Below are 144,179 nucleotides of genomic sequence, written 5' to 3' on the forward strand. Positions count from 1 at the left end.
AACACCAGAGACCTTCAACATGAGAGACCTTCAACATGAGAGACCTTAAACCCCAGAGACCTTCAACACCAGAGACCTTCAACATGAGAGACCTTCAACATGAGAGACCTTCAACATGAGAGACCTTCAACCCCAGAGTCCTTCAACCCCAGAGTCCTTCAACCCCAGAGTCCTTCAACATGAGAGACCTTCAACATGAGAGACCTTCAACACCAGAGACCTTCAACACCAAAGACTTTCAACATGAGAGACCTTCAAAACCATAGACCTTCAACGCCAGAGACTTTCAACACCAGAGACCTTCAACATGATAGACCTTCAACATGAGAGACCTTCACCATGACAGACCTTCAACACCAGAGACCTTCAACACCAGAGACCTTCAACACCAGAGACCTTCAACATGAGAGACCTTCAACATGAGAGACCTTCAACACCAGAGACCTTCAACACCAGAGACCTTCAACACCAGAGACCTTCAACATGAGAGACCTTCAACACCAGAGACCTTCAACATGAGAGACCTTCAACATGAGAGACCTTCAACATGAGAGACCTTCAACACCAGAGACCTTCAACATGAGAGACCTTCAACACCAGAGACCTTCAACACCAGAGACCTTCAACATGAGAGACCTTCAACATGAGAGACCTTCAACATGAGAGACCTTCAACATGAGAGACCTTCAACACCAGAGACCTTCAACATGAGAGACCTTCAACACCAGAGACCTTCAACATGAGAGACCTTCAACACCAGAGACCTTCAACATGAGAGACCTTCAACATGAGAGACCTTCAACACCAGAGACCTTCAACATGAGAGACCTTAAACATGAGAGACCTTCAACATGAGAGACCTTCAACACCAGAGACCTTCAACATGAGAGACCTTCAACATGAGAAACCTTCAACACCAGAGACCTTCAACATGAGAGACCTTCAACATGAGAGACCTTCAACACCAGAGACCTTCAACATGAGAGACCTTCAACATGAGAGACCTTCAACATGAGAGACCTTCAACACCAGAGACCTTCAACACCAGAGACCTTCAACACCAGAGACCTTCAACATGAGAGACCTTCAACATGAGAGACCTTCAACACCAGAGACCTTCAACATGAGAGACCTTCAACATTAGAGACCTTCAACATGAGAGACCTTCAACATGAGAGACCTTCAACACCAGAGACCTTCAACATGAGAGATCTTCAACCCCAGAGTCCTTCAACACCAGAGACCTTCAACATGAGAGACCTTCAACATGAGAGACCTTCAACATGAGAGACCTTCAACCCCAGAGTCCTTCAACCCCAGAGTCCTTCAACATGAGAGACCTTCAACACCAGAGACCTTCAACATGAGAGTCCTTCAACACCAGAGACCTTCAACATGAGAGACCTTCAACATGAGAGACCTTCAACACCAGAGACCTTCAACATGAGAGACCTTCAACACCAGAGACTTTCAACATGAGAGACCTTCAACACCAGAGACCTTCAACACCAGAGACCTTCAACATGAGAGACCTTCAACACCAGAGACCTTCAACACCAGAGACCTTCAACACCAGAGACCTTCAACATGAGAGACCTTCAACATGAGAGACCTTCAACATGAGAGACCTTCAACACCAGAGACCTTCAACATGAGAGACCTTCAACATGAGAGACCTTCAACCCCAGAGTCCTTCAACCCCAGAGTCCTTCAACATGAGAGACCTTCAACACCAGAGACCTTCAACATGAGAGTCCTTCAACACCAGAGTCCTTCAACATGAGAGACCTTCAACATGAGAGACCTTCAACACCAGAGACCTTCAACATGAGAGACCTTCGACATGAGAGACCTTCAACACCAGAGACCTTCAACATGAGAGACCTTCAACACCAGAGACTTTCAACATGAGAGACCTTCAACACCAGAGACCTTCAACACCAGAGTCCGTCAACATGAGAGACCTTCAACATGAGAGACCTTCAACATGAGAGACCTTCAACACCAGAGTCCTTCAACACCAGAGACCTTCAACATGAGAGACCTTCAACACCAGAGACCTTCAACATGAGAGACCTTCAACACCAGAGACCTTCAACATGAGAGACCTTCAACATGAGAGACCTTCAACACCAGAGACCTTCAACATGAGAGACCTTAAACATGAGAGACCTTCAACATGAGAGACCTTCAACACCAGAGACCTTCAACATGAGAGACCTTCAACATGAGAAACCTTCAACACCAGAGACCTTCAACATGAGAGACCTTCAACATGAGAGACCTTCAACACCAGAGACCTTCAACATGAGAGACCTTCAACACTAGAGACCTTCAACATGAGAGACCTTCAACACCAGAGACCTTCAACACCAGAGACCTTCAACACCAGAGACCTTCAACATGAGAGACCTTCAACATGAGAGACCTTCAACACCAGGGACCTTCAACATGAGAGACCTTCAACATTAGAGACCTTCAACATGAGAGACCTTCAACATGAGAGACCTTCAACACCAGAGACCTTCAACATGAGAGACCTTCAACATGAGAGACCTTCAACATGAGAGACCTTCAACCCCAGAGTCCTTCAACACCAGAGACCTTCAACATGAGAGACCTTCAACATGAGAGACCTTCAACATGAGAGACCTTCAACCGCAGAGTCCTTCAACCCCAGAGTCCTTCAACATGAGAGACCTTCAACACCAGAGACCTTCAACATGAGAGTCGTTCAACACCAGAGACCTTCAACATGAGAGACCTTCAACATGAGAGACCTTCAACATGAGAGACCTTCAACATGAGAGACCTTCAACACCAGAGACTTTCAACATGAGAGACCTTCAACACCAGAGACCTTCAACACCAGAGACCTTCAACATGAGAGACCTTCAACACCAGAGACCTTCAACACCAGAGACCTTCAACATGAGAGACCTTCAACATGAGAGACCTTCAACATGAGAGACCTTCAACACCAGAGACCTTCAACATGAGAGACCTTCAACATGAGAGACCTTCAACCCCAGAGTCCTTCAACCCCAGAGTCCTTCAACATGAGAGACCTTCAACACCAGAGACCTTCAACATGAGAGTCCTTCAACACCAGAGTCCTTCAACATGAGAGACCTTCAACATGAGAGACCTTCAACATCAGAGACCTTCGACATGAGAGACCTTCAACACCAGAGACCTTCAACATGAGAGACCTTCAACACCAGAGACTTTCAACATGAGAGACCTTCAACACCAGAGACCTTCAACACCAGAGTCCTTCAACATGAGAGACCTTCAACATGAGAGACCTTCAACATGAGAGACCTTCAACACCAGAGTCCTTCAACACCAGAGACCTTCAACATGAGAGACCTTCAACACTAGAGACCTTCAACACCAGAGACCTTCAACATGAGAGACCTTCAACACCAGAGACCTTCAACATGAGAGACCTTCAACATGAGAGACCTTCAACCCCAGAGTCCTTCAACACCAGAGACTTTCAACACCAGAGACCTTCAACATGAGAGACCTTCAACATGAGAGACCTTCAACATGAGAGACCTTCAACATGAGAGACCTTCAACCCCAGAGTCCTTCAACACCAGAGACCTTCAACACCAGAGACCTTCAACATGAGAGACCTTCAACATGAGAGACCTTCAACACCAGAGACCTTCAACACGAGAGACCGTCAACATGAGAGACCTTCAACATGAGAGACCTTCAACATGAGAGACCTTCAACACCAGAGACCTTCAACATGAGAGACCTTCAACATGAGAGACCTTCAACCCCAGAGACCTTCAACATCAGAGACCTTCAACATAAGAGACCTTCAACATGAGAGACCTTCAACATGAGAGACCTTCAACCCCAGAGTCCTTCAACCCCAGAGTCCTTCAACATGAGAGACCTTCAACATGAGAGACCTTCAACACCAGAGACCTTCAACATGAGAGACCTTCAACATGAGAGACCTTCAACACCAGAGACCTTCAACATGAGAGACCTTCAACACCAGAGACTTTCAACATGAGAGACCTTCAACACCAGAGACTTTCAACACCAGAGACCTTCAACATGAGAGACCTTCAACACCAGAGACTTTCAACATGAGAGACCTTCAACACCAGAGACCTTCAACACCAGAGACCTTCAACATGAGAGACCTTCAACACCAGAAACCTTCAACACCAGAGACCTTCAACATGAGAGACCTTCATTATGAGAGACCTTCAACATGAGAGACCTTCAACATGAGAGACCTTCAACCCCAGAGTCCTTCAACACCAGAGACCTTCAACATGAGAGACCTTCAACACCAGAAACCTTCAACACCAGAGACCTTCAACATGAGAGACCTTCAACATGAGAGACCTTCAACATGAGAGACCTTCAACACCAGAGACCCTCAACATGAGAGACCTTCAACATGAGAGACCTTCAACACCAGAGACCTTCAACATGAGAGACCTTCAACATGAGAGACCTTCAACATGAGAGACCTTCAACATGAGAGACCTTCAACACACGAGATCTGCACCAACAAAGTCCTAATCCTTAAAGCGTTTTTTAATGACTTAAATCAACTTAAATCAAATATAAAACCTATAAAAACTCCTCAAGATCATGTTTAAACCCGGGATAAAGCGCAACATTAGAACGAAACAGTTTTTTCCAGTTAATGTTTATTAAAAGTGTCAAAAATACAGTGTTTTCTTTATGAATCAAAATTCCAAAAATATCAGGGTAAATAAATATACAATAATTCTGAAACAATTGTGCGACAGTCGTGATATTTACAAAAGTGTTTTAATATAAAACAAGTGCAGGGCATAAACACAAAGAGTTTGACGGTTGCTATGGAAACGATTAAAGTTCTTATAACAGGTTTTTACGATTGTCTAATTCTGACTTTATTCTGCGTATTTATACTTGATGTATATATAAATAATAGTTTTACACCAATCGAGCAGGTATTTGTGGAGAAAACATTGACAGGAAGTGACATCACACCAGGGACACTCATACAGGAAATGACAATGTTTTTCGACTCTAAACATTAATTCAACAAAATAAAGTCACTCTTTGCGCTTTAAGTCCGACCTGCAGGAGGCGCTTTAAGTCCGACCTGCAGGAGGCGCTTTAAGTGCGACCTGCAGGAGGCGCTTTAAGTCCGACCTGCAGGAGGCGCTTTAAGTGCGACCTGCAGGAGGCGCTTTAAGTCCGACCTGCAGGAGGCGCTTTAAGTCCGACCTGCAGGAGGCGCTTTAAGTGCGACCTGCAGGAGGCGCTTTAAGTCCGACCTGCAGGAGGCGCTTTAAGTCCGACCTGCAGGAAGCGCTTTAAGTCCGACCTGCAGGAGGCGCTTTAAGTCCGACCTGCAGGAGGCGCTTTAAGTGCGACCTGCAGGAGGCGCTTTAAGTCCGACCTGCAGGAGGCGCTTTAAGTGCGACCTGCAGGAGGCGCTTTAAGTCCGACCTGCAGGAGGCGCTTTAAGTGCGACCTGCAGGAGGCGCTTTAAGTGCGACCTGCAGGAGGCGCTTTAAGTGCGACCTGCAGGAGGCGCTTTAAGTGCGACCTGCAGGAGGCGCTTTAAGTGCGACCTGCAGGAGGCGCTTTAAGTGCGACCTGCAGGAGGCGCTTTAAGTCTGACCTGCAGGAGGCGCTTTAAGTCCGACCTGCAGGAGGCGCTTTAAGTGCGACCTGCAGGAGGCGCTTTAAGTGCGACCTGCAGGAGGCGCTTTAAGTCCGACCTGCAGGAGGCGCTTTAAGTCCGACCTGCAGGAGGCGCTTTAAGTGCGACCTGCAGGAGGCGCTTTAAGTCCGACCTGCAGGAGGCGCTTTAAGTCCGACCTGCAGGAGGCGCTTTAAGTGCGACCTGCAGGAGGCGCTTTAAGTGCGACCTGCAGGAGGCGCTTTAAGTCCGACCTGCAGGAGGCGCTTTAAGTGCGACCTGCAGGAGGCGCTTTAAGTGCGACCTGCAGGAGGCGCTTTAAGTCCGACCTTCAGGAGGCGCTTTAAGTGCGACCTGCAGGAGGCGCTTTAAGTGCGACCTGCAGGAGGCGCTTTAAGTGCGACCTGCAGGAGGCGCTTTAAGTGCGACCTGCAGGAGGCGCTTTAAGTGCGACCTGCAGGAGGCGCTTTAAGTCCGACCTTCAGGAGGCGCTTTAAGTGCGACCTGCAGGAGGCGCTTTAAGTCCGACCTGCAGGAGGCGCTTTAAGTGCGACCTGCAGGAGGCGCTTTAAGTCCGACCTGCAGGAGGCGCTTTAAGTCCGACCTGCAGGAGGCGCTTTAAGTCCGACCTGCAGGAGGCGCTTTAAGTGCGACCTGCAGGAGGCGCTTTAAGTGCGACCTTCAGGAGGCGCTTTAAGTGCGACCTGCAGGAGGCGCTTTAAGTCCGACCTGCAGGAGGCGCTTTAAGTGCGACCTGCAGGAGGCGCTTTAAGTGCGACCTGCAGGAGGCGCTTTAAGTGCGACCTGCAGGAGGCGCTTTAAGTGCGACCTGCAATTTAGTAAATGTTCTTTGGCGTGTTTTTTGCTGAAAGTGTGCGTGATGATGATGTCACAGGTTATGCAGAAAAAGACATTAACACAGACTAATTAACATAAGTATTTACAAGTATGCAAATTAGCAGCTAAAGATGCTAAAAGGTGAACTCTAAACAAAACGTTACCACAAGTATTATAGTCGTCTGAGTCCGAAGCGGCTAATCCGTCTGTCGCGTTAAACCCCGGCAGAAACGTCCAAAATCCCTCCGCTCTTGTGCAACTGACGCGTTAAGCCCGCGAATCGCCCGTCGTAATCCGTTAACTCCTCCCGAGCGCCGCGATGACAGACGAGGGGCGGGAACAATGGCTTCGCGCCGAATTCCCGTCGGTTTTGGTCTAGACGTCGGTGTCCAACGGTGGCGGGAAGTCGAGGCCGGGCGGCAAGTCGAGGCCGGGCGGGAAGTCGAGGCCGGGCGGGAAGTCGAGGCCGGGCGGCAAGTCGAGGCCGGGCGAGAGCGAGTCCTGGCTGTGCGTCGAGCTGATCCCGGTGTCTGAGTCCGTGTCGGTCAGTTCAGGCGGGTGCGAGGCGTCTTTGAGCTTGACGCCGCAGGATTGACGCGTTTCCGCCGCCGAGTCCGCGATCTGCAGCGAGTTGAGCTGCGCAGCGAGCTGCCAACGCTCCTCGTATTTCGCCGCGAGCGCCGCGTCGAAGCGCTCCAGCTGCAGGTCCATTTTGCTCGCTTGGCTTTGCAGGGAAACGCCGGCGAAAAGCGCGCGCTCGATTTCGGCCCGGAGCGGCGCCAGTTCGTCGGCGTGCGATCCCTCGTCCGCCCGCGAGTCGTTAGCTTCTCTCTGCTCGGACGCGCCGTCTCTTCGTATTTCCTCCTCGATCTCGTGGGACAGTCGGAGGATGAGCTCGCGGTGCTTTTGGACTTGCGTTTCCAGTCGCTCGACGGCGTCGCTCGCGCACAAAAGGCGGTCCAGCTGCTCGTCCGCGTCCAAACCCCGCCCGCCGCACACTTGTCCTTCCGAATCGTGGAAATCCACCTCGATTCTGTCGATTTCCGAGTCGAGATCTCGCATCCGTTCGATCTGCTCTCGAATCACGTGATCTTGGTGTAGAATCAGCTGCACCATTTTGTCCACTTCCTCCGAGCCGGGAGAACCTTTATTCTCCTTGTGCAACTTTTCCAACTTCCTAAACGCTTTTCTGACGACGCGTTTTTGCTTCTCCGCCGGCATCAGCTGCGGCGCGCGGTTCTGTTCGTATCTCTTTGGCCGCGCCCCTTTCGATTTCGCCGATCTCTTCGCCGGCTGCGCCACAAACTCGGAGGTTTTGAGCAGGACGAACTGCACGGAGGGCCGCTGGTCGCCCCACGCGTGCCACAGGCGCAGGATCCGGGTGAGCGGCGGGATGGCGCGCTCGAAACCCTTCCAGCGCTCGACCACGCAGAAGTCTTTGGGGTAGCCGTGGAGTCGCCGCTGGCTCTCGGGGACGGTCAGGTGGTCGTCCAGAAGCGCCTGGACCATGTCGAGGCACGTGGTGTGTTTGGTGACGCCGCACACGACCTTCTCCTCGCCGCACACGCTCACCTGGATTTCCTTCCCCTGCGTCGGCTCCGCCTCTTTAGACCTGTTCACGAGAAAAAGAGACGTTTTAGTGGAAGTGGAAGATACGGACCAGAAAGAAGTAGTTTTAATGCCTTTTATTGTCATTTTAGGTCATTTTTTTCTCTATTTTTGACAGTTTTGGTCATTTTTTCTCTGTTTTTGTCCTTTTTTTCTCTGTTTTTGTCAGTTTTGGTCCGTTTTGGTCATTTTTTGTCTGATTAGGTACGTTTTGGTCAGTTTTCTTTTCTTCAGTTTTTGTAAAATCTTTTATCTGTTTTGGTCTTTTTTTGGTCATTTTTTTGTCAGATTTTGCCAGTTTCTGACACTTTTTGTTGGATTTTGTCTGTTTTGGTCAATTTTGGTCATTTTTGTCTGTTTTGGTTAGTTTTTGTTGTTTTTTGTCAGTTTTAAGTCAGGTTTTTCACAGGTTCTTGACCATTTATATCTGTTTTTTGTCAGTTTTGGTCAGTTTTGGTAATTTTTTCTCAGTTTTTCACTTGTTATTTGACAGTTTTCTGTCATTTTTTTTGGTCAAATTTGTCAGTTTTTGTCTCTTTTTTTGGTAAATTTTCTGTCTGTTTTTCACATGTTATTTGTCAGTTTTGGTCTGATTTGGTCTGTTTTGGTCAGTTTTCTGTCTGTTTTCACAGGTTTTGGTCAGTTTTGGTCCCTTTTTGCTGCCGTGTCATATCTGACCTCGTGACCTCTGGCGTCTCATTACTCCGCCCTGGTTCGTGCCTCGTATTAAGCTAATGTCTTCCTGCTGACGTTTCTCCGCTGAGCACCATTAAAGCTGCTCCGCCTGAAGTCTGTGAAGCTAACGTCGCTAACGCTAATCACCCCAGAGTCGTTAAACGCAGACGGCTGATTGGATCAGGGCATCGCTGACATTTTACTTTAATACAATTGGAAAGAGTCGGTGCATCAGGCCTGTTTATGGAGAAAGGCTAAAGTGCACGTTACGACCGTGATATTTGAGTTTACGAGTCACGAGTCACAAAGACAAATGAAATACGACGTTTAGAGTCATTTAAGAGCTTTGGTATTTACACCGAAAGAGTTCTTATAACCAAGAAATAAAAGAAAGTAATGATCAAGGTGTTTAAATGAGAACGTTTTGGTTATTTTAGTCAGTTTTGGTAATTTGCTCTGTTTTTGTTGGTTTTGGTTAGTTTTATGTCATGTTTTCACAAGTTCTTAACCGTTTGTGTCTGTTTTTTTTCTTTTTTTTCTTTTTTTTTTATCATTTTTTGTCATTTTTGGTCTGTTTAAGTTCGTTTTGGTTGTTTTTTATTATTACAGTGCATTGCTAATCTGGACAAATACTCGAGAGAATATAATAAAGACCAACGCTCTTGTCTTGACAGATGCATTGTGGGAGGAACAGCGCCACCTGGAGGCAGAGTCACGTGTTCTGGGACCGTCCTGACATGTCCATGTCTCTGAACTTTAGAGCGTGTACTTGGGCCTCTCGCTCTGGTTTGACCTCTGACCTTTCCTAATATTATTACTACTTAAATCATATTATTACTACTTAAATCACCTAATATTATTACTACTTAAATCACAACTGTCAATCATGACGTACAGGAAGCAGCACAAACACAACGTTTTCAACCTTTTTCTCCAATGTTTTCCGTGACTGGAGAAAAAACTCATTATTCTCCAGGTTTTCTACATAAAATAAGTACTTTCATTGAACTGCAGTATTTCATTATTGAAGTATAATAAAGTGAGATTTTGCGGCTCGTTCCTGTGGCTCTGGTGTTTTCTGAAGCGGCTCCAGTTTCGAGCGGCTTTAGAAAACGAGCCGGGCCGAGTTACACGAGGATTAAGTGACGTCGCTCCTGTGTTTTCAAAGCCACGGCAACATGTTCCAGAGCGGCTTCAGAGCGGCTTCAGAGCAGCTTCAGAACGCCTTCAGAGCGGCTTCAGAACGCCTTCAGAGCGGCTTCAGATCGGCTTCTTCAGAACGCCTTCAGAGCAGCTTCAGATCGGCTTCTTCAGAGCGGCTTCAGAGTGGCTTCAGAGCAGCTTCACATCGGCTTCTTCAGAGCGGCTTCAGAGTGGCTTCAGAGCAGCTTCACATCGGCTTCTTCAGAACGACTTCAGAGCGCCTTCAGAGCGGCTTCAGAGCGGCTTCAGAACGCCTTCAGAGCGCCTTCAGAGCGGCTTCAGAACAACTTTAGAACGGCTTCAGAACGCCTTCAGAGCGGCTTCAGAGCGGCTTCAGAACGACTTCAGAGCCGCTTCAGAGCCGCTTCAGAGCCGCTTCAGAGCGGCTTCTTCAGAGCGGTTTCAGAGCGGCTTCTTCAGAGCGCCTTCAGAGCGGCTTCAGAACGACTTCAGAGCGGCTTCAGAGCGGCTTCTTCAGAGCGGTTTCAGAGCGGCATCATCGCGGCTTCAGAGCGGCTTCAGCGCGGCTTCAGAACAGAACCAGAGTAATAACCAGTAATAGCCAGAGTTAGTATTAGCATTTTTGTGCTAATTGTGCTGCTAACGTGTCCGCGGAGTAACATAAGTAAAGGAAGTAAAGGATGAATACTCATAAGTAAAGGACAAATACTCATAAGGAAAGGAGGAATACTCATAAGTAAAGGAGGAATACTCATAAGTAAAAGACAAATACTCATAAGTAAAAGACAAATACTCATAAGTAAAAGACAAATACTCATAAGTAAAAGACAAATACTCATAAGTAAAGGACAAATACTCATAAGTAAAAGACAAATACTCATAAGTAAAAGACAAATACTCATAAGTAAAGGACAAATACTCATAAGTAAAAGACAAATACTCATAAGTAAAGGACAAATACTCATAAGTAAAAGACAAATACTCATAAGTAAAGGAGGAATACTCATAAGTAAAAGACAAATACTCATAAGTAAAAGACAAATACTCATAAGTAAAGGACAAATACTCATAAGTAAAAGACAAATACTCATAAGTAAAGGACAAATACTCATAAGTAAAAGACAAATACTCATAAGTAAAGGAGGAATACTCATAAGTAAAAGACAAATACTCATAAGTAAAAGACAAATACTCATAAGTAAAGGACAAATACTCATAAGTAAAAGACAAATACTCATAAGTAAAAGACAAATACTCATAAGTAAAGGACAAATACTCATAAGTAAAAGACAAATACTCATAAGTAAAAGACAAATACTCATAAGTAAAGGACAAATACTCATAAGTAAAGGACAAATACTCATAAGTAAAGGACGAATACTCATAAGTAAAAGACAAATACTCATAAGTAAAGGACGAATACTCATAAGTAAAAGACAAATACTCATAAGTAAAGGACAAATACTCATAAGTAAAGGATGAATACTCATAAGTAAAAGACAAATACTCATAAGTAAAGGACAAATACTCATAAGTAAAGGACGAATACTCATAAGTAAAAGACAAATACTCATAAGTAAAGGATAAATACTCATAAGTAAGGGATAAATACTCATAAGTAAAGGACAAATACTCATAAGTAAAGGATGAATACTCATAAGTAAAGGATAAATACTCATAAGTAAAGGACAAATACTCATAAGTAAAGGACAAATACTCATAAGTAAAAGACAAATACTCATAAGTAAAGGACGAATACTCATAAGTAAAAGACAAATACTCATAAGTAAAGGACAAATACTCATAAGTAAAGGATGAATACTCATAAGTAAAAGACAAATACTCATAAGTAAAGGACAAATACTCATAAGTAAAGGACGAATACTCATAAGTAAAAGACAAATACTCATAAGTAAAGGATAAATACTCATAAGTAAGGGATAAATACTCATAAGTAAAGGACAAATACTCATAAGTAAAGGATGAATACTCATAAGTAAAGGACAAATACTCATAAGTAAGGGAAAAATACTCATAAGTAAAGGACGAATACTCATAAGTAAAGGATGAATACTCATAAGTAAAGGACAAATACTCATAAGTAAAAGACAAATACTCATAAGTAAAGGACAAATACTCATAAGTAAAGGATGAATACTCATAAGTAAAGGACAAATACTCATAAGTAAAGGATGAATACTCATAAGTAAAGGACGAATACTCATAAGTAAAGGACAAATACTCATAAGTAAAGGATGAATACTCATAAGTAAAGGACGAATACTCATAAGTAAAGGATAAATACTCATAAGTAAAGGACAAATACTCATAAGTAAAAGACAAATACTCATAAGTAAAGGATAAATACTCATAAGTAAGGGATAAATACTCATAAGTAAAGGATAAATACTCATAAGTAAAGGACAAATACTCATAAGTAAGGGATAAATACTCATAAGTAAAGGATGAATACTCATAAGTAAAGGATGAATACTCATAAGTAAAGGATGAATACTCATAAGTAAAGGATGAATACTCATAAGTAAAGAACAAATACTCATAAGTAAAGGACAAATACTCATGAGTAAAAGACAAATACTCATAAGTAAGGGATAAATACTCATAAGTAAGGGATAAATACTCATAAGTAAAGGATAAATACTCATAAGTAAGGGATAAATACTCATAAGTAAAGGATGAATACTCATAAGTAAAGGATGAATACTCATAAGTAAAGGATGAATACTCATAAGTAAGGGATGAATACTCATAAGTAAAGGATGAATACTCATAAGTAAAGGATGAATACTCGAATACTCATAAGTAAAGTAAAATACTCATATTAGACGATCATATAAAACTGTCAGACCCACTTCAAACTTTCTCCCGTCGTTTGAACTTTAATTAAACGATCGTTTGCTCCTGAAAATCGGTGATAAAGTTCCAGGCGAAAAGGCCTCAAACCTCCGAGCGACCGCGCCAAGAAAAACAAGAGCCAAACGTTGGCTTCAGGTGTGGGAACGAGACAAGCTCCAACACGAGACGTGTCCCGCCGCCACACGGGACGAGACGTGTCCCGCAGCCGCCACACGGGACGAGACGTGTCCCGCAGCCGCCACACGGGACGAGACGTGTCCCGCAGCCGCCACACGGGACGAGACGTGTCCCGCAGCCGCCACACGGGACGAGACGTCTCCCGCAGCCGCCACACGGGACGAGACAAGCACGCTAACGAACACGGGCTGTTAAACGCTCAGGTCGGACGGGCAGGAGAAGGTCACGCTCAGGTCGGACAGGCAGATGAAGGTCACGCTCAGGTCGGACGGGCAGACGAAGGCCACGCTCAGGTCAGACGGGCAGGAGAAGGTCACGCTCAGGTCGGACGGGCAGATGAAGGTCACGCTCAGGTCGGACGGGCAGATGAAGGTCACGCTCAGGTCGGACGGGCAGATGAAGGTCACGCTCAGGTCGGACGGGCAGGAGAAGGCCACGCTCAGGTCGGACGGGCAGATGAAGGTCACGCTCAGGTCGGACGGGCAGATGAAGGTCACGCTCAGGTCGGACGGGCAGGAGAAGGTCACGCTCAGGTCGGACGGGCAGGAGAAGGTCACGCTCAGGTCGGACGGGCAGATGAAGGTCACGCTCAGGTCGGACGGGCAGATGAAGGTCACGCTCAGGTCGGACGGGCAGATGAAGGTCACGCTCAGGTCGGACGGGCAGACGAAGGCCACGCTCAGGTCAGACGGGCAGGAGAAGGTCACGCTCAGGTCGGACGGGCAGATGAAGGTCACGCTCAGGTCGGACGGGCAGATGAAGGTCACGCTCAGGTCGGACGGGCAGGAGAAGGTCACGCTCAGGTCGGACGGGCAGGAGAAGGTCACGCTCAGGTCGGACGGGCAGGAGAAGGCCACGCTCAGGTCGGACGGGCAGATGAAGGTCACGCTCAGGTCGGACGGGCGGGAGAAGGTCAAGCTCAGGTCGGACGGGCAGGAGAAGGCCACGCTCAGGTCGGACAGGCAGATGAAGGTCACGCTCAGGTCGGACGGGCAGATGAAGGTCACGCTCAGGTCGGACGGGCAGGAGAAGGCCACGCTCAGGTCGAACGGGCAGGAGAAGGCCAAGCTCAGGTCGGACGGGCAGGAGAAGGTCACGCTCAGGTCGGACGGGCAGATGAAGGTCACGCTCAGGTCGGACGGGCAGATGAAGGTTACGCTCAGGTCGGACGGGCAGATGAAGGTCACGCTCAGGTCGGACGGGCAGATGAAGGCCACTCTCAGGTCGGACGGGCAGGAGAAGGCCACGCTCAGGTCGGACGGGCAGGAGAAGGCCACGCTCAGGTCAGACGGGCTGGAGAAGGCCACGCTCAGGTCGGATGGGCGGGAGAAGGCCACGCTCAGGTCGGACGGGCAGGAGAAGGTTACGCTCAGGTCGGACGGGCAGATGAAGGTCACGCTCAGGTCGGACGGGCAGATGAAGGCCACGCTCAGGTCGGACGGGTGGGAGAAGGCCACGCTCAGGTCGGACGGGCAGGAGAAGGCCACGCTCAGGTCAGACGGGCGGGAGAAGGCCACGCTCAGGTCAGACAGGCTGGATAAGGCCACGCTCAGGTCGGACGGGCAGATGAAGGTCACGCTCAGGACGGACGGGCAGATGAAGGCCACGCTCAGGTCGGACGGGCGGGAGAAGGCCACGCTCAGGTCGGACGGGCGGGAGAAGACCACGCTCAGGTCGGACGGGCAGGAGAAGGCCACGCTCAGGTCGGACGGGCAGGAGAAGGCCACGCTCAGGTCGGACGGGCAGGAGAAGGTCACGCTCAGGTCGGACGGGCAGGAGAAGGTCACGCTCAGGTCGGACGGGCAGATGAAGGCCACGCTCAGGTCAGACGGGCAGGAGAAGGCCACGCTCAGGTCGGACGGGCAGGAGAAGGCCACGCTCAGGTCGGACGGGCAGGAGAAGGCCACGCTCAGGTCGGACGGGCAGGAGAAGGCACACAGTCGACACAAGCGCCTCGAGTCATCTTCAGGTGATCGTCGTCGCGCTTTAAGAACCCGATTCAGCTCAAAACTCCACGTGGTTTGTATTTTCTACCTCTGGTTGTGTTTGTGTCATTTACGAAGGTTCGATCGGTTCAATTCCCGCCTTTTCTCATGTTCAAACTTGGCTCTTGTTTCGTCTCGACGCAGCAGAAGTCAGATTATGTCAGATGAACCTGAACCGTTCCAGGCTCCAGCTCACATTTGGGCGCTAACATCTGACCGTAGCCGCGGCGACGGACACTTCGCTCATGAAAACGCCTCGGAAAGAGCGAGCGTCATGACCTGAAGGTTGAAAAAGTAGAAAGAACAACGGCGAGCGAAGTGCAAGTGGCAGCAGTAGTCGTAGTACAGGTAGTAACTGAAGTAAAGTCACTACTGCTATCGTAAGTATGATTGTACTCGTGCGACCGTTAGCGGTAGCTACACGCGCGGACGACAACAAACCGCAGCAAAGTCACGTTTAATCACGTCGTCTTTGGCGCGTTTCCATGTCTGACCTCCAGAGGAATCCCAAACAAACACACGGAATCCCGTCGGAGTTTATCGCACGCGTTTTAGTCTGAAAACACCTCGCTTCCTGCCAAACGTTTTGCTTCCTGTCCGCGCCTCCGAAGCAGGAAGTCAGCCCAGATTCAGAGGCAGGTGTTTCCGCCTGATCCGCGTCGCTTCCTGTTCGTCTCGGCTCCTGGTTCAGTCCAAAATAAGGCTTTGTGTTTCTGCACCTGCTATATACTTATACTTATATACTTGTACTTATATACTTATACTTATATACTTATATACTTATACTTATATACTTATACTTACATACTTATACTTATATACTTATACTTATATACTTATATACTTATACTTATATACTTATACTTACATACTTATACTTATATACTTATACTTATATACTTATACTTATACTTATATATTTATATACTTATACTAATATATTTATACTTATATACTTATACTTATTTATTTATATACTTATACTTATACTTATATACTTATACTTATATACTTATATCTATATACTTATACTTATATACTTATATAATTATACTTATATACTTATATTTATAAACTTATATACTTATACTTATATACTTATATATTTATACTTATGTACCTATATACTTATACCTATAAACTTATACTTATACTTATATACTTATACTTATATACTTATACTCATATACTTATACTTATATACTTACACTTATATACTTATACTTATATATTTATACTTATATACCTATATAATTATACCTATAAACTTATACTTATATACTTATACTTCACACTGTCCAAGGCGACGCCCCTGACTCACACTGTCCATTATGTTTGACCTTTGACCTTTGACCTGTGCTAATCACCAGGCAAATCATTGACTCGCATTTTGTACAAAACTCGCTGCAGCGAAGTCGTGATTTCTGCTCCGCGTAAATAAACCAGAGCTCGGCGCGTTTCGTGTTCAGTCCAAGTTTCCCAGAAAAACGTTTGAAACTCGAGTCGCTTCTTGGATTTGATACATTATACTTTATACTTTGTACTTTGTACATTATACTTTATACTTCTGCGATTCTGAGGTTTCAACTTGACGTACTTTCTTCATGATCCTGCATTTATCTGATGATGTCACTTTCAGGAAACGGGCGATTATTAAAACAATGGGAAAAATGGGACAGAAATAGAGAACTACGGCTCGTCTGCGACTCTGGGGCCGCGGGCGACAAAGAGGATCTCGCGGGCGACAAAGAGGATCTCGCGGGCGACAAAGAGGATCTCGCGGGCGACAAAGACGATCTCGAGGGCGACAAAGACGATCTCGAGGGCGACACAAAGACGATCTCGAGGGCGACACAAAGACGATCTCTCGAGGGCGACACAAAGACGATCTCGAGGGCGACACAAAGACGATCTCGAGGGCGACACAAATACGATCTCGAGGGCGACACAAAGACGATCTCGAGGGCGACACAAAGACGATCTCGAGGGCGACAAAGACGATCTCGCGGGCGACAAAGACGATCTCGCGGGCGACAAAGACGATCTCGCGGGCGACAAAGACGATCTCGCGGGCGACACAAAGACGATCTCGCGGGCGACAAAGACGATCTCGAGGGCGACACAAAGAGGATCTCGAGGGCGACACAAAGACGATCTCGAGGGCGACAAAGACGATCTCGCGGGCGACAAAGACGATCTCGCGGGCGACAAAGACGATCTCGCGGGCGACAAAGATGATTTCGCGGGCGACAAAGACGATCTCGAGGGCGATCCAAAGACAATCTCGAGGGCGACACAAAGACGATCTCGCGAGCGACACAAAGACGATCTCGCGGGCAACAAAGACGATCTCGCGGGCGACACAAAGACGATCTCGCGGGCGACAAAGACGATCTTGCGGGCGACAAAGACCATCTCGTGGGCGACACAAAGACGATCTCGAGGACAACACGAAGACGATCTCGGGGGCGACACAAAGACGATCTCGGGGGCGACACAAAGACAATCTCGCGAGCGTCAAAAAGACGATCTCGCCGGCGACAAAGACAATCTCGCGGGCGACAAAGACGATCTCGAGGGCGACAAAGACGATCTCGAGGGCGACAAAGACGATCTCGCGAGCGACACAAAGACGATCTCGAGGGCGACAAAGACGATCTCGCGGGCGACAAAGACGATCTCGCGGGCGACAAAGACGATCTCGCGGGCGACACGAAGACAATCCCGAGGGCGACACAAAGACGATCTCGCGGGCGACAAAGAGCATCTCGCGGGCGACACAAAGACGATCTCAAGGACAACACAAAGACGATCTCGGGGTCGACAGAAAGACAATCTCGCGAGCAACACAAAGACAATCTCGCGGCCGACAAAGATGATCTCGAGGGCGACAAAGACGATTTCGCGAGCGACACAAAGACGATCTCGAAGGTGACACAAAGACCATCTCGAGGGTGACACAAAAACCATCTCGCGGGCGACAAAGACGATCTCGAGGGCGATCCATTAATGATCTCGAGGGCGACACAAAGACGATCTCGAGGGCGACACAAAGACGATCTCGCGAGTGACACAAAGACGATCTCGCGGGCGACAAAGACGATCTCGCGGGCGACAAAGACGATCTCGCGGGCGACAAAGACGATCTCGAGGGTGACAAAGACAATCTCGCGAGCGACACAAAGACGATCTCGCGGCCGACAAACATGATCTCGAGGGCGACAAAGACGATTTCGCGAGCGACACAAAGACGATCTCGAAGGTGACACAAAGACCATCTCGAGGGTGACACAAAAACCATCTCGCGGGCGACAAAGACGATCTCGAGGGCGATCCATAGATGATCTCGAGGGCGACACAAAGACGATCTCGAGGGCGACACAAAGACGATCTCGCGAGCGACACAAAGACGATCTCGCGGGCAACAAAGACGATCTCGCGGGCGACAAAGACGATCTCGAAGGTGACACAAAGACCATCTCGAGGGTGACACAAAAACCATCTTGCGGGCGACACAAAGACGATCTCGCGGGCGACAAAGACGATCTCGAGGGCGATCCAAAGACGATCTTGCGGGCGACAAAGACCATCTCGTGGGCGACACAAAGACGATCTCGAGGACAACACGAAGACGATCTCGGGGGCGACACAAAGACGATCTCGGGGGCGACACAAAGACAATCTCGCGAGCGTCAAAAAGACGATCTCGCCGGCGACAAAGACAATCTCGCGGGCGACAAAGACGATCTCGAGGGCGACAAAGACGATCTCGAGGGCGACAAAGACGATCTCGCGAGCGACACAAAGACGATCTCGAGGGCGACAAAGACGATCTCGCGGGCGACAAAGACGATCTCGCGGGCGACAAAGACGATCTCGCGGGCGACACGAAGACAATCCCGAGGGCGACACAAAGACGATCTCGCGGGCGACAAAGAGCATCTCGCGGGCGACACAAAGACGATCTCAAGGACAACACAAAGACGATCTCGGGGTCGACACAAAGACAATCTCGCGAGCAACACAAAGACAATCTCGCGGCCGACAAAGATGATCTCGAGGGCGACAAAGACGATTTCGCGAGCGACACAAAGACGATCTCGAAGGTGACACAAAGACCATCTCGAGGGTGACACAAAAACCATCTCGCGGGCGACAAAGACGATCTCGAGGGCGATCCATTAATGATCTCGAGGGCGACACAAAGACGATCTCGAGGGCGACACAAAGACGATCTCGCGAGTGACACAAAGACGATCTCGCGGGCGACAAAGACGATCTCGCGGGCGACAAAGACGATCTCGCGGGCGACAAAGACGATCTCGAGGGTGACAAAGACAATCTCGCGAGCGACACAAAGACGATCTCGCGGCCGACAAACATGATCTCGAGGGCGACAAAGACGATTTCGCGAGCGACACAAAGACGATCTCGAAGGTGACACAAAGACCATCTCGAGGGTGACACAAAAACCATCTCGCGGGCGACAAAGACGATCTCGAGGGCGATCCATAGATGATCTCGAGGGCGACACAAAGACGATCTCGAGGGCGACACAAAGACGATCTCGCGAGCGACACAAAGACGATCTCGCGGGCAACAAAGACGATCTCGCGGGCGACAAAGACGATCTCGAAGGTGACACAAAGACCATCTCGAGGGTGACACAAAAACCATCTTGCGGGCGACACAAAGACGATCTCGCGGGCGACAAAGACGATCTCGAGGGCGATCCAAAGACGATCTCGAGGGCGACAAAGACGATCTCGAGGGCGACACAAAGACGATCTTGAGCGCGACAAAGACGATCTCGCGGGCGACAAAGACGATCTCGAGGGCGACACAAAGACAATCTTGCGGTGATGTCCTCCAGTACAGGCTGGCGTTAGTCCAGATGCCCTTACGAGCTCCGGTCTGAGGTCTGGAGACTGTTGGACACTGTTCCGCAGTGTTGCATTAAAGCTCTTTCTCTTAGTCATTTCAGTGTCTCGCTCACAAAAACAAACAACTCTGTGAAACTAAAGACATTTCTGAAGCAGAAAAGTTCCATCGTGCACTTTAACGACTAGAGCCATAACTAACGATGAGCTCAGTATTCGACAGTCAAACGATCATTTCTATTGGACAAACGTTTAAATACATTTTAGCTTGATTTGTGTTTAAAGTCTGGCTCCTCCCCTCTGATCCCGATTCGTATTTTAAGTCTGGCTCCTCCCCTCTGAGCCCCTTCATCTGTGTTGTGTCATGTAATGATGGGCGTGGTCACAGTCATTACTGCCTGATCCTCCTGATGAAACACCACCGAATGTTCTGATTCTGATCGACAATAACGAGGCTTCATAGATGATTATAACTGTGTCACATGACTCATGTCTCATGTAAATGTAACTGTCCAATACAAACATTTGAATGAGACAGAATTATTAATGTAAGAACTCAATCACTTTAGTGAGTAATAACTTATTACATTATTGATCAGATTGTGTCAGATCACGAAGACATGGAACAGTCTAGAGGACGTTTTGTCGACTGATCGATCATCACGGCACGTTTTAGTCGCTCGAGAACGTCTTTAGTCGCTCTAGAATGTCTTCAGTCGCTCTAGAACGTCTTCAGTTGCTCGAGAACGTCTTTAGTCGCTCTAGAATGTCTTCAGTCGCTCTAGAACGTCTTCAGTTGCACGAGAACGTCTTTAGTCGCTCTAGAATGTCTTCAGTCGTTCAAGAACGTCTTCAGTCGCTCTAGAACTAAACCAGAGATAAACATGGACTAAACCAGAGATAAACATGGACTAAACTAGAGATAAACATGGACTAAACCAGAGATAAACATGGACTAAACCAGAGATAAACATGGACTAAACCAGAGATAAACATGGACTAAACCAGAGATAAACATGAACTAAATCAGAGATAAACATGGACTAAACCAGAGATAAACATGGACTAAACCAGAGATAAACATGGACTAAACCAAAGATAAACATGGACTAAACCAGAGATAAACATGAACTAAATCAAGACTAAACTAGCAGTGATTCATGAAATGACTAAACTCGGGACTAAACTTAAACTAGGACTAAACCAGAACTGATCCAAGACTCATCCAGCCCTAAAGCAGATCTAAACCAGAACCAAATCCGGACTAAGTTAAACCCAGCAGAAAGAAACGACGGGCAATTTCCTTTTCCAAGATGAATCAGTACAACTCAGTAATTACAGTAACACAACTCAGTAATTACAGTATTTTAACAAACAGAACCCGGGACTAGACCAGGACTAAACCAGGTCTAAACCAGGACTAAACCAGGACTAAACCAGGACTAAACCAGGACTAAACCAGGACTAAACCAGGTCCAAACCAGGACTAAACCAGGTCTAAACCAGGACTAAACCAGGTCTAAACCAGGACTAAACCAGGACTAAACCAGGACTAAACCAGGACTAAACCAGGTCCAAACCAGACAAAAGACAAAGACGATCTCAAGGACAACACAAAGACGATCTCGGGGTCGACACAAAGACAATCTCGCGAGCGACACAAAGACGATCTCGCGGCCGACAAAGATGATCTCGAGGGCGACAAAGACGATCTCGCGAGCGACACAAAGACGATCTCGAGGGCGACAAAGACGATCTCGCGGGCGACACAAAGACGATCTCAAGGACAACACAAAGACGATCTCGGGGTCGACACAAAGACAATCTCGCGAGCGACACAAAGACGATCTCGCGGCCGACAAAGATGATCTCGAGGGCGACAAAGACGATTTCGCGAGCGACACAAAGACGATCTCGAAGGTGACACAAAGACCATCTCGAGGGTGACACAAAAACCATCTCGCGGGCGACAAAGACGATCTCGAGGGCGATCCATAGATGATCTCGAGGGCGACACAAAGACGATCTCGAGGGCGACACAAAGACGATCTCGCGAGTGACACAAAGACGATCTCGCGGGCGACAAAGACGATCTCGCGGGCGACAAAGACGATCTCGAGGGTGACAAAGACAATCTCGCGAGCGACACAAAGACGATCTCGCGGCCGACAAAGATGATCTCGAGGGCGACAAAGACGATTTCGTGAGCGACACAAAGACGATCTCGAGGTGACACAAAGACCATCTCGAGGGTGACACAAAAACCATCTCGCGGGCGACAAAGACGATCTCGAGGGCGATCCATAGATGATCTCGAGGGCGACACAAAGACGATCTCGAGGGCGACACAAAGACAATCTCGCGGGCGACAAAGACGATCCCGCGGGCGACAAAGACGATCTCGCGGGCGACAAAGACGATCTCGAGGGTGACAAAGACAATCTCGCGAGCGACACAAAGACGATCTCGCGGGCGACAAAGACGATCTCGAGGGCGATCCAAAGACGATCTCGAGGGCGACAAAGACGATCTCGAGGGCGACACAAAGACGATCTCGAACGTGACAAAGACGATCTCGCGGGCGACAAAGACGATCTCGAGGGGGACACAAAGACAATCTTGCGGTGATGTCCTCCAGTACAGGCTGGCGTTAGTCCAGATGCCCTTACGAGCTCCGGTCTGAGGTCTGGAGACTGTTGGACACTGTTCCGCAGTGTTGCATTAAAGCTCTTTCTCTTAGTCATTTCAGTGTCTCGCTCACAAAAACAAACAACTCTGTGAAACTAAAGACATTTCTGAAGCAGAAAAGTTCCATCGTGCACTTTAACGACTAGAGCCATAACTAACGATGAGCTCAGTATTCGACAGTCAAACGATCATTTCTATTGGACAAACGTTTAAATACATTTTAGCTTGATTTGTGTTTAAAGTCTGGCTCCTCCCCTCTGATCCTGATTCGTATTTTAAGTCTGGCTCCTCCCCTCTGAGCCCCTTCATCTGTGTTGTGTCATGTAATGATGGGCGTGGTCACAGTCATTACTGCCTGATCCTCCTGATGAAACACCACCGAATGTTCTGATTCTGATCGACAATAACGAGGCTTCATAGATGATTATAACTGTGTCACATGACTCATGTCTCATGTAAATGTAACTGTCCAATACAAACATTTGAATGAGACAGAATTATTAATGTAAGAACTCAATCACTTTAGTGAGTAATAACTTATTACATTATTGATCAGATTGTGTCAGATCACGAAGACATGGAACAGTCTAGAGGACGTTTTGTCGACTGATCGATCATCACGGCACGTTTTAGTCGCTCGAGAACGTCTTTAGTCGCTCTAGAATGTCTTCAGTCGCTCTAGAACGTCTTCAGTTGCTCGAGAACGTCTTTAGTCGCTCTGGAACGTCTTTAGTCACTCTAGAACGTCTTTAGTTACTCTAGAACGTCTTCAGTCCCTCTAGAACGTCTTCAGTCGCTCTGGAACGTCTTTAGTCATTCTAGAACGTCTTTAGTCACTCTAGAACGTCTTTAGACACTCTGAAACTTCTTTAGTCACTCTAGAATGTCTTCAGTCTCTCTAGAACGTCTTCAGTCGCTCAAGAACGTCTTGAGTCGCTCTGGAACGTCTTTAGTCACTCTGGAACGACTTTGGTCACTCTAGAAGGTCTTAAGTCACTCTAGAACGTCTTTAGTCACTCGAGAACGTCATTAGTCGATCGAGAACGTCTTCAGTCACTCTAGAATGTTGTCAGTCCCTCTAAAACGTCTTCAGTCGCTCAAGAATGTCTTCAGTCGCTCTGGAACGTCTTTAGTCACTCGAGAACGTCATTAGTCGATAGAGAACGTCTTCAGTCGCTCTAGAATGTCGTCAGTCCCTCTAAAACGTCTTCAGTCGCTCAAGAATGTCTTCAGTCGCTCTGGAACGTCTTTAGTCACTCTAGAACGTCTTCAGTCACTCTAGAACATCTTCAGTTGCTCTGGAACGTCTTTAGTCACTCTAGAACGTCTTTAGTCACTCTAGAACGTCTTCAGTCCCTCTAGAACGTCTTCAGTCGCTCTGGGACGTCTTTAGTCACTCTAGAACGTCTTCAGTCCCTCTAGAACGTCTTCAGTCGCTCTGAAACGTCTTTAGTCACTCTAGAACGTCTTTAGTCACTTTAGAACGTCTTTAGACACTCTGAAACGTCTTTAGTCTCTCTAGAATGTCTTCAGTCCCTCTAGAACGTCTTCAGTCGCTCAAGAACGTCTTGAGTCGCTCTGGAACGTCTTTAGTCACTCTAGAAGGTCTTAAGTCACTCTAGAACGTCTTTAGTCACTTGAGAACGTCATTAGTCGATCGAGAACGTCTTCAGTCGCTCTAGAATTTCTTCAGTCCCTCTAGAACGTCTTCAGTCGCTCAAGAACGTCTTCAGTCGCTCTGGAACGTCTTTAGTCACTCTAGAACGTCTTCAGTCACTCTAGAACGTCTTCAGTTGCTCTGGAACGTCTTTAGTCACTCTAGAACGTCTTTAGTTACTCTAGAAGGTCTTTAGTCACTCTAGAACGTCTTCAGTCACTCTGGAACGTCTTTAGTCACTCAAGAACGTCTTCAGTCGCTCTGGAACGTCTTTAGTCACTCTAGAACGTCTTTAGTCACTCTAGAATGTCTTCAGTCACTCTAGAACGTCTTCAGTCACTCTAGAATGTCTTCGGTCCCTGTAGAACGTCTTCAGTCGCTCTGGAACGTCTTCAGTCCCTCTAGAACGTCTTCAGTCGCTCAAGAACGTCTTGAGTCGCTCTGGAACGTCTTTAGTCACTCTAGAAGGTCTTAAGTCACTCTAGAACGTCTTTAGTCACTTGAGAACGTCATTAGTCGATCGAGAACGTCTTCAGTCGCTCTAGAATGTCTTCAGTCCCTCTAGAACGTCTTCAGTCGCTCAAGAACGTCTTCAGTCGCTCTGGAACGTCTTTAGTCACTCTAGAACGTCTTCAGTCACTCTAGAACGTCTTCAGTTGCTCTGGAACGTCTTTAGTCACTCTAGAACGTCTTTAGTCACTCTAGAAGGTCTTTAGTCACTCTAGAACGTCTTCAGTCACTCTGGAACGTCTTTAGTCACACAAGAACGTCTTCAGTCGCTCTGGAAGGTCTTTAGTCACTCTAGAACGTCTTTAGTCACTCTAGAATGTCTTCAGTCACTCTAGAACGTCCTCAGTCCCTCTAGAACGTCTTCAGTCGCTCTGGAACGTCTTCAGTCCCTCTAGAACGTCTTCAGTCGCTCAAGAACGTCTTCAGTCGCTCTAGAACTAAACCAGAGATAAACATGGACTAAACCAGAGATAAACATGGACTAAACTAGAGATAAACATGGACTAAACCAGAGATAAACATGGACTAAACCAGAGATAAACATGGACTAAACCAGAGATAAACATGGACTAAACCAAAGATAAACATGAACTAAATCAGAGATAAACATGGACTAAACCAGAGATAAACATGGACTAAACCAGAGATAAACATGAACTAAATCAGAGATAAACATGGACTAAACCAGAGATAAACATGAACTAAATCAGAGATAAACATGGACTAAACCAGAGATAAACATGAACTAAATCAGAGATAAACATGGACTAATCCAGAGATAAACATGGACTAAACCAGAGATAAACATGAACTAAATCAGAGATAAACATGGACTAAACCAGAGATAAACATGAACTAAATCAGAGATAAACATGGACTAAACCAGAGATAAACATGGACTAAACCAGAGATAAACATGGACTAAACCAGAGATAAACATGGACTAAATCAAGACTAAACTAGCAGTGATTCATGAAATGACTAAACTCGGGACTAAACTTAAACTAGGACTAAACCAGAACTGATCCAAGACTCATCCAGCCCTAAAGCATATCTAAACCAGAACCAAATCCGGACTAAGTTAAACCCAGCAGAAAGAAACGACGGGCAATTTCCTTTTCCAAGATGAATCAGTACAACTCAGTAATTACAGTAACACAACTCAGTAATTACAGTATTTTAACAAACAGAACCCGGGACTAGACCAGGTCTAAACCACGTCTAAACCAGGACTAAATCAGGTCTAAACCATGACTAAACCATGACTAAACCAGGTCTAAACCAGGACAAAACCAGGTCCAAACCAGGTCTAAACCAGGTCTAAACCAGGACTAGACCAGGTCTAAACCAGGACTAAACCAGGACTAAACCAGGACTAGACCAGGTCTAAACCAGGACTAAACCAGGACTAAACCAGGACTAAACCAGGTCAAAACCAGGTCCAAACCAGGTCTAAACCAGGACAAAACCAGGTCCAAACCAGGTCTAAACCAGGTCTAAACCAGGACTAAACCAGGACTAAACCAGGTCCAAACCAGGTCTAAACCAGGACTAAACCAGGACTAAACCAGGACTAAACCAATGCCAAACAAACCTTGCCGTAACAATTCCTCTTCAGTTTGACGCTAAAAGTAACAAGTGCAATTTTCAATATATTTTTGATTATTGAGTGAACTTCACAATTAAGGGTTAAGTGAAAATTAAATTGTTGCTTTGCTTTTTGGAATAAAAATATATAAATAAGATTGTGCAGTTTGTGTCCAGTTCTGATCTTTGTCTCAGAAAATGCATTTGGACAAAACCATGTCCCAGAGAACTCTAAAGACGGACATGAATATGAATATGAATGAATACATAAAAACAACATTACAGGCCCCACGGCAGGAAGTGTGAAGAGAGAGAACAACACAACAAATACTGACTTTAGCCCGTACTTTTCAAAACGTGAAGTGAAACCTGTTGCAACGCGATCTCCTTCAACAAAGCGACAGAAACCCCGAAGATACGGCTCTAGTCCCGGTCCCGGTCTGGTCCCGGTCTAGTCCCGGTTTAGTCCCGGTCTGGTCCCGGTCTGGTCCCGGTCTGTGTCCCGGTCTAGTCCCGGTCTAGTCCCGGTTTAGTCCCGGTCTGGTCCCGGTCTAGTCCCGGTCTAGTCCCGGTTTAGTCCCGGTCTGGTCCCGGTCTGTGTCCCGGTCTAGTCCCGGTTTAGTCCCGGTCTGGTCCCGGTCTGTGTCCCGGTCTAGTCCCGGTCTAGTCCCGGTCTGGTCCCGGTCCGAGCCCACGTCACGTACCTGCTTTTGAGCCGCGCTTTGAATAAACTTTTCCCAAACGGAGCCATAGCGAGAGGAGCGCATGCAGGAGCCGCAGGAGCCGCAGGAGCCGCAAGAGCCGCAGGAGCCGCAGGAGCCGCAGGAGCCGCAGGAGCCGGCAGAAGGCGTCACAGTCCCGGCATGGCACAGCGCGGAGCCTCGGTCACACTTCCAGAGAGACGCGGGACACGGTGTGAGGGCGAGTGTCCCGTGGAGAGAGGGCTGTCCCGGCTCAGAGTTCAGACCTGCCCCTGTCCCGGCCCCTGTCCCGTCCCAGACCTGCCCCCGAGACCTGCCCTCGTCCCGTCCCAGACCTGCCCCCGTCCCGTCCCAGACCTGCCCCCGAGACCTGCCCCTGTCCCGGCCCCTGTCCCGTCCCAGACCTGCCCCCGAGACCTGCCCTCGTCCCGTCCCAGACCTGCCCCCGTCCCGTCCCAGACCTGCCCCCGAGACCTGCCCCAGTCCCGTCCCAGACCTGCCCCAGTCCCGTCCCAGACCTGCCCCCGTCCCGTCTCAGACCTGCCCCCGTCCCGTCTCAGACCTGCCCCCGTCCCATCTCAGACCTGCCCCCGGCCCGTGGAGACAGGGTCGTTAGTGGGGGAAGTGTGCCCTCTTCCACCGGCGCGAGCTCAACACAACTCTCTCTCTAGAGTCTGTAAGTTTTTTCATTTCCATTTGGAGAATATTATAAGACTTGGACTAAAGTTTGTGGAGATTTCAAGGCAGAACAATGAGGTGTAAATGACTCTAGAGCCCTCTTCAAATTGTGTATTTTAAAATTAATAAAAAACAATGTATTCGTAGACAACGTGTGCTGTTCTGACATGAATGTAGTTTAGTACAACATGATGAGCTCTAGAGCGCCCCCTGCAGCTCTGGAAAACATGATCCAAATGGATTTGACGTAGACTAATAACATTTGGCACATTAAAGGAATAACATTCTTCTCAACAAAAAGAAAAAGCTAAAGATGGCAAACCTCGATCTGGAAGCCGGTTACCGTGGCAACCTGACTGCGTTCTGCTTTACAAGCGTTTTTAAATGGGATGAAAGAACGGACTTTGACGACTGCTTGAACAGCAACAATAAGTTGAATTTTGAAAGATTGACTAAAGATCATAGACATAAAGATTTAGGACTTTTTAATTAAAAATACAAAATAAGGTAAAGTTTGTGCCGAGGACCAAACATCACGTGACATTTATGTGACGCTCCGGTGACGTTCCTGTGACGTTCCGGTGACGTTCCGGTGACGTTCCGGTGACGTTCCGGTGACGTTCCTGTGACGCCCCTGTAACGCCCCTGTAACGCGCCTGTGATGTTTATGTGACGCTCCGGTAACGTTCCTGTGACGTTCCTGTGGCGCTCCGGTAACGTTCCGGTGACGCATCCGTGACGCTCTGGTGACGTTTATGTGACACTCCGGTGACGTTCCTGTGACGTTGCTGTGACGTTCCTGTGACGCGCCCGTGATGTTTATGTGACGCTCCGGTAACGTTCCGGTGACGTTCTGGTGACGTTCCGGTGACGCTCCGGTGACATTCAGGTCACGTTCCTGTGACGTTCCTTTGACGCTCCTGTGACGCGCCCGTGATGTTTATGTGACGCTCCGGTAACGTTCCGGTGACGTTCTGGTGACGTTCCGGTGACGCTCCGGTGATGTTCCGGTGACGTTCCTGTGACGTTCCTGTGACGCTCCTGTGATGTTTATGTGACGTTCCGGTGACGTTCCTGTGACGTTCCTGTGACGCTCCTGTGATGTTTATGTGACGCTCCGGTGACGTTCCGGTGACGTTCCTGTGACGTTCCTGTGACGCTCCTGTGACGCTCCTGTGACGCTCCTGTGACGCGCCCGTGATGTTTATGTTACGTTCCGGTGACGTTCCTGTGACGCCCCTGTAACGCGCCCGTGATGTTTATGTGACGCTCCGGTGACGTTCCGGTGACGTTCCTGTGACGTTCCTGTGACGCTCCTGTGACGCGCCCGTGATGTTTATGTGACGCTCCGGTAACGTTCCTGTGACGTTCCTGTGACGCTCCGGTAACGTTCCGGTGACGCATCCGTGACGCTCTGGTGACGTTTATGTGACACTCCGGTGACGTTCCTGTGACTTTGCTGTGACGTTCCTGTGACGCGCCCGTGATGTTTATGTGACGCTCCGGTAACGTTCCGGTGACATTCTGGTGACGTTCCGGTGACGCTCCGGTGACATTCAGGTCACGTTCCTGTGACGTTCCTTTGACGCTCCTGTGACGCGCCCGTGATGTTTATGTGACGCTCCGGTAACGTTCCGGTGACGTTCTGGTGACGTTCTGGTGACGCTCCGGTGACGTTCCGGTGACGTTCCTGTGACGTTCCTGTGACGCTCCTGTGATGTTTATGTGACGTTCCGGTGACGTTCCTGTGACGTTCCTGTGACGCTCCTGTGATGTTTATGTGACGCTCCAGTGACGTTCCGGTGACGTTCCTGTGACGTTCCTGTGACGCTCCTGTGACGCGCCCGTGATGTTTATGTTACGTTCCGGTGACGTTCCTGTGACGCCCCTGTAACGCGCCCGTGATGTTTATGTGACGCTCCGGTGACGTTCCGGTGACGTTCCTGTGACGTTCCTGTGACGCTCCTGTGACGCGCCCGTGATGTTTATGTGACGCTCCGGTAACGTTCCTGTGACGTTCCTGTGGCGCTCTGGTAACGTTCCGGTGACGCATCCGTGACGCTCTGGTGACGTTTATGTGACACTCCGGTGACGTTCCTGTGACGTTGCTGTGACGTTCCTGTGACGCGCCCGTGATGTTTATGTGACGCTCCGGTAACGTTCCGGTGACGTTCTGGTGACGTTCCGGTGACGCTCCGGTGACATTCAGGTCACGTTCCTGTGACGTTCCTTTGACGCTCCTGTGACGCGCCCGTGATGTTTATGTGACGCTCCGGTAACGTTCCGGTGACGTTCTGGTGACGTTCCGGTGACGCTCCGGTGACGTTCCTGTGACGTTCCTGTGACGCTCCTGTGATGTTTATGTGACGTTCCGGTGACGTTCCTGTGACGTTCCTGTGACGCTCCTGTGACGTTCCTGTGACGTTCCTGTGACGCTCCTGTGACGCGCCCGTGATGTTTATGTTACGTTCCGGTGACGTTCCTGTGACGTTCCTGTGACGTTCCTGTGACGTTCCGGTGACGTTCCGGTGACGTTCCGGTGACGTTCCTGTGACGCCCCTGTAACGCCCCTGTAACGCGCCCGTGATGTTTATGTGACGCTCCGGTAACGTTCCTGTGACGTTCCTGTGACGCTCCGGTAACGTTCCGGTGACGCATCCGTGACGCTCTGGTGACGTTTATGTGACACTCCGGTGACGTTCCTGTGACGTTGCTGTGACGTTCCTGTGACGCGCCCGTGATGTTTATGTGACGCTCCGGTAACGTTCCGGTGACGTTCTGGTGACGTTCCGGTGACGCTCCGGTGACATTCAGGTCACGTTCCTGTGACGTTCCTTTGACGCTCCTGTGACGCGCCCGTGATGTTTATGTGACGCTCCGGTAACGTTCCGGTGACGTTCTGGTGACGTTCCGGTGACGCTCCGGTGACGTTCCGGTGACGTTCCTGTGACGTTCCTGTGACGCTCCTGTGATGTTTATGTGACGTTCCGGTGACGTTCCTGTGACGCTCCTGTGATGTTTATGTGACGCTCCGGTGACGTTCCGGTGACGTTCCTGTGACGTTCCTGTGACGCTCCTGTGACGCGCCCGTGATGTTTATGTTACGTTCCGGTGACGTTCCTGTGACGCCCCTGTAACGCGCCCGTGATGTTTATGTGACGCTCCGGTGACGTTCCGGTGACGTTCCTGTGACGTTCCTGTGACGCTCCTGTGACGCGCCCGTGATGTTTATGTGACGCTCCGGTAACGTTCCTGTGACGTTCCTGTGGCGCTCTGGTAACGTTCCGGTGACGCATCCGTGACGCTCTGGTGACGTTTATGTGACACTCCGGTGACGTTCCTGTGACGTTGCTGTGACGTTCCTGTGACGCGCCCGTGATGTTTATGTGACGCTCCGGTAACGTTCCGGTGACGTTCTGGTGACGTTCCGGTGACGCTCCGGTGACATTCAGGTCACGTTCCTGTGACGTTCCTTTGACGCTCCTGTGACGCGCCCGTGATGTTTATGTGACGCTCCGGTAACGTTCCGGTGACGTTCTGGTGACGTTCCGGTGACGCTCCGGTGACGTTCCTGTGACGTTCCTGTGACGCTCCTGTGATGTTTATGTGACGTTCCGGTGACGTTCCTGTGACGTTCCTGTGACGCTCCTGTGACGTTCCTGTGACGTTCCTGTGACGCTCCTGTGACGCGCCCGTGATGTTTATGTTACGTTCCGGTGACGTTCCTGTGACGTTCCTGTGACGTTCCTGTGACGTTCCGGTGACGTTCCGGTGACGTTCCGGTGACGTTCCTGTGACGCCCCTGTAACGCCCCTGTAACGCGCCCGTGATGTTTATGTGACGCTCCGGTAACGTTCCTGTGACGTTCCTGTGACGCTCCGGTAACGTTCCGGTGACGCATCCGTGACGCTCTGGTGACGTTTATGTGACACTCCGGTGACGTTCCTGTGACGTTGCTGTGACGTTCCTGTGACGCGCCCGTGATGTTTATGTGACGCTCCGGTAACGTTCCGGTGACGTTCTGGTGACGTTCCGGTGACGCTCCGGTGACATTCAGGTCACGTTCCTGTGACGTTCCTTTGACGCTCCTGTGACGCGCCCGTGATGTTTATGTGACGCTCCGGTAACGTTCCGGTGACGTTCTGGTGACGTTCCGGTGACGCTCCGGTGACGTTCCGGTGACGTTCCTGTGACGTTCCTGTGACGCTCCTGTGATGTTTATGTGACGTTCCGGTGACGTTCCTGTGACGCTCCTGTGATGTTTATGTGACGCTCCGGTGACGTTCCGGTGACGTTCCTGTGACGTTCCTGTGACGCTCCTGTGACGCGCCTGTGATGTTTATGTTACGTTCCGGTGACGTTCCTGTGACGCCCCTGTAACGCGCCCGTGATGTTTATGTGACGCTCCGGTGACGTTCCGGTGACGTTCCTGTGACGTTCCTGTGACGCTCCTGTGACGCGCCCGTGATGTTTATGTGACGCTCCGGTAACGTTCCTGTGACGTTCCTGTGACGCTCCGGTAACGTTCCGGTGACGCATCCGTGACGCTCTGGTGACGTTTATGTGACACTCCGGTGACGTTCCTGTGACGTTGCTGTGACGTTCCTGTGACGCGCCCGTGATGTTTATGTGACGCTCCGGTAACGTTCCGGTGACGTTCTGGTGACGTTCCGGTGACGCTCCGGTGACATTCAGGTCACGTTCCTGTGACGTTCCTTTGACGCTCCTGTGACGCGCCCGTGATGTTTATGTGACGCTCCGGTAACGTTCCGGTGACGTTCTGGTGACGTTCCGGTGACGCTCCGGTGATGTTCCGGTGACGTTCCTGTGACGTTCCTGTGACGCTCCTGTGATGTTTATGTGACGTTCCGGTGACGTTCCTGTGACGTTCCTGTGACGCTCCTGTGATGTTTATGTGACGCTCCGGTGACGTTCCGGTGACGTTCCTGTGACGTTCCTGTGACGCTCCTGTGACGCGCCCGTGATGTTTATGTGACGCTCCGGTGACGTTCCGGTGACGTTCCTGTGACGTTCCTGTGACGCTCCTGTGACGCGCCCGTGATGTTTATGTGACGCTCCGGTAAAGTTCCTGTGACGTTCCTGTGACGCTCCGGTAACGTTCCGGTGACGCATCCGTGACGCTCTGGTGACGTTTATGTGACACTCCTGTGACGTTCCTGTGACGCTCCTGTGATGTTTATGTGACGTTCCGGTGACGTTCCTGTGACGTTCCTGTGACGCTCCTGTGATGTTTATGTGACGTTCCGGTGACGTTCCTGTGACGTTCCTGTGACGCTCCTGTGACGCGCCCGTGATGTTTATGTTACGTTCCGGTGACGTTCCTGTGACGCCCCTGTAACGCGCCCGTGATGTTTATGTGACGCTCCGGTAACGTTCCGGTGATATTCCAGTGACGTTCCGGTGACGTTCCGGTGACGCTCCAGATGCTCCTTTGACGTTTATGTGACGCTCCGGTGACGTTCCAGTGACGTTCCTGTGACGCTTCCGTGATGCTCCTGTGACGTTTATGTGACGCTCCGGTAACGTTCCGGTGACGTTCCAGTGACATTCTGGTGACGTTCCGGTGACGTTCCGGTGATGTTCCAGTCACGTTCCGGTGACGTTCCGGTGACGTTCCTGTGACGTTCCTGTGACACTCCTGTGACGCGCCCGTGATGTTTATGTGATGTTCCGGTAACGTTCCGGTAACGTTCCGGTGACGTTCCAGTGACGTTCCGGTGACGTTCCGGTGTCGTTCCTGTGACGTTCCTGTGACGCTCCTGTGACACGCCCGTGATGTTTATTTGATGTTCCGGTGACGTTCCAGTGACGTTCCAGTGACATTCCCGTGATGATTATGTGACGCTCTGGTGACGTTCCGGTGACGTTCCAGTGATGTTCCGGTGACGCTACTGTGACGTTTTCGTGACGCTCCCGTGATGTTTATGTGACGCTCCCGTGATGCTCCCGTGACGTTTATGTTACACTCCTGTCATGTTTATGTGACGCTCCGGTGACGTTCCAGTGACGTTCCAGTGACGTTCCAGTGACATTTATGTGACGCTCCTGTGACGTTTATATGACGCTCCCGTGACACTCCTGTGATGTTTATGTGAAGCTCTGGTGACGTTCCAGTGACGTTCCAGTGATGTTCCAGTGACGTACTGGTGACGTTTATGTGACGCTCCAGTGACGTTCCTGTGACGCTCCGGTGACGTGCCCGTGATGTTTATATGACGCTCCGGTGATGTTCCAGTGACGTTCTGGTGACATTCCCGTGATGATTATGTGACGCTCCGGTGACGTTCCGGTGACATTCTCGTGATGATTATGTGACGCTCCGGTGACGCTTCGGTAACGTTCCGGTGATGTTCCGGTGACGTTCCGGTGATGTTCCGGTGATGCTCCCGTGATGTTTATGTGACGCACTCGTGACTCTCCGGTGACGTTCCGGTGGCGCTCCCGTGATGTTTAAGTGGCGCTCCGGTGACGTTCTGGTGACGCACTGCTGACGTTCCCGTCACGTTCTCATGACGCCACTTTGAGTCTTGGAGGTGTGTGGTGGGCGGAGCCGTGTGGTGGGCGGAGCCGTGTGGTGGGCGGAGCCGTGGCGTTTAAAGGGCCGTGCGCTCCTCGCTCCGCACAGACGCAGCAGACGCTCCTGGGACTAAACACACTGCAGCCTCGGGGAGCGCTCCATTCGTTTCTGAGATCTTCTGGTTTGTGCAGCAGGAGCGATGCAGGTGCCGCTGGTGTGTGTTCTGCTGCTCAGCTTCACGTGTGCAGCGCTCTGCTCAGGTGAGACGCACTTTCACAAAGAATGGAATATTAACAGAAAAATGTTGTAAATGTCATAAACGTGCTTCATTTCACTGTTAAATAAAATACTAAAAATGTGGCAAAATATTGACTTAAAAATCAGCTTTTTATCGACGGTTTGTTTGAACTTCTGTCGTTTCATGGTTTGACTGTGATCAACTTTCATAAATGTGTCATAAATGTGCAGGATTCTGTTCCGTCTAATTCTGACTAATGAGTTTCAGCTGAATTTAATTCACTTTTTCAATCAGAAAAATGTGTGAAATCACAAGAGAATGAAAAATGAGAAAAATGTGAAAATGTGAAAAGTAAATGGTGATTAATGGAACAGAATGGTACGATCTTCCAAACAGCTGTTAAAAGATGATATTTTGTTTTTTGTGGGAAAATGATCAAACACATTTATAATCGGAGCGTGTCGTTTATAATAATTACAATCATTCTGGTGTGATTATTCTAAACATGATTTTTCATGGTTTTAACTCACACTTTGTGCAACATTTGAACCTTAAAGACGTTTACGACACGTTTGAGTCATAAACACGACACAAATATTCATCATATTTCATATTTTAAACATTATTGACACAAGTGAATGTGACGCTTTATTCACTGCAGCTCCTGCTGTTTATGTGACTGATGATCTGAGCAGACTTTCATCGCACCGTTTATATTTCATTGCACATTTTGGCTGTATTTCATTGCATATTTTTAGTATTTCATTGAACATTTTGTTTGTGTTTTATTGCCTTTTTTGGCTGTATTTCATTGCACATTTTGTATTCCATTGCACATCTTGGATTTTGTTGCACATTTTGGATTTCTTGCACATTTTGTCTGTATTTCATTGCACACTTTGTATTCCATTGCATACTTTTAGTATTTCATTGCACATTTTGTTTTAATTTCATAGCACATTTTAGCTGTATTTCATTGCACATTTGGGCTGTATTTCATTGCACATTTGGGCTGTAGTTCATTGCACATTTTAGTTGTATTTCATTGCACATTTTGGTTGTTTTTTATTGCATATTTGAGCTGTATTTCATTGCAAATTTTACTAGAGTTCATTGCACATTTTAGCTGTATTTCATTGCACATTTTGGTTGTAGTTCATTGCACATTTTGGCTGTAGTTCATTGCACATTTTAGCTGTATTTCATTGCACATTTTAGTTGTATTTCATTGCACATTTTGGTTGTAGTTCATTGCACATTTGGGCTGTATTTCATTGCACATTTGGGCTGTAGTTCATTGCACATTTTAGCTGTATTTCATTGCACATTTTGGCTGTAGTTCATTGCACATTTGGGCTGTATTTCATTGCACATTTTGACTGCAGTTCATTGCACATTTGGGCTGTAGTTCATTGCACATTTTGGCTGCAGTTCATTCCACATTTTGGCTGTAGTTCATTGCACATTTTTGGCTGTATTTGTGCAGTAGAAATATCACTTTATCTTTGTTTGGAAAGTGAATCTGATACAGTTTTAAACCAGGTCTAAATCTGGACTAAATTATCTCTAAACAGACTAAATTTGACTTGATTATTGGACCAGGTGGAAAACATCTAGAACCTTAAAGACAAACGAGGGAACATTTCAACATTTCATAAAGAGCGCAAAGTCCATCAGAGGTGTTTCTAGAGCTCAGTAACATCCTGGAGGAGGCACTGAGCGCTTTAATGTTCCTCAGTGCACTTTAACCAGACTTCACTCAGTGATGTCATCACTGATGTCATCACTGATGTCATCACTGATGTCATCACTTTTGTAACTGCAGTTTTGGGCGTGTTTAATCGGCCTTTCCAATCTGAAGCTGCTGCTCACCTGTTCTTGTCCATTCAGTCTTCTTCTCCGCTCACATGTTCCTCTCTGGTCAGTGTGGTTGCTGACCTCTGTGGTCACCGGTGTTTGGTGGTCTTGTGTTTGGCGGTCTTGTGTTTGGCGGTCTTGTGTTTGGCGGTCTTGTGTTTGGCGGTCTTGTGTTTGGCGGTCGCCGGTGGCGTTGTGTGTTGGATTGATCTGTTGTTGTGTTTTCAGAGCTGGACTCGGGCCAGAGAGCTCTGACTCAGGAGATCCTCAGCAGCCTCATCTCAACCAAGGTAAAAGTCCCTCTTCACTCGCCGCCGCTCACCATCGCTTAGCTCCGCCCCCACAGAGCGTCTTTGAGAGATGTTTGTGCATCATCGTTTCTGCGTCTTGTCTTTTGTTTCTTTTCTGTTTTTCTTTTATTTACATCTTTCAAGAAAGGAGAGAAAAAAACGGCCCAAACACCAGAGGCCCAAACACCAGAGGCCCAAACACCAGAGGCCCAAACACCAGAGGCCCAAACACCAGAGGCCCAAACACCAGAGGCTCAAACACATGAGGCCCAAACACATGAGGCCCAAACACATGAGGCCCAAACACCAGAGGCCCAAACACCAGAGGCTCAAACACATGAGGCCCAAACACCAGAGGCCCAAACACCAGAGGCCCAAACACCAGAGGCCCAAACACCAGAGGCTCAAACACATGAGGCCCAAACACATGAGGCCCAAACACATGAGGCCCAAACACCAGAGGCCCAAACACCAGAGGCCCAAACACATGAGGCCCAAACACCAGAGGCCCAAACACATGAGGCCCAAACACATGAGGCCCAAACACCAGAGGCCCAAACACATGAGGCCCAAACACCAGAGGCCCAAACACATGAGGCCCAAACACCAGAGGCCCAAACACATGAGGCCCAAACACATGAGGCCCAAACATCAGTCCAGCCTCAGGTCGAGTCCACGCGAGCCCTTCATCCTCTGCACAGTCGCCATGACGACGGTCCAGTCCTTGGCCCCTGTCTCAGCCGCAAGAAGCTCGTCCCCAATGGCATCGTCCACGGCAGAGGCCCCCGCCCCGCCCCACCACGCCCCGCCACGCCTTCTCTCATGTAAACACTGAGCATGAGCTTTGGCTTTCATCTAAGATTTACAGGTTCATGTTTGTTTCCAAACCAGGTCAAAACCAGGTCTAAACCAGGACTAAACCAGGTCTAAACCAGATCTAAACCAGGTCTAAACCAGGACTAAACCAGGTCTAAACCAGGTCTAAACCAGGTCTAAACCAGGACTAAACCAGGTCTAAACCAGGACTAAACCAGGACTAAACCAGGTCTAAACCAGGACTAAACCAGGTCTAAACCAGGTCTAAACCAGGTCTAAACCAGGACTAAACCAGGTCTAAACCAGGACTAAACCAGGACTAAACCAGGTCTAAACCAGGTCTAAACCAGGACTAAACCAGGTCTAAACCAGGACTAAACCAGGTCTAAACCAGGATTAAACCAGGTCTAAACCAGGACTAAACCAGGTCCAAACCAGGTCTAAACCAGGACTAAACCAGGACTAAACCAGGTCCAAACCAGGTCTAAACCAGGACTAAACCAGGACTAAACCAGGTCCAAACCAGGTCTAAACCAGGACTAAACCAGGACTAAACCAGGTCCAAACCAGGTCTAAACCAGGACTAAACCAGGTCTAAACCAGGACTAAACCAGGTCCAAACCAGGTCTAAACCAGGTCTGGAGAGGGCCAAAGGTGATGATAATAACTGGATCACTCAGAACACACTTCAGGCTCTTCTGCTGTAAAAACGTTTCGCCCTGTAACGTTAGTGATGTTGAAACGTCTGAAATCACAAAGTGAAGAGCTGAACACGACGAGGACGAGGAATAATGATGACGGTCATGATGTCATGTGACCATCAGATTTACAACAGAAGACATAAGAACAGCTTCATTTAGGATTCAAATAGTTTCGTCATCATTTTTGTCATTGTCATCATTTTTGCTGAATAATACTAAAAGTTATCGATATTTCTGTTGACTAAATGTGATAAATAATAAAAACTAAACATCAGATAATAAAAAGAAGATCCAAGACGAGATCGAAGCTCCACTTTTATTTTTCCCCGTCAGCAAATACTTTAATTGTAAACACAAGTCCGAATCTTCGTCAAATTTCTTTTTTTCTTCTTCTTTTTACAGTTTTTGAATAATAAAAACGAAACAGAAAAACCCAGAACACGACACAGAGAGATCGAAATATGATGCACAAAAATCTTCCTCATTTGTGTCTCTGTCTGCTCTTCCTCGTCCACAAGCCCCTCGTGTGGACAAACGGGGTCTTTGGGGACGTTTCAGAAGAAGAAACCTTCGTGTCGAGACTTTTTGTTGCCACAGCCTAGAGTGAGCGTGCGGCTTGTGTCCTCCAGGTGGCAGTAGAGAGTCACGTCCCTTCAATCGCTCACTCTTCAAACACACAAACGTCTGGCTCCTTTTGACCTTTGTTGGACCATTGTGTTTGTGTCGGACCGGTCTGTTGTCTTCTCTTAAGCTGCTCCCACAGCTTGGAACTCTCTCCTTGAGTTTGCTGGAGCTGGTCTCACTCAGAGGTTTCAGTAAATTAAACAACAAAAAAGATTCTGTTTTGATCTTTCTGACGTGTCTCTTGTAATTGTCTAAATGTTTGTATTATTTGTGTTGTTGTTGTGTTGTTGTTGTTGTTGTTGTGTTGTATTTTCACTTCGCCCCATGTCATGCTTGAAAAAGAGGTTTCGATCTCAGTGTTTTTTTACCTGGTAAACTTCTCCTTCCTCTGGAAGACAAACTGCTCTAAAACTTCCTGTGTCCAAACTTTTTCCACTGAAGCCAAAAAGAACCCGACAGTGACCGAAGCCTCCAGCTTCAATAAGACCTGGAACATGAACATTATGTTAACATCAACATTATCAAAATACTAGAATTTTTACAATTTTACAGTAAAAAGTAAAACTTTTTGTTGTTTGGACCAACAAAAAATTGGTCTGTGGGCCGCATTTGACCCTTGGGCCATAGTTTGGACTCGAGGACGATGTTCTTTTTATTGATTTTTAGCTGATTGTATATTTTATTTCCGTTTGTGAAGCTTTTTGTGACGAATAAACTTAAAAACAAAAACAGAAAGAGTTGATTATTTATGATGTTTTTGCTTAAATACGACAAAACATGTTCTTAAAGACAAGAGTGACTGGTCACGATTGTTCGGATCAACGTTCTTCTGCCGCGAGGCGCTTTTCTCTTGTGTGGCGCTTTTGTCCCGTGTGGCGCTTTTCTCACGTGTGGCAGTGGCGCTTTTCTCACGTGTGGCAGTGACAAGAGGAACATCACGTGTACTCGAGTACCTCGCTGCGCCTCGTGATCCGATCAGGCCATTATCAGGGCGTAACCGCCTCACGCCCAAAACACCAATCACATTTACGGACATCTGCTGCGGAAAAGCGTCCACGTGGCGCTTTATTCAATCAACAAGCGACCGAGCCTGGGACAAAAGAAACAAGCGATCGAGCCTTGGACAAAAGAAACAAGCGACCGAGCCTCGGACAAAAGAAACAAGCGACCGAGCCTCGGACAAAAGAAACAAGCGATCGAGCCTCGGACAAAAGAAACAAGCGACCGAGCCTCGGACAAAAGAAACAAGCGACCGAGCCTCGGACAAAAGAAACAAGCGATCGAGCCTCGGACAAAAGAAACAAGCGATCGAGCCTCGGACAAAAGAAACAAGCGATCGAGCCTGGGACAAAAGAAACAAGCGATCGAGCCTGGGACAAAAGAAACAAGCGATCGAGCCTGGGACAAAAGAAACAAGCGCCCGAGCCTCGGACAAAAGAAACCAGCGATCGAGCCTCGGACAAAAGAAACAAGCGATCGAGCCTCGGACAAAAGAAACCAGCGATCGAGCCTCGGACAAAAGAAACAAGCGCCCGAGCCTCGGACAAAAGAAACAAGCGATCGAGCCTGGGACAAAAGAAACAAGCGATCGAGCCTCGGACAAAAGAAACAAGCGATCGAGCCTCGGACAAAAGAAACAAGCGATCGAGCCTGGGACAAAAGAAACAAGCGCCCGAGCCTCGGACAAAAAAAACAAGCGACCGAGCCTCGGACAAAAGAAACAAGCGACCGAGCCTTGGACAAAAGAAACAAGCGACCGAGCCTCGGACAAAAGAAACAAGCGATCGAGCCTCGGACAAAAGAAACAAGCGATCGAGCCTGGGACAAAAGAAACAAACGACCGAGCCTCGGACAAAAGAAACAAGCGATCGAGCCTCGGACAAAAGAAACAAACGACCGAGCCTCGGACAAAAGAAACAAGCGATCGAGCCTCGGACAAAAGAAACAAGCGATCGAGCCTGGGACAAAAGAAACAAACGACCGAGCCTCGGACAAAAGAAACCAGCGATCGAGCCTGGGACAAAAGAAACAAGCGATCGAGCCTGGGACAAAAGAAACAAGCGATCGAGCCTCGGACAAAAGAAACCAGCGATCGAGCCTCGGACAAAAGAAACAAACGACCGAGCCTCGGACAAAAGAAACCAGCGATCGAGCCTGGGACAAAAGAAACAAGCGATCGAGCCTGGGACAAAAGAAACAAGCGATCGAGCCTGGGACAAAAGAAACAAGCGATCGAGCCTCGGACAAAAGAAACCAGCGATCGAGCCTCGGACAAAAGAAACAAGCAACCGAGCCTCGGACAAAAGAAACAAGCGATCGAGCCTCGGACAAAAGAAACAAGCGACCGAGCCTCGGACAAAAGAAACAAGCGATCGAGCCTCGGACAAAAGAAACAAGCGATCGAGCCTCGGACAAAAGAAACAAGCGATCGAGCCTGGGACAAAAGAAACAAGCGATCGAGCCTCGGACAAAAGAAACCAGCGATCGAGCCTCGGACAAAAGAAACAAGCGACCGAGCCTCGGACAAAAGAAACAAGCGCCCGAGCCTCGGACAAAAGAAACAAGCGCCCGAGCCTGGGACAAAAGAAACAAGCGCCCGAGCCTCGGACAAAAGAAACAAGCGATCGAGCCTCGGACAAAAGAAACAAGCGATCGAGCCTCGGACAAAAGAAACAAGCGATCGAGCCTGGGACAAAAGAAACAAGCGATCGAGCCTCGGACAAAAGAAACAAGCGATCGAGCCTCGGACAAAAGAAACAAGCGATCGAGCCTCGGACAAAAGAAACAAGCGATCGAGCCTCGGACAAAAGAAACAAGCGATCGAGCCTGGGACAAAAGAAACAAGCGATCGAGCCTCGGACAAAAGAAACAAGCGATCGAGCCTCGGACAAAAGAAACAAGCGCCCTGAGACCCACAACATCAGACCATCAAAGGCCGTGTGTCGCCGCAGATCGAGCGTTTAACTCCAATAATAACTTGAGTTCACTTCTTCTTTTTAAAATGTCCTGGAGAGAATTAAAATACAAAAGTGACGTTGTTTTTCTGCTGCTGCTGCAACAAAACACTGCATTTAGGTTTGGTCCTGGTTTAGACCTGGTTTGGACCTGGTTTGGACCTGGTTTGGTCCTGGTTTGGACCTGGTTTGGACCTGGTTTGGACCTGGTTTGGACCTGGTTTGGTCCTGGTTTGGACCTGGTTTGGACCTGGTTTGGACCTGGTTTGGTCCTGGTTTGGTCCTGATTTGGACCTGGTTTGGTCCTGGTTTGGACCTGGTTTGGACCTGGTTTGGACCTGGTTTGGACCTGGTTTGGTCCTGGTTTGGACCTGGTTTGGACCTGGTTTGGACCTGGTTTGGACTTGTAGTAAAAGTCTCTTCTCAGGATGATGTGGGACAACATAATGAGTCTGAGGGCCACATCTGGCCCCTGTGCCACACTTTGAACCTGAAAAGTGTTTTTCAGAAACTGAACGAGTCGTTTCATTTTCATTTTTCACATTTGGCCTAAAAAACAAACACTGAAGTTGATCCACGACAAACATCGATATGAGCGGAATGTCAACAATCAAACCAGAGCAAAAGTTCAGCAGCTTCAACACTTCAAGGATTAAATATAGTTACTTATAGTTACGTATAGTTATGTATAGTTACATATGTCACGTATAGTTACGTATAGTTACGTATGTTACGTATGTTACGTATGTTACGTATGTTACGTATGTTACATATAGTTACGTATAGTTACGTATGTAACGTATGTTACGTATAGTTACGTATAGTTACACATGTTACACATGTTACATATGTTACATATAGTTACACATAGTTACGTATGTAACGTATGTTACGTATAGTTACGTATAGTTACACATGTTACACATAGTTACATATGTTACATATGTTACATATGGTTACGCATAGTTACATATAGTTACGTATAGTTACCTATAGTTACATATAGTTACGTATGTTACATATGTTACATATAGTTACGTATAGTTACGTATAGTTACGTATGTTACATATAGTTACGTATGTTACGTGTAGTTACACATGGTTACAAAAGGTTACATAATGTTACATAATGTTACATATAGTTACGTATAGTTACGTATGTTACGTGCAGTTACATATAGTTACAAAAGGTTACATAATGTTACATATAGTTACATATGTTACATATAGTTACATATAGTTACATATAGTTATGTATGTTACGTGTAGTTACATATAGTTACAAAAGGTTACATATGTTACATATAGTTACATATAGTTACATACAGTTACATATGTTACATATAGTTACATATAGTTACATATAGTTATGTATGTTACGTGTAGTTACATATAGTTACAAAAGGTTACATATGTTACATATAGTTACATATAGTTACATATAGTTACATAATGTTACATATAGTTACATATGTTGCATATAGTTACATATAGTTACATATAGTTACATAATGTTACATATAGTTACATATGTTGCATATAGTTACATATGTTACGTACAGTTACGTATGTTACGTATAGTTACATATAGTTACATATGGTTACATATAGTTACGTATGTTACGTGTAGTTACATATAGTTACAAAAGGTTACATATGTTACATATTGTTACATATAGTTACATAATGTTACATATAGTTACATATGTTACGTACAGTTACATATAGTTACAAAAGGGTACATATTGTTACATATAGTTACATAATGTTACATATAGTTACATATGTTACGTACAGTTACATATAGTTACAAAAGGGTACATATAGTTACATATAGTAACATATAATTACATATGTTACGTATAGTTACATATGTTACATATAGTTACATATAGTTACATATGTTACATATAGTTACATATAGTTACATATAGACCATGATCCTTTGCTCCAGTGCAACATGAAGAAACGATTTCACCAAAGTCAAGGAAACATCTATGTCATGTGATCAGTCCTGATCGACGAGCAAACGGTCAAAAACACGCCGTTTATGGGTCGAATCGATACCAAGGAGCGAACAGCGATACTCGATGCCACTTTCGATACCACAATGATGCTATTTTTGGCATTTTCTACACAAAACACTCAAGATCGTTCCAAAACTGTTTGATCGATCGAGAAATGTCCAGTTTTAGTATCGATTACATCCGATTTCGACACTTTTGTACAACCCCAATGACTCGATGACTCATTCCATAATCATGAATATTCAGGTCACAATAAGGACCTAAAACATAACAATCGTGATCATTTTAGAAGCAAAATCAAGTGTTTTTAATTCGATCTAAAGTCCAAAAGTGACTCTAAATGTGAAGTGCTTTTTTGGTCTCAGTAGCCGTGAAATAATCGTTAAATTGTGTTGTTTTCTCTCACAGTCGCCCCACAGAGGGGCCCTGCAGACCCGAGGGGCCCGCAGACCTGAGGGGCCCCGTCCTCACCTCGGCTGTTGTGTGTTTGCAGATGAGGCCGAGCAAGCAGAGCGCCCCCTCCTGGAGAGTGTCCGTGTCCACGCTGTGCCGCTTGGTGACCAGCGGGGGCGACGAGGGGTGGAGCCAGGAGCGGGCCGACCAGGATGTGGACCAGGAGGAGGCGGAGCTGAGCGACCAAGGCCCCGCCCCCTCGAGGGAGGAGCTGTACGGCCTGAGACTCTTGTGCCGGATGCTGCAGAGCCAAGCGCAACGGGTGAGACATGCAACACATTTATTTAAATTTCTCTAACATAAAGACGGATGTTAAAGGACACATACCGTATTTTACAGACTATAAGTCGCACTGGAGTATAAGTCTCACTGGAGTATAAGTCTCACTGGAGTATAAGTGGCACAGGAGTATAAGTGGCACAGGAGTATAAGTGGCACAGGAGTATAAGTCTCACTGGAGTATAAGTCTCACTGGAGTATAAGTCTCACTGGAGTATAAGTGGCACAGGAGTATAAGTCTCACTGGAGTATAAGTGGCACTGGAGTATAAGTCTCACTGGAGTATAAGTCTCACTGGAGTATAAGTCTCACTGGAGTATAAGTCTCACTGGAGTATAAGTCTCACTGGAGTATAAGTGGCACTGGAATATAAGTCTCACTGGAGTATAAGTGGCACAGGAGTATAAGTCTCACTGGAGTATAAGTGGCACTGGAGTATAAGTCTCACTGAAGTATAAGTCTCACTGGAGTATAAGTGGCACAGGAGTATAAGTCTCACTGGAGTATAAGTCTCACTGGAGTATAAGTCTCACTGGAGTATAAGTCTCACTGGAGCATAAGTCTCACTGGAGCATAAGTCTCACTGGAGTATAAGTCTCACTGGAGTATAAGTCTCACTGGAGTATAAGTGGCACAGGAGTATAAGTCTCACTGGAGTATAAGTGGCACTGGAGTATAAGTCTCACTGGAGTATAAGTCTCACTGGAGTATAAGTCTCACTGGAGTATAAGTCTCACTGGAGTATAAGTCTCACTGGAGTATAAGTCTCACTGGAGTATAAGTGGCACTGGAATATAAGTCTCACTGGAGTATAAGTGGCACAGGAGTATAAGTCTCACTGGAGTATAAGTGGCACTGGAGTATAAGTCTCACTGGAGTATAAGTCTCACTGGAGTATAAGTGGCACAGGAGTATAAGTCTCACTGGAGTATAAGTCTCACTGGAGTATAAGTCTCACTGGAGTATAAGTCTCACTGGAGCATAAGTCTCACTGGTAGCATAAGTCTCACTGGAGTATAAGTCTCACTGGAGTATAAGTCTCACTTGAGTATAAGTCTCACTGGAGTATAAGTGGCACTGGAATATAAGTCTCACTGGAGTATAAGTGGCACAGGAGTATAAGTCTCACTGGAGTATAAGTGGCACTGGAGTATAAGTCTCACTGGAGTATAAGTCTCACTGGAGTATAAGTGGCACAGGAGTATAAGTCTCACTGGAGTATAAGTCTCACTGGAGTATAAGTCTCACTGGAGTATAAGTCTCACTGGAGTATAAGTCTCACTGGAGCATAAGTCTCACTGGAGTATAAGTAGCACAGGAGTATAAGTCTCACTGGAGTATAAGTCTCACTGGAGTATAAGTCTCACTGGAGTATAAGACTCACTGGAGTATAAGTGGCACAGGAGTATAAGTCTCACTGGAGTATAAGTCTCACTGGAGTATAAGTCTCACTGGAGTATAAGACTCACTGGAGTATAAGTCTCACTGGAGTATAAGTGGCATCACTAAATCCATTGAATTCTTCTTCCTCTGTGTCACTTTTAAACAACTCCACAAACTCCAGAGGAAGAGGAAGTGCAGACTCTTCTTCTGCGTCGCTTAGAGCCTAGAGCGCCCTCTTGTGGTGGTCAGTGTGAAAATAACGAATAATATCACATATAAGTCGCTCTGGAGTATAAGTCGCACCCCGGACAAAACTATGAAAAACAGGTGCAACTTATAGTCTGGAGAATATGGTATTTCTCCCTGTTCCTCATTAAAAACACGTCTGAGTCGTGTTTGAACATAAATCATCTCAGACTCGTTCGGAGCGTCGAGCACGTTGTGTCGTTCTAAAATCAGTGTTTATCCGACATGAACATTAAATGGTCGGTAATAATCGTGAGGCCTTTTCTCCATTCAAAACATGTGATATTTAGTGCTAAACTGTGGTGTGTCGTCATGGAAACCCTCTCCTAAAGCTCTCTCTGTCTCACAGCTGGAGTCTCTGGAGCTCCTGGAGGAGAACGCTCAGGTTCCTCTCAAGAGAACTTCCCCATACATCTTAAAGAGACAGACGCCACGCAACTCCAAGTCCAGGCGGCCGTACATCCTCAAGCGCAGTTCTGTTTACTGACGCTCCTGAATGCTCCCGAATGATCCTGAACGCTCCTGAAAGCTCCTGAACGCTCCTGAACGCTCCCGAACGCTCCCGAACGCTCCTTAATGCTCAACAACGCTTCTGAACACTCCTGAACGCTCCATGACTCTGCTGAACACTCACGACGCTGCTGAATGCTCCATGACGCTCCTGAACGCTCCATGACTCTCCTGAACACTCACGGCGCTGCTGAACGCTCAATGACGCTCCTGAACACTCACGACGCTGCTGAACGCTCCATGACGCTCCTGAACGCTCACGACGCTGCTGAACACTCCATGGCGCTCCTGAACGCTCCATGACGCTCCTGAACACTCACAACGCTGCTGAACGCTCAATGACACTCCTGAACGCTCCATGGCGCTCCTGAACACTCCATGACTCTCCCGAACACTCACGGCGCTGCTGAACGCTCCATGGCGCTCTTGAACGCTCCATGACGCTCCTGAACACTCAAGACGCTGCTGAACGCTCCATGGCGCTCCTGAACGCTCCATGACTCTCCTGAACACTCACGGCGCTTCTGAACGCTACATGACGCTCCTGAACGCTCCATGACTCTCCTGAACACTCACGACGCTGCTGAACGCTCCATGACGCTCCTGAACGCTCCTGAACGCTCCTGAACACTCACGATGTTGCTGAACGCTCCATGACTCTCCTGAACACTCACAACGCTGCTGAACGCTCCATGACGCTCCTGAACGCTCCTGAACACTCACGACGCTGCTGAACGCTCCATGGCGCTCCTGAACGCTCCTGAACGCTCCTGAACACTCACGATGTTGCTGAACGCTCCATGACGCTCCTGAACACTCACGACGCTGCTGAACGCTCCATGACTCTCCTGAACACTCACAACTCTCCTGAACGCTCCATGACTCTCCTTTACACTCACAACGCTCCTGAACGCTCCATGACTCTCCTGAACACTCACAACTCTCCTGAACGCTCCATGACTCTCCTGAACACTCACAACGCTCCTGAACGCTCCTGAACGCTCATGAAGTTGCTGAACGCTCCATGACTCTCCTGAACACTCACAACGCTGCTGAACGCTCCTGAACGCTCCTGAACGCTCCTGAACGCTCCTGAACGCTCCACTGTCTGTCTGTGCGACTTGCGTCTGCCAAAACGCTGCAGAAAAGAAGGTCTCGACAGTCACATTGACGTTAAGTTTCAGATTTGACTTGATTCTCACGCTCACTGCAGTGAGTCCTGACCTTTGTCTCTCACTCGGGCAAATACATGAGTTTATTACTGGTATTTTGTCATTTATTACTTACTATTCTCTCTTTTTCCCTTAAAAAAGTTATAAAAATACATTTTTATGGTTTAAACTGTTCCAGAGTGAAGTGTCGTGCTCAAGAACACACCAGCAACATTAAAGGTGCTTCTTTTTCTTTGAAAGCTGTGTCCAGGCCCCTCCCCTTTATGATACGCGGGATCCACCCATACCTGTGGCGCTTCTGAAGCCACGCCTCCTCCTGTGAGCTGTTTATTTATTGGACGGTGCATATTATTGAACACAATCGCATGTAGATGTGCCGGACTCAAAGCCTCACTGCCACGAAGCCCTTTTCCCCGACGTCCTCCGACTGCAGCTGATGTCAAAGTCGTGACAGAAGAAGCGACAAAACTGCAAACGTTTCATAAAAAGACGATAGCGACGCTTTAGGAAGCAAAAAACTAATGTAAAATGTTGTTCCGATAATCAGACTTTCCTCCAGTTTCCAGACGGTTCTAGAACTCAGCGTCTGAGGGTGGAACCGGCGACCCACTGGTCCGGGGGCAGACTCCCTCCCACAGACCAGGCAGTACAGGAGGTATGGGTGGATCCGTCATTATCATGCCGGGGGAGGGGCCTGGACCACAGAGGACACGCCCACTCACCGGAGCTCACACTTCCTGGTTTGGAGCGATCGGCTGAGGGCATGAGTCACATGACATGGCTGAGGGGATGAGTCACATGACCTGGCTGAGGGGAGGAGTCACATGACCTGGCTGAGGGGAGGAGTCACATGACCTGGCCGAGGGGAGGAGTCACATGACCTGGCTGAGGCAAGGAGTCACCTGACCTGGCTGAGGGAAGGAGTCACCTGACCACCTGACCTGGCTGAGGGGAGGAGTCACATGACCTGGCTGAGAGGAGGAGTCACATGACCTGGCTGAGGGGAGGAGTCACCTGACCTGGCTGAGGGGAGGAGTCACCTGACCTGGCTGAGGGGAGGAGTCACATGACCTGGCTGAGGGGAGGAGTCACATGACCTGGCTGAGGGGAGGAGTCACATGACCTGGTTGAGGGGAGGAGTCACATGACCTGGTTGAGGGGAGGAGTCACCTGACCTGGCTGAGGGGAGGAGTCACCTGACCTGGCTGAGGGGAGGAGTCACATGACCTGGCTGAGGGGAGGAGTCACCTGACCTGGCTGAGGGGAGGAGTCACATGACCTGGCTGAGGGGAGGAGTCACCTGACCTGGCTGAGGGGAGGAGTCACATGACCTGGCTGAGGGGAGGAGTCACCTGACCTGGCTGAGGGGAGGAGTCACCTGACCTGGCTGAGGGGAGGAGTCACCTGACCTGGCTGAGGGGAGGAGTCACATGACCTGGCTGAGGGGAGGAGTCACATGACCTGGCTGAGGGGAGGAGTCACATGACCTGGCTGAGGGGAGGAGTCACCTGACCTGGCTGAGGGGAGGAGTCACATGACCTGGCTGAGGGGAGGAGTCACCTGACCTGGCTGAGGGGAGGAGTCACCTGACCTGGCTGAGGGGAGGAGTCACATGACCTGGTGGTTTAGTGTGACGTCTAGAGCCAAAATACTGTTTAGAACAAAAGAAACTAAAATAATGTAAAAACAATTATTATGAGGTTTAAGTTACGTTACATAGAACCTCTTTAATGGACTGGGCTGGACTGGACCCTCTGCTGTAGTAGTTGAGGTCATTGTCTGGTCAGTAGTTGAGGTCATTGTCTGGTCAGTAGTTGGGGTCATTGTCTGGTCATTTTTGAGGTCATTGTCTGGTCAGTAGTTGAGGTCATTGTCTGGTCAGTAGTTGGGGTCATTGTCTGGTCAGTAGTTGAGGTCATTGTCTGGTCAGTAGTTGAGGTCATTGTCTGGTCAGTAGTTGGGGTCATTGTCTGGTCATTTTTGAGGTCATTGTCTGGTCATTTTTGAGGTCATTGTCTGGTCAGTAGTTGAGGTCATTGTCTGGTCAGTAGTTGAGGTCATTGTCTGGTCAGTAGTTGGGGTCATTGTCTGGTCAGTAGTTGAGGTCATTGTCTGGTCAGTAGTTGGGGTCATTGTCTGGTCATTTTTGAGGTCATTGTCTGGTCAGTAGTTGAGGTCATTGTCTGGTCAGTAGTTGAGGTCATTGTCTGGTCAGTAGTTGAGGTCATTGTCTGGTCAGTAGTTGGGGTCATTGTCTGGTCAGTAGTTGAGGTCATTGTCTGGTCAGTAGTTGATGTCATTGTCTGGTCAGTAGTTGGGGTCATTGTCTGGTCAGTAGTTGAGGTCATTGTCTGGTCAGTAGTTGAGGTCATTGTCTGGTCAGTAGTTGGGGTCATTGTCTGGTCAGTAGTTGAGGTCATTGTCTGGTCAGTAGTTGAGGTCATTGTCTGGTCATTAGTTGGGGTCATTGTCTGGTCAGTAGTTGGGGTCATTGTCTGGTCATTTTTGAGGTCATTGTCTGGTCAGTAGTTGAGGTCATTGTCTGGTCAGTAGTTGAGGTCATTGTCTGGTCAGTAGTTGAGGTCATTGTCTGGTCAGTAGTTGGGGTCATTGTCTGGTCAGTAGTTGAGGTCATTTGCTGGTCAGTAGTTGGGGTAATTTGCTGGTCAGTAGTTGGGGTCATTGTCTGGTCATTTTTGAGGTCATTGTCTGGTCAGTAGTTGAGGTCATTGTCTGGTCAGTAGTTGGGGTCATTGTCTGGTCAGTAGTTGAGGTCATTGTCTGGTCAGTAGTTGATGTCATTGTCTGGTCAGTAGTTGGGGTCATTGTCTGGTCAGTAGTTGGGGTCATTGTCTGGTCATTTTTGAGGTCATTGTCTGGTCAGTAGTTGGGGTCATTGCCTGGTCAGTAGTTGAGGTCATTGTCTGGTCAGTAGTTGAGGTCATTGTCTGGTCAGTAGTTGGGGTCATTGTCTGGTCAGTAGTTGGGGTCATTGTCTGGTCAGTAGTTGAGGTCATTTGCTGGTCAGTAGTTGGGGTAATTTGCTGGTCAGTAGTTGAGGTCATTGTCTGGTCAGTAGTTGGGGTCATTGTCTGGTCAGTAGTTGGGGTCATTGTCTGGTCAGTAGTTGAGGTCATTGTCTGGTCAGTAGTTGGGGTCATTGTCTGGTCAGTAGTTGGGGTCATTTGCTGGTCAGTAGTTGAGGTCATTGTCTGGTCAGTAGTTGAGGTCATTGTCTGGTCAGTAGTTGGGGTGATTTGCTGGTCAGTAGTTGAGGTCATTGTCTGGTCAGTAGTTGAGGTCATTGTCTGGTCAGTAGTTGAGGTCATTGTCCGGTCAGTAGTTGGGGTCATTGTCTGGTCAGTAGTTGGGGTCATTTGCTGGTCAGTAGTTGGGGTCATTGTCTGGTCAGTAGTTGGGGTCATTTGCTGGTCAGTAGTTGAGGTCATTGTCTGGTCAGTAGTTGGGGTCATTGTCTGGTCAGTTGTTGAGGTCATTGTCCGGTGGAGTCGCTCCTTCTGCAGCGTCAGAGCGTTTCCTTTGGTCAGATGTTTGGACTCGTCTTTGATGTGAAATGAGTCGTTTCAGTCGTTTGTTTAAACGTCTTTTCACTGCTGCCATTTGTTTTGAGGAAAAAGATTAAAATATTCATGATTAAAATCTGTGCAATGTGTTTTTTTCACTTCAATAATGAGTTTTGTCTCACAAATGCATCAAGAGGAAATGACTTTTAACAAACAGTTTGAGAAAAGCCATTGTTTTCATCGTGTCATGTTTTCATACAGTGAATATCGGGCAATTTATGTGTAAAAATGGCAAATGTCACATATTTGCCATGAGATTCATTCATTGATTTGTTGTATTAGAATAAACTAGAAGAGAAACGTTGTTAAAATTCAAAATTTGCCTTTTTTTTGGGAGTTTAAATTGGAATAAATCCAGCTTAGATTCTGATCCTTCTGTTCCTGACGAGTCTAGACTTAAGACATAATAAAGTGCAGAAAGTATGAAAACTGTGCATGTGATGTAAATGAAGATAAACACATTATAATAAATATAAATGATAACAAAAAGCTTAATAAAAGCTCTCACTCATGTATGTTTGAGTGACTGCAGTTACAGCGTCCTGCCACAGGGTGTCACTGCTGCTCAGTGTCACACCACAACCTCCTGAATATGAGACAATGTTATTTTCACACATTTAATAAAACAATGCTTTTTACACAAATGTGTGTGACACAGTCACGTGACTGTGGCGAGGTCAGTCTGCCCCAGGGCAGCTTTGGCTCCAGAAGTGAAGGCCACGCTGCTGTAAAGGTTATAAACAGCAGGTGGCAGTGTAACTCCATCAACTGAAGAAGAACAAACCAAAACAACAGAAAAAACCTTCAGATTGTTTCTTCAGAAAAACAATCAGTTTAAATTCAGGAAAAATCAGCCAAACGAATGTTTTATTTAAATAAAAGAGTCAAAAAGCCAAACAACATAAACTCACTTTTATCTTGAAGTGACATTTTCCCTCCTGGACTTGGAGAGCGCCCCCGTCTGGTGGTTCTCCGCTCTGAAGGTGTTTGAGCTCCAGGCGTTTCATTCTGAGTCTGTTTATGGCCATGAAATGAATATTAAAGTCATATTTATCTGTTTATTTATTTAACCCCTGAAAGTTTGAGAATAAAAACATTCTGATCTGATGTTCATCTTAAAGCTGGTTTCTCACTCGCTGTGGTTTACCAGAGGAGAGACCTGAGCGCTGTGGTTTACCTGAGGAGAGACCTGAGCGCTGTGGTTTACCTGAGGAGAGACCTGAGCGCTGTGGTTTACCTGAGGAGAGACCTGAGCGCTGTGGTTTACCTGAGGAGAGACCCCGAGCGCTGTGGTTTACCTGAGGAGAGACCTGAGGCTGTGGTTTACCTGAGGAGAGACCCCGAGCGCTGTGGTTTACCTGAGGAGAGACCCCGAGCGCTGTGGTTTACCTGAGGAGAGACCCCGAGCGCTGTGGTTTACCTGAGGAGAGACCTGAGCGCTGTGGTTTACCTGAGGAGAGACCTGAGCGCTGTGGTTTACCTGAGGAGAGACCTGAGGCTGTGGTTTACCTGAGGAGAGACCCCGAGCGCTGTGGTTTACCTGAGGAGAGACCTGAGGCTGTGGTTTACCTGAGGAGAGACCCCGAGCGCTGTGGTTTACCTGAGGAGAGACCGGAGGCTGTGGTTTACCTGAGGAGAGACCTGAGGCTGTGGTTTACCTGAGGAGAGACCTGAGCGCTGTGGTTTACCTGAGGAGAGACCTGAGGCTGTGGTTTACCTGAGGAGAGACCTGAGGCTGTGGTTTACCTGAGGAGAGACCTGAGCGCTGTGGTTTACCTGAGGAGAGACCTGAGGCTGTGGTTTACCTGAGGAGAGACCCCGAGCGCTGTGGTTTACCTGAGGAGAGACCTGAGCACTGTGGTTTACCTGAGGAGAGACCTGAGCGCTGTGGTTTACCTGAGGAGAGACCTGAGGCTGTGGTTTACCTGAGGAGAGACCTGAGGCTGTGGTTTACCTGAGGAGAGACCTGAGGCTGTGGTTTACCTGAGGAGAGACCTGAGGCTGTGGTTTACCTGAGGAGAGACCCCGAGCGCTGTGGTTTACCTGAGGAGAGACCGGAGGCTGTGGTTTACCTGAGGAGAGACCTGAGGCTGTGGTTTACCTGAGGAGAGACCTGAGCGCTGTGGTTTACCTGAGGAGAGACCTGAGGCTGTGGTTTACCTGAGGAGAGACCTGAGGCTGTGGTTTACCTGAGGAGAGACCTGAGCGCTGTGGTTTACCTGAGGAGAGACCTGAGGCTGTGGTTTACCTGAGGAGAGACCCCGAGCGCTGTGGTTTACCTGAGGAGAGACCTGAGCACTGTGGTTTACCTGAGGAGAGACCTGAGCGCTGTGGTTTACCTGAGGAGAGACCTGAGGCTGTGGTTTACCTGAGGAGAGACCTGAGGCTGTGGTTTACCTGAGGAGAGACCTGAGGCTGTGGTTTACCTGAGGAGAGACCTGAGGCTGTGGTTTACCTGAGGAGAGACCTGAGGCTGTGGTTTACCTGAGGAGAGACCTGAGGCTGTGGTTTACCTGAGGAGAGACCTGAGGCTGTGGTTTACCTGAGGAGAGACCTGAGGCTGTGGTTTACCTGAGGAGAGACCTGAGGCTGTGGTTTACCTGAGGAGAGACCTGAGGCTGTGGTTTACCTGAGGAGAGACCTGAGACAGAAAGTGCAGTGACATTGAGAGCACCTCGTTAATATTCACATTGTGGCCGAGGACTTAACGAGCGCCGTGATCCTGAGGCCGAGTCGTTAGCGTTTGAAAAGTTTCCGCGGTTTCAGAGTTTGTGGAGAAGGTCAGTAGATTGTAGATGACACACGTTTAGCACGACGAGCCCCGAGCGCGGCTAACGAGAGGGAAACGCTGAGCGAGACGTTTCAGCCAATGTCACAGGTTTAAAGGGCAGAACGTGACTTCACTGAGTCGGACGCTTTAAAAACACAAAGGAGCTGAACATGTTCCAAAGTCAAATGTGTTTTATCTGTGTTTTTTTGTGATCTGAACCCAACAAACACAAATATATGTGAAGTATTCAAAATAATATGACTCAAGTAGAAGTACGAGGAGCAGTTGTGCAGTAACGCTGCCGGAGGAGACAGTGTGCTCCTCTGTTCTCCTCTGTTCTCCTCTGTGCTCCTCTGTTCTCCTCTGTGCTCCTCTGTTCTCCTCTGTGCTCCTCTGTGCTCCTCTGTTCTCCTCTGTGCTCCTCTGCGCTCCTCTGTTCTCCTCTGTGCTCCTCTGTGCTCCTCTGTTCTCCTCTGTTCTCCTCTGTGCTCCTCTGTTCTCCTCTGTTCTCCTCTGTGCTCCTCTGTGCTCCTCTGTTCTCCTCTGTTCTCCTCTGTGCTCCTCTGTTCTCCTCTGTTCTCCTCTGCGCTCCTCTGTGCTCCTCTGTTCTCCTCTGTTCTCCTCTCTGCTCCTCTGTGCTCCTCTGCGCTACTCTGTGCTCCTCTGTCCTCCTCTGTGCTCCTCTGTGCTCCTCTGTTCTCCTCTGTGCTCCTCTGTTCTCCTCTGTGCTACTCTGTGCTCTTCTGCGCTCCTCTGCTCTCCTCTGCGCTCCTCTGCTCTCCTCTGTTCTCCTCTGTTCTCCTCTGTTCTCCTCTGTGCTCCTCTGTTCTCCTCTGTGCTCCTCTGTTCTCCTCTGCGCTCCTCTGTGCTCCTCTGTTCTCCTCTGTGCTCCTCTGTGCTCCTCTGTTTGTTCTCCTCTGTTCTCCTCTGTGCTCCTCTGCGCTCCTCTGTGCTCCTCTGTTCTCCTCTGTGCTCCTCTGTGCTCCTCTGTTTGTTCTCCTCTGTTCTCCTCTGTTCTCCTCTGTAATCCTCTGTGCTCCTCTGTGCTCCTCTGTTCTCCTCTATGCTCCTCTGTTCTCCTCTGTTTGTTCTCCTCTGTTCTCCTCTGTTCTCCTCTGTGCTCCTCTGTGCTCCTCTGTGCTCCTCTGTTCTCCTCTGTGCCCCTCTGTTCTCCTCTGCGCTCCTCTGTGCTCCTCTGTTCTCCTCTGTGCTCCTCTGTGCTCCTCTGTTCTCCTCTGTTCTCCTCTGTGCTCCTCTGTTCTCCTCTGTGCTCCTCTGTGCTCCTCTGTTCTCCTCTGCTCTCCTCTGTGCTCCTCTGTTCTCCTCTGTGCTCCTCTGTGCTCCTCTGTTCTCCTCTGTGCTCCTCTGTTCTCCTCTGTTCTCCTCTGTGCTCCTCTGTTCTCCTCTGCGCTCCTCTGTGCTCCTCTGTTCTCCTCTGTTCTCCTCTGTGCTCCTCTGTGCTACTCTGTGCTCCTCTGTCCTCCTCATTGCTCCTCTGTGCTCCTCTGTTCTCCTCTGTGCTCCTCTGTTCTCCTCTGCTCTCCTCTGCGCTCCTCTGCTCTCCTCTGTTCTCCTCTGTGCTCCTCTGATCTCCTCTGTTCTCCTCTGTTCTCCTCTGTGCTCCTCTGTTCTCCTCTGTTCTCCTCTGTTCTCCTCTGTGCTCCTCTGTTCTCCTCTGTGCTCCTCTGTTCTCGTCTGTTCTCCTCTGTTTGTTCTCCTCTGTTCTCCTCTGTGCTCCTCTGTGCTCCTCTGTTCTCCTCTGATCTCCTCTGTTATCCTCTGTGCTCCTCTGTGCTCCTCTGTTCCCCTCTGTGCTCCTCTGTGCTCCTCTGTGCTCCTCTGTTCTCCTCTGTGCTCCTCTGTTCTCCTCTGTTCTCCTCTGTGCTCCTCTGTGCTCCTCTGTTCTCCTCTGTCCTCCTCTGCTCTCCTCTATGCTCCTCTGTGCTCCTCTGTTCTCCTCTGTTCTCCTCTGTTCTCCTCTGTTCTCCTCTGTGCTCCTCTGTGCTCATCTGTTCTCCTCTGTCCTCCTCTGCTCTCCTCTGCGCTCCTCTGTTCTCCTCTGTGCTCCTCTGTGCTCCTCTGTTCTCCTCTGTGCTCCTCTGTGCTCCTCTGTTCTCCTCTGTCCTCCTCTGCTCTCCTCTGTTCTCCTCTGTTCTCCTCTGTGCTCCTCTGTGCTCCTCTGTGCTCCTCTGTTCTCCTCTGTTCTCCTCTGTGCTCCTCTGGGCTCCTCGGTTCTCCTCTGTGCTCCTCTGTGCTCCTCTGTGCTCCTCTGTTCTCCTCTGTTCTCCTCTCTGCTCCTCTGTGCTCCTCTGTGCTCCTCTGTTCTCCTCTGTGCTCCTCTGCACTCCTCTGTTCTCCTCTGTGCTCCTCTGTTCTCCTCTGTTCTCCTCTGTCCTCCTCTGTGCTCCTCTGTGCTCCTCTGTTCTCTTCTGTGCTCCTCTGTTCTCCTCTGTTTGTTCTCCTCTGTTCTCCTCTGTGCTCCTCTGTTCTCCTCTGTTCTCCTCTGTGCTCCTCTGTGCTCCTCTGTTCTCCTCTGTTCTCCTCTGTCCTCCTCTGTGCTCCTCTGTTCTCCTCTGTGCTCCTCTGTTCTCCTCTGTTCTCCTCTGTTCTCCTCTGTCCTCTGTGCTCCTCTGTTCTCCTCTGTTCTCCTCTGTGCTCCTCTTTCCTCCTCTGTGCTCCTCTGTGCTCCTCTGTTCTCCTGTTCTCCTCTGTTCTCCTCTGTGCTCTTCTGCTCTCCTTTGTGCTCCTCTGTTCTCCTCTGTTCTCCTCTGTTCTCCTCTGTTCTCCACTGTGCTCCTCTGTGCTCCTCTGTTCTCCTCTGTGCTCCTCTGTTCTCCTCTGTGCTCCTCTGTTCTCCTCTGTGCTCCTCTGTGCTCCTCTGTTCTCCTCTGTGCTCCTCTGCGCTCCTCTGTTCTCCTCTGTGCTCCTCTGTGCTCCTCTGTTCTCCTCTGTTCTCCTCTGTGCTCCTCTGTTCTCCTCTGTTCTCCTCTGCGCTCCTCTGTGCTCCTCTGTTCTCCTCTGTTCTCCTCTCTGCTCCTCTGTGCTCCTCTGCGCTACTCTGTGCTCCTCTGTCCTCCTCTGTGCTCCTCTGTGCTCCTCTGTTCTCCTCTGTGCTCCTCTGTTCTCCTCTGTGCTACTCTGTGCTCTTCTGCGCTCCTCTGCTCTCCTCTGCGCTCCTCTGCTCTCCTCTGTTCTCCTCTGTGCTCCTCTGTTCTCCTCTGTGCTCCTCTGTGCTCCTCTGTTCTCCTCTGTTCTCCTCTGTGCTCCTCTGTTCTCCTCTGTGCTCCTCTGTTCTCCTCTGCGCTCCTCTGTGCTCCTCTGTTCTCCTCTATGCTCCTCTGTTCTCATCTGTTTGTTCTCTCTGTTCTCCTCTGTTCTCCTCTGTGCTCCTCTGTGCTCCTCTGTGCTCCTCTTTTCTCCTCTGTGCCCCTCTGTTCTCCTCTGCGCTCCTCTGTGCTCCTCTGTTCTCCTCTGTGCTCCTCTGTGCTCCTCTGTTCTCCTCTGTTCTCCTCTGTGCTCCTCTGTTCTCCTCTGTGCTCCTCTGTGCTCCTCTGTTTTTTTCTGCTCTCCTCTGTGCTCCTCTGTTCTCCTCTGTGCTCCTCTGTTCTCCTCTGTGCTCCTCTGTGCTCCTCTGTTCTCCTCTGTTCTCCTCTGTGCTCCTCTGTTCTCCTCTGCGCTCCTCTGTGCTCCTCTGTTCTCCTCTGTTCTCCTCTGTGCTCCTCTGTGCTACTCTGTTCTCCTCTGTCCTCCTCATTGCTCCTCTGTGCTCCTCTGTTCTCCTCTGTGCTCCTCTGTTCTCCTCTGCTCTCCTCTGCGCTCCTCTGCTCTCCTCTGTTCTCCTCTGTGCTCCTCTGATCTCCTCTGTTCTCCTCTGTGCTCCTCTGTGCTCCTCTGTTCTCCTCTGTTCTCCTCTGTTCTCCTCTGTGCTCCTCTGTTCTCCTCTGTCCTCTTCTGTGCTCCTCTTTGCTCCTCTGTTCTCTTCTGTGCTCCTCTGTTCTCCTCTGTTTGTACTCCTCTGTTCTCCTCTGTGCTCCTCTGTTCTCCTCTGTTCTCCTCTGTGCTCCTCTGTTCTCCTCTGTCCTCCTTTGTTCTCCTCTGTTCTCCTCTGTCCTCCTCTGGGCTCCTCTGTTCTCCTCTGTGCTCCTCTGTTCTCCTGTTCTCCTCTGTCCTCCTCTGTGCTCCTCTGTTCTCCTCTGTTTTCCTCTGTGCTGCTCTGTTCTCCTCTGTTCTCCTCTGTCCTCCTCTGTGCTCCTCTGCTCTCCTCTGCTCTCCTCTGTTCTCCTCTGTGCTCCTCTGTTCTCCTCTGTGCTCCTCTGTTCTCCTCTGTGCTCCTCTGTGCTCCTCTGTTCTCCTCTGTGCTCCTCTGTTCTCCTCTGTGCTCCTCTGTGCTCCTCTGTTCTCCTCTGTTCTCCTCTGTCCTCCTCTGTGCTCCTCTGTTCTCCTCTGTTCTCCTCTCTGCTCCTCTGTGCTCCTCTGTTCTCCTCTGTGCTCCTCTGCACTCCTCTGTTCTCCTCTGTGCTCCTCTGTTCTCCTCTGTTCTCCTCTGTTCTCCTCTGTCCTCCTCTGTGCTCCTCTGTGCTCCTCTGTTCTCTTCTGTGCTCCTCTGTTCTCCTCTGTTTGTCCTCCTCTGTGCTCCTCTGTGCTCCTCTGTGCTCCTCTGTTCTCTTCTGTGCTCCTCTGTTTGTTCTCCTCTGTTCTCCTCTGTTCTCCTCTGTGCTCCTCTGTTCTCCTCTGTGCTCCTCTGTGCTCCTCTGTTCTCCTCTGTCCTCCTCTGTGCTCCTCTGTGCTCCTCTGTTCTCCTCTGTTCTCCTCTGTGCTCCTCTTTCCTCCTCTGTGCTCCTCTGTGCTCCTCTGTTCTCCTGTTCTCCTCTGTTCTCCTCTGTGCTCCTCTGCTCTCCTCTGTGCTCCTATGTTCTCCTCTGTGCTCCTCTGTGCTCCTCTGTTCTCCTCTGTTCTCTGTCCTCCTCTGTGCTCCTCTGTTCTCCTCTGTGCTCCTCTGTTCCCCTCTGTTCTCCTCTGTGCTCCTCTGTTCTCCTCTGTTCTCCTCTGTGCTCCTCTGTGCTCCTCTGTTCTCCTCTGTGCTCCTCTGTTCTCTTCTGTTCTCCTCTGTGCTCCTCTGTGCTCCTCTGTTCTCCTCTGTTCTCCTCTGTGCTCCTCTGTTCCCCTCTGTTCTCCTCTGTGCTCCTCTGTTCTCCTCTGTTCTCCTCTGTGCTCCTCTGTTCTCCTCTGTGCTCTTCTGTTCTCCTCTGTGCTCCTCTGTGCTCCTCTGTGCTCCTCTGTTCTCCTCTGTCCTCCTCTGCTCTCCTCTGTTGTCCTCTGTGCTCCTCTGTTCTCCTCTGTTCTCCTCTGTCCTCTTCTGTGCTCCTCTTTGCTCCTCTGTTCTCTTCTGTGCTCCTCTGTTCTCCTCTGTTTGTACTCCTCTTTTCTCCTCTGTGCTCCTCTGTTCTCCTCTGTTCTCCTCTGTGCTCCTCTGTTCTCCTCTGTCCTCCTTTGTTCTCCTCTGTTCTCCTCTGTCCTCCTCTGGGCTCCTCTGTTCTCCTCTGTGCTCCTCTGTTCTCCTGTTCTCCTCTTTCATCCTCTGTGCTCCTCTGTTCTCCTCTGTTTTCCTCTGTGCTGCTCTGTTCTCCTCTGTTCTCCTCTGTCCTCCTCTGTGCTCCTCTGCTCTCCTCTGCTCTCCTCTGTTCTCCTCTGTGCTCCTCTGTTCTCCTCTGTGCTCCTCTGTTCTCCTCTTTGCTCCTCTGTGCTCCTCTGTTCTCCTCTGTGCTCCTCTGTGCTCCTCTGTTCTCCTCTGTGCTCCTCTGTTCTCCTCTGTTCTCCTCTGTGCTCCTCTGTGCTCCTCTGTTCTCCTCTGTTCTCCTCTGTGCTCCTCTGTGCTCCTCTGTTCTCCTCTGTGCTCCTCTGTTCTCCTCTGTTCTCCTCTGTGCTCCTCTGTGCTCCTCTGTTCTCCTCTGTGCTCCTCTGTTCTCCTCTGTGCTCCTCTGTGCTCCTCTGTTCTCCTCTGTTCTCCTCTGTCCTCCTCTGTGCTCCTCTGTTCTCCTCTGTTCTCCTCTCTGCTCCTCTGTGCTCCTCTGTTCTCCTCTGTGCTCCTCTGCACTCCTCTGTTCTCCTCTGTGCTCCTCTGTTCTCCTCTGTTCTCCTCTGTTCTCCTCTGTCCTCCTCTGTGCTCCTCTGTGCTCCTCTGTTCTCTTCTGTGCTCCTCTGTTCTCCTCTGTTTGTTCTCCTCTGTTCTCCTCTGTGCTCCTCTGTTCTCCTCTGTTCTCCTCTGTGCTCCTCTGTGCTCCTCTGTTCTCCTCTGTTCTCCTCTGTCCTCCTCTGTGCTCCTCTGTTCTCCTCTGTGCTCCTCTGCACTCCTCTGTGCTCCTCTGTTCTCCTCTGTTCTCCTCTGTTCTCCTCTGTCCTCCTCTGTGCTCCTCTGTGCTCCTCTGTTCTCTTCTGTGCTCCTCTGTTCTCCTCTGTTTGTTCTCCTCTGTTCTCCTCTGTGCTCCTCTGTTCTCCTCTGTTCTCCTCTGTGCTCCTCTGTTCTCCTCTGTCCTCCTCTGTGCTCCTCTGTGCTCCTCTGTTCTCTTCTGTGCTCCTCTGTTCTCCTCTGTTTGTTCTCCTCTGTTCTCCTCTGTGCTCCTCTGTTCTCCTCTGTTCTCCTCTGTGCTCCTCTGTGCTCCTCTGTTCTCCTCTGTTCTCCTCTGTGCTCCTCTGTGCTCCTCTGTTCTCCTCTGTTCTCCTCTGTCCTCCTCTGTGCTCCTCTGTTCTCCTCTGTGCTCCTCTGTTCTCCTCTGTTCTCCTCTGTTCTCCTCTGTCCTCCTCTGTGCTCCTCTGTTCTCCTCTGTTCTCCTCTGTGCTCCTCTTTCCTCCTCTGTGCTCCTCTGTGCTCCTCTGTTCTCCTCTGTGCTCCTCTGCACTCCTCTGTGCTCCTCTGTTCTCCTCTGTTCTCCTCTGTTCTCCTCTGTCCTCCTCTGTGCTCCTCTGTGCTCCTCTGTTCTCCTCTGTTCTCCTCTGTGCTCCTCTGTGCTCCTCTGTTCTCTTCTGTGCTCCTCTGTTCTCCTCTGTTTGTTCTCCTCTGTTCTCCTCTGTGCTCCTCTGTTCTCCTCTGTTCTCCTCTGTGCTCCTCTGTGCTCCTCTGTTCTCCTCTGTTCTCCTCTGTGCTCCTCTGTGCTCCTCTGTTCTCCTCTGTTCTCCTCTGTCCTCCTCTGTGCTCCTCTGTTCTCCTCTGTGCTCCTCTGTTCTCCTCTGTTCTCCTCTGTTCTCCTCTGTCCTCCTCTGTGCTCCTCTGTTCTCCTCTGTTCTCCTCTGTGCTCCTCTTTCCTCCTCTGTGCTCCTCTGTGCTCCTCTGTTCTCCTCTGTGCTCCTCTGCACTCCTCTGTGCTCCTCTGTTCTCCTCTGTTCTCCTCTGTTCTCCTCTGTCCTCCTCTGTGCTCCTCTGTGCTCCTCTGTTCTCCTCTGTTCTCCTCTGTCCTCCTCTGTGCTCCTCTGTTCTCCTCTGTGCTCCTCTGTTCTCCTCTGTTCTCCTCTGTTCTCCTCTGTCCTCCTCTGTGCTCCTCTGTTCTCCTCTGTTCTCCTGTGTGCTCCTCTGTTCTCCTCTGTTCTCCTCTGTTCTCCTCTGTGCTCCTCTGTGCTCCTCTGTCCTCCTCTGTGCTCCTCTGTTCTCCTCTGTGCTCCTCTGTGCTCCTCTGTTCGCCTCTGTGCTCCTCTGTGCTCTTCTGTTCTCCTCTGTGCTCCTCTGTGCTCCTCTGTTCTCCTCTGTGCTCCTCTGTTCTCCTCTGTCCTCCTCTGTCCTCTTCTGTGCTCCTCTGTTCTCCTCTGTTCTCCTCTGTGCTCCTATGTTCTCCTCTGTTCTCCTCTGTCCTCTTCTGTGCTCCTCTGTGCTCCTCGGTTCTCCTCTGTGCTCCTCTGTGCTCCTCTGTTCTGTTCTGTGCTCCTCTGTTCTCTTCTGTTTGTACTCCTCTGTTCTCCTCTGTGCTCCTCTGTTCTCCTCTGTGCTCCTCTGTTCTCCTCTGTTCTCCTCTGTTCTCCTCTGTGCTCCTCTGTTCTCCTCTGTCCTCCTCTGTTCTCCTCTGTTCTCCTCTGTCCTCCTCTGTGCTCCTCTGTTCTCCTCTGTTCTCCTCTGTTCTCTTCTGTGCTCCTCTGTTCTCCTCTGTTTGTTCTCCTCTGTTCTCCTCTGTGCTCCTCTGTTCTCTGTTCTCCTCTGTGCTCCTCTGTGCTCCTCTGTTCTCCTCTGTTCTCCTCTGTCCTCCTCTGTGCTCCTCTGTTCTCCTCTGTGCTCCTCTGTTCTCCTCTGTTCTCGTCTGTTCTCCTCTGTCCTCCTCTGTGCTCCTCTGTTCTCCTCTATTCTCCTCTGTGCTCCTCTTTCCTCCTCTGTGCTCCTTTGTGCTCCTCTGTTCTCCTGTTCTCCTCTGTTCTCCTCTGTGCTCCTCTGCTCTCCTCTGTGCTCCTCTGTTCTCCTCTGTTCTCCTCTGTGCTCCTCTGTTCTCCTCTGTTCTCCTCTGTTCTCCTCTGTGCTCCTCTGTGCTCCTCTGTCCTCCTCTGTGCTCCTCTGTTCTCCTCTGTTCTCCTCTGTGCTCCTCTGTTCTCCTCTGTTCTCCTCTGTGCTCCTCTGTTCTCCTCTGTTCTCCTCTGTGCTCCTCTGTGCTCCTCTGTTCTCCTCTGTGCTCCTCTGTGCTCTTCTGTTCTCCTCTGTGCTCCTCTGTGCTCCTCTGTTCTCCTCTGTGCTCCTCTGTGCTCCTCTGTTCTCCTCTGTCCTCCTCTGCTCTCCTCTGAGCTCCTCTGTTCTCCTCTGTGCTCCTCTGTTCTCCTCTGTTCTCCTCTGTCCTCTTCTGTGCTCCTCTGTGCTCCTCGGTTCTCCTCTGTGCTCCTCTGTGCTCCTCTGTTCTCTTCTGTGCTCCTCTGTTCTCCTCTGTGCTCCTCTGTTCTCCTCTGTGCTCCTCTGTTCTCCTCTGTCCTCCTCTGTGCTCCTCTGTTCTCCTCTGTGCTCCTCTGTTCTCCTCTGTTCTCGTCTGTTCTCCTCTGTCCTCCTCTGTGCTCCTCTGTTCTCCTCTATTCTCCTCTGTGCTCCTCTTTCCTCCTCTGTGCTCCTCTGTGCTCCTCTGTTCTCCTGTTCTCCTCTGTTCTCCTCTGTGCTCCTCTGCTCTCCTCTGTGCTCCTCTTTTCTCCTCTGTTCTCCTCTGTGCTCCTCTGTTCTCCTCTGTTCTCCTCTGTTCTCCTCTGTGCTCCTCTGTGCTCCTCTGTCCTCCTCTGTGCTCCTCTGTTCTCCTCTGTTCTCCTCTGTGCTCCTCTGTTCTCCTCTGTGCTCCTCTGTTCTCCTCTGTGCTCCTCTGTGCTCTTCTGTTCTCCTCTGTGCTCCTCTGTGCTCCTCTGTTCTCCTCTGTGCTCCTCTGTGCTCCTCTGTTCTCCTCTGTCCTCCTCTGCTCTCCTCTCTGCTCCTCTGTTCTCCTCTGTTCTCCTCTGTGCTCCTCTGTTCTCCTCTGTTCTCCTCTGTCCTCTTCTGTGCTCCTCTGTGCTCTTCGGTTCTCCTCTGTGCTCCTCTGTTCTCTTCTGTTCTCCTCTGTTCTCCTCTGTTTGTACTCCTCTGTTCTCCTCTGTGCTCCTCTGTTCTCCTCTGTGCTCCTCTGTTCTCCTCTGTTCTCCTCTGTGCTCCTCTGTTCTCCTCTGTCCTCCTCTGTTCTCCTCTGTTCTCCTCTGTCCTCCTCTGTGCTCCTCTGTTCTCCTCTGTGCTCCTCTGTTCTCCTGTTCTCCTCTGTCCTCCTCTGTGCTCCTCTGTTCTCCTCTGTGCTCCTCTGCTCTCCTCTGCTCTCCTCTGTTCTCCTCTGTGCTCCTCTGTTCTCCTCTGTCCTCCTCTGTGCTCCTCTGTTCTCCTCTGTGCTCCTCTGTGCTCCTCTGTTCTCCTCTGTTCTCCTCTGTTCTCCTCTGTGCTCCTCTGTGCTCCTCTGTTCTCCTCTGTCCTCCTCTGCTCTCCTCTGCGCTCCTCTGTTCTCCTCTGTGCTCCTCTGTGCTCCTCTGTTCTCCTCTGTGCTCCTCTGTGCTCCTCTGTTCTCCTCTGTTCTCCTTTGTCCTCCTCTGTGCTCCTCTGGGCTCCTCGGTTCTCCTCTGTGCTCCTCTGTGCTCCTCTGTTCTCTTCTGTGCTCCTCTGTTCTCCTCTGTTTGTTCTCCTCTGTTCTCCTCTGTTCTCCTCTGTGCTCCTCTGTTCTCCTCTGTTCTCCTCTCTGCTCCTCTGTGCTCCTCTGTGCTCCTCTGTTCTCCTCTGTTCTCCTCTGTGCTCCTCTGCGCTCCTCTGTTCTCCTCTGTGCTCCTCTGTTCTCCTCTGTTCTCCTCTGTTCTCCTCTGTCCTCCTCTGTGCTCCTCTGTTCTCTTGTGTGCTCCTCTGTCCTCCTTTGTTCTCCTCTGTTCTCCTCTGTCCTCCTCTGGGCTCCTCTGTTCTCCTCTGTTTTCCTCTGTGCTGCTCTGTTCTCCTCTGTTCTCCTCTGTCCTCCTCTGTGCTCCTCTGCTCTCCTCTGCTCTCCTCTGTGCTCCTCTGTGCTCCTCTGTGCTCCTCTGTTCTCCTCTGTGCTCCTCTGTTCTCCTCTGTTCTCCTCTGTTCTCCTCTGTGCTCCTCTGTTCTCCTCTGTTCTCCTCTGTGCTCCTCTGTTCTCCTCTGTTCTCCTCTGTTCTCCTCTGTGCTCCTCTGTTCTCCTCTGTTCTCCTCTGTGCTCCTCTGTTCTCCTCTGTGCTCCTCTGTTCTCCTCTGTCCTCCTCTGTTCTCCTCTGTGCTCCTCTGTCATTCTCTGTGCTCCTCTGTCCTCCTCTGTTCTCCTCTGTTCTCCTCTGTTCTCCTCTGTCCTCCTCTGTCCTCCTCTGTTCTCCTCTGTGCTCCTCTGTTCTCCTCTGTTCTCCTCTGTTCTCCTCTGTCCTCCTCTGTTCTCCTCTGTGCTCCTCTGTCATTCTCTGTGCTCCTCTGTCCTCCTCTGTTCTCCTCTGTTCTCCTCTGTTCTCCTCTGTCCTCCTCTGTTCTCCTCTGTGCTCCTCTGTGCTCCTCTGTCCTCCTCTGTCCTCCTCTGTTCTCCTCTGTTCTCCTCTGTCCTCCTCTGTTCTCCTCTGTTCTCCTCTGTCCTCCTCTGTTCTCCTCTGTCCTCCTCTGTGCTCCTCTGTCCTCCTCTGTCCTCCTCTGTTCTCCTCTGTCCTCCTCTGTTCTCCTCTGTTCTCCTCTGTCCTCCTCTGTTCTCCTCTGTGCTCCTCTGTTCTCCTCTGTTCTCCTCTGTTCTCCTCTGTTCTCCTCTGTGCTCCTCTGTCCTCCTCTGTTCTCCTCTGTTCTCCTCTGTCCTCCTCTGTTCTCCTCTGTGCTCCTCTGTCCTCCTCTGTTCTCCTCTGTTCTCCTCTGTTCTCTTCTGTGCTTCAGATGTTACGACTGAAGCTTTTTCTACAAAAACATAAAATCACATTAAACACGACCAAAGTTTGGGGCAATCAAAGTTTTTATTTTCCTTTTTTTTCTATTAAATACTTTTCACGTTCTTACAACACAGATTTGAGACATTTGAGACGGGAATATGTCCTTTTGAGTTTCCTCTGTTCACTCTCTGAGCACAGTAAACGTGTGGCAACGTCACAGAACAAACTCTCAGAACATTTGGGTCATTTCAGGGTTAGAACTTGTGGAGATTCTATTTAGGATCTGGTTTAGGCCCCGGGGCCCGTTTCAGAACTGGACTCACGGCTGCGACTGTTATTTTGCAGAGTAGTAGTTGTGGGAGCCAAGTTTAGTTATATATTTATGTTAATTTGGAAAACTTGATATTTTGTTATAGATGTGTAAATTTATGTTTTACTAATGAATATTTTGGTTGTTTGGAAAGGCTAGATTATTCGATTACATTTGTTATATTTGTAACATTTATTATTGGTTATTATTCTGCCCTGGTGTGGTTGGGTTCCCGTCGCTTTAAGAGGGACAGCGCTCAGGGGGCGTGGCCAGGTACACACGCAAACTAAGGACACAGAGACGGAGGAGACATATGGTTTTCTTAACGTAGCGTTTTGTTTTTGAGAATAGCCAGCTTTGGATTTCTCCTGTAATTTGTTGTTCTCATTGTGGAATAAATGCTCAGAACGATTTTTACATCGGAGTACGTGGGGTTATTGCTCATCTACAAGTGCACGAGTAACACCATTGGCAATCAGGACTTCAGCACCCACAGTAGTTTAGAGCGTGACATAATTGATTATGAGCGAGCTGAAGGTGGCGCTGGAGGACGAGAACCTCCTGGTGGAGTAAACGCAGACATTGTTTGTGTTCTCTGTGTTTTTCTGAGTCAGTTCAATAATAGTAATAACTAATAAATAATGCTATTACTGTGTTATTACCACACTATTACTGTGCTATTACCACACTATTACTGTGCTATTACCACACTATTACTATGCTATTACCACACTATTACTGTGCTATTACCACACTATTACTGTGTTATTACCACACTATTACTGTGCTATTACCACACTATTACTGTGTTATTACCACACTATTACTGTGCTAATACCACACTATTACTGTGCTATTACCACCAGAACACATACTCGTACATAAACTTCGTGAACACATGTAATCCGTAGTATTAAAGGAGGATTTCTGACTAAGTATTTCCAGTTTTGATTGATTTCGTCACAAACTCAGAGGGGTCAGAGTTCATTTGAGCTGTTTCCTGTTTCAAATGGGGAAAGATTAAACGACTTAAATCAACTCTTTCTCGATATTATTTTCCAATTTGAAATGTCTCCAACTGAAAACATGACTTTGACATTTTTCTTCCGAAAACCCCAAACATTTAGAAAAACATGCCCGTACACGACAGAACACACAGGTATAAAACTACAGCTCCATTTGGCAAAAACAGGATCAATAAATACATATCAAATCAATAAATAGTAAATGATAACAACTTATTATTATCACTAAAGCTGCACTGCGGAACATTTCAGGAGGAGAATCTGCCAGCGCCGCATGATGTAATAATCATCGGAACTGTAACACAAATGCCCCGAACCCAACCCGGCCCCGACCCGGCCCAACCCCGGCCCAACCCCGACCCGGCCCCCGATTCAACCCCGACCCGGCCCCGACCCGATCCGGCCCCCGACCCAACCCCGACCCGGCCCCGACCCGGCTCCGAGCCATCCCTGACCCCGACCCGACCCTGACCGAGCCCTGACCCGGCCTTAACCCAGCCCGACCCAACCCCGACCCTATGCTTTTATGTTTTTATACTATTACTACAGACAGTAGTGAAGTACAAGACAGTTTCTCTATTACACGTTACTACATTCTCAGTGGGATTCTGTAATAATGTAATAACTGGATTATTACACGATGCAGCCGCTTATTACAACATATTGGAGTGTTATTACACACAGCGTATGTTCCGCAGTCGGGCATTTAACGTGTCTCTAGCATTTGTTTCATCACCGGTGTTTTTATTGCTCAAAAATATTGTGAAAAATACTGTGCGTGCCCGCCGTTCCACAGATCTGATCCGTCACGGAGACGCTCGATGCCGCATCATGCCGCGGGGACGAGAAGGCGTCGTGCCTTTCACCGGGAAAGTGACGCAGTGCAGCTTTAAAGGAAACAAAGAGGTTCAAACAGAAGGGGGCAGCAGTCATTGGCTCGGAGGCTGTGTCGTCCATATACTTATACTTCGAATTATAATCCATTCTTTTTGATTCGCCGTGACAACAATCCTCACACATTCAATGTCGAAGGCGATTTTACGGTCCACGTCCTGCACCTCCACCTTCCCGTTCTTAAACTCCCCGATCGTGATGAAACTCGAGCACTGTTTCCCTTTCTTAGTCCCGACCAGCTTCTCGCCGACCTCCAGCGCCCCGTGATGCAGCTTGTCGCTCTGCCGGTCGTCCGAGCCCGTGGCCACCTTGATCTTGCTGATCTTGGTCGACCTGTTGAACACGATCATGAAGAAGTCGCCGGTGGCCGGAGGCTTGCCCCAGAAGTACTCGTCCACGGTGCTGTACGCCTTCGCCGCGTCGTAGTTCTCGAAGACGTTGATGTTGGTGTGCAACTGGGCCGGCGGGTTGTCGGGGATGTCCAGCGAGTCCTCCTCGAAGTCGTCGTCTTTGAGCTTGTTCTCCGCGCCTTTGTAGGACGAGTAGTATCCCATGTGCTGGAACAACGACGGCTTGAACCTGATGACGTCCTTCTGCGCCAGCAAACCGCGGAAGTGTATGAGCAGCCAGTCGCACGGCATCTCCTGGTAGAACATGAGCAGGAAGTTGGCCAGCCTCGGCAGGTCCCGCGAGTGGTACAGCTTGCCGATGTACCCGAGCTTGGAGAACTCAAGCGTGACCCAGTACGACCCCTCTCGGGACGTGATGACCTTTTTGAGCGCGGTCAGGAAGTTCCGCGAGCAGCGCACGTCGTCCTCCAGCATCATGTAGAAGTCGGACAGGTTGGTGCAGAAGTTGAGGAGGAAGGCGTAGTCCACGTTCTGCTTGGAGCGGAAGCGCACGCGGTCCTCGGGGTCGTTGTAGTTGCGCTTGAGTCCGTCCAGCGAAGGGTAGAACTCCTCGGGCGCTTGGATGACCAGGAGGCGCCCGGCGATGATGTGGTGGGCGAACTTGCGGGTGATCTCCTGCACCAGGTACTCGCACCAGACCAGGTCGAAGTCGGCCAGATGCACCACGACCGCGATCTCCTTCAGCTCCTCGTAGCTCGACTGGTCGAAGATGGACTTGATGGTCTCCAGAAGGTAGTTCCCTCGTTTCCGTTTGACAGACGAGAGGCCAATCGTGAGGTATTCTGGGAAACACGCCAAAGAAAAGACACGTTAGGACCAAAAGAGGATTTACATGGTTTCTGTTTAATGAGAAACAATTACTCACCAAACTACTACTACTACAGCTACTACTACTACTACATCATCTACTACTACTACTACAGCTACTACTACTACTACATCATCTACTACTACTACTACAGCTACTACTACATCATCTACTACTACTACTACATCATCTACTACTACTACCACAGCTACTACTACTACTACTACATCTACTACTACTACTACATCATCTACTACTACTACTACAGCTACTACTACTACTACTACATCATCTACTACTACTACTACAGCTACTACTACTACTACATCATCTACTACTACTGGTACATCATCTACTACTACTACTACAGCTACTACTACTACTACATCATCTACTACTACTACTACAGCTACTACTACTACTACATCATCTACTACTACATCTACAACAACTACATCTACAACAACAACTACTACTACTACTACTACTACTACTACTACTACTACTACTACTACTACTACTACTACTACTACTACTACTTCTACTCTATTTTAGTCCCAGTCCTGCAGTAAACGTGACAAAGGGAATGAAAAAGAACAGTATTACTGGATCTATTGTATACTATGGCAGACTTAAATCAGATATATATACATATATATATATATATATATATATGTATATATATATATATATATATATATATATATATATATATATACACACGTATATATATATATATATACGTATATATATATATATATATATATATATATATATATATATACGTATATATATATATATATATATGTATATATATATATATATATATATATATATATATATATATATATATATATATATAATATACACACGTATATATATATATATATATACGTATATATATATATATATATATATATACGTATATATATATATATATATATATACGTATATATATATATATATATATATATATATATATATATATATATACGTATATATATATATACGTGTGTATATATATATATATATATATGTATATATATATATATATGTATATATATATATACGTATATATATATATATATATATATATATACACACGTATATATATATATATATATATATATATATATATATATATATATATATATATATATATACACGTATATAAGGCAAGGCAAGTTTATTTGTAGAGCACATTTCATACACAAGGCAATTCAAAGTGCTTCACAGCAGGAAAAATGCATTCAAATCACAAAGAAATTACAGAAACAGAAATACAATAAAATTAACTAAATTAAAAATTATCAATCCAACTGATTGTCTAAACTAATAAAATCACAAACAAAAGAGAAGAGTGCAAAGAAAAAATCCTTTCAGTCATATGCGCAGCTAAACAAAACTGTTTTTAGCTTAGATTTGAACATTGTCAGAGTAGAACCTGTCTCACATCTTCAGGAAGACTGTTCCAGATTTTAGCTGCATAAAACTGAAACGCAGATTCCCCATGTTTTGTCCTGACTCTGGGCACCAGCAGGAGGCCGGTCCCTGAGGTCCTCAGAGTCCGAGATGGTTCATATGGCACTAACACATCCAAGATGTACTTTGGTGCTAGGCCATGGAGAGACTTGTACACAAGCAGAGCTGCTTTAAAGTCTATTCTCTGAGCCACAGGGAGCCAGTGCAGAGACCTGAGAACAGGACTAATGTGATCGTACTTCCTGGTTCTAGTCAGGACCCGAGCAGCAGCGTTCTGGATGTACTGCAGCTGTTTTACAACTCGTTTGGAGAGACCAGTGAGCAGGCCGTTACAGTAGTCTAATCTACTGGAGACAAACGCATGGATAAGTCTCTCTAAATCTGGTTTTGACACTATATATATATATATATATATATATATGTTGTGTACATTGCTGCTGATGGACGTCTGCGTTTACCGTAATGTTTGTCATAAAGGGGCACCAAGGAGCCCTGAACATCTGCACTGCACACTAATGAACCAGCAGGGATCAACTTCCATAAACCATACTCATATTAAACTGGGATTAAACCAGGACTAAACCAGGTCCAAATCATGTCTAATCCAGGACTAAACCAGGTCTAAACCAGGTCTAAACCAGGTCTAAACCAGGTCTAAACCAGGGCTAAACCAGGTCTAAACCAGGTCTAAACCAGGTCTAAACCAGGACTAAACCAGGTGTAAACCAGGACCAATCCAGGACATAGCCTGTGCTCCAGGACATAGCCTGCGCTCCAGGACATAGCCTGCGCTCCAGGACATAGCCTGCGCTCCAGGACATAGCCTGCACTCCAGGACATAGCCTGCGCTCCAGGACATAGCCTGCGCTCCAGGACATAGTCTTCTCTCCAGGACATAGCCTGCGCTCCAGGACATAGCCTGCGCTCCAGGACATACCCTGCGCTCCAGGACGTAGCCTGCGCTCCAGGACGTAGTCTGCTCTCCAGGACATAGTCTGCTCTCCAGGACATAGCCTGCGCTCCAGGACATAGCCTGCGCTCCAGGACATACCCTGCGCTCCAGGACATAGCCTGCGCTCCAGGACATAGTCTGTAGTCCTGGACATAGCCTGCGCTCCAGGACATAGTCTGTAGTCCAGGACGTAGCCTGCGCTCCTGGACATAGCCTGCGCTCCAGGACATAGTCTGTAGTCCAGGACGTAGCCTGCGCTCCAGGACATAGCCTGCGCTCCAGGACATAGTCTGTAGTCCAGGACGTAGCCTGCGCTCCTGGACATAGCCTGCGCTCCAGGACATAGTCTGTAGTCCAGGACGTAGCCTGCGCTCCAGGACATAGCCTGCGCTCCAGGACATAGTCTGTAGTCCAGGACGTAGCCTGCGCTCCAGGACATAGTTTGTACTCACTCTTCCTGGTGAGTGGCGTGCCTGCTAAGTATCTGTAGGTGACGTTGATGGAGCCGGAGAAGTTGCTGAGGTCCCTGAAGCTGTGGATGTAGCGCTCGGAGCTCGGCGAATGAGCCGTCGTCTCACGCAACTGACGCTTGTCCTCCTCCTGAAAAACAACAACACCGTCATTTTCCCGTCACAATTTAGTGTGAAGTTTGTCATTTTACTTCCTGGTTGGACATGTCACATGGGTTTGTCACAGCAACACATTTTGAAGCACGATAATCTTAAAACTGCCACAGACACATTGAGCTTGAAGCAGGAAAATACACTTTTCAGGCGTTCCCTTATCAGGATTTGTGTTAGTGCTCCATCTACTGGCAGCAGAGGGAATTACTGTGGGAGGGTAATAAACAAAAGCTAGCTTGCCCTGACATGCTGATGTAAACACGCAGATGAAATGAATGTTATTTGAGTCAGAATGAGTCTGCGATGATTTATGGAGTTAAAACTACTTCTACTACTACTACTACTACTACTACTGCTGCTACTATTGCTACTACTACTACTACTACTACTACTACTACTACTACTACTACTACTGCTGCTGCTGCTGCTGCTGCTGCTGCTGCTGCTGCTGCTGCTGCTGCTGCTGCTGCTGCTGCTGCTGCTGCTGCTGCTGCTACTACTACTACTACTACTACTACTACTACTACTACTACTACTACTACTGTTGCTACTATTGCTACTACTATTGCTACTACTACTACTACTACTACTACTACTACTACTACTACTACTACTACTACTACTACTACTGTTGCTACTATTGCTACTACTACTACTGTTGCTACTATTGCTACTACTACTACTACTACTACTGCTGCTGCTGCTGCTGCTGCTGCACTGGAGGAGGAGGAGACTGGGGTCGGGTTGGCAGAGGTGGCCACAGTGGGGGCCACAGTGGGGGAGGTGGCCACAGTGGAGAAGGTGGCCACAGTGGGGGAGGGACTGTCAAATCTACAGTAGAAGGAATTGAGTCGCTGGACCGGTTTTCTGTCGTCTGCTGAAGGGGGGGTTCTGGGCTTGTAATTGGTGAGAAGCCGGAGCCCACTCCACACAGAGGCGGGGCCACAGAGGCGGGGCCACTCCACACAGAGGCGGGGCCACTCCACACAGAGGCGGGGCCACTCCACACAGAGGCGGGGCCACTCCACACAGCGGCGGGGCCACTCCACACAGAGGCGGGGCCACAGAGGCGGGGCCACTCCACACAGAGGCGGGGCCACAGAGGCGGGGCCACTCCACACAGAGGCGGGGCCACTCCACACAGAGGCGGGGCCACTCCACACAGAGGCGGGGCCACTCCACACAGCGGCGGGGCCACTCCACACAGAGGCGGGGCCACAGAGGCGGGGCCACTCCACACAGAGGCGGGGCCACAGAGGCGGGGCCACTCCACACAGAGGCGGGGCCACAGAGGCGGGGCCACTCCACACAGAGGCGGGGCCACAGAGGCGGGGCCACTCCACACAGAGGCGGGGCCACAGAGGCGGGGCCACTCCACACAGAGGCGGGGCCACAGAGGCGGGGCCACTCCACACAGAGGCGGGGTCCACTCCTTTTAATATTTTCCTTGTTAAAAAACGGAGAAAAGAATATGAAATAATGAAAATCTGACCTGACATTGTGGACCCTGTGAGAGACGGTAGTGGTAGTAGTGGTAGTAGTAGTAGTAGTAGTAGTAGTAGTAGTAGTATTGGTATCATGACTGACCAGCACGTATCCGTCCTCCATGTACAGGTTGAGGAACAGCAGCATGGTGAGCAGAAGGCCCAGCAGGGGGAGCGTGGAGCGCTTCCTCAAACAGCGCATCTTATCCAGAGACTTCCACAGCCAACGCATGACGGGCCCCGGACAGAGCTCTGTGGACGAGAGGGACGAGAGGGACGGGAGGGACAGGAGGGACGAGAGGGGCGAGAGGGACGGTCACTCACAGTACAAGTACAGGGACAAGTACAAGTACAAATACAGGGACAAGTACAGGGACAAGTACAAGTACAAGTACAGGGACAAGTACAGGGACAAGTACAGGGACAAGTACAGGGACAAGTACAAGTACAGGGACAAGTATAGACAGAGAGAAAGAGAGGAGGAGAGAGAGGGAGGGGAAAGCTCATAAATAATAACATTTGGACCAGACTTTTCTGTAAAAATGAAGGAAACTGGATTATTTTTAAGATTTTACAAAACCTTTTTATAATGTGTATAATAATGTGACTTCCTGGATTGACATTGTACTGAAAAAACACCAGACCTTTATTTTGTGAAATGATCCTTTCAGCAGCGATTTTGTTAAAATGGCGCTTGTTGCTGACGTCCTGAAGGTGGCGCTGTGTTGTAGTGTTGTTGTGTTGTTGTGTTGTTCTGTTGTTCTGTTGTTGTGTGGTTGTGTGGTTGTGTGGTTGTGTTGTTGTGGTGTTGTTGTGTTGTTGTGTTGTTGTTCTGTTGTTCTGTTGTTGTGTGGTTGTGTGGTTGTGTGGTTGTGTGGTTGTGGTGTTGTTGTGTTGTTGTGTTGTTGTGTTGTTCTGTCGTTGTGTTGTTCAGTTGTTCTGTTGTTGTGTTGTTCTGTTGTTGTGTTGTTGTGTTGTTGTTTTGTTGTGTTGTTGTGTTGTTCTGCCGTTGTGTCGTTCTGTCGTTGTGTCGTTGTGTTGTTCAGTTGTTCTGTTGTTGTGTTGTTGTGTTGTTCAGTTGTTGTGTTGTTGTATTGTTGTGTTGTTCTGTTGTTGTATTGTTGTGTTGTTGTGTTGTTCTGTTGTTGTGTTGTTCTGTTGTTCTGTTGTTGTATTGTTGTGTTGTTGTATTTTTGTGTTGTTGTGTTGTTCTGTTGTTGTGTTGTTGTGTTGTTCAGTTGTTGTGTTGTTGTGTTGTTCAGTTGTTGTGTTGTTGTATTGTTGTGTTGTTGTATTGTTGTGTTGTTCTGTTGTTGTATTGTTGTGTTGTTGTGTTGTTCTGTTGTTGTGTTGTTGTGTTGTTCAGTTGTTGTGTTGTTGTATTGTTGTTTTGTTCTGTTGTTGTATTGTTGTGTTGTTGTGTTGTTGTATTGTTGTGTTGTTGTGTTGTTCTGTTGTTGTGTTGTTGTGTTGTTCAGTTGTTCTGTTGTTGTATTGTTGTGTTGTTGTGTTGTTGTATTGTTGTGTTGTTGTGTTGTTGTATTGTTGTGTTGTTGTGTCGTTCTGTCGTTGTGTCTTGTGTTGTTCAGTTGTTCTGTTGTTGTATTGTTGTGTTGTTGTGTTGTTGTATTGTTGTGTTGTTGTGTTGTTCTGTTGTTGTGTTGTTGTGTTGTTCAGTTGTTGTGTTGTTGTGTTGTTCAGTTGTTGTGTTGTTGTATTGTTGTTTTGTTCTGTTGTTGTATTGTTGTGTTGTTGTGTTGTTGTAGAACGTGCCTCCCTCTTTACGGCTTTAACGCCGAACAGAGACGACATGTTTGTCATGTTGTTTGTGCGTTGCCGTGGTAACAGTCGCCGCATGTGCTGAAAACAGGCCTGACGCACACGGATCCGGCCAATCACCTGCGTCTGACACGAAACGAGCCCCAAACAAAAGCCGCGTCATTCAGCAGCATCGAGTCGGTATCGGCATATCGACGCGCCGATACCGATACCGCCATGTCACGGCAGGAGCGTTTGTCTTTCCCTCTGAGTCTGACCTTAAAACGCTTCCATTATGTGTGGGGGGGAAGTGAAGCGGCGCTAACACCAGCGCTAACACCGGCGCTAACACCAGCGCTAACACCGGCGTTAGCCACAGAACCTCCTGGAGCTAAACAAATCTCGTTACGCCACGCGTCCGCGGAGCCGGCGCTCAATTCGATTACTGAGCCCCGAGCGGAGGAAATGTCCCCGCGGCGCTCATGTTTGTGCACAGACGGCGAGCGCGGCGGGATTACGCGTAGATGAGCCGTTATTACACGTTTATTACACCTTTATTACACGTTTATAACACGTTTATTACACATAAATTATACGTTTATTACATGTTACTGCAGAGTTTCAGAAGAGAACGCAGCCCAAACGTGTCGGGTTTGTGTTTTGTGTTCTCTGAGCCTCACAAAACACTTCAGCGTGTCAGGACAAGCTAGCTTTTGTTTATTTCTCCGTAGTAATTCCCTCTAATACCTCTAGATTATTTATAAAAATACAACATAAAGGTCTGAGTAGAAATGAAACACACATTTGTCTGATAATTAAACCTGAATGAACGTGTCCAGCCCTAAAATACAGAATAAGTAAATACAAAGGACCAAAGCAAGTCATTTTGACTATATTTAATCATATTTAATGGTAGTATTTGTCTCTGAGCAGTTTTAAATCTGTGTGATTCTCATTCTGAGGTCCGCTCTCCTCCGCCTCACCAAACACACACTAAATAACCTTTTATCAAACCTCCTTGAGTCTCCAGCGACGTTTTAATGGAAAAGGAATGAGGAGGAGGAGGAGGAGGAGGAGGAGGAAGAGGAGGATGAAGGGAGGGGTGAGAGACAGAGGAAGGATAGAGAGGAAAGAGAGGGAGCTAAAGAGGAGGAGAGAAAAAGAGGGAGAGAGAGAGAGGGGGAGAGCGAAAGGGAGAGAGAGAGAGAGAGAGAGGGAGAGAGAGAGAGAGAGAGAGAGAGAGAGAGAGAGGGAGAGAGAGAGAGAGAGAGAGAGAGGGAGAGAGAGAGAGAGAGAGAGAGGGAGAGAGAGAGAGAGAGAGAGAGAGAGAGAGGGAGGGAGAGAGAGAGAGAGAGAGAGAGAGAGGGAGAGAGAGAGAGAGAGAGAGGGAGAGGCTCTGCACTTGGGCGATAAAACGCTAGACAAATAATCAATGAAGCCGAGGATCTGCTCCTGTCGCCGTCAGACGCTTGATTTAGCTCTGAATAAAAGCCTCGCGGAGAATATCGACCGCACCGATATTCATCCAATATTCATCCAATATTCATCCAATATTCAGCCAATATTCATCCGATATTCATCCGATATTTATCCGATATTCGTCCGATATTCATCCGATATTTATCCGATATTCGTCCGATATTCAGTCGAATTTTGAGCCGATATTTTCTCAACGCTTCAGGAATAAACACAATCTACTGTTTTTATTGTTCCTCGTTTGTGTCGTTTAATTATGAAACAGGATCAACAAAACTTCGTTGTGGCGTTTCTCGGTCCTGACTCTGAGTAGTTCTGGTGACAGAGCACCCCTGCAGCGCCCCCTGGTGACAGAGCACCCCTGCAGCGCCCCCTGCAGCGCCTGCTGGTGACAGAGCTTTGTGGCGACAGCTTTGTGGCCACCTGCAGGACAATAACTTATTTGAAGTTTTCCAGTCAGGGTTCAGAGCCCACCACAGCACTGAAACTGCACTAGTTAAAGTCACAAATGATTTGTTATTAGCCGCTGACGATGGACTGGTCTCAATCCTGGCTCTGTTGGACCTCAGCGCAGCGTTTGACACCATCGACCACAACATTCTACTGCAGAGGTAAGAATGTGATGTAGGTGTTGGAGGAACAGCCCTCAGCTGGTTTAAATCCTATCTATCTGATAGGTTCCAATTTGTTAATGTAAACCAGAGCTCCTCACCAAGCTCTAAAGTAATTTATGGTGTGCCACAGGGTTCGGTACTCGGTCCAATTCTGTTTACTCTTTATATGCTGCCATTAGGCAACATTATCAGAAAGCATGACATTAACTTCCACTGCTCTGCAGACGACACTCAGCTGTATTTATCAATGAAACCTGATCAGAGCAATCAAGTAGACAGACTCAGTACTTGTGTGAAGGAGATAAAAACCTGGATGACACTAAACTACCTGCTTCTTAACCCTGAAAAAACCGAGGTCATTGTGCTTGGCCCTAAGCATCTACGAGACGCTCTATCTGAGCAGATAGTCACACTGGACAATGTCAGTGTAGCCTCCAGTTCTACTGTAAGAAACCTTGGAGTCTTATTTGACCAGGAGCTCTCATTTAAAGCTCATATAAATCAAGCTTGTAAAACAGCCTATTTCCATTTGCGCAACAAGAGCCAAAATCAGAAGAATTCTGCCTAAAAGTGATGCCGAAAAACTTATCCATGCATTTGTAACGACTAGATTAGACTACTGCAACTGCTGCTTGCAGCGTGTCCTAAAAGCTCCATAAAAAGCTTTCAACTGGTTCAAAATGCAGCAGCAAGATTACTAACAGGAACAAAAAGAAGAGAGCACATTACACCGGTGCTGAAGTCTCTTCACTGGCTCCCCGTCGAGTCTAGAATCAAATTCAAAATTCTACTCTTGACCTACAAAGCCATAAATGACATGGCCCCATCCTACCTCAAAGATGCTATAGAACCATATCATCCAAACAGAGCTCTTCGCTCTCAGAATGCCGGCCTTCTGGTGGTGCCAAGAGTCTCTAAAAGTACTGTAGGAGGTAGAGCGTTTAGCTCCCAAGCTCCTGTGTTATGGAATCAGCTCCCGACCCATGTTAAATATGCTGACACAGTCTCTTCATTTAAGTCCAGGCTTAAAACGTTCCTCTTCGAAATCGCTTATGGTCAGAGTAGTTAGGAACAGAAACATAAACCCACAGCTTTAGCTACGCTGCCCTAGGAGTAACTATGCTGGGGGAAGTATGACAGCTTGAGCACTATCCTCTTCTTCTTCTAACTACTTATGCTATCAAACAATATTTATTTTTTAATTCCACTTGCAAACTGTTCACCGCCTTCTTTTTCTTTCTCTCACTCCTGAGGACCTGTGGACCCAGATGCCCCTCCCCTGGTGAAGTGTCCCTGCCCTGTGTGGACGGTCCCTCATCTGCCTGAAGAGTGGGTCCAGTTCGCCTCAGTCGGTCCCTCAGGGTCCACTGGACCCTCCTGACCACAGGAACACAGTTCTGGACAAACGGGTCTTTGGGGGCGTGACAGAGAAAGAATCCTTTGTTTTGAAAGAGCTCACAGTGAACACGCTGCTTCTGTCCTCAAGAGGGCAGTCACTTCAGACACAGATGTAGAGAAGTACAACTCACAAATCCAGACAATCTTTGATCGTTCCGATAAATTCATGAATAAAACACACCATCGACCTGTCGTCATGACGACGAGAGGCCCTGAAGGTCACTACGGGGTCAACGTTACACGAAAGTGTAGTTTGACTACAGACGTGTTCTAAAAGCAGAACAGACGTGTTCTAGAAACAGAACAGACTTGTTCTAGAAACAGAACAGACGTGTTCTAAAAGCAGTGTTCTAGAAGCAGAACAGACGTGTTCTAGAAGCAGAACAGACGTGTTCTAAAAGCAGGGTTCTAGAAGCAGAACAGACGTGTTCTAGAAGCAGAAGAGACGTGTTCTAAAAGCAGTGTTCTAGAAGCAGAACAGACGTGTTCTAGAAGCAGAACAGACGTGTTCTAAAAGCAGAACAGACGTGTGATGTGTTCTAGAAGCAGAACAGACGTGTTCTAGAAGCAGAACAGACGTGTTCCATAAGCAGAACAGACGTGTTCTAGAAGCAACATGTTCCATAAGCAGAACAGACATGTTCTAGAAGCAGAACAGACGTGTTCCATAAGCAGAACAGACGTGTTCTAGAAGCAGAACAGACATGTTCTAAAAGCAGAACAGACGTGTTCTAGAAGCAGAACAGACATGTTCTAAAAGCAGAACAGACGTGTTCTAAAAGCAGAACAGACGTGTTTTAGAAGCAGAACAGACGTGTTCTAGAAACAGAACAGACGTGTTCTAAAAGCAGAACAGACGTGTTCTAGAAACAGAACAGACGTGTTCTAAAAGCAGAACAGACGTGTTCTAGAAGCAGAACAGACGTGTTCTGGAAGCAGAACAGACGTGTTCTAAAAGCAGAACAGACGTGTTCTAGAAACAGAACAGACGTGTTCTAGAAGCAGAACAGACGTGTTCTAAAAGCAGAACAGACGTGTTCTAAAAGCAGAACAGACGTGTTCTAGAAGCAGAACAGACGTTTTCTAGAAGCAGAACAGACGTGTTCTAAAAGCAGAACAGACGTGTTCTAAAAGCAGAACAGACGTGTTCTAGAAGCAGAACAGACGTGTTCTAAAAGCAGAACAGACGTGTTCTAGAAGCAGAACAGACGTGTTCTAAAGCCGCTCAGCGTCTCGCTCCAGCACCGCTCGGTCCTCAGAGTTTTGAAGACAAGCTGCCGTCCACTAATCTCCCGCTGCCCCCTGGAGGCCGAGCATGGCATCTGTTTGTGGCACATGAAGGGTCTCTCGGTGGGCTCCCGGCGCTTTGAAGTGGCTCCGTCGCATTAGCCTAGCGCGCTACAACAAAGAGCTAATTGAATGGAGCGACCCTGGAGAGGCTAACTGTTTGAAAGGTACTGTGATGATGTGTGTTTTCTGAGGGAGAGAAAGAGAGCGGACGGAGAACGAGCCAAGTGAATGTGAAGGCCCCTGAGCACCGCGGCTAATGCTAATCTGGGACAACCAGAGAGGAGAGAGAAGAGACGAGGACAGACGAGAGAGAGAGAGACGAGAAGAGAGAGAAGAGACGAAAAGAGACAAGAAGAGACGAGATAGAGAGAGAGAGAGACAAAAAGAGAGAGAGAAGAGACGATGTGATCACGACAGTAATTGCACATGAATATGTGTCACAACAGCACATGGATTGCACATGAATTTCACAGTATTTGCACATGTGACGGAATTGCACATGGTTAGGTCAGTATTGCACATGGTTATGTCAGTATTGCACATGGTTAGGTCAGTATTGCACATGGTTAGGTCAGTATTGCACATGGTTATGTCAGTATTGCACAGGGTTAGGTCAGTATTGCACATGGTTAGGTCAGTATTGCACATGGTTATGTCAGTATTGCACACAGTTATGTCAGTATTGCACATGGTTAGGTCAGTATTGCACAGGGTTATGTCAGTATTGCACATGGTTATGTCAGTATTGCACACAGTTATGTCAGTATTGCACATGGTTATGTCAGTATTGCACACAGTTATGTCAGTATTGCACATGGTTATGTCAGTATTGCACATGGTTAGGTCAGTATTGCACATGGTTATGTCAGTATTGCACATGGTTAGGTCAGTATTGCACATGGTTATGTCAGTATTGCACATGGTTAGGTCAGTATTGCGAGTGTTCAGGACTAACAGTGTTTGTTATAAAGTCTGACAGCAGCAGAAGGAAAGACCTGCAAAACCTTTCCTTCACACAGCGAGGGTGGATCAGTCTCTCACTGAAGCTGCTCTCCAGAGCGGACGGAGTGTCCTACTGTGATGACATCACAGGAGGAAATAACCCAGAAAACACTGGGCCAAAATGTCACACTTTATTTTTTTGACAAATTAAAATATACGAGGGCGACTTTATTTTGTTGAATTAATGTTTAGAGTCAAAAAAGTTATTTCTTGTGTAAATTCTACAGAAACTTTGACTGGAATGAGTGTGTCACTTCCTGTACGAGTGTCCCTGGTGTGATGTCACTTCCTGTAGGAGTGTCCCTCCTGTGATGTCACTTCCTGTAGGAGTGTCCCTCCTGTGATGTCACTTCCTGTATGAGTGTCCCTGGTGTGATGTCACTTCCTGTAGGAGTGTCCCTGGTGTGATGTCACTTCCTGTACGAGTGTCCCAGGTGTGATGTCACTTCCTGTACGAATGTCCCTGGTGTGATGTCACTTCCTGTATGAGTGTCCCTGGTATGATGTCACTTCCTGTACGAGTGTCCCTGGTGTGATGTCACTTCCGGTATGAGTGTCCCTGGTGTGATGTCACTTCCTGTATGAGTGTCCCTGGTGTGATGTCACTTCCTGTACGAGTGTCCCTGGTGTGATGTCACTTCCGGTATGAGTGTCCCTGGTGTGATGTCACTTCCTGTACGAGTGTCCCAGGTGTGATGTCACTTCCTGTACGAGTGTCCCTGGTGTGATGTCACTTCCTGTACGAGTGTCCCTGGTGTGATGTCACTTCCTGTACGAGTGTCCCTGGTGTGATGTCACTGCCTGTATGAGTGTCCCTGGTGTGATGTCACTTCCTGTATGAGTGTCCCTGGTGTGATGTCACTTCCTGTATGAGTGTCCCTGGTGTGATGTCACTTCCTGTATGAGTGTCCCTGGTGTGATGTCACTTCCTGTAGGAGTGTCCCTGGTGTGATGTCACTTCCTGTATGAGTGTCCCTGGTGTGATGTCACTTCCTGGATGAGTGTCCCTGGTGGGATGTCACTTCCTGTATGAGTGTCCCTGGTGTGAGTGTCTCTGGTGTGATGTCACTTCCTGTATGAGTGTCCCTGGTGTGATGTCACTTCCTGTAGGAGTGTCCCTGGTGTGATGTCACTTCCTGTATGAGTGTCCCTGGTGTGATGTCACTTCCTGGATGAGTGTCCCTGGTGGGATGTCACTTCCTGTATGAGTGTCCCTGGTGTGAGTGTCTCTGGTGTGATGTCACTTCCTGTATGAGTGTCCCTGGTGTGAGTGTCTCTGGTGTGATGTCACTTCCTGTATGAGTGTCCCTGGTGTGAGTGTCTCTGGTGTGATGTCACTTCCTGTATGAGTGTCCCTGGTGTGATGTCACTTCCTGTATGAGTGTCCCTGGTGTGAGTGTCTCTGGATGTCACTTCCTGTATGAGTGTCCCTGGTGTGATGTCACTTCCTGTATGAGTGTCCCTGGTGTGATGTCACTTCCTGTATGAGTGTCCCTGGTGTGATGTCACTTCCTGTAAGAGTGTCCCTGGTGTGATGTCACTTCCTGTATGAGTGTCCCTGGTGTGATGTCACTTCTTGTATGAGTGTCCCTGATGTGATGTCACTTCCTGTCCCTGGTGTGATGTCACTTCCTGTCCTTTTTCTACAGGTTTTCTCCACAAATACCTGCTCGATCGGTGTAAAAGTATCATTTATATGTACAACAAATATAAACACACCAAATAAAGTCAGAATTAGACAACAGTAAAAACCTGTCATGGGCCCTTTATGACAATGTTTGAATATAAGTGAAAATATCGTGTCAAAATGATATTAAAAGATGGAACTAATAATGAAATAGCGTTTCACGGTCGTATCGCGATCGTTTCCAGTGTGAAACGATAAAATAATGACCAAACATTCAACGAGATTTCAGATGAAAACAATGTTGACATCTACTGGCAGCAGAGGGAAGGACCCGGGGAGAGAAACAAAAGCTAGCTTGCCCCGTCATGCTAATGTAAACACACAGTTGTATTGAAGGTGATTTGAGTCAGAAATCAGTCCCTGGTCGTCATAGAAACACAAACACTCCCTCGTCTCCATTACCTGTTCTCCTGCTGCTCTTGGAGCTCCAGGTTCAGTGGGAGGAAAGCGCTGAGTGACCGTGTTCCCCCAGCGTCCAGCACAAAGCCACGCCCCGCCCCTCTGCCCTGCCCATAATCCTGGACATCAATATTTAATGTTTGGAGAGACGCTGGGCTCCCGTTTCCCTGACGCTGCAGCGTCTCGTCACAGCAGCACTTTATGGACACACGAGGACGAAGGAGACGAGGACGAAGGAGACGCTTTTATCAGAGACACAATCGCTCTGAGTCAAATAAGACTTTGGAAAACAATAAAAGATAAAACCTCCGAGATCCAGATCTAATACAGTGTTTTATTATATATGCACTTCATTTACAGGACCTGGACCTGGTCTGGACCTGGTCTGGACCTGAACCTGGTCTGGATCTGGAGGTCCCCCTGCAGGCCACTGAAGAAGAGAAGAGGAGGACCACTGCAGAAGAGAAGAGGAGGACCACTGAAGAAGAGAAGAGGAGGACCACTGCAGAAGAGAAGAGGAGGACCAGTGCAGAGGAGAAGAGGAGGACCACTGCAGAAGAGAAGAGGAGGACCCCGGCTGCTCCTCTTTTTCAATGTTTTGCCATAGGGAGGATTTTACACTCTGCAATTAAGGCGCAGCTGTCGGCGCGGCAACCCATGAGACACGCCCCCCAACGTCCCACTGCTCGACCTGAGAAGAGACGGCCCAAGGCATCGCTCCGACCGTGAGGAGGAGGAGGGAGAGGAGGAGAAGGAGGAAGAGGAGGTGGAGGAAGAAGAAGAGGAGGAAGAGGAAGAAGAAGAGGAAGAGGAGGAGGAGAAAGAAGAAGAGAAGGAAGAGGAGGAGGAAGAGGAGGAAGAGAAGGAGGAGGAAGAAGAGGAGGAAGAGAAGGAGGAGGAGAAAGAGAAAGAGGAGGAGGAGGAGGAAGAGGAGGAGAAAGAGAAAGAGGAGGAGGAAGAGGAGGAGGAGGAGGAAAAGGAGGAGAAAGAGAAAGAGAAAGAGGAGGAGGAAGAGGAGGAGGAGGAGGAAAAGGAGGAGGAAGAGAAAGAGGAGAAAGAGGAGGAGGAGGAAGAGGAGGAGAAAGAGAAAGAGGAGGAGAAAGAGAAAGAGGAGGAGGAAGAGGAGGAAGAGGAGGAGGAGGAGGAGAAAAAGGAGGAGGAAGAGGAGGAGGAGGAAGAATAGGAGGAAGAATAGGATGAAGATGAGGAGGAGGAAGAGGAGGAGGAAGAGGAGGAGGAAGAGGAGGAGGAAGAGGAGGAAGAGGAGGTGGAGGAAGAGGAGGAGGAGGAGCAGGAGGGGCGTGGCCTCAGTAGAGTTGTGCCACTGTAATATCTGTGTTTCATTCACACAAACATCTCGAATCGGTCGAATATCGTTTGTTCTTTAACTGTAAAAACATCTCGTCCTAAAGTGAACGCCCTCTAAAAAGAGACAGCTTCAGCTCCTTGTATGGACTTCCTGTCCCACAGGCCCCTCCCACAGGCCCCTCCCACATTCGTCTCTTACGGTCTGTGGCGTTCCTGGCGAGCGGAGCAAAGGCTTATGGGATATTTTTAGTCGCTCTTTGAAGCCTCATTAGCCCGAGTCCATTTGTTTCCTTCAATGCAGTTTAAGAGCGTCAGTCACCCAAGAAGTACTTTTACTACAGTCACCCAAGAAGTACTTTTACTACAGTCACCCAAGAAGTACTTTTACTACAGTCACCCAAGAAATACTTTTACTACAGTCACTCAAGAAGTACTTTTACTACAGTCACCCAAGAAATACTTTTACTACAGTCACTCAAGAAGTACTTTTACTACAGTCACCCAAGAAGTACTTTTACTACAGTCACTCAAGAAGTACTTTTACTACAGTCACTCAAGAAGTACTTTTACTACAGTCACCCAAGAAATACTTTTACTACAGTCACTCAAGAAGTACTTTTACTACAGTCACCCAAGAAATACTTTTACTACAGTCACTCAAGAAGTACTTTTACTACAGTCACCCAAGAAGTACTTTTACTACAGTCACTCAAGAAGTACTTTTACTACAGTCACCCAAGAAGTACTTTTACTACAGTCACCCAAGAAATACTTTTACTACAGTCACTCAAGAAGTACTTTTACTACAGTCACTCAAGAAGTACTTTTACTACAGTCACCCAAGAAATACTTTTACTACAGTCACTCAAGAAGTACTTTTACTACAGTCACCCAAGAAGTACTTTTACTACAGTCACTCAAGAAGTACTTTTACTACAGTCACCCAAGAAGTACTTTTACTACAGTCACCCAAGAAGTACTTTTACTACAGTCACCCAAGAAGTACTTTTACTACAGTCACTCAAGAAGTACTTTTACTACAGTCACCCAAGAAGTACTTTTACTACAGTCACCCAAGAAGTACTTTTACTACAGTCACCCAAGAAGTACTTTTACTACAGTCACTCAAGAAGTACTTTTACTACAGTCACCCAAGAAATACTTTTACTACAGTCACCCAAGAAGTACTTTTACTACAGTCACCCAAGAAGTACTTTTACTACAGTCACCCAAGAAGTACTTTTACTACAGTCACTCAAGAAGTACTTTTACTACAGTCACTCAAGAAGTACTTTTACTACAGTCACCCAAGAAGTACTTTTACTACAGTCACCCAAGAAATACTTTTACTACAGTCACTCAAGAAGTACTTTTACTACAGTCACTCAAGAAGTACTTTTACTACAGTCACCCAAGAAATACTTTTACTACAGTCACTCAAGAAGTACTTTTACTACAGTCACCCAAGAAGTACTTTTACTACAGTCACTCAAGAAGTACTTTTAATAGTCACTCAAGAAGTACTTTTACTACAGTCACCCAAGAAATACTTTTACTACAGTCACTCAAGAAGTACTTTTACTACAGTCACCCAGGAAATACTTTTACTACAGTCACTCAAGAAGTACTTTTACTACAGTCACCCAAGAAATACTTTTACTACAGTCACTCAAGAAGTACTTTTACTACAGTCACCCAAGAAATACTTTTACTACAGTCACTCAAGAAGTACTTTTACTACAGTCACCCAAGAAATACTTTTACTACAGTCACTCAAGAAGTACTTTTACTACAGTCACTCAAGAAGTACTTTTACTACAGTCACCCAAGAAATACTTTTACTACAGTCACTCAAGAAGTACTTTTACTACAGTCACCCAAGAAATACTTTTACTACAGTCACTCTAGAAGTACTTTTACTACAGTCACCCAAGAAGTACTTTTACACTTCCATTACTACAGTCACTGCAGAAGTACTTTTACACGTCCTGCACTACAGTCACTGCAGAAGTACTTTTACACGTCCATTACTACAGTCACCACAGAAGTACTTTTACACGTCAGGCACTACAGTCACCGCAGAAGTACTTTTACAAATCCTTTACTACAGTCACTGCAGAAGTACTTTTACACGTCCTGCACTACAGTCACTGCAGAAGTACTTTTACACGTCCATTACTACAGTCACCACAGAAGTACTTTTACACGTCAGGCACTACAGTCACCGCAGAAGTACTTTTACAAATCCTTTACTACAGTCACTGCAGAAGTACTTTTACACGTCCATTACTACAGTCACCACAGAAGTACTTTTACACGTCCAGCGCTACAGTCACTGCAGAAGTACTTTTACACGTCCAGCACTACAGTCACTGCAGAAGTACTTTTACACGTCCAGCACTACAGTCACCCAAGAAGTACTTTTACTACAGTCACCCAAGAAGTACTTTTACACGTCCGTTACTACAGTCACTGCAGAAGTACTTTTACAGGTCCTTTACTACAGTCACTGCAGAAGTACTTTTACACGTCCAGCGCTACAGTCACTGCAGAAGTACTTTTACACGTCCAGCACTAAAGTCACTGCAGAAGTGCTTTTACACGTCCAGCACTACAGTCACCGCAGAAGTACTTTTACACGTCCAGCACTACAGTCACCACAGAAGTACTTTTACACGTCCATTACTACAGTCACCGCAGAAGTACTTTTACACGTCCAGCACTACAGTCACCACAGAAGTACTTTTACACGTCCATTACTACAGTCACCGCAGAAGTACTTTTACACGTCCATTACTACAGTCACCACAAAAGTACTTTTACACGTCCAGCACTACAGTCACCGCAGAAGTACTTTTACACGTCCAGCACTACAGTCACCACAGAAGTACTTTTACACGTCCATTACTACAGTCACCACAGAAGTACTTTTACACGTCCATTACTACAGTCACCACAGAAGTACTTTTACACGTCCATCACTACAGTCACCGCAGAAGTACTTTTACACGTCCAGCACTACCGTCACTGCAGAAGTACTTTTACACGTCCAGCACTACAGTCACCGCAGAAGTACTTTTACACGTCCAGCACTACAGTCAACACAGAAGTACTTTTACACGTCCGGCACTACAGTCACCGCAGAAGTACTTTTACACGTCCATTACTACAGTCACCACAGAAGTACTTTTACACGTCCATTACTACAGTCACCACAAAAGTACTTTTACACGTCCAGCACTACAGTCACCGCAGAAGTACTTTTACACGTCCAGCACTACAGTCACCACAGAAGTACTTTTACACTTCCATTACTACAGTCACCACAGAAGTACTTTTACACGTCCATTACTACAGTCACCACAGAAGTACTTTTACACGTCCATTACTACAGTCACCGCAGAAGTACTTTTACACGTCCAGCACTACCGTCACCGCAGAAGTACTTTTAAACGTCCAGCACTACAGTCACCGCAGAAGTACTTTTACACGTCCAGCACTACAGTCACAGCAGAAGTACTTTTACACGTCTATTACTACAGTCATTGCAGAAGTACTTTTACACTTCCATTACTACAGTCACCGCAGAAGTACTTTTACACGTCCATTACTACAGTCACCGCAGAAGTACTTTTACACGTCTATTACTACAGTCACCGCAGAAGTGCATTTACACGTCCAGCACTGCAGTCACTGCAGAAGTACTTTTACATGTACAGTACTACAGTCACCGCAGAAGTACTTTTACATGCACAGTAAAACAGTCACTGCAGAAGTACTTTTACACGTCCAGCACTACAGTCACCGCAGAAGTACTTTTACACGTCCATTACTACAGTCACCACAGAAGTACTTTTATACGTCCAGCACTTCAGTCACCGCAGAAGTACTTTTACACGTCCGTTACTACAGTCACCACAAAAGTACTTTTACACGTCCATTACTACAGTCACCGCAGAAGTACTTTTACACGTCCATTACTACAGTCACCGCAGAAGTACTTTTACACGACCATTACTACAGTCACAGCAGAAGTACTTTTGCACGTCTATTACTACAGTCATTGCAGAAGTACTTTTACACTTCCATTACTACAGTCACTGCAGAAGTACTTTTACACGTCTATTACTGCAGTCACCGCAGAAGTGCATTTACACGTCCAGCACTGCAGTCACTGCAGAAGTACTTTTACATGTACAGTACTACAGTCACCGCAGAAGTACTTTTACATGCACAGTAAAACAGTCACTGCAGAAGTACTTTTACACGTCCAGCACTACAGTCACCGCAGAAGTACTTTTACACATCCATTGCTACAGTCACCACAGAAGTACTTTTATACATCCAGCACTTCAGTCATTGCAGAAGTACTTTTACACGTCCGTTACTACAGTCACCGCAGAAGTACTTTTACTACAGTCACAGCAGAAGTACTTTTACACGTCCATTACTACAGTCACCACAGAAGTACTTTTACATGTCCATTACTACAGTCACCGCAGAAGTACTTTTACACGTCCATTACTACCGTCACCGCAGAAGTACTTTTACACGACCATTACTACAGTCACCACAGAAGTACTTTTACACGTCCATTACTACAGTCACTGCAGAAGTACTTTTACACGTCCTGCACTACAGTCACTGCAGAAGTACTTTTACACGTCCATTACTACAGTCACCACAGAAGTACTTTTACACGTCAGGCACTACAGTCACCGCAGAAGTACTTTTACAAATCCTTTACTACAGTCACTGCAGAAGTACTTTTACACGTCCTGCACTACAGTCACTGCAGAAGTACTTTTACACGTCCATTACTACAGTCACCACAGAAGTACTTTTACACGTCAGGCACTACAGTCACCGCAGAAGTACTTTTACAAATCCTTTACTACAGTCACTGCAGAAGTACTTTTACACGTCCATTACTACAGTCACCACAGAAGTACTTTTACACGTCCAGCGCTACAGTCACTGCAGAAGTACTTTTACACGTCCAGCACTACAGTCACTGCAGAAGTACTTTTACACGTCCAGCACTACAGTCACCCAAGAAGTACTTTTACTACAGTCACCCAAGAAGTACTTTTACACGTCCGTTACTACAGTCACTGCAGAAGTACTTTTACAGGTCCTTTACTACAGTCACTGCAGAAGTACTTTTACACGTCCAGCGCTACAGTCACTGCAGAAGTACTTTTACACGTCCAGCACTAAAGTCACTGCAGAAGTGCTTTTACACGTCCAGCACTACAGTCACCGCAGAAGTACTTTTACACGTCCAGCACTACAGTCACCACAGAAGTACTTTTACACGTCCATTACTACAGTCACCGCAGAAGTACTTTTACACGTCCAGCACTACAGTCACCACAGAAGTACTTTTACACGTCCATTACTACAGTCACCGCAGAAGTACTTTTACACGTCCATTACTACAGTCACCACAAAAGTACTTTTACACGTCCAGCACTACAGTCACCGCAGAAGTACTTTTACACGTCCAGCACTACAGTCACCACAGAAGTACTTTTACACGTCCATTACTACAGTCACCACAGAAGTACTTTTACACGTCCATTACTACAGTCACCACAGAAGTACTTTTACACGTCCATCACTACAGTCACCGCAGAAGTACTTTTACACGTCCAGCACTACCGTCACTGCAGAAGTACTTTTACACGTCCAGCACTACAGTCACCGCAGAAGTACTTTTACACGTCCAGCACTACAGTCAACACAGAAGTACTTTTACACGTCCGGCACTACAGTCACCGCAGAAGTACTTTTACACGTCCATTACTACAGTCACCACAGAAGTACTTTTACACGTCCATTACTACAGTCACCACAAAAGTACTTTTACACGTCCAGCACTACAGTCACCGCAGAAGTACTTTTACACGTCCAGCACTACAGTCACCACAGAAGTACTTTTACACTTCCATTACTACAGTCACCACAGAAGTACTTTTACACGTCCATTACTACAGTCACCACAGAAGTACTTTTACACGTCCATTACTACAGTCACCGCAGAAGTACTTTTACACGTCCAGCACTACCGTCACCGCAGAAGTACTTTTAAACGTCCAGCACTACAGTCACCGCAGAAGTACTTTTACACGTCCAGCACTACAGTCACAGCAGAAGTACTTTTACACGTCTATTACTACAGTCATTGCAGAAGTACTTTTACACTTCCATTACTACAGTCACCGCAGAAGTACTTTTACACGTCCATTACTACAGTCACCGCAGAAGTACTTTTACACGTCTATTACTACAGTCACCGCAGAAGTGCATTTACACGTCCAGCACTGCAGTCACTGCAGAAGTACTTTTACATGTACAGTACTACAGTCACCGCAGAAGTACTTTTACATGCACAGTAAAACAGTCACTGCAGAAGTACTTTTACACGTCCAGCACTACAGTCACCGCAGAAGTACTTTTACACGTCCATTACTACAGTCACCACAGAAGTACTTTTATACGTCCAGCACTTCAGTCACCGCAGAAGTACTTTTACACGTCCGTTACTACAGTCACCACAAAAGTACTTTTACACGTCCATTACTACAGTCACCGCAGAAGTACTTTTACACGTCCATTACTACAGTCACCGCAGAAGTACTTTTACACGACCATTACTACAGTCACAGCAGAAGTACTTTTGCACGTCTATTACTACAGTCATTGCAGAAGTACTTTTACACTTCCATTACTACAGTCACTGCAGAAGTACTTTTACACGTCTATTACTGCAGTCACCGCAGAAGTGCATTTACACGTCCAGCACTGCAGTCACTGCAGAAGTACTTTTACATGTACAGTACTACAGTCACCGCAGAAGTACTTTTACATGCACAGTAAAACAGTCACTGCAGAAGTACTTTTACACGTCCAGCACTACAGTCACCGCAGAAGTACTTTTACACATCCATTGCTACAGTCACCACAGAAGTACTTTTATACATCCAGCACTTCAGTCATTGCAGAAGTACTTTTACACGTCCGTTACTACAGTCACCGCAGAAGTACTTTTACTACAGTCACAGCAGAAGTACTTTTACACGTCCATTACTACAGTCACCACAGAAGTACTTTTACATGTCCATTACTACAGTCACCGCAGAAGTACTTTTACACGTCCATTACTACCGTCACCGCAGAAGTACTTTTACACGACCATTACTACAGTCACCACAGAAGTACTTTTACACGTCCATTACTACAGTCACCACAGAAGTACTTTTACACGTCCATTACTACAGTCACCGCAGAAGTACTTTTACACGTCCATTACTACAGTCACCGCAGAAGTACTTTTACACGTCCATTACTACAGTCACCGCAGAAGTACTTTTACACGTCCATTACTACAGTCACCGCAGAAGTACTTTTACACGACCATTACTACAGTCACCGCAGAAGTACTTTTACACGTCCATTACTATAGTCACCACAGAAGTACTTTTATACGTCCAGCACTTCAGTCACTGCAGAAGTACTTTTACACGTCCGTTACTACAGTCACTGCAGAAGTACTTTTACTACAGTCACAGCAGAAGTACTTTTACACGTCCATTACTACAGTCACCACAGGAGTACTTTTACATGTCCATTACTACAGTCACCGCAGAAGTACTTTTACACGTCCATTACTACAGTCACCGCAGAAGTACTTTTACACGACCATTACTACAGTCACCACAGAAGTACTTTTACACGTCCAGCACTACAGTCACCGCAGAAGTACTTTTACACGACCATTACTACAGTCACCGCAGAAGTACTTTTACTACAGTCACAGCAGAAGTACTTTTACACGTCCATTACTACAGTCACCACAGAAGTACTTTTACATGTCCATTACTACAGTCACCGCAGAAGTACTTTTACACGTCCATTACTACAGTCACAGCAGAAGTACTTTAACACGACCATTACTACAGTCACCGCAGAAGTACTTTTACACGTCCATTACTACAGTCACCGCAGAAGTACTTTTACACGTCCATTACTACAGTCACCGCAGAAGTACTTTTACACGTCCATTACTACAGTCACCGCAGAATTACTTTTACACGTCCAGCACTACAGTCACCGCAGAAGTACTTTTACACGTCCATTACTACAGTCACCGCAGAAGTACTTTTACACGACCATTACTACAGTCACTGCAGAAGTACTTTTACACGACCATTACTACAGTCACCGCAGAAGTACTTTTACTACAGTCACAGCAGAAGTACTTTTACACGTCCATTACTACAGTCACCACAGAAGTACTTTTACATGTCCATTACTACAGTCACCGCAGAAGTACTTTTACACGTCCATTACTACAGTCACCGCAGAAGTACTTTTACACGTCCATTACTACAGTCACCGCAGAAGTACTTTTACACGTCCATTACTACAGTCACCACAGAAGTACTTTTACACGTCCAGCGTGAGACGACGCGTGAGACGACGCAACACAGCGCTGATTGCTTAGTTAAATATTAAATGTGCCGCAATTGATTGGACTCGGGTCGAATTGGACGAATATCGACGACTTTGTAATCAACAGAAACTAATGAGGAGCTGCGACGGGCGAGGCGCTGAAGGAGGCGTTGAAGGAGGCGCTGAAGGAGGCGCTGAAGGAGGCGCAGCAAGGCCCAACGCAGAGTTGGGCGAGCGGTGGTTCAGTCGGATGCGGGTGATTTGTTCGTACGGATCGTGCTGCAGCTACAGCTACAGTTGCTGCGATTACTACGACTTGAACTCTTTTTCCACTGGACACTCGACCGCACGTTGTGAGAGTAAACGCAGAGCCGCAGCAGGACGGACTGAACGCATTCATCAACACGGTTTCCACGGTCACGAAACGCTGCAGCAGCATCGCTAACGTTAGCCGCTGACCTTAAATCGAGCTTTTGAAAGATCAATCATTTCCCGGCGTCACACGCGGCCGAATGATCCAATCTGTGACATTTAATACAAAGCAACACGTCGCAGCAGAGCAGAGTCACTCCGGTGATAGAGCGCCCCCTGCAGTGCCCCCTGCAGCGCCCCCTGCAGCGCCCACGTGGAAATACAATGGCAGAGAAAAGAGACGCAAAAGCTTAATAAGTCGATGTTTTTTCTGGTTTTCTGCTCCGAGACAGCAGGGGGCGACGACGGGCACTTCAAACACCCCCAAAGGACATATTTAACCATCACCCCGGACCCCCGCGCTGCCGAGCCTCGTCCATGGACCCCCGCGCTGCCGAGCCTCGTCCATGGACCCCGCGCTGCCGAGCCTCGTCCACGGACCCCCGCGCTGCCGACCCTCGTCCACGGACCCCGCGCTGCCGAGCCTCGTCCACGGACCCCCGCGCTACCGAGCCTCGTCCACGGACCCCCGCGCTGCCGAGCCTCGTCCCCGGACCCCCGCGCTGCCGAGCCTCGTCCTCGGACCCCCGCGCTGCCGAGCCTCGTCCACGGACCCCCGCGCTGCCGAGCCCCATCCATTGACCCCCGCGCTGCCGACCCTCGTCCATGGACCCCGCGCTGCCGAGCCTCGTCCACGGACCCCCGCGCTACCGAGCCTCGTCCACGGACCCCCGCGCTGCCGAGCCTCGTCCCCGGACCCCGCGCTGCCGAGCCTCGTCCACGGACCCCCGCGCTGCCGAGCCTCGTCCATAGACCCCCGCGCTGCAGAGCCTCGTCCACAGACCCCCGCCCCCCGCGCTGCCGAGCCTCGTCCACGGACCCCGCGCTGCCGAGCCTCGTCCACGGACCCCGCGCTGCCGAGCCTCGTCCACGGACCCCGCACTGCCGAGCCTCGTCCACGGACCCCCGCGCTGCCGAGCCTCGTCCATGGACCCCGCGCTGCCGAGCCTTGTCCATGGACCCCCGCGCTGCCGAGCCTCGTCCACGGACCCCCGCGCCCCCGAGTCTCGTCCCCCCCGGACCCCCGCGCTGCTGCAGAGTCTCGTCCACGTTTGTCTCTCGTTAAATGCCGGCGTTTGAAGAAGACTTTTTCCTGCCGCGTTCGCCCAAGAGTGGGATAAGTGAGTCGTGATGAGTCGCTGAGTCGCAGCTGTTTTAACAATAGGCCGCGCACACTTCAGCATGCGCGCCGCGCAATGGAAAACGGCGAGAGCTTCAAACTAGAGGTCGGGTTCATTAAACGGGTAAAACATCAGGCGTGGTCTCCCGGGTTTGACCGTTATTTTAGCACATTAGTCACGTTCTGAAGGCGAAAGCAGAAATGATGGACGGCAGCAGCGGCGCACGAGGCTTCTACAAGACTTATGATTTAAAACGCTCCACCGGGAGACTCCGCCGCCACGTACAGGCCGACACGTCAGTTTTTTTTCGTTACGACGGTGGTCAAGGGCTAGACTCTCCCGTTCTTTTTTCCTCGATAGCTTCACTTCAGCTCGATAAAGAGGCTCCGGCTCGTTCTTATTCCGCGGAAACGCCGGCCGTTCCCGGCTCTCGGAGGAGAAGGAGGTGAAGTGTCCACAGCAGGTCTATTTCAGGAGCACTTTCAAAACAATAGAGACTAAAAGCACTCGGACGCTCAATCTCCTGCTCCAACCTGCGACCGCTCAGAGGGTGCTCAGAGATGGAGGGGGGGAGGGGGGGAGAGAGGGGAGATGGGGAGAGGGAGAGGGGAGGAGAGAGGGGGAGAGAGGGGGAGAGAGGGGAGAGAGAGGAGGAGATGGAGAGAGGGGAGGAGAGAGAGAGAGGAGAGAGGAGAGAGGGGGGAGAGAGAGGGGAGGAGAGGGAGAGAGGAGAGAGAGAGAGAGGAGGAGAGAGAGGGGGATGGATATATATATATATATATATATATATATATATATATATATATATATATATATTTTAAAAATGGATGAGAGTCGAAACGTCTATTTTTTCTAACTGAGTCCAGATGAAACAACTGAAGCTTTTTCTACTATGGAACACGCCTGGACGAATGAGGGATTACACCGACATATTTTAAAAATATTACTTGGCATGTTTGGTGGGCCACATTATGAAGACAAACGGGCTGTATGTGGCCCGCGGGCCGTAGTTTGCCCCCTGATCTAAACGAACATTAATCATGATCATAATAATAATAAACTGAAAATATAGCCGCAAGCGGCAATGATCGGCCCTCGCCACGCCGCCGCCACGCCGCAAGAGGAGGGGGCGCTAACGCGCCCCAATTGTCCTTTTATTACGCCTACTGCTGAATCTGTGACGCTGTCACATCTTCTCCCCTTTGTTTTACCATCAAAAAGACATTTTATTTTGAATTCTTGGCAAAATGTGCAGCTTTGCCGCACAGACACCGTGACTCTTTGAATAAAAATGTGGATAACTTTTGATGGTCCTGAAGATGAGTCTCACCAAATTTCAGGTTAATATGTCTAACGCCCTGGGAGGAGTTTGTGAAAGTCTAAAGTGTAAACATGTTCTGGCGATTTCCCCATTGGAATAACATGGAAGGTTTCGGTCATCGTTACGGCAACGCCATAACAATTATGACATGGGTCTCATTGACTTTTTTGATGGGGCCAAAATTGAGTTGTTTGTCAAATTTCATATAATTTCGCAAAACTAAATATTTAACCTCCATATAAAATCTGTAGGGGGCGCTGTGGCTCCAAATTAATTTATTTCACTTCAAGTAGGTTTAGGGCAAAGAGTTTAACAACTGATTCTAATTTGACGTAATTCGGACTTTATCTGCGCAAACGGCAGAAATGTAAAATTTGGGAGATTTCTGAAATTCTTGCTACAGTTTGCGGCTTCGCCGCACAGAGACCGTGAGAGGTATCAATGTAATTTGGATAACTTTTGATGTCCCACTCCTCAGTAGCATTTTCACAAAATTTCAGCTTTTTAGGGCCAACGCCCTGGGAGGAGTTCGTAAAAGTACGACGTTTGGAAAAACTCCGAAGTCATGTTTAGCCATTTTTGAAGCAATATGGCCGACATTTGGTTGGGCGGACGGCGTTGCCGTAATAATATTTTTTACTTCTCTTGTCACCATCTACCTCTGCGCCAAATTTCATGATTCTACGATCAGATTTTTTTTGGGTCATTTCCCATCTCTCAATGCATTTTTGGTACATTTGGGGGCGCTGACGCGCCAATTTTTTATTTTAGAAAAGGGAAATAGCCAGAATGTAGAGAGGCACGATTTTTAGAGGTGTGCAAATTTTTGTGACTTTTCGTCAATGTTCACTGGGTGAAAAATAGGGGGGTTGGTCCAGAGAAGAAGAAGAAGAATATTCCGATGCGAAAACAATGTTTCCCATTTTCCAAATATCATAAACTATACATTTTCGGAAAGCGCTCGCGCTTTCCTACCTCATGGTGTGGGTCCCTGGTCACTGACGGGTTCTTTCGTTAATTTTGAGTGGGCTCCGCCCACTTTGTGTTTTTGGCCCTCTATACAGTAATAATGTTCAATTTTTGCATTACATGCTTATATGCACGGAACATGCAAGAGATGGGGAACGTATTCGTGAGCTACTTAGCGCAAATGAGTGCTTTATATGGGGATGACGACATCTCAATGTAAAGTGCTCGTTTAGTGCGCACTTTTGCACGGGCTTCGCCCGTTTACAACGGTAATGTTCCATTTTCCTACTACTAATTAGTATGCACGGGGCGTGCGTGAGTGAAGGAGTTAGTGAGTGTTTGGAAGTGGGCGAGCGCTTCGTGCTCGATTTCGTGCGCACTATGTGCGCACTTTCGCAGCCGTTAATTAATAATTACAATTCTAAACACGTCTAAACGATGATGTCACAAAAAGAACTGGAAACGTTTCAAAACTCGATCCACGAAACTGTGAAATTTTGCATTTTTGTCCGACTCGTGTGACTTTTATTGTGAAGGTGGAAAAGGTTGTGAAAAGTTGAAGGTTTTGGAGGAGCAACGTCTGTGGAGAGGCGACATCAGCTGCAGCTCCACCGCTCTCTCTCTCTCTCCCTCTCTCTCTCTCTCTCTCCCTCTCCCTCCCTCTCTCTCTCCCTCTGCCGTCTCATTAACATACACTCGTTTGTCCCACTTTAATTATGCATTAACTTGAACCGCAAACGAAGAAGAGGTCGACACGGGACAAGAGAGAGAGAGAGAGAGAGAGAGGAGAGAGGAGAGAGAAGATGGAACTCTCCTCCTCCCTCTCCTCCCTCTCTCCTCCCCCTCTCCTCCCTCTCTCCTCCCTCTCTCTCCTCCCCCTCTCTCCTTCCCCTCTCCTCCCTCTCTCCTCCCTCTCTCCTCCCTCTCTCTCCTCCCCCTCTCTCCTTCCCCTCTCCTCCCTCTCTCCTCCCTCTCCTCTCCTCTCTCCACCCTCTCCTCTCTCCTCCCCCACCCTCTGCCCTGAGAGGACCCGGTGTGAGCAGAGGCCCCCGGGGACACGTCGAGCCGTCGAGCCTGTAGCATTAGCATTATCGACCGTCGAGCTAATCTGCTGCTGCTGCTGCTCAAACCTCCAGCTCCAGCAGAAAACACAGAGTGACGAGGAGCGAGGGGGAGGAGCAGGGCGAGGGGAGGAGGAGCAGGGCGAGGGGGGGAGGAGCAGGGCGAGGGGAGGAGGAGCAGGGCGAGGGAGGAGGAGCAGGGCGAGGGGAGGAGGAGGAGCAGGGCGAGGGAGGAGGAGCAGGGCGAGGGGGGGAGGAGCAGGGCGAGGGGAGGAGGAGCAGGGCGAGGGGAGGAGGAGCAGGGCGAGGGGAGGAGGAGGAGCAGGGCGAGCGAGGAGGAGCAGGGCGAGGGGAGGAGGAGCAGGGCGAGAGAGGAGGAGCAGGGCGAGGGGAGGAGGAGCAGGGCGAGGGGGGAAGGAGCAGGGCGAGGGAGGAGGAGCAGGGCGAGCGAGGAGGAGCAGGGCGAGGGGGAGGGGCTTCCTGGACCTCCTCTGCTGAATATAAAGAGTGAATCCTCCTCTTTTCGGTCTAAACTCGACTTAACCTTTTCCCGGGCTGCGTCCAATCACATCGCTCGGTTCCCTCTGCACAGAAGCGGGTTTGAAGCGGTGAAAAGTGCTGATCCGACACAAACGCTCGAGGTTCGGCCTGTGACTCTCCGAAAGTTGAGGAAATGTCACCGACGCTGCGGAATCTGCACTTTTCAAACTTTAACCCGTAAAAGATAAAGAACAATAAAGAACAATATGTTCTTTTTGTCCGTTGCTCGTGATGTTTGATGGCACCGTGTTAAAGGGCCCATGACAGGGTTTTACGACTAATTTTAACTTTATTTGGTGTATTTATACCTGATTTGCATATAAATTATAGTTTTACACCGATAGAGCAGGTATTTGTGGAGAAAACGGTTAAAAATCTTTAAAAAATCACAGGAAGTGACATCACACCAGGGACACTTACAGGAAGTGACATCACAGCAGGGACACTCATACAGGAAATGACATCACACCAGGGACACTTACAGGAAGTGACATCACAGCAGGGACACTCATACAGGAAGTGACATCACACCAGGGACACTCATACAGGAAGTGACATCACAGCAGTGACACTCTTACAGGAAGTGACATCACACCAGGAACACTCATACAGGAAGTAACATCACACCAGGGACACTCGTACAGGAAGTGACATCACAGCAGGGACACTCGTACAGGAAGTGACATCACACCAGGGACACTCGTACAGGAAGTGACATCACACCAGGGACACTCCTACAGGAAGTGACATCACAACAGGGACACTCGTACAGGAAGTGACATCACACCAGGGACACTCGTACAGGAAGTGACATCACACCAGGGACACTCGTACAGGAAGTGACATCACAGCAGGGACACTCTTACAGGAAGTGACATCACACCAGGGACACTTACAGGAAGTGACATCACAGCAGGGACACTCTTACAGGAAGTGACATCACACCAGGGACACTCATACAGGAAGTGACATCACAGCAGTGACACTCATACAGGAAGTGACATCACACCAGGGACACTCATACAGGAAGTGACATCACACCAGGGACACTCCTACAGGAAGTGACATCGCAACAGGGACACTCGTACAGGAAGTGACATCACACCAGGGACACTCATACAGGAAGTGACATCACACCAGGGACACTCCTACAGGAAGTGACATCGCAACAGGGACACTCGTACAGGAAGTGACATCACACCAGGGACACTCATACAGGAAGTGACATCACACCAGGGACACTCCTACAGGAAGTGACATCGCAACAGGGACACTCGTACAGGAAGTGACATCACACCAGGGACACTCCTACAGGAAGTGACATCACACCAGGGACACTCCTACAGGAAGTGACATCACACCAGGGACACTCATACAGGAAGTGACATCACAACAGGGACACTCATACAGGAAGTGACATCACACCAGGGACACTCCTACAGGAAGTGACATCACACCAGGGACACTCCTACAGGAAGTGACATCACACCAGGGACACTCCTACAGGAAGTGACATCACACCAGGGACACTCATACAGGAAGTGACATCACACCAGGGACACTCATACAGGAAGTGACATCACACAAGGGACACTCATACAGGAAGTGACATCACACAGGGACACTCATACAGGAAGTGACATCACACCAGGGACACTCATACAGGAAGTGACATCACACCAGGGACATGGCTCATTCCAGTCAAAGTTTATGCAGAATTTACACAAAGAAAGAACTTTTTTGACTCTAAACATCAATTCAACAAAATAAATGTGCCAGAAAGTGTGACATGAGATGAAGTGTTTTCTGTGTAATTTCCTACTGTGATGTCATCAATCAATTCAACCAGGAAGTAAAATTATAAACCTAAAAAATGTGTTATTCTGTGATCAAGTTGTATCATCTTTTGCAAAATTCAAAATGTTTTTCATCTTAACTGCATTTCAGTTGGATGAGTGGTCCGACCTGCAGGGGGCGCTTTAAGTGTCACTACACCGCGCTGTATTCTCCGTATCCCTTTGTCCCACTCCTCAAATATTCACACATTATTATTATTAGATATTTAAACAACTCGGGACAGAAAAGCAGCCTTCACCAAACTCTCTCGCCGGGCGGAGTTTACAGCCCGAGAAAGTTGGATTTACGGCACCGAAACGACACCCGGCTGTTCTCAACGTGCTCCGGCGTTAAACCTTTAGTGCCGACACGGGACGAGCGTTTTCCGTTCGCCGAGAGCGTAACGAGCTGGCAGAGAACGCTGGTTACAAAACGCAGCGATTAACGGTGCGATTAAAGCCAACGACTGGACCCGGCCGCGCTGTTAACCTTTGATCAAAGGATGATGAGGCGGGAGGAGGCGATGCAAGGCGGGGGGGGAGGAGCCGCGTGGGAGGAGTCACGGGGGTGTTAATGTGCCCGGGATGTTAGCCTAGCGCCGCTGCAGCCGCTCCAGCTTCTGTTCTGGGAGTCGGTTCGACTTTTCCTCTCTTTGGACCCGGCTCTCTCTCCTCATCACAGTCGTGTTGTTCGCCTCATTCGCACTCGTCTCCCGACTCTTGTCTTGGAGCTCCTTGTCCCTTCGCCGAGCCTCACGGAAACAATCACGTCACAGTTTCTCCCTTTGGGACGTCTAAGGCGGCAATCCGGAGGTCTAAAGTCCAGGGATCAGCACCAGGCTCGTTCGGTGGGCTAGCTTTATGTTTATTTCCCCGCAGTGATTCCTTGTGCTGCCAGTAGATGGAGCGCTGACGCACGTGTCTCAGTTTCCATGGCGATTTCGGCTCAGACGCTTCAGCGTCCGACACATTTAGGCCGAAAGAGAAAACTTAGAGTGGGAAAATTCTGCATTTTCACGTCTTTAATTCGCTCTTAAACGTGCTTTCGTCGCCGTGGCGATTAGTATTTCACATGTTCCAACTTTCAATGTAAACGAGGTGTGAGAGAAAAAAGTCAAAGTTTGAAGCAGAACATCCACTCAGACATCCGTCTGATGCAAACGTCAAACACATTCATCTCTAAAAAGTGGAAATGTTCCGTAATATGAGATAAAAGGAATATTCACATTTTAAAAGGTTTAATAAATACATAAATACAGTTACTTCACAAAGAGCGGCGTGTGGAGAGCAGGGTCCTACCTGTGAGGTCGAAGGTCACGCAGGGCGGAGAGTGTCATGCAGGGTTTCCACGTTAACGCGCTCTCATCTATCCAAAGCCCTGAGGAGGAAACGAGGGAAACGCTGGTTATTGGAGCGATAAGGGAAAGACACGAGCCAATGATCCGTTCAGACTCCGAACCAATCACATCATCTCGTTTGAACGATCGAAACATGTCGTTATAAAGAGTTTTATTAAGGCAGTTTAGATCAAACAGAGGAGCTCTTAGCCGGATTATAATTGCTTTGAGACCTTTTTTGTTTTATTTATTATTACTATGTTATAATTTTACTATTTGATTAAAGTAGAAATATAACATGACAAATAGTTCCAGTGATAAAGATAAAGAACTGCAGGACGAGGTTAAGAATAAAATAAAAGTCCATTGTTGTTTTCCTCCTGCAGCGAAAAGTAGAAAAAGTATCCACCCGTCGTTCCCACGGCAGGTGTTCTGTGTCCCGGGTGAAGCATTTCAAAGTAAAACAGGATTTTATTGTTGAAAATTAGAACGGTTGATATCTATCGCAGTGGGCGTGTCTCAATCACTTTAAATACAACCCGCCGCGTCCCCTTTAACTCAGCGCGTCCCCTTTAACTCAGCGCGTCCCCTTTAACTCAGCGCGTCCCCTTTAACTCAGCGCGTCCCCTTTAACTCAGCGCGTCCCCTTTAACTCAGCCCATCCCCTTTAATTCAGCGTGTCCCCTTTAACCCGCCGCCATCCCGTTTAACTCAGCGTGTCCCCTTTAATTCAGCACGTCCCCTTTAACTCAGCGCGTCCCCTTTAACTCAGCGCGTCCCCTTTAACCCGCCGCCATCCCCTTTAATTCAGCGCGTCCGCTTTAACTCAGCGCGTCCCCTTTAACCCGCCGCCATCCCCTTTAACTCAGAGCGTCCCGTTTAACTCAGCGCGTCCCCTTTAATTCAGCGTGTCCCCTTTAACTCAGCGCGTCCCCTTTAACTCAGCCCGTCCCCTTTAACTCAGCGCGTCCCCTTTAATTCAGCATGTCCCCTTTAATTCAGCACGTCCCCTTTAACTCAGCGCGTCCCCTTTAACTCAGCGCGTCCACTTTAATTCAGCACGTCCCCTTTAACTCAGCGCGTCCCCTTTAACTCAGCCCGTCCCCTTTAATTCAGCGCGTCCGCTTTAACTCAGGGCGTCCCCTATAACTCAGCGCGTCCCCTTTAACCCGTCGCCATCCCCTTTAACTCAGCGTGTCCCCTTTAACCCGCCGCCATCCCATTTAACTCAGCACGTCCCCTTTAACTCAGCGTGTCCCCTTTAATTCAGCACGTCCCCTTTAATTCAGCACGTCCCCTGTAACTCAGCACGTCCCCTTTAACTCAGCGCGTCCCCTTTAACTCAGCCCGTCCCCTTTAACTCAGGGCGTCCCCTTTAACTCAGCGCGTCCCCTTTAACCCGCCGCCGTCCCCTTTAACTCAGTGCGTCCCCTTTAACTCAGCGCGTCCCCTTTAACTCAGCACGTCCCCTTTAACTCAGTGCGTCCCCTTTAACTCAGCCCGTCCCCTTTAATTCAGCGCGTCCCCTTTAACTCAGCACGTCCCCTTTAACCCGCCGCCGTCCCCTTTAACTCAGCGCGTCCCCTTTAATTCAGCGCGTCTGCTTTAACTCAGCGCGTCCCCTTTAACCAGCCGCCGTCCCCTTTAACTCAGCGTGTCCCCTTTAACTCAGCGCGTCCCCTTTAACCCGCCGCCGTCCCCTTTAACTCAGCGCGTCCCCTTTAACGCAGTGCGTCCCCTTTAACCCGCCGCCGTCCCCTTTAACTCAGCGCGTCCCCTTTAACTCAGCGCGTCCCCTTTAACTCAGCGCGTCCCCTTTAACTCAGTGCGTCCCCTTTAACCCGCCGCCGTACCCTTTAACTCAGCACGTCCCCTTTAACTCAGCGCGTCCCCTTTAACTCAGCACGTCCCCTTTAACTCAGTGCGTCCCCTTTAACCCGCCGCCGTCCCCTTTAACTCAGCACGTCCCCTTTAACTCAGTGCGTCCCCTTTAACTCAGCCCGTCCCCTTTAATTCAGCGCGTCCCCTTTAACTCAGCGCATCCCCTTTAACCCGCCGCCGTCCCCTTTAACTCAGCGTGTCCCCTTTAACTCAGCACGTCCCCTTTAACCCGCCGCCATCCCCTTTAACTCAGCGCGTCCCCTTTAACCCGCCGCTGTCCCCTTTAACTCAGCGCGTCCCCTTTAACTCAGCGCGTCCCCTTTAACTCAGCGCGTCCCCTTTAACTCAGCAAGTCCCCTTTAACCCGTCGCCGTCCATCACCGGCTCCCGTCTGTGACCAGCGTAATGTAATCAAACCTTCTGAATGAGGAAGTGAATGTGACATAAACAGATAAAAGTGACATCCGTCTCCCTCTAGCGCCCCCTGTTGACATCCGTCTCCCTCTAGCGCCCCCTGTTGACATCCGTCGCCCCCTGTTGACATCCGTCTCCCTCTAGCGCCCCCTGTTGACATCCGTCTCCCTCTAGCGCCCCCTGTTGGTGCTGCTGCTGCTGCTGCTGCTGGATGGACTCTGGTGCTGATGCTGACTTAAACATGAAGCTTTTGAAGACAATAAATATGTTAAGACGGGGTTTGTGCTGGCGAGCTGCCGTCTGTGCCCCCCCCAGAGAGAGACATCCCCCCCAGAGAGAGACATCCCCCCCAGAGAGAGACATACCCCAGAGAGAGACATTCCCCCCGAGAGAGATGTGCCCCCCAGAGAGAGACGTGCCCCCCAGAGAGAGACATCCCCCCAGAGAGAGACATCCCCCCAGAGAGAGACAGCCCCCCCCAGAGAGAGACATGCCCCCCAGAGAGAGACATGCCCCCCAGAGTGAGACGTGCCCCCCAGAGAGAGACATCCCCCCAGAGAGAGACAGCCCCCCCAGAGAGAGACGTGCCCCCCAGAGAGAGACATCCCCCCAGAGAGAGACATCCCCCCAGAGAGAGACAGCCCCCCCAGAGAGAGACATCCCCCCCAGAGAGAGACATCCCCCCCAGAGAAGAGAGACGTGCCCCCCAGAGAGAGACAGCCCCCCCAGAGAGAGACATCCCCCCCAGAGAGAGACATCCCCCCCAGAGAAGAGAGACGTGCCCCCCAGAGAGAGACGTGCCCCCCAGAGAGAGACATGCCCCCCAGAGAGAGACATGCCCTCCAGAGAGAGACATCCCCCCCAGAGAGAGACATGCCCCCCAGAGAAGAGAGACGTGCCCCCCAGAGAGAGACATCCCCCCCAGAGAGAGACATGCCCCCCAGAGAGAGACATCCCCCCAGAGAGAGACGTACCCCCCAGAGAGAGACCAGCCCCCCAGAGAGAGACGTGCCCCCCAGAGAGAGACCAGCCCCCCAGAGAGAGACGTGCCCGCCAGAGAGACATTCCCCCCAGAGAGAGACGTGCCCCCCAGAGAGAGACATGCCCCCCAGAGTGAGACGTGCCCCCCAGAGAGAGACATCCCCCCAGAGAGAGACGTGCCCCCCAGAGAGAGACGTGCCCCCCAGAGAGAGACATCCCCCCAGAGAGAGACATCCCCCCCAGAGAGAGACATACCCCAGAGAGAGACATTCCCCCCAGAGAGAGACATTCCCCCCAGAGAGAGACGTGCCCCCCAGAGAGAGACATCCCCCCAGAGAGAGAGACATCCCTCCAGAGAGAGACGTCTGAGGTCGGGGCCAGAACACGTGAACATACATGATCTTCAGTCTGTAAACACGCCGCTCTGATGTTTAGAGTGTTTTAGTGTCACATGATGAAACTGCTGCTCATTTTATCACTTTTAACTCAGATTCAGAGCTTAGCTAGTTAGTTGTTCTGTAGCAAGCTAACGTTACTTTAGCTAACGTTGCCTTAGCTAACGTTGCCTTAGCTAACACTGCCTTAGCTAATGTTACCTTAGCTAACGTTACCTTAGCTAGCGTTACCTTAGCCAACGCTGCCTTAGCTAATGTTACCTTAGATAATGTTACCTTAGCTAACGTTACTTTAGCTAGCGTTACCTTAGCTAACGTTACCTTAGCTAACATTACCTTAGCTAGCGTTACCTTAGCTAACGTTACATCTTACTGAAAGAGTTGTGTTGGGTCTCTAACGGGTCACTCACGGGCCACTCACGGTCACTCACGGGCCACTCACGGTCACTCACGGGCCACTCACGGGCCACTCACGGCCACTCACGGTCACTCACGAGCCACTCACAGGCCACTCACGGACCACTCATGGGCCACTCACGGGCCACTTTGCACCGTGTCCGTGTTCAGCAGAAAATGACACAAAATGACCCACTCATCATTTCAGTAGCGATTTAGTGATAACGCCATTTTCACGCAGCCAGAGAAAAACATGCTCCGTTTGACACAATATGAGCCAGAAATGTGGTACTCTTACTTCAAAGTAGAAGTAGAAGTAGCGGTTCAAGAAATGCTTCTTTCAATAGTAAATACTAGTAGTAAACTCTGACTTGATCTCGTGCTAAAGCGCCGTGTTTCCACTGAGGCTAACGACTATGTGGAGCCTTAGCAACACAAAGCTAGCAAAGCACGTTAGCAACACAAAGCTAGCAAAGCACGTTAGCAACACAAAGCTAGCAAAGCACGTTAGCAACACAAAGCTAGCAAAGCACGTTAGCAACACAAAGCTAGCAAAGCACGTTAGCAATACAAAACTAGCAAAGCACGTTAGCAACACAAAGCTAGCAAAAACGTTAGCAACAGCCGCTACGTAAAATGTTCTGATCTGTGAAAAGCTTTTGTGGAAATGTGGATAAAAGAGGATAAAAGTGAAGCCGTTTCCTGTTTACTCGAGCTTTACGTCGCGCTCCGTTCACTTCGGAACTCGGACTTTCTGAGTTCCGGTTGTGAAAACGGCGAGCGGGAAACGGCGAGCGGCGGATGACGGTTTGAACATTAACTCAAAAACAAAGTGTTGAAATGAGCCTTAAATGTGTCGGGCGCGGTCATAGTTTAGAAGGTCTGACGTTAGCGACATTAGCATCACATGGACTTTAAAACCGCAGAGGCTCAACGGCACGAACAGCAGGAGGAGAGACCAGAGTCAGGCCCAGGAAACACTCGCTCTAAAGTGAACCGGTCCAAGGGGTTCTGGGAGGGCCAGAGGAGCAGAGGAGGAGAGGAGCAGAGGAGCGGAGGAGAGGAGGGGAGGAGCAGAGGAGGAGAGGAGCAGAGGAGGGGAGGAGCAGAGGAGCAGAGGAGGAGAGGAGGAGAGGAGCGGAGGAGAGGAGGAGAGGAGCAGAGGAGGAGAGGAGCAGAGGAGGGGAGGAGCAGAGGAGCAGAGGAGGAGAGGAGGAGAGGAGCGGAGGAGAGGAGGGAGGAGGAGCAGAGGAGGGGAGGAGCAGAGGAGCAGAGGAGGAGAGGAGCGGAGGAGCGGAGGAGCAGAGGAGGAGAGGAGCAGAGGAGGGGAGGAGCAGAGGCGCAGAGGAGCAGAGGAGAGGAGGAGAGGAGCAGAGGAGAAGAGGAGAGGAGCAGAGGCGCAGAGGAGGAGAGGAGCAGAGGAGCAGAGGAGGAGAGGAGCAGAGGAGGAGGGGAGGAGGAGAGGAGGAGAGGAGGGGAGGAGGGGAGGAGCAGAGGAGGAGAGGAGGAGAGGAGGGAAGGAGGAGAGGAGGAGAGGAGCAGAGGAGGGGAGGAGGAGAGGAGGAGAGGAGCAGAGGAGGAGAGGAGCAGAGGAAGAGAGGAGCAGAGGCGCAGAGGAGGGGAGGAGCAGAGGAGCAGAGGAGGAGAGGAGGAGAGGAGCAGAGGAGCAGAGGAGGAGAGGAGCAGAGGAGGAGAGGAGCAGAGGAGGAGAGGAGGAGAGGAGCAGAGGAGCAGAGGAGAGGAGGGGAGGAGCAGAGGAGCAGAGGAGGGGAGGAGCAGAGGAGCAGAGGAGGAGAGGAGCAGAGGAGCGGAGGAGCAGAGGAGGAGAGGAGCAGAGGAGGGGAGGAGCAGAGGCGCAGAGGAGCAGAGGAGGAGAGGAGGAGAGGAGCAGAGGAGAAGAGGAGAGGAGCAGAGGCGCAGAGGAGGAGAGGAGCAGAGGAGGAGAGGAGCAGAGGAGGAGAGGAGGAGAGGAGCAGAGGAAGAGAGGAGCAGAGGCGCAGAGGAGGGGAGGAGCAGAGGAGCAGAGGAGGAGAGGAGGAGAGGAGCAGAGGAGCAGAGGAGGAGAGGAGCAGAGGAGGAGAGGAGCAGAGGAGGAGAGGAGGAGAGGAGCAGAGGAGGAGAGGAGCTGAGGAGCAGAGGAGAGGAGGGGAGGAGCAGAGGAGCAGAGGAGGGGAGGAGCAGAGGAGCAGAGGAGGAGAGGAGCAGAGGAGCGGAGGAGCGGAGGAGCAGAGGAGGAGAGGAGCAGAGGAGGGGAGGAGCAGAGGCGCAGAGGAGCAGAGGAGGAGAGGAGGAGAGGAGCAGAGGAGAAGAGGAGAGGAGCAGAGGCGCAGAGGAGGAGAGGAGCAGAGGAGCAGAGGAGGAGAGGAGCAGAGGAGGAGGGGAGGAGGAGAGGAGGAGAGGAGGGGAGGAGCAGAGGAGGAGAGGAGGAGAGGAGGAAAGGAGGAGAGGAGGAGAGGAGGAGAGGAGCAGAGGAGGGGAGGAGGAGAGGAGCAGAGGAGGCGAGGAGCAGAGGAGGGGAGGAGGAGAGGAGCAGAGGAGGCGAGGAGCAGAGGAGCAGAGGAGGAGAGGAGCAGAGGAGGAGAGGAGCAGAGGAGGAGAGGAGGAGAGGAGCAGAGGAGGAGAGGAGCAGAGGAGGAGAGGAGCAGAGGAGGAGAGGAGGAGAGGAGCAGAGGAGCAGAGGAGGAGAGGAGCAGAGGAGGAGAGGAGCAGAGGAGGAGAGGAGGAGAGGAGCAGAGGAGGAGAGGAGCAGAGGAGCAGAGGAGCAGAGGAGGGGAGGAGCAGAGGAGGAGAGGAGCAGAGGAGCAGAGGAGGAGAGGAGCAGAGGAGCAGAGGAGGAGAGGAGCAGAGGAGGAGAGGAGCAGAGGAGGAGAGGAGCAGAGGAGCAGAGGAGGAGAGGAGCAGAGGAGGAGAGGAGCAGAGGAGCAGAGGAGGAGAGGAGCAGAGGCGCAGAGGAGCAGAGGAGGAGAGGAGCAGAGGAGGAGAGGAGGAGAGGAGCAGAGGAGAAGAGGAGGAGAGGAGCAGAGGCGCAGAGGAGGGGAGGAGCAGAGGAGGAGAGGAGCAGAGGAGGGGAGGAGGAGAGGAGGAGAGGAGGGGAGGAGCAGAGGAGGAGAGGAGCAGAGGAGGAAAGGAGGAGAGGAGGAGAGGAGCAGAGAAGGGGAGGAGGAGAGGAGCAGAGGAGGCGAGGAGCAGAGGAGGGGAGGAGGAGAGGAGCAGAGGAGGCGAGGAGCAGAGGAGGAGAGGAGCAGAGGAGGAGAGGAGGAGAGGAGCAGAGGAGGCGAGGAGCAGAGGAGCAGAGGAGGCGAGGAGGAGAGGAGGGGAGGAGCAGAGGAGAAGAGGGGCAGAGGAGGAGAGGAGGAGAGGAGAAGAGGAGCAGAGGAGGAGAAGAGGAGCAGAGGAGGAGAGGAGCAGAGGAGAGGAAGATGAACTTCAGCTGCACACGAGGCGTTGAGGAGCAGTGTGGTGAGGAGCAGTGTGGTGAGGAGCAGCGTGGTGAGGAGCACAGTGGTGAGGAGCAGCGTGGTGAGGAGCACAGTGGTGAGGAGCACAGTGGTGAGGAGCAGCGTGGTGAGGAGCACAGTGGTGAGGAGCACAGTGGTGAGGAGCAGCGTGGTGAGGAGCACAGTGGTGAGGAGCAGTGTGGTGAGGAGCACAGTGGTGAGGAGCAGTGTGGTGAGGAGCAGTGTGGTGAGGAGCAGCGTGGTGAGGAGCAGCGTGGTGAGGAGCACAGTGGTGAGGAGCAGCGTGGTGAGGAGCACAGTGGTGAGGAGCAGCGTGGTGAGGAGCAACGTGGTGAGGAGCAGCGTGGTGAGGAGCAGCGTGGTGAGGAGCAGCGTGGTGAGGAGCACAGTGGTGAGGAGCAGCGTGGTGAGGAGCACAGTGGTGAGGAGCAGCGTGGTGAGGAGCACAGTGGTGAGGAGCAGTGTGGTGAGGAGCACAGTGGTGAGGAGCAGTGTGGTGAGGAGCAGTGTGGTGAGGAGCAGCGTGGTGAGGAGCAGCGTGGTGAGGAGCACAGTGGTGAGGAGCAGCGTGGTGAGGAGCACAGTGGTGAGGAGCAGCGTGGTGAGGAGCAACGTGGTGAGGAGCAGCGTGGTGAGGAGCAGCGTGGTGAGGAGCACAGTGGTGAGGAGCAGCGTGGTGAGGAGCAGCGTGGTGAGGAGCAGCGTGGTGAGGAGCAGCGTGGTGAGACGCTATATTTGGGTCTTTTTGAGTTTTGTGTCCAAACGGGCGACGATCGACGCCCACGACGTCCACCGCGTCCGGCACGTGCAGTCGCGCTGTCCCAGAATGCACCGCGAACGCCAGGAGGGAGGCGAGGTGTCTTGCCCGAGGACACGACGAGCGTACGCACTTGTGTGAGGCATGAGGGGACGGAGGAGACGAAGGAGACTGAGGAGACGGAGGAGACGGAGGAAAGCGGTGGAAAAGGAGGAGACAGAGGAGAAGGAGGAGACGGAGGAGACGGAGGGGACGGAGGAGACGGAAGAGACGGAAGAGACGAAGGAGAAAGAGGAGACGGAGGAGACAGAGAAGACGGAGGAGAGCGGTGGAAAAGGAGGAGACAGAGGAGACGGAGGAGACAGAGAAGACGGAGGAGACGGAAGAGACGGAAGAGACGAAGGAGAAAGAGGAGACGGAGGAGACGGAGGAGACAGAGAAGACGGAGGAGAGCGGTGGAAAAGGAGGAGACGGAGGAGATGGAGGAGAAAGAGGAGACGCAGGATACGGAGGAAAGCGGTGGAAAAGGAGGAGACGGAGGAGGTGTATTTTCCAAAGACGCCGTGTTTACTTTAATGATAAATTCATGAGAACAGAAGGAGGTGCAGGAGCAGGAGCCGCGACACATGAATATTTAAGACGAGTTTACGACGGGAAAGTCACGCTTCAGACACAGATCCAGGCTTGAAATGACATTAAAGACCAAAGACACTTGCATTATTCAGACCTTTAAAGACACTTGGACCCGAAGCCACGCGTGATATGATGAGGACATGAGCACGTGATATGATGAGGACATGAGCACGTGATATGATGAGGACATGAGCACGTGATATGATGAGGACATGAGCACGTGATATGATGAGGACATGAGCACGTGATATGATGAGGACATGAGCACGTGATATGATGAGGACATGAGCACGTGATATGATGAGGACATGAGCACGTGATATGATGAGGACATGAGCACGTGATATGATGAGGACAGCACGTGATATGATGAGGACATGAGCACGTGATATGATGAGGACATGAGCACGTGATATGATGAGGACATGAGCACGTGATATGATGAGGACATGAGCACGTGATATGATGAGGACATGAGCACGTGATATGATGAGGACATGAGCACGTGATATGATGAGGACATGAGCACGTGATATGATGAGGACAGCACGTGATATGATGAGGACATGAGCACGTGATAGGATGAGGACATGAGCACGTGATAGGATGAGGACATGAGCACGTGATATGATGAGGACATGAGCACGTGATATGATGAGGACATGAGCACGTGATATGATGAGGACATGAGCACGTGATATGATGAGGACATGAGTGAACCAGGACTAAAACCAGGACTTTTGATTCACTTTCTGCCGCTTGCTCCCGTTAGCTGTTGCCTGTGACTGGAGCCTGTCCCAGTGACTTGGGGCCTTAGGCGGGTCCCTCCCTGGACAGTTTTGGCTCGTCGCGGAGTGAAGCAGCCACAGGATGAATCACTTTTGAAAATAGAAACATTCCTCACGTAAATGTGACACTTTGTGGCTGCGATACGTCGGGGAAAGTTCACAGACATTTTCACTTGGACGACACGCTCAGGACTAGAACCACTGACCAGGTTCAGTACGATTGCAAAAACAACTATTATCTCAGGTCCCGAGGTCAAACTAATCCTGTTCGAAAAGAGCTAATAAAGGACGAAGATTATGCCTTATTAGGCCCGAGCGCCACAAGCTGGCGAGAGGCCTATCAATCTCGTAAGGCCGTGCGAAGCACGGCTGCGAAAGTGCGCACGTAGTGCGCACGAAATCGAGCGCAAAGCGCTCGCCCACTTCCAAACACTCACTAACTCCTTCACTCACGCACGCCCCGTGCATACTAATTAGTAGTAGGAAAATGGAACATTATCATTGTAAACGGGCGAAGCCCGTGCAAAAGTACGCACTAAACGAGCACTTTAAATTTAAAGCACTCATTTGCCCTAAGTAGCTCACGAATACGTTCCCCATCTCTTGCATGTTCCGTGCATATAAGCATGTAATGCAAAAATTGAACATTATTACTGTATAGAGGCCAAAAACACAAAGTGGGCGGAGATTAAATTAACGAAAGAACCCGTCAGTGACCAGGGACCCACACCATGAGGTAGGAAAGCGCGAGCGCTTTCCGAAAATGTATAGTTTATGATATTTGAAAAATGGGAAACATTGCCTCCTCCTCCTCCTCCTCCTCCTCCTTCTTCTTCTTCTTCTTCTTCTTCTTCTTCTTCTTCTTCTTCTTCTTCTTCTTCTTCTTCTTCTTCTTCTTCTTCTTCTTCTTCTTCTTCTTCTTCTTCTTCTTCTTCTTCTTCTTCTTCTTCTTCTTCTTCTTCTTCTTCTTCTTCTTCTTCTTCTTCTTCTTCTTCTTCTTCTTCTTCTTCTTCTTCTTCTTCTTCTTCTTCTTCTTCTTCTTCTTCTTCTTCTTCTTCTTCTTCTTCTTCTTCTTCTTCTCGGGACCAACCCCCCTATTTTTCACCCAGTGAACATTGACGAAAAGTCACAAAAATGTTCACACCTCTAAAAATCGTGCCTCTCTACATTCTGGCTATTTCCCTTTTCTAAAATTAAAAAAAATTGGCGCGTCAGCGCCCCCAAATGTACCAAAAATGCATTGAGAGATGGGAAATGACCCAAAAAAAATCTGATCGTAGAATCATGACATTTGGCGCAGAGGTAGATGGTGACAAGAGAAGTAAAAAATATTATTACGGCAACGCCGTCCGCCCAACCAAATGTCGGTCATATTGCTTCAAAAATGGCTAAACATGACTTCGGAGTTTTTCCAAACGTCGTACTTTTACGAACTCCTCCCAGGGCGTTGGCCCTAAAAAGCTGAAATTTTGTGAAAATGCTACTGAGGAGTGGGACATCAAAAGTTGTCCAAATTACATTGACCCTGTCACGGTCTCTGTGCGGCGAAGCCGCAAACTGTAGCAAGAATTTCAGAAATCTCCCAAATTTAACATTTCTGCCGTTTGCGCAGATAAAGCCCGAATTGCGTCAAATTAGAATCAGTTGTTAAACTCTTTGCCCTAAACCTACTTGAAGTGAAATAAATTCATTTGGAGCCACAGCGCCCCCTACAGATTTTATGTGGAGGTTAAATGTTTAGTTTTGCGAAATTTTATGAAATTTGACAAACAACTCAATTTTGGCCCCATCAAAAAAGTCAATGAGACCCATGTCATAATTGTTATGGCGTTGCCGTAGCGATGACCAAAACCTCCTACGTTATTCCAATGGGGAAATCGCCAGAACATGTTTACACTTTAGACTTTCACAAACTCCTCCCAGGGCGTCAGCCCTATTAACCTGAAATTTGGTGAGACTCATCTTCAGGACCATCAAAAGTTATCCACATTTTTATTCAAAGAGTCACGGTGTCTGTGCGGCAAAGCCGCACATTTTGCCAAGAATTCAAAATAAAATAGCTTTTTGATGGTAAAACAAAGGGGAGAAGATGTGACAGCGTCACAGATTCAGCAGTAGGCCATTGGACCATTGGGGCGCGTTAGCGCCCCCTCCTCTTGCGGCGGCGGCGTGGCGAGGGCCGATCATTGCCGCTTGCGGCTTTAATTGATATTGTTATTGGCCGTTAAACGTGCCCCTGACCATCAAGTTTGGCATTTCACAGATGCAGAAAACGTCAGTTCTGGATGAGATTCAGAACCAGGAGGTGGAACTGGTGTGTGTGACGAGGAACCATGTCAGAACAGGCTTAAAGGGGAGAAAAGGTCCTTTAACCGTTCAAATGAGCCCATATCTGACCTTTAAGCCCTGTCCACGAGCAGAAGCTGAAGGATTTACACCACGACTTGGTTTTGCTCAGTACAAAGTGACAAAATTAGTTCCAGTCCCCAAAGTGCAGCTCGGGCCCAACAACCGCTGCCATGTTCTATATCGTGGTGAAAGGTTCCACCTGTTCAGTTCCGTTGGGATCAGGTAAGGTCATAGGACGAGGCTCCGCTCCGGCTGAACTCGCACGTCCCGTTTTAACCACAGAGAACAAAGAAATTCATTACAACTTTTTAGCTCTCTGTCCGGGGCGCGCCGGGATTTACACGCCACATCAAAAGCTTTAATTATCCTAATTACAGCTACATTTGGAGAACAGAAGCAGAACGCGCTGCTTAAAAATGCGCATAATTCCGCCGCGATCGGAGGGTTTAATTGGTGGATTCATGGTTATCAAGGGGCCCGCTTCGTTAGCATGGAGAGGTGCTTGACGATGGCCATACTGTCTGCTAATGAGTTTCTGAGCTCGCCGTCCCCTTTCCACCCGCCATGAATATGGATGTGCAGCGGGAAATGCAGCGGGAACCACGTCACAAAACTGCACTTCTCACAGTCGTTTTCTCACTCCACACTCGCACTCCTACTTCAAGAGTGTTTCATTTTTGTCCCGGACGAAATCTGGAGGCCGCCGGTACTGTCTGTCTGCCGTAACCATGGAGATCATCCGTCTTTACTGCAAGTTTACCTGGGGAGGCCCAATATTTTTGACATGGGAGCAGACGGATGAAGAGCCCGGACAGTGGGCGGCGCCGCATCTGCAGCAGCCACGGCGCTCAGGCCCGGGCACAAGCGCCGCTGCTTTCCCGGCTCGACCACGCAACCCAGAGCGGGACAGACCCGGCTGATTATGGCGGACAGACCCGGGTGATTGTGGTGGACAGACCCAGGTGATTATGGCGGACAGACCCGGGTGATCGTGGCGGACAGACCCGGGTGACATTACGGGACATTACTGACGGTGAAGATTACAAAGACAGTGGATGCAAATATAGACACTCTGGCAGAAATGTGTGATTTGTCATCCAAGAATGGCGAGTGGACACCTGAGCCACAGAGGAGGAGGAGGCGGAGGAGGAGAAGGCGGAGGAGGAAGAGGAGGAGGCGGAGGAGGAAGAGGAGGAGGAAGAGGAGGAGGCGGAGGAGGAAGAGGAGGAGGAAGATGAAGAGGAGGAGAAGGAGAAGGAGGAGGAAGATGAAGAGGAAGAGGAGGCGGACGAGGAGGAGGGGGGGAGGAGGAGGAAGAGGAGGAGGAGGGGGGAGGAGGAGGAGGAGGAGGAGGCGGAGGAGGGGGGAGGAGGAGGCGGAGGAGGGGGGAGGAGGAGGCAGAGGAGGAGGAGGAAGAGGAGGAGGCGGAGGAGGAAGAGGAGGAAGAGGATGAGGAAGAGGAAGAGGAGGAGGAAGATGAAGAGGAGGAGGAGGAGGAGGAGGAGGAGGAGGAGGAGGAGGAGGAAGAGGAGAAGGAGGAAGAGGAGGAGAAGGCGGAGGAGGAAGAGGAGGAGGAAGAGGAAGAGGAGGAGGAGGAGGAGGAGGAAGAGGAGGAGGAAGAGGAGGAGGGGGAGGAGGAAGAGGAGGAGGAGGAGGAGGAAGAGAAAGAGGAGGAAGAGGAAGAGGAAGAAGAGGAGGAGGAGGAAGAGGAGGAGGAGGAAGAGGAGGAGGAGGAGGAGGAAGAGGAGGAGGTGTCTGACCTGAGGAACACCATCTCTGCTTCTATAACTACTCGAGTAGTGGTGTGGTGAACATAAAGCCTTTTGATCCAGTCCAATGGAGAGAAGAACATGGAACACACTTTATCCTGTAACGCTGAGGAGCAACGTGAAGGGAAAAGAAAAAGATTCAGTCCATGATTTTGTGATAAAATGTGAATATATGATTACATTTCTGTGATGTATTTTATCTGCATAATAGTGATATTTTATCTGCATCATTAGTCTAAGAAAAGAACGAGGGTGTGACAAACTGCATTTGTGAAGGGGTCGTAAAGATGGGCCAAAGGATGTTTACCCTAGGGGGGGTGACAGCCCAGAGGAGTTTGGGTAATGTTTACCCAAGGCTTGATCTCTACGGAAAAATACCAAGTGCCTTGATGTAAAGCTGACCAATGAGAAATGTGACCCGCCTATTCCAGAATATCTAATAAAACCAACCAGCATGAGAAAAAACAGGGTGAGACGCAGGAGGATCACAGGCTGCTTACAACAGCTTGTGTGATCAGTCCCCGCGTTTTCTCCCATGCAGCCACACAAATGTCTTATATTTCTGTGTCGTTTCATATTCTAAGTTGAATTGTGTTCTCGATGTGTTACGGAATAGCGTTGGTGTTTGTCTGATTCCATGACATTTTCGGTTTGACGTTCTCTCCCTTTATTTCAATGGAACTGACCTGGACTGTGCTGGACACATGTGAGGACCTGGACACATGTGAGGACTTGGACACATGTGAGGACCTGGACACATGTAGTCTGTAAATATCCGAGTGAAAAAGTGATATCAAACGTTTTTCTACCAAGAAAATAGTTTTCCTCGGATCTCTTTTGGATCAGTCTGTGGGCTCTTTGGCAAGAGCTCTTTGTTGCTGTGTTTGTTCTATTGTTCTATTGTGTTCTGTTGTGTTCTATTGTGTTCTGTTGTGTTCCATTGTGTTCTGTTGTGTTCTGTTGTGTTCCATTGTGTTCTGTTGGTGTGTTGTGTTCTGTTGTGTGTTGTTGTGTGCTGTTAGTGTGTTGTGTTCTGTTGGTGTGTTGTGTTCTGTTGGTGTGTTGTGTTCTGTTGTGTGTTGTTGTGTGCTGTTGGTGTGTTGTGTTCTGTTGGTGTGTTGTGTTCTGTTGGTGTGTTGTGTTGTGTTGGTGTGTTGTGTGCTGTTGTGTGCTGTTGTGTGCTGTTGGTGTGTTGTGTTCTGTTGGTGTGTTGTGTTCTGTTGGTGTGTTGTGTTGTGTTGGTGTGTTGTGTGCTGTTGTGTGCTGTTGGTGTGTTGTGTTCTGTTGGTGTGTTGTGTTCTGTTGGTGTGTTGTGTTGTGTTGGTGTGTTGTGTGCTGTTGTGTGCTGTTGGTGTGTTGGTTTAAAAAAGGACACATGTCGGTTACAACAGACTCACAGGTGTAAACATAAGAGGGGCGTGGCCTTTGAACAGTTCTGAACACAAGGTAAAGTGTGTTTACTTTGATAAAGGAAGTGACCTCATATTCTCCACAGAAGTGATGGATCTGAGCAAACCACTCTGAGGAAACCCTGAACTTACATGTTCAGCTGACACTGGATTTACCCACGATGACCTAAGAGCAAAACAGAAACAAATGAGGTGCGGATATAACAACTACTGAAATTCCAAGTTCAATCAAAGGACTAAAAAACAATAAATCCCCCTCAGAGCGGTATAAAGCTCTAAAGTCACACCTCAGAGTGGTATAAAGCTCTAAAGACACACCTAAGAGCGGTATAAAGCTCTAAAGACACACCTCAGAGTGGTATAAAGCTCTAAAGACACACCTAAGAGCGGTATAAAGCTCTAAAGACACACCTCAGAGCGGTATAAAGCTCTAAAGACACACCTCAGAGTGGTATAAAGCTCTAAAGACACACCTCAGAGTGGTATAAAGTTCTAAAGACACACCTCAGAGCGATATAAAGCTCTAAAGACACACCTCAGAGTGTATAAAGCTCTAAAGACACACCTCAGAGTGTATAAAGCTCTAAAGACACACCTCAGAGCGGTATAAAGCTCTAAAGACACACCTCAGAGCGGTATAAAGCTCTAAAGACACACCTCAGAGTGGTATAAAGCTCTAAAGACACACCTCAGGGCGGTATAAAGCTCTAAAGACACACCTCAGAGTGTATAAAGCTCTAAAGACACACCTCAGAGTGGTATAAAGCTCTAAAGACACACCTCAGAGTGGTATAAAGCTCTAAAGACACACTTCAGAGCGGTATAAAGCTCTAAAGACACACCTCAGAGTGTATAAAGTGTATAAAGCTCTAAAGACACACCTCAGAGTGGTATAAAGCTCTAAAGACACACTTCAGAGCGGTATAAAGCTCTAAAGACACACCTTAGAGTGTATAAAGTGTATAAAGCTCTAAAGACACACCTCAGAGTGGTATAAAGCTCTAAAGACACACTTCGGAGCGGTATAAAGCTCTAAAGACACACCTCAGTTTTATAAAGCTCTAAAGACACACCTCAGAGTGTATAAAGCTCTAAAGACACACCTTAGAGTGTATAAAGGTCTAAAGACACCTCAGAGTATATAAAGCTCTAAAGACACACCTCAGAGCGGTATAAAGCTCTAAAGACACACCTCAGAGTGGTATAAAGCTCTAAAGACACACCTCAGAGTGTATAAAGCTCTAAAGACACACCTCAGAGTGTATAAAGCTCTAAGGACACACCTCAGAGTGTATAAAGCTCTAAGGACACACCTCAGAGTGGTATAAAGCTCTAAAGACACACCTCAGAGTGGTATAAAGCTCTAAAGACACACCTCAGAGCGGTATAAAGCTCAAAAGACACACCTCAGAGTGGTATAAAGCTCTAAAGACACACCTCAGAGTGTATAAAGTGTATAAAGCTCTAAAGACACACCTCAGAGTGGTATAAAGCTCTAAAGACACACCTTAGAGTGTATAAAGTGTATAAAGCTCTAAAGACACCTCCGAGTGGTATAAAGCTCTAAAGACACACTTCAGAGCGGTATAAAGCTCTAAAGACACACCTTAGAGTGTATAAAGTGTATAAAGCTCTAAAGACACACCTCAGAGTGGTATAAAGCTCTAAAGACACACTTCGGAGCGGTATAAAGCTCTAAAGACACACCTCAGTTTTATAAAGCTCTAAAGACACACCTCAGAGTGTATAAAGCTCTAAAGACACACCTTAGAGTGTATAAAGGTCTAAAGACACCTCAGAGTATATAAAGCTCTAAAGACACACCTCAGAGCGGTATAAAGCTCTAAAGACACACCTCAGAGTGGTATAAAGCTCTAAAGACACACCTCAGAGTGTATAAAGCTCTAAAGACACACCTCAGAGTGTATAAAGCTCTAAGGACACACCTCAGAGTGTATAAAGCTCTAAGGACACACCTCAGAGTGGTATAAAGCTCTAAAGACACACCTCAGAGTGGTATAAAGCTCTAAAGACACACCTCAGAGCGGTATAAAGCTCAAAAGACACACCTCAGAGTGGTATAAAGCTCTAAAGACACACCTCAGAGTGTATAAAGTGTATAAAGCTCTAAAGACACACCTCAGAGTGGTATAAAGCTCTAAAGACACACTTCAGAGCGGTATAAAGCTCTAAAGACACACCTTAGAGTGTATAAAGTGTATAAAGCTCTAAAGACACCTCCGAGTGGTATAAAGCTCTAAAGACACACTTCAGAGCGGTATAACGCTCTAAAGACACACCTCAGAGTGTATAAAGCTCTAAAGACCCAACTCAGAGCGGTATAAAGCTCTAAAGACACACTTCAGAGTGTTATAAAGCTCTAAAGACACACCTCAGAGCGGTATAAAGCTCTAAAGACACACTTCAGAGTGTATAAAGCTCTAAAGACACACCTCAGAGTGTTATAAAGCTCTAAAGACACACCTCAGAGTGTATAAAGCTCTAAAGACACACCTCAGAGTGTATAAAGCTCTAAAGACACACCTCAGAGCGGTATACAGCTCTAAAGACACACCTCAGAGTGTATAAAGCTCTAAAGACACACCTCAGAGCGGTTTAAAGCTCTAAAGACACACCTCAGAGCGGTTTAAAGCTCTAAAGACACACTTCAGAGTGTATAAAGCTCTAAAGACACACCTCAGAGTGCAATAAAGCTCTAAAGACACACCTCAGAGTGTATAAAGCTCTAAAGACACACCTCAGAGTGTATAAAGCTCTAAAGACACACCTCAGAGCGGTATAAAGCTCTAAAGACACACCTCAGAGTGTTTAAAGCTCTAAAGACACACCTCAGAGCGGTATAAAGCTCTAAAGACACGCCTCAGAGGCCATCATGTCCCTGAAGGAGCGACTGGACTGTGCCTCATAGAGACTATTTCTCTTCTGAATGTGACTATCGTTTATTCACCTCAATAATGTCCAAAAGAACGGAACAAATCCTCCCAAACTGAATCCACAAAGATCAGACACAAGACGACATAAGACCATCTTTACACAATGAGACAAACACAAACACAACTAAATAAAGACGGAATCATAAGTCTGGACGCTGGGAAGGATTTGATTCTGTAGCTGGACTTATTTATTTAGATAAACACATTTAAAATAGATTATTTAATTATTTAAAAATATTGAGGCGCTTTGCGATGGTCCAACATCAACAATCAAAATGAACTGTCATTTGACAGACTTACTGACTTTGCAAAGAGGGGTAAGACAGGGTTGTGCTTGGTCCCCTCTGTTGTTCAGCCTGTACTTGGAACCATTGGCCCAGTATGTTAGACAATCGGAAACAATTTATGGTGTTTCATTGATGGGACAGAAGATGAAATTGAAGTAAAAGATGTTTTACCATATTTAACCAAACCAGACATTTTCATATTCCCATTGAAATGGCAAATGGAATCTCTAAAATATTTAGGTGTGGTACTTCATAGAAAACTATCAACAATTTTAGAGAAAATCTCTACTATAAAGAAAGAGCTGGAAAATGGACTCTGATCCCAGACTTAAGGTCAAAAGATTGAAGATATAAAAATGAATGTTATATCTGTCCAGCCCCAATCAGCTGATGAGGGAATAAAAAAATCTCAAGATTGGCGTGGAAAGAAACCTTGAATCTGAATTAAAACATTACAATCATCAAAATTAAAATGAGGTTGGGGTTTGCTTTACTTACTTACGGTTGAGTCAATTGGAGGAAGTTAAGAATCCCTTGGTCAAATCTGTTCTTACGACATGGAAGGAGATGATCAGAACTAAACTAAACACAGATGTCACAATCTTAAACTGGTAAAGTTTTATGACCAAAGGTTTTGTACCAAATAGAACTGACCTGAGACTCAAGGTCTGGAGGACAAAAGGTCTAAAGGTTTTTCACCAGATGTAAAAGAAAAGCTTTGACATGTTGTAATAATCCTTTGGCTTGTATTTACCCTACAAAGCCAGTTATTTTATTACTTGGTTTACGGATTTTTAAATGAAATATATTGCACAGGCGGACGAAATATAAATACAAATATAATTTCTATTTCAAAAGATGTTTTCTTCCGTGTTTGCCCAAAACGCACCACGGGAAGAGAGGGGAGACGTGGCGCGCAGGAGCGTGTAACAGTAGATTTAGTGTGTTTTAGACAGACAGAACTGATGTGCACCCTCCCCCACCCAGTTACGGCAAGACGCGCTGAAGAAAATGTGGTAAACGGGTTTAAAATGTGTATTTGCAATATAAAGGCGCGCAGCAGCAGGGAAACGGGCGCGCGCACTCTCCCCGGGGCCGCGCGCAGGGACGGCGTCACTCCAGCACAACAATGCTTTCCAACATAAATGATTCCCGCAGGATTTTGGCGAGAAATTGCTTCACACACTCTTATCTTTTGACTTAATACCGCTTTTTACATTTAATTTAATGCTATTTTGCGTTTTCAGCGGTACTTTGTAAAAAAAAAAATATTATAATTTATTTTATTTATATTGTAGAAATCAATAAGTGCGGCGGATCTGTAAACCAAGTAATAAAATAACTAAGGCCTAAGGAGTTATTATAACCAAGCAATTAAGTAATGACCCTCTGACTGCAACTTTCATCGAGGCCAAATGTCTAGTAGCTCCAGTCATTACCCACAGGGCCAGGTCTAGACATGGGTCCATCTCCGGGCTGAGAGTAAGCGCTGGGGCGGGACTAAACCAGCACTAGGGCTTGTTTGAGCCTGTCAATCACCTGTAAAGGGGGATTGGTCGGTGCTAATGCCCTGCTAATGCAAGCAGCTGGAAGTTAGAAAGCTCTGCGCATGAGACGGCATTTCTAGAACACCAAATCTGATTGTTTACTGTTCATTCACCCTTTGAATTATGCTATGACTGAGAAATGAAGATATAAAAACAAATGACCATCGCACAGTAAAAGGTGAAGGTGGAGGAGATGAACCACGTCATACTGACTCTCCAAATGCATCGAGAGAAGGTGGAGGAGGAAAAGGGCCCTAAACGTTGGGGTTCAAAAGACCATGCCTCAATTTGACTGTGTCTGTATTCAATTACATTGAATGTTCAAAGTGCTTTTATTGTGAAGGTAGTACTCGATGTACTTCTACTGCATTACTGCAATACCTGGGTCCTGAGTCCTAGGTCTCTGGTCTTGACAACTTTTGGACTTGTTACTAGGATTACTAGTTCTGAACATACAAAAATGTACCACAGCATAAGTTCTGCAATGTAGTACTAGTACTACGACAAGTACTATAACAAAGTACTACTATTTTACTATCCCTAAAATACGGGATATATCCACAAAACTTCAAACCTTAAAAGTCCTGAAAAAGAACTTACAAACTACTACAAAGTTTAAAATATCCGCGAACAGCCGGACGTGGAAAACCACAAACCTGGAACTGGAACTGGAATTCTGTCGTTCAAAACTATGGGAAAATTTGTGACTTTGACAAGAAATTCTGAAAAAACAACAAAACCGACAAATTAGAAAAGTAATAGCAAGAATTACACGAGAAATATCTACAAAAAGAACCTTGAACAACAAAAATCGGAAAAAAATGCGACTCGTGAAACGTGCCAAAAAACAGGTGTTTTGATAATAATAACTAGAAACTGCAATGGCAAAAAGCCGAGTGACTACTAGAATTCTAAAAGTACAAAAATATCCTACAATGTAGTACTGCAACGTAGTATTACAATGTGGTACTACAACAAGTACTATCAAAATGAACATTGCTTTTCTTGTGAACATCCCCAAAACTTTGTTTTACAGTGTTTTTCTTGTGAAAATCCCAGAAAAATAGTTTTACGATGCTTTTATTGTGAAAAAAAGGTTGTTTTGCCGTGCTTTTATTTTGAACCAAGAAACAAGATGCACTTCTACTGCATTATTGCAATAGTCTGTAGTAAAACTATGAGGGACTGGAGATGTTGAAGTATTGGATACAATATAATAGTTTCTCATGAAGTGTCTCAATGTAAATTGCATTGATTGTTCAATGTGCAAAGATTGTACTGGGTGTACTTCTACTGCAATACTTAGGTCCTGAGACCTGGGTCTCTGCTCTAGACTACTTTTTGACTTTGTACAAGGATTACTAGAATTCTGAATGTACAAAAATGTACTACAACGTAGTACTAGTACTACAAGTACTAGAACGTAGAACAAGTACTATAACAAAGTACTAAAAATGTAGTACTACGAAAACATAGTAAACAAAGTACTACAACATAGTACTACAACATAAGTCTGCAAATTCTGAATACACTGCTAGTACTAGGATATCTGGAATTTGGAAAAATACAAAAATGTACTACAATGTAGTACTACAATGTAGTAATACAGCCTACAACATAGTACTAAAAATACTGAATACACTGCAAGCACTAGGATTACAACAATTCTAAAAGTACAAAAATAAATCTACAAAACGACAAACTTGAGAAAGAAAACCTAAAGAAAACTTTAGTACTAGAATATAGTACTACAACTACTGCAACTACTACAAGTACTAGAATAACTAGAATTTACTGTTGAAATAGTTATGACAAAGTACAACGTAATCACTAGATAAACCTGGCTCTGCAGCTCTGGCACGATGACATCATCACATTTGGTGTTTTATGGCAGTTGGTATCCAAGGGTTACATTACCGCCACCTACTGCAGTTGTACATCTTCAAAGTATGTGTTTCACGACATACCTTAAAAAAATAATGCATGTGCATTCAATTCCTTTCCGCTTTGACCCCATGGGCTTTGAAGACATTGAAACGTAAACGCAGTGGTACGAGTCAGCGCTGCAGGCGTGAAAGAAGTCTGAGGAATAAAGTCTGGCGGTAATGCAACACTTATAACACACCAACAACAACAACAACGAGAAAGAAGAAGGAGAAGGAGAGGGACACTAACAGATCGTTGGAGAGAGACAGGCAAACCTCTGGAAAGATTAAAGCTTTGAGAGATCCTTCAGCTAACACGGAGAAAAGACAAGATACCAGGAACAAAATGGAGACTCAAGCAGCAGAGGCCACCGCCCAAACATCTGTTTATGCACAGACAAACGAGGATCCTCACACGCAGAAGTTTAAAATGCAGTTCCAGGAGACCCGGAGAAAATATGAAGGTTATATCCAGGGAAACGTAGACCTGGATCAAGACTTTAAAAAACCCAAGGAGATATACAGAGAGATATGTCAATTCAGTCTAGAGAAAAGTCGGACACAAAATAATTCTCAGGGAGACCAGGTACAACCCCATGACTTCCTTCCAAAAGACCAAAAGGAGACCAATCTGGACACTCTAGCAGCAGGAGAGCAGATCCACGGAAACAAAGACCTGGATCAAGTTTCAAAAAAACCTGAGGAGATAAAAAGAGAGAGAGATCAATTCATGACGGAGAGAAGATGGAAAAATGATTTTGAGGGAGACCAGGTCCAGGTGGAAAAACTCCTTCAAGAACAAGAGGCCAACGCCCTTAACAACCAGCCGGAGGTGGTGCTAATGAAACATACCATAAAGACTCTCCAAATGCAGGTGGAGAAGTTGGAGGAGGAGAAAAATGCTCTAAACATTTGTCTTCAAAACACCATGGAGAAGGTTCACAACATGGAGACACTTTTGACCACAACAACCAACAATCTTCAAAGAGCACAAGAAGAGCTGCAGGTCCTTAAGAAAGATCACAAGGTTACTTTGGACGACATGACAGCGACAAAGGAAAAGTACAAGGAGGAGAACATGGCCCTGAACATTCAGCTTCAAGAGGCCCTTGAGAAAGCTGAAGAGAAGGAAATACTCCTGACCTCCACCACCACCAAGCTTCAACATGAGCAGGACGAAAATCAGGCCCTCCAGAAAGAGCTCTCCACCCTTGAAGGTTCCCTCACTGTTCAGAAGCAGATTGTTTTAGAGGCACAGAACAACGCTCAGGAGCTGGAGAAGAACCTGAAAGAAGAGCGAGCCAAAGTCCAAGAGCTCACAACCGCCTTGGACAGACAAAAGACGGCCTTTGAGTCCTTGAAGGAGGAAAACAAAAAACACCAGGATGAAATTAAAGAGCTGATGGAGAAAAAGAGCAGAACGAAGAAGTGGTGGAAGTGATGGGCTTAAGGCACTTGGGTTGAGCCATATCGCTCCTGATGGGTCATCGTACGCTTTGGGAGATCTGACATTCGAACATCGTGCTTTGCTGTCTTAATGTTATGCTCTAAAGTTGATTGATTTGTGTAAAATGTGCAACGTTCATGTGACCAACAGGTCAACACTGCACCGATTCCCTGGACCCGAAAAACACTTTTTAGTCTGTGTAGAACTTCTTTCCTCTGGAGGTCGCAGCCCTGTGGTCACTAATAAGACCAGAAGAGTATCAGGTCAGATGGCGGCGCTCAGGCGGGCTCCAGGAATAAGGTGAATATGAAGACACAAACTACACAGACTGAAAAGCCGTTTTGGGGCCGCACAGTGAATCGGTGCAGTGTTGACCAGTTGGTCACAGGAACATTGGACATTTTACACAAATCAATGACTTTAGTCCAGTTTACATTCAAAGTCTATGTGGGCGGCGTCCAAATCGGCTCCTGACGCCCGAGTTGGACGCGTGTACGTTTGAAGACAAATGATTTGGACGCACGTCTAGGACGCCCAGGACGCGCGTCCACACAGACTGAATGTAAACTGGACGCTTTGACGCAGCTGTGAACGCCCTTTAGGACAACGAACCAAATGTAGCTTTTGTAACAATTCTGATCTAAATTGAATAAAACATAATAAGACAATGTTTCAAAGTGCAACGTGTTTCTTATCCTTGAAAAATGCCAGATTTTGGGCATTATTTGAAGGTAATTTGAGGTTCTTTTGAGGCTGGGCGGGGACTGAGTGGGGGCTGAGCGGGGGCTGGGCGGGGGCTGGGCGGGGGCTGAGCGGGGGCTGAGCTGGATCTGAGCGGGGGCTGAGCTGGGTCTGAGCGGGGGCTGAGCTATTGGGATACCAACTTATGCCAAAGGCGAAGAAGAAGAATTATATAAATGCAGGTCCATTAACGCCCGCTGGGATGTTTGGGGCATACGCTCCAGGGTCCCTGGCCAGCCTGAAGAAGAAAAAGAAGAGTCGGGTCTTCGCTGTGGGCGGTCTGGAGAGACAGGAGATGGCGGAGGAGAGTGGATCGTTGGTCGGTGGCGTTCTGGACAGCGAGGAGGAGCAGCCTTTTCTGGCTGCTGATGCCCGAAAACATAAAAAGTCCCTTAGCTCGTCCGAGGGTTCTGGAAGTGAGCAGCAGGATGAAGCTGCTGATAAGTAAGGTGATCATAAAGCTTGCACAGGATAATGCGTCCTTTAAGGAGTGGAATCCGTTTGCATTGACTAAGAGTCTATAGAGTCTATAGAGATCAAGGGTGCGAGAGTCCTTGCTCACTACTGGTTATGTGCAAGGACGCGGCTCAGCAAAGGAAGGCGATTGGGAGTAAAAGTCTGGATGGAAAGAACATTATTGTTTCGGACGCTGAAAGAAATACGGTCAGAGGAGTTCTCACAGGCGTCCCTACGACGCTGACTGTGGATGACGTAAAGAAGAGTTTAACTGGAGCTAAGGTAGTGGACGCTAGACGGTTGAAGTTTTTAAGGTCTCTCAAGGTATATCCTATGCGGATGCAGTTAAGAAAGTTTCAAGTAACGAGGTTAAAGTAAATCCAGAGAGAGGAGCCAGCGCTGCTCACAGCCAGAGCGAAGTGAGGGAAGCAAGGGCTCCCAAGTGTGGAGGTTCCAAGTGTGGAGGTTCCAAGTGTGGAGGTTCCAAGTGTGGAGGTTCCAAGTGTGGAGGTTCCAGAGTTGGTGAGAATACCTTGGTTGTGGACAGAGAGGATGTTGTGCTCTTTATAGCGGATGTTATAAACTGAGCTGCTCAGACTCAAAGCAGAACTGAAAGGATCAGGATCATTGCTGAAGCTGCAGGGAGAGTCCTTGGAAGAAAAGAGCTTGAATGGGCAGAAATAGAAAACAGGCTAAAGGCGCTAAAGGGAGTCGGAGTGATGGAGGTTCTACTGTTGGAGAATCAGAGTGATCAGAGTGATCAGAGTGATCAGAGTGATCAGAGTGAAGAACTAAAGGTCTCCTGTCCTCGCCCAGTCTCGTAGCTGCACGGCTGCCAAGCAACGACATTAGTGGAAGTATCAAAGCCTAAAGAACAAAGCCTAAAGAAAAAAGCCTAAAGAATAAAGCCTAAAGAACAAAGCCTAAAGAACAAAGCCTAAAGAATAAAGCCTAAAGAACAAAGCCTAAAGAACAAAGCCTAAAGAACAAAGCCTAAAGAACAAAGCCTAAAGAACAAAGCCTAAAGAACAAAGCCTAAAGAACAAAGCCTAAAGAACAAAGCCTAAAGAACAAAGCCTAAAGAACAAAGCCTAAAGAACAAAGCCTAAGAAGAAAGCCTAAAAAGAAGAAAGCCTAAGAAGAAGAAAGCCTAAAGAAGAAAGCCTAAGAAGAAGAAAGCCTAAGAAGAAGAAAGCCTAAGAAGAAGAAAGCCTAAGAAGAAGAAAGCCTAAGAAGAAGAAAGCCTAAAGAACAAAGCCTAAAGAACAAAGCCTAAAGAACAAAGCCTAAAGAACAAAGCCTAAAGAATAAAGCCTAAAGAACAAAGCCTAAAGAATAAAGCCTAAAGAACAAAGCTGTACGGCGGACGCACCGAACATCAAAGAAGGAGAGGAAGAAGAGTCAGCGTGGAGCCACGCCCCCAGGGGAAGAACAATAGACTCCATGGAATGAACATTCCATTCCACGGCTCGAGCCTAACAAGAATAAAGTCTTTACTACACACATGTAGAACTTTTATGCAAGAATGCGGACACTCGCAATGGCTTCAGCTGAAAAGACTTTATTCTTTAGAATAAAGTCTCTTTAGCTCCAGTACTAGTTTGTTTAAGCTGAAGTTGTGTCATGTAGTTTAGTCAGTTATAGAGCTGGGGTGTGATGAAGACTGTGCCGAGGAGGAAGAGGAAGATCTAACTCATGGGCTTTGAAACACCAAAGTCATAGAAGAAGAACTTCTAAAGAATACGACAACAACAACATCTCAAGAATAAAGTCCGGCGGCAATGTAACACTTGGATACCAGCCGCCATAAAACAACAACAACAACATGTAGTTTAGTTGTGTAAAGAAGTGTAATGTGCAAAATTTGTGGAAAAGGTACTGCATGTGTGTGAAAGTACTGCATGTGTGTGAAAGTACTGCATGTGTGTGAAAGTACTGCATGTGTGTAACATGTGTGTCAGAGTACGACATGTGTTGTTGAAAATGTTTCAATATTTGAAACATATTCAGCCTTCTCGCCCGTCCATGTTTTCTGCTGCGTTTTGCAGCACAAACGACGCTCAGTAATTCAGTTGATGATTGTGTTGTTTGCGACTGAAATAGTTGTTTTGTCCTGACACATTGTAAGATGGTGCTGAACGCAGACCTGAGCAGGGAGAAAGGGAGAGAGAGCCTCAGTGACCCGGCTGCACCCCCTCCTCCCTGTAGAGACACTAATGCTAGCATTAGCGTTAGCATTAGCAATTTACTTTTGCAAATACTGAAAAAAAGTACGGTATGTAAAAATGTGAAAAGCAACAGCCCCTAAGACGGTGAAAGTGATCGTAAATATGTAAAACTTGTTGAAATAGGTGGAAGTGTTAAGGAAAGATCCTACAATCCTAAAATACAACAACATATAGTGCTGCTTTATGACATAAGCAGACACTCAATAAAATAATGATCTACCTACAAAGAAAGCACTGAAGGGACAATATGCTCCTCCCAGTTACAGAACCACGCTTTTTGAATTGTAAGATAAGATAAGATATTCCTTTATTGTCCCACATGGGGAAATTTCATTGGTGCAACGCAATGGAGTTCAAGCAAGGGAATGTTGTAATTAATAAACATTTAATATTTGAATGCATTAATAAACCTTTCATTGTTATGCATACTGGAGAAAGTTGTTTTGCATCCACACACTGATCTGTTGCACCAGCAGGAGGCCCTCTGGCACCAGCAGGGGGCCCTCTGGCACAAACAGGAGGCCCTCTGGCACCAGCAGGAGGCCCTCTGGCACCAGCAGGAGGCCCTCTGGCACCAGCAGGAGGCCCTCTGGCACCAGCAGAAGGCCCTCTGGCACCAGCAGGAGGCCCTCTGGCACCAGCTGGAGGCCCTCTGGCACCAGCAGGAGGCCCTCTGGCACCAGCAGAAGGCCCTCTGGCACCAGCAGGAGGCCCTCTGGCACCAGCAGAAGGCCCTCTGGCACCAGCAGGAGGCCCTCTGGCACCAGCAGGAGGCCCTCTAGCACCAGCAGGAGGCCGGTCCACACACTGACTCTGGCACCAGCAGGAGGCCCTCTGGCACCAGCAGGAGGCCGGTCCACACACTGATCTGTTGGATGCAGTGACAGAGTGAATGGTCCATATTCACCTGTGACAGTGAAACATAGATCTGACTCGTCTGCATAAATGTGATTAAACACATTTTCACTGCGTGTCATGTGACCTAACGGCAGCATGTAGAGGGTGAACAGAAGGGGTCCAAGGACTGACCCTTGGGGACCCCCACAGGTCAGGGTCATGTGATGCCCACCCAGTCCTCTAGTCTCTGTAAGAGGGTCCCATGATGGTCAGTGTCAAAAGCAGCACTCAGATCTAACAGGCCAACGTCATTTGTCACCATGACAACAGCAGTCTCAGTCACCATGACAACAGCAGTCTCAGTCACCATGACAACAGTCTCCATGACAACAGGAGTCTCAGTCACCATGACAACAGTCACCATGACAACAGCAGTCTCAGTCTCCATGACAACAGCAGTCTCAGTCACCATGACAACAGCAGTCTCAGTCACCATGACAACAGTCACCATGACAACAGCAGTCTCAGTCTCCATGACAACAGCAGTCTCAGTCACCATGAAAACAGCAGTCTCAGTCACCATGACAACAGCAGTCTCAGTCACCATGACAACAGCAGTCTCAGTCACCATGAAAACAGCAGTCTCAGTCACCATGACAACAGCAGTCTCAGTCACCATGACAACAGCAGTCTCAGTCACCATGACAACAGTCACCATGACAACAGCAGTCTCAGTCTCCATGACAACAGCAGTCTCAGTCACCATGAAAACAGCAGTCTCAGTCTCCATGACAACAGCAGTCTCAGTCTCCATGACAACAGTCACCATGACAACAGCAGTCTCAGTCACCATGACAACAGCAGTCTCAGTCACCATGACAACAGTCACCATGAAAACAGCAGTCTCAGTCTCCATGACAACAGCAGTCTCAGTCACCATGACAACAGCAGTCTCAGTCACCATGACAACAGCAGTCTCAGTCACCATGACAACAGTCACCATGACAACAGCAGTCTCAGTCTCCATGACAACAGCAGTCTCAGTCACCATGAAAACAGCAGTCTCAGTCTCCATGACAACAGCAGTCTCAGTCTCCATGACAACAGTCACCATGACAACAGCAGTCTCAGTCACCATGACAACAGCAGTCTCAGTCACCATGACAACAGTCACCATGAAAACAGCAGTCTCAGTCTCCATGACAACAGTCACCATGACAACAGCAGTCTCAGTCTCCATGACAACAGCAGTCTCAGCCACCATGACAACAGCAGTCTCAGTCACCATGACAACAGCAGTCTCAGTCACCATGACAACAGCAGTCTCAGTCTCCATGACAACAGCAGTCTCAGTCACCATGGCAACAGCAGTCTCAGTCACCATGACAACAGTCACCCTGACAACAGCAGTCTCAGTCACCATGACAACAGCAATCTCAGTCACCATGACAACAGTCACCATGACAACAGCAGTCTCAGTCACCATGACAACAGCAGTCTCAGTCACCATGACAACAGCAGTCTCAGTCACCATGACAACAGTCACCATGAAAACAGCAGTCTCAGTCTCCATGACAACAGTCACCATGACAACAGCAGTCTCAGTCTCCATGACAACAGCAGTCTCAGTCTCCATGACAACAGCAGTCTCAGCCACCATGACAACAGCAGTCTCAGTCACCATGACAACAGCAGTCTCAGTCGCCATGACAACAGCAGTCTCAGTCTCCATGACAACAGCAGTCTCAGTCACCATGACAACAGCAGTCTCAGTCTCCATGACAACAGCAGTCTCAGTCTCCATGACAACAGCAGTCTCAGTGTGATGAGCTCTAAAACATCTAATGAGTCGTTTATTAAGAGTAAATCTGTGAAAACAACTTTTTCAAGGACTTTGACCCAAAATGATTAGAGATGATTCTAGAAGTTCATATCGAGACTAAAACAGAATTATATGTTGTTTTGTGATTTGAATATTTTCCTGTTGAAGTCATTTGATTTGTGCTGATCCAATAAACGAAACGTCCTTAACGTGTTTAAAGCTGCTGATCTGTACGTTTGGATTCCACTCTTTCTGTCTCTGTTTGGTCTGTCTGTTGCCATGGCAGCGTCATAAAACTAGAGACTGAGCCACGGTGTGTCTTGCCCATGGGCACAGCACCAGTTGGACAGAAATGTGAACGATCAGATGAAGAGTTCTGATAAATGCAAATGTGGAACAGGTTTTGCAGAATCATCCCACAGTTCAGTGCTAAACCAGACTCAAAATGTGCAAATGTGTTTATTAGAATAAACAATAACTACAGACGAGAAGATGACATTTTATACACGGAATATTCAAGTTCCACTTTAATAACGGAAATGTTTTTAGATTAGACTTAGATCCAGTCTGGACTTAGAACATGGTGGTTTTGTCTCTAGTTTGTTATTTTGGTTCCTAAGAATTATTTTAACAATTTCAGTGGAATTTAAAAGCATGAAATTTATTAGTTTTTTTCCTGTAGAAGGAGAGAGAGGACAACAGGGGGCGCTCTCCCCCTCTCTCTCTCTCTCTCTCTCTCTCTCCCTCTCTCTCTCTCTCTCTCTCTCTCTCTCTCTCCTAAACCAGGTCTAAACCAAGACTAAACCAGGAATAAACCAGAAATAAACCAGGACTAAACCAGGAATAAACCAGGAATAAACCAGGACTAAACCAGGTCTAAACCAGGTCTAAACCAGGTCTAAACCAGGTCTAAACCAGGTCTAAACCAGGGCTAAACCAGGAATAAACCAGGAATAAACCAGGACTAAACCAGGTCTAAACCAGGACTAAACCAGGACTAAACCAGGTCTAAACCAGGACTAAACCAGGGCTAAACCAGGGCTAAACCAGGGCTAAACCAGGACTAAACCATTATTTACAATGACATTATTTACAAAATGCTGTAACAGTTTAAATTCATCATGATTTAGACTTGATTTTCTAAAAACATTTCTGTTCCCGCCGCGCGCTTCACCTCCCTGCGCCGCTGTAATACAACTCCGCCCGCGGGATTACAAACTGGCTCTTTTACTTACATCCAGAACGGGCCCCGCAGGAGCCGTACACGTTTAATTAAACTGGGAACGTGCCGACACTCTCAATCCGACAGGCGCCTCCTGCCGCCTCCTGCCGCCTCCTGCCGCCGCTTCACGCGGCCGACGCCCGTAACCTTCAGCACCCGCCATTGATTGGGAAATTTCAGAATTAGAGTGAGCGTGAAAAAAAAGAACTGACTGAGAACGCACTGCGTCTTCATTTTCAGTCCTCCACATGCGTCTATAATGAAACAGGACGCTGTTGTTGTTGTTGTTGTTGTTGTTGTTGTTGTTGTTTTATGGCGGTTGGCATCCAAGTGTTGCATTACCGCCAGACTTTATTCCTCAGACTCTGTCGTAGTCTGTAAAAGTACTCTTTCCATTGCTTTGGTGTTACAAAACCCATGAGGTCATGATATGTCTTTGTGACTTGTCGTAAAATAGTTGTTGTTGTTGTTGTTGTTGTTGTTGTTGTTTTATGGCGGTTGGCATCCAATTGTTGCATCACCGCCAGACTCCATTCCTCAGACCTTTCGTAGTCCTCAGACTCTGTCGTAGTCCGTAAAAGAACTCCTTCCATTGCTTTGGTGTTACAAAGCCCATGAGGTCATGATATGTCTTTGTGACCGGCTTTATTCCAGGGAGACTCTTCTTCATCTTCCTCTCCCTCTTTGACGTTCGGTGCTTTGGGAAGTACAAAGCCCATGAGGTCATGGGACATCTTTGTTGTTTTACAAAGCCCATGAGGTCATGGGACGTCTTTGTCGTTTTATCCTTTAGAAGTCCTTCTTCCATCACTTTGGTGTTTCTAGGCCCATGAAGTCAAAGCGCGTTAGAACATCCTCTTGCTCCTCATCCTCGGCTCAGTCTCCAACACCTCCCAACTCTATAAGCAACCACAGCCTGACACAAACCCTGTGACTGAATCGCCAGAACGTTCCGCAGATTGAACTCCCGCCCATTATTCCGAAACCACAAGGCCAACCCGGCCCTTTCTCTATCATAAGCCTCACAGCAAATCAGCACATGCTCGACAGTCTCTGGCACCCGACAGTGACCACACAGACCGGTCGGATGTTTGCCTATCCTACTCAGTGACCAATTGAGTCCAGTATGGCCAATCCTCATGCGGGCGAAGGCCCTTTCCTCCCACGCGTTCCTGCCCATAGACCCGCAAGGACCCACACTACCCTGTATGTGATAGAGATGCCGTCCAGTAACACAGTGGCTCCAAAATTCCTGCCAAAGGCCGACCACATGACTCTTGATAACGGGCTTGATTTCAGATTTGCTTAACTCAACCGCCACATCAATTGATGGCCGCCGAAGGGAACGTTTAGCCAGTGCATCAGCCATTTCGTTACCATCCACCCCCACATGTGCAGGGACCCAAAAGAAGGAAACCCTCACATCCTTCCTGGACAGGGAGAGCATCAGACAGAAGATGCCATTCAACACATCCTGTCTGCAATCCGATTTCCCAGATTTAATGCTTTGCAATGCAGAAAGGCTGTCAGAGGCCACCACAATGCCGCAACACTGCAAAGCAGATTCCGCCCATTCCAATGCCAACCGTATCGCTATAAGTTCCGACGTGAAAACAGAAAGGCGATCTGTCAACCTCTTCTTGACCGCCAGCCCCAGGTCAGGCACAAAATAAGCGGCGCCAGTACGCCCACTCTCAGGATCCCTAGACCCGTCGGTATAAATAAACACATCACCTGAGTGCTTATCGATGAGCGCTTGAACGGCAAACTGCGGTGCCCTCCCAGCGACTCCTCTAAGCTTGCCATGCAAGCTAACATCAACAGGAGCCGGGACAAACTTCCACGGAGCTATAGCAGACAAAGCCACCGACGGGCTCACACGCAGATCACCAACCCCCGCAAGCCGCGCCTTCGCATTTCCTACCTGGCTAAAAACCATACCGCCAGCCTCACTCTGCCCCCCATCAACCCTGAGAAAGTCCCTCACCGGGTGAGAGCTCGTATGACCTTGCACATTCACCCAGTAAGCCAACAGAAGTTCTAGCCTCCGGAGCCGTAACGGCAATTCCCCCAACTCAACCTGCAGCGCCGAGACAGGGGAGGTCCTAAAAGCCCTACAGCAGATGCGCAAGGCCTGGGCTTGCTCCACATCAAGCTTCTTTAAGTTAGTCTCAGCCGCAGACATGTAGGCTATACAGCCATAATCAATAGCCGCCCTCATGACGGCCCGATAAATACCCAGGAGCGACCTTCTGCTGGCCCCCCAGTCCTGGCCGGATAGACAACGAAGCAAGTTATTCACCCTTTTGCATTTACCACTGACCTCATCAATGTGCTGACGCCAACTAAGCCTCTCGTCAAAGGTGACCCCCAAGAACCTCCCTGACCTGTTCGAGCACCTGCCCATGCAGTCGAAGGGAGACGTCCCTATGCCCATTGAAGAAACAGATCACTTGAGACTTCCGTACGGACAGTTTAAACCCCCACTTCAGGGTCCACTGCTCCACCTGCTGTATTGCCCTCTGCAGTTTCGCCTCGTAAAACCGGAGATTCCTCCCTCTCACCCATAGAGCGCCATCGTCAGCATAAAAGCTCCTCCCAACAGACCCATCCACGTCGTCAAAGATGTCCTTGATCATAACATTGAACAAGATAGGGCTACACACACTCCCCTGCGGGATTCCATTTCTCCACCCCATAGACCCCAGAGTAAGCAGCGCCCACTCTGGTTTGGATACGCCGGCCAGACAGAAAGCTCCGGACCCAGTTAAACAGTTTACCCTTCACACCACACTTCCGCAGCTTAATGAGGAGCCCATCCTTCCAAACCATATCGTACGCCTTCTCCACATCGAAGAGCACCGCAATAACCTTTTCTTTCTGAGCCCTGGCAAGCTGGATATCAGATTCCAAACACAACACGGAATCCATGGTGTTCCTGCCCCTACGGAAACCACGCGCGTAGGAGTCACTGACATGTCCAGAGTGATGCCAGGCTCTGTCAGGGTGTGAAATTTGACTTACGCAAATGCATTCTGGGATTGAAACACGCCCAGCAGCGTCATCACAACAAACATGGCGGCGCCCCTGTCCCCCGCGTGTTCCCCCCGCTCGCCTTCGCTGCCAAAATAATCCCGATCGGGTTTAAAGAGACGTTTTCCGTCATTGACTGTTGAAGCCTGACCCCTGGTGGTCACTCCGACTCAAAACATGACAAAATGTTATGCAAAAAAATAAAAAATTGCATACCGACCGAGCCACTTAAAAAATGTTGACTCGGGTTACAGCAAACAGACAATTTATTTAGGGCAGCCTTATGAAGGAACAACTTTGTCGCCCCCTACAGGTCACACCTGCTCGCGCTCCGTCGCCCCCTACAGGTCACACCTCATCGCGCTCCGTCGCCCCCTACAGGTCGCACCTCCTCGCGCTCCGTCGCCCCCTACAGGTCGAACCTCCTCGCGCTCCGTCGCCCCCTACAGGTCGCACCTCCTCGCGCTCCGTCGCCCCCTACAGGTCGAACCTCCTCGCGCTCCGTCGCCCCCTACAGGTCGCACCTCCTCGCGCTCCGTCGCCCCCTACAGGTCGCACCTCCTCGCGCTTCGTCGCCCCCTACAGGTCGCATCTCCTCGCGCTCCGTCGCCCCCTACAGGTCGCACCTCCTCGCGCTCCGTCGCCCCCTACAGGTCGCACCTCCTCGCGCTCCGTCGCCCCCTACAGGTCGCACCTCCTCGCGCTCCGTCGCCCCCTACAGGTCGCACCTGCTCGCGCTCCGTCGCCCCCTACAGGTCGCACCTGCTCGCGCTCCGTCGCCCCCTACAGGTCGCACCTGCTCGCGCTCCGTCGCCCCCTACAGGTCGCACCTGCTCGCGCTCCGTCGCCCCCTACAGGTCGCACCTCCTCGCGCTCCGTCGCCCCCTACAGGTCGCACCTCCATTCCGCCACAGAGAAGCACACGGCCTGTTAGCGCCGCCGCCCAGATGCTAACACGGGATTGAGCGCCGTTTCATAAGCGCGCGGCGTGTTGGAGCGCGGAGAGCGTGATGCGTTTTCCTGTCGCCTGAGCAGAGACACGACAAGACGCTTTGGACGTGATGTTTGTGGATGATATGGGAGACATTTGTCAGTGAACGTTGATCTGTGACGTTCGGGGCGGTTGAAGCTCGTTAGCGGCGTTTCCGAAACATAATCGTAGTTTGAAGAGGCCGTTAGCTCTTGTGATTGAGCGCCGCCAATCAACATGTTTATGACCAGATCCTGCATTTGACTCATGTTAAATGTGCACGAGAACGTCTAAACTATAACGTCTAAACTATAACGTCTAAACTATAACTGCAAAAACTATTTATCAATTTCATGAATAATACACTTTATTTGCCTTCGGTTGCCATAATTCAACATTTATTTGAAGATCTTGTGTTTAAAAGTGGATGTTTCCCCCAGAACTCGCTCTGTGACATCATCAGAACTCGCTCTGTGACATCAGCAGAACTCGCTCTGTGACATCAGCAGAACTCGCTCTGTGACATCATCAGAACTCGCTCTGTGACATCAGCAGAACTCGACAGTTTGTTCGAGTTTATTTAGAGCGATATCGGAACCGGCTGAAAATGGAAGAAACTACAAACAACAAACAACAAATAAAAAAATAAAAAAACGAAAACAAAGCATTACTGTCATCGGCGCTCTGACCGCGGCGGCTCTGACCACCGAACCTTTAGGAACCTTTAAGAACCTTTAAGAACCTTTGAGGACCTTTAAGGACCTTTAAGAGCCTTTAAGAACCTTTGAGGACCTTTAAGAACATCTTTCTGACGCACAAACCACAAAACCACACACACCAAAGATGCAATCGACTTTCCTCAGACAGAAAACTGTCACAATCCAGGCCAGGACTAAACCAGGACTAAACCAGGACTAAGACTGGGACTAAACCAGGACTAAGACTGGGACTAGACCAGGACTAAACCAGGACTAAACCAGGACTAGACCAGGACTAAACCAGGACTAGATCAGGACTAAACCCGGGACTAAACCAGGTCCAAAGCAGGTGTAAAGCCTGATTCTTACCTGTGAGAAAAGCCGTGAGCTGGAGATCAGGGGGAATCGTGGCTCGTTTAGACCTGAAACACAGAGACACAGTTCAGTTTAGCTCAGTTTAGTTCAGTTTGGTTCAGTTTAGTTCAGTTTAGTTCAGTTTGGTTCAGTTTAGTTCAGTTTAGTTCAGTTTAGTTCAGTTTGGTTCAGTTTGGTTCAGTTTGGTTCAGTTTGGTTCAGTTTGGTTCAGTTTGGTTCAGTTTAAGAGGATCTTTGGTTACCTCTTAACATTTACATATTTAACACGATCAGTCGCAGCAGAATCTCAGACATTTGAACTTCTTAAAACGTTGTTGACCTAAAATGACCTTTGTGCAGCTGAAGATGGAGGCGGAGCTTCACACCACAGCCACCACGTGATTGGATCAGAGAGACTCACGACACAAAAGAAACGTTTCACACCAAACGACTTGATCTTGTGACAAATCGCCGTATTTCCACTGATGCTGACTCACGTGTTGAGGCTGAAGTGTTACATTAGAGCCTGGAGCATCGCCGTGGTAACCGGACCTGACCCGCCTCCAGCTTCACGTTGTGCGGGAAAATGACACTAAAGAAGTCAAGTTCTCTGCATCGTTAGGACACAAATAAACCATGTGACTTTAAACACTGTAATCTGGGTTTTTATCACAGTTTTGACATAATCTTGCCCTTTCTCCACTCTCAAGATGGAGAATCGCCACGACAACAGGAGCCACGCCCCTGTCTGCACAAGAGTGGGCCGTCCCGCATGTCCTGTCCCGCATGTCCCGATGGCCTTAACGCTCTCTCCAGCGCCATTTATGTTTAGTTTAGTTACTGCCTCTCTGCTAATGCTAATGCTAACGCTCATGCTCATGCTCATGCTCATACTCATGCTATTGCTAATGCTAATGCTGATGCTCATACTCATACTAATGCTCATACTAATGCTAATGCTAATGCTAGTGCTAATGCTCATGCTCATGCTCATGCTCATACTCATGCTATTGCTAATGCTAATGCTGATGCTCATACGCATACTAATGCTCATACTAATGCTAATGCTAGTGCTAATACTCAAACTCATACTAATGCTAATGCTCATACTCATAGTAATGCTAATGCTAATGCTCATACTCATAGTAATGCTCATTCTAATGCTCATACTAATGCTAACGCTCATACTCATAGTAATGCTCATTCTAATGCTCATACTAATGCTAACGCTCATACTCATAGTAATGCTCATTCTAATGCTCATACTAATGCTAACGCTCATACTAATGCTAACGCTCATACTAATGCTAATGCTCATACTAATGCTAATGCTCATAATCATATTAATGCTCATACTAATGCTAATGCTCATACTAATGCTCATGCTAATGTTCATACTAATGCTAATGCTCATACTCATACTCATGCTCATACTAATGCTCATGCTAATGCTCATGCTAATGCTCATACTAATGCTCATACTCATATTAATGCTCATGCTAATGCTCATACTAATGCTCATACAAATGCTCATGCTAATGTTCATACTAATGCTAATGCTCATACTCATACTCATGCTCATGCTAATGCTCATACTAATGCTCATACAAATGCTCATGCTAATGTTCATATTAATGCTAATGCTCATACTCATACTCATGCTCATACTAATGCTCATGCTAATGCTCATGCTAATGCTCATGCTAATGCTCATACTAGTGCTCATACTCATATTAATGCTCATGCTAATGCTCATACTAATGCTCATGCTAATGCTCATACTAATGCTAATGCTCATAATCATACTAATGCTCATGCTAATGCGCATACTAATGCTCATGCTAATGCTCATGCTAATGCTCATACTAATGCTCATACTACTGCTAAGGCTAATGCTACAGCTCTTTGAGCCAGAGGACATAACACCTTTAATATGAGTCTATCATTGACCCCACACGCTTAGCACAACACAGAGCTAGCAAATCGTGTCAGCAACAGCTGTTTCCTGTTTACGGGCGCACACTCGCTTTGTCAAGAGCCACAATCTGATATTTCCAGGTCATAAAGCGTCTGACATGATCCAAAGCTAAAGCGTGGCATAAAGAGAGGTTCAAACGCCACGCCGCTCACACGCACTCGCTTTAGCCACGCCCCTCACATGCAGAGAAGTCAAAGAAATGAGGCAAAACTGTTCCTGTGCTCGCTAGCTTTAGCCACGCCCCTCAAACACACACAGACTCCGCCTCAGGCTCAGATTGAGTTCCTCCGTCAGGTCCGAGGCTCTCGCACTCGCAGCTGTCGACAGCTTCAGGAATATCAAATGAAGCTCGTATTTGCATAAACGCATTTGGAGATATTGCAAATCCATAACTCGATTGTGTCTGAACTTCTCATTTCTCTTCACGCCTCGGCGGAACTCGGCAAAGCAAAGGAATGTCGTCAAACTGAGAGACGATTATCGTGTGTTTGGTGGAAAAAGAGCGTCATGAACGACATCCGTGGGATTAAGGGGCTACTCTGTGTTTTTAAAGCTTCAGCAAGCTTCCTCCTCTCTCTCCTCCTTCCTCCCCTCCTTCCTCCTCTCTCTCCTCCTTCCTCCCCTCCTTCCTCCCATCTCTCCTCCTCCCTCCCCTCTCTCCTCCTCCTTCCTCCTCTCTCTCCTTCTTCCTCCCATCCTCTCTCCTTCTTCCTCCTCTTTCCTCCTCTCTCCTCCTTCCTCCTCTCTCCTCCTCCTTCCTCTTCTCTCTCGTCTCCCTCAGTCTGTCTCCCGTCTTCCTCTCTTCTTCCTCATCTTTTCCTTCTCCATCTGCTCCGTCCTTCCTAACCACCCCGGCGTAACGGGCCCATCGCTCCTCGCCCGAGCTAACGCCGCGCTCGCCCCCTATTAGCATGTAGCGCCGGATCCGTAACAGGCAGCTTCCCCTCACGCGGATCAGGTCGGACGTGTCGGGCGCGCCAACGGTAATTGGGGAGGAATAAAAGAGGAAAAGCGCGGGGGGGGGGAGAGCGAGGGCGCCGTCGGAGGCAGCGCTCGTGAAATCGGAGGCGTTAGCGGCGACGGCGGAGACGATAATGCAGGAGAACGAGAAGAGGACGGCGACGGCGTTGATGGTGGACACGTTTGCGGGCACTCGGAGGTGCTCGGGGGGAGCGCGGGCGGGAAAGAAGGTCAGCTGCGACGCGGGAAAGTGATTCATACGCGTGGAAATGGGCCGGCGATTGAAAACATGTCGAGTTAAATCACGGAAACAGATGTAAATGTCACAAATGCAGGCTTTAGAGCGGGGCCTTCTGCTCAGAGGCCCCTGGACCAGTGAGAAGACTCTGAATAATGATGGCTTCACTGTCCTCTATTGGCTCTGCCCCGTCTCAGCTGTGGAATCACTGGTGCCGCGGTCTCCTGAGAGGTTTGGGGCCTCGTCTATCCATCTACGTCAACGGAAATAAAGCCTCACGAACCATCGACACAAAGGCACAAAGCGTCGCCAGAACAAAGCCTCGACACGCTGCGATCCACTGGGATTTTAAAGCATTACAGAGAATATAAAGTTTATTTTCTGTGCGTACGAGACAGTCTCCTGGTCTTTCTCGCTCTTCTTCACTCTAAGCTCCGCTCGTCCTGCCAAACCGCGCCCGTGTAATGGCCGTATTTATAAAACGTTTAGAGGAATATGAATGGATTTGTCGGCGTTCTCTCTTCTCGTTCGTTCTTCTGAGCGTCGTGCAGGACCTCCACATCCGGCGTTGAAACTCGCTCTGCTTTGGCAACATCAATTAGCCGCGATCTCCGTCTTTCCTCCGTCTCTCTTCACAAAACGCAGTCACTTACATACGTGCAATATTTCAGATTTCGGATCGTCCGCTTGTCGAGATATGACGCGGCCCAGTTCAGAGTAAACGCAGTAAAATCAAAAGCACGAGGAGAAAATGTGAGGTAAGTTCTCCATTACACGTAAAAAGATAATGAGCTTGACACAATCAGAACAAGACGCATTGAAACGAGCGTGAGAGAAGCTGAATATGACTCCAGCGTCGTAAATCCTGTTAGAACATGTTTAAATCTAAATCTCGCTCATGGAACCTTCTCCCAACAACAAACAGACTTGGACCTGTTCCATTACCGGTAAAGACCACCTCCCCGGGCGTGTCTGCGGCTCGTAAAGACCACCTCCCCGGGCGACTCTGCGGCTTGTAAAGACCACCTCCCCGGGCGTGTCTGCGGCTCGTAAAGACCACCTCCCCGGGCGTGTCTGCGGCTCGTAAAGACCACCTCCCCGGGCGACTCTGCGGCTCGTAAAGACCACCTCCCCGGGCGTGTCACCTCCCCGGGGCGTGTCTGCGGCTCGTAAAGATCACCTCCCCGGGCGTCTCTGCGGCTCGTAAAGACCACCTCCCCGGGCGTGTCTGCGGCTCGTAAAGACCACCTCCCCGGGCGTGTCTGCGGCTCGTAAAGACCACCTCCCCGGGCAACTCTGCGGCTCGTAAAGATCACCTCCCCGGGCGTGTCTGCGGCTCGTAAAGACCACCTCCCCGGGCGTGTCTGCGGCTCGTAAAGACCACCTCCCCGGGCGACTCTGCGGCTCGTAAAGACCACCTCCCCGGGCGTGTCACCTCCCCGGGGCGTGTCTGCGGCTCGTAAAGATCACCTCCCCGGGCGTCTCTGCGGCTCGTAAAGACCACCTCCCCGGGCGTGTCTGCGGCTCGTAAAGACCACCTCCCCGGGCGTGTCTGCGGCTCGTAAAGACCACCTCCCCGGGCAACTCTGCGGCTCGTAAAGATCACCTCCCCGGGCGTGTCTGCGGCTCGTAAAGACCACCTCCCCGGGCGTGTCTGCGGCTCGTAAAGACCACCTCCCCGGGCGTGTCTGCGGCTCGTAAAGACGTTGCATCTTTCCAGCCCCTTCAGTCCCTTCTGTAACCGCCGACGCCAAATGGATTTTCATTCTGCACCGCAGCGACATTTCCACCGGGGCCGCGCTAATGGACTCTGATTGCTCCATTATTCTGCCGATGGCGGCGCTTCCCTCGCGTTCTGTCCCCACGGCTTCTGTCTCTCGTCGCGACCCGGGGATTCTGTCGATGAATCCAGGCATTCATCCATATTATCCATCGAAACGCCGCGGCCGACGTCTGGGTCCGACTCGTGCCGGGCTGAGGGCCGCTCGGGGGCCTCGGGGAAATCAGGGGCTTCATTTTTTCCCGGTCAGGGGGGAGGAGGTAAGAGGGAGGTGGCAGGAGGGAGGCGGCAGGGGGGAGGCGCAGGTGGGAGGCGCAGGTGGGAGGAGGACAATACTCGAGATGTTTCAGCACCAGCATTGTCCGGCGGTGGGTTTATTGGGTACGAAGCATCTCAAGATGGAAGCACGGCACGTTTACAGAAGAGACATGTTGTGTCGGTGTCGCCGGGGAAACGAAACTAAAGAATACAAAGCGGTGGACGTGCGGTGGGGGAAACGAGGAGCGATGTCGTATTGGATGCACGAGGTGAAGATGACTTTAAACAGAACTTAAAGTGGATAAACTGCTACATCGTAAACTCTTTAAAGTCGTAGAACTGGACGAAACAAACGTCCAGGAGAATCACGGAGCTAAGTGTCGATGTGTTTAAAATGAGATTGGAGCTGTGCAGTTATGAGAGTTAGATCTGAAATGGAGTATGTTAGTCTACTCCAAATAAATTGTCTGTTTGCTGTAACCCGAGTCAACATTTTTTAAGTGGGTCGGACGGTAGGCAAATTCTTATTTTTTTTAACTTTGAAGGCAAACAAAAAAGATCAAAATTTTACCCATTTTTAAGTCGGAGTGGCCACCAGGGGTCAGGCTTCAACAGTCAATGACGAAAAACGTCTCGATCAACCCGATCAGGAGACTAAATCTCACGATTTTAAGATATTTCAATCGACCTTTTGTACGCCGCTATCCTTTATTTTGGTAGCGAAGGCGAGCGGGGGGAACATGCGGGGGACACGGGCGCCGCCATGTTTGTTGTGATGACGCTGCTGGGCGTGTTTCAATCCCAGAATGCATTTGCGTAAGTCAAATTTTACACCCTGACAGAGAAACACATGTCCTATGCAGAAACTAGTGGCGCCGACAGAGGAAAGGAATAAAGTCTGGCAGTAATGCAACACTCGGATGCCAACCGCCATTAAACAACATCAACAACAACAGGGAAACAACTTGTAAAAAGCAACATGACGACTCCTAAGCGCATTCTGTTTCGTTAAAGACGCATGTGGAGGACTGAAAATAAAGACGCACGTGTGCTGCGCGGTGCGTTCTCAGTCCTGTGAGATGAAAGCGTGATAAAAGTATCCGATTCAGCCATTAGCGTCGCCATCGATACGGCGGCGCGCTGCCACAGAGCCGCTCGTGCAGCCGCAGCTCGCAATTAATCACGCCGCGTAATTACAGCGCTGCCCCGGTCGACCGGCGCTACCGGGACGGTGTGAGACGCTCCCGGGACGGTCTGGGGGCTTCGTGTTTATGTGGGGGCTTCATGTTTATGTGGGGGCTTCATGTTTATGTGGGGGCTTCATGTCTATGTGGGGGCTTCATGTTTATGTGGGGGCTTCATGTTTATGTGGAGGCTTCATGTGCATGTGTATGTGGAGGCTTCATGTGTATGTGGAGGCTTCATGTTCATGTGTATGTGGAGGCTTCATGTGCATGTGGGGGCTTCATGTGTATGTGGGGGCTTTCATGTCTATGTGGGGGCTTCATGTTTATGTGGAGGCTTCATATTTATGTGGGGGTTTCATGTTTATGTGGAGGCTTCATGTGTATGTGGGGGCTTCATGTGTATGTGGAGGCTTCATGTGTATGTGGAGGCTTCATGTTTATGTGGGGGCTTCATGTGGAGGCTTCATGTGTATGTGGAGGCTTCATGTTTATGT

The 144,179-nt window shown here is 48.4% G+C and overlaps 3 protein-coding genes across 3 annotated transcripts; 1 reads left to right on the forward strand and 2 right to left on the reverse strand.

Annotated features, from left to right (window-relative positions):
• Positions 1-6,520: 6,520 nt before the first annotated feature.
• Positions 6,521-27,121, reverse strand: rassf9 (Ras association domain family member 9). The gene is made up of 2 exons (XM_072435164.1): positions 27,030-27,121; positions 6,521-8,129 (listed from the first exon to the last, which is right to left on the reverse strand). The coding sequence occupies exons 1-2, from the start codon at positions 27,074-27,076 to the stop codon at positions 6,893-6,895; spliced, it is 1,284 nt and encodes a 427-aa protein (XP_072291265.1). The 5' UTR covers positions 27,077-27,121; the 3' UTR covers positions 6,521-6,892.
• A 7,286-nt stretch (positions 27,122-34,407) lies between these two features.
• nts (neurotensin) lies at positions 34,408-46,689 on the forward strand. The gene is made up of 4 exons (XM_072435291.1): positions 34,408-34,502; positions 36,566-36,627; positions 44,243-44,464; positions 46,460-46,689. The coding sequence occupies exons 1-4, from the start codon at positions 34,442-34,444 to the stop codon at positions 46,595-46,597; spliced, it is 483 nt and encodes a 160-aa protein (XP_072291392.1). The 5' UTR covers positions 34,408-34,441; the 3' UTR covers positions 46,598-46,689.
• A 20,852-nt stretch (positions 46,690-67,541) lies between these two features.
• mgat4c (mgat4 family member C) lies at positions 67,542-101,574 on the reverse strand. The gene is made up of 4 exons (XM_072435839.1): positions 101,496-101,574; positions 73,593-73,741; positions 71,835-71,982; positions 67,542-68,922 (listed from the first exon to the last, which is right to left on the reverse strand). The coding sequence occupies exons 2-4, from the start codon at positions 73,719-73,721 to the stop codon at positions 67,766-67,768; spliced, it is 1,434 nt and encodes a 477-aa protein (XP_072291940.1). The 5' UTR covers positions 73,722-73,741; positions 101,496-101,574; the 3' UTR covers positions 67,542-67,765.
• Positions 101,575-144,179: the final 42,605 nt, after the last annotated feature.

This window comes from Eucyclogobius newberryi, unplaced genomic scaffold (assembly GCF_026437365.1).
Source record: "Eucyclogobius newberryi isolate DKJ021-1_F unplaced genomic scaffold, fEucNew1.0.hap1 SCAF_7, whole genome shotgun sequence".
NCBI lineage: Eukaryota > Metazoa > Chordata > Actinopteri > Gobiiformes > Gobiidae > Eucyclogobius > Eucyclogobius newberryi.

Bases quoted from the DNA above. Each gene is read 5' to 3' on its own strand.
- rassf9 (XM_072435164.1), bottom strand. From the start codon at position 27,076: ATGGCTCCGTTTGGGAAAAGTTTATTCAAAGCGCGGCTCAAAAGCAG. The intron at 8,130-27,029 runs GTACGTGACGTG...TCTCGTGAACAG, and splicing joins AAAGCGCGGCTCAAAAGCAG to GTCTAAAGAGGCGGAGCCGA.
- nts (XM_072435291.1), top strand. From the start codon at position 34,442: ATGCAGGTGCCGCTGGTGTGTGTTCTGCTGCTCAGCTTCACGTGTGCA. The intron at 34,503-36,565 runs GTGAGACGCACT...TTGTGTTTTCAG, and splicing joins GTGTGCAGCGCTCTGCTCAG to AGCTGGACTCGGGCCAGAGA. The intron at 36,628-44,242 runs GTAAAAGTCCCT...GTGTGTTTGCAG, and splicing joins GCAGCCTCATCTCAACCAAG to ATGAGGCCGAGCAAGCAGAG.
- mgat4c (XM_072435839.1), bottom strand. From the start codon at position 73,721: ATGCGTTGGCTGTGGAAGTCTCTGGATAAGATGCGCTGTTTGAGGAAG. The intron at 71,983-73,592 runs GTCAGTCATGAT...GTTGTTTTTCAG, and splicing joins TGGAGGACGGATACGTGCTG to GAGGAGGACAAGCGTCAGTT. The intron at 68,923-71,834 runs GTGAGTACAAAC...CGTGTTTCCCAG, and splicing joins CACGCCACTCACCAGGAAGA to AATACCTCACGATTGGCCTC.